This window comes from Hemitrygon akajei, chromosome 20 (genome assembly GCF_048418815.1).
Source record: "Hemitrygon akajei chromosome 20, sHemAka1.3, whole genome shotgun sequence".
NCBI classification, from domain to species: Eukaryota; Metazoa; Chordata; class Chondrichthyes; order Myliobatiformes; family Dasyatidae; genus Hemitrygon; species Hemitrygon akajei.
The window spans coordinates 54,383,170-54,527,348 of NC_133143.1; the positions used below are offsets into that span (position 1 = coordinate 54,383,170).

The window sequence follows — 144,179 nt, forward strand, 5'->3', positions numbered from 1 at the left end:
GAATGTAAAAATGACTTAGAAGTCAAATATAACCATAATCTTATTGAATATTTGAGGAATGTAGATACAGTTAATGGAAACAGGCTTTTTCAACCAAGGATGGTTGAGACTAAAACTAGAGGTCAGATTAAGGATGAAAGGTGAAATATTTACGGGGAACCAGAGGGGTAGCTTTTTTACTCAGAGGCTGGCGTGAATGTGGAATCAACTGCCAGTGAAAGTGGTGAATGCAGGTTCCATTTCAACATTTAAGAGAAGTTTGGATAAAGTACATGGATGGGAAGATTATGGAGGGCTATGATCTAGTTGAAGATCAATGGGACCAGGTAGGGCAAAACGCCCATCTCGACACTATAGTGTCTATGACTATGAATAGCATGGTAGGTTCAAGCAATAGGATGATTCATAGTGGGTCTAATGTTCCATGTCTTTTGGGCCCACCTAGTTTAAATTTGAAAAACTAAGGAAATAGAATTATTAACTTTTTACTCCAGTATACAAGTAAATTTATATGGTCCAATTGCAACAAATACTTCCCTTTCAAAAAAGAAAACTCTACTTAGAATGAACTGTGTATTATTCCTTATGGTTATTGGTAATTGGTTCAGAAAAATTGACTAATGTAACATTACTTTTCTATATTAATTTTATTTAACAAAAGTAATTTAAATGATTGTTCTAAATTTAAATTGTATTTACTACATGCAAATATGTAGATACATTACAGTATAAAGTTACTTCAAAACAGAATAGGTATAGCCCATTCACATTCAGGTGTTTTATTTCCATATTTGTTGAGATCATAGCTGATCCAAATGCAAACTTCCTTGTTTCCTTTCAAGCTCTATATGTAATGAGCCTCAATGCATCAGCCAAACATAAGACACCAGGCCTACAGTGTTCTGCACTAAACAAGACACCTATAGTTATGTAATTTTGCACTCTTCTTCCAGAGATCAAGGAGGAATACCAGATCAAACTAAATTTTATCACTTAACAACTCAAGCACAGTCATAGGTGTATTTGTTCTATCAATAATTGGGATATTTGTGTAACCAGAGAGTAAGCTCGCACAACAGTAATCTTGGGTGTCTGGTTCTTTTTAAGTTTGTAATGTTTGATGTTGCTTTCTTTTTACTCTCAGGTGTCTTCTGTAGTTTCCAATTGTTCTGGCAATTGTCTGCTGTAGTTTGTGGCACTGTATGTTAAGACAATACAATGGTATCCTTCCATTTAAAAGAGATGTGTAATTTGGAGCACATTGTAAAACATTCCTAATCATCTCTCAAGACAAGTACAATTTGGGGTCCTTCATCATTCAGTGAAAGATGCCCAGAGCTACTGTTGTCACCTTACACAAGGTAACTTACAAATAAGTGAATTTTTTTTTTTACAGTAGTAACTGATAAGTCTGTGGAATGCATTGCAGAGTGAGTAGTGAAGGCAGATTCAATTGCAATGTTTACGGAGGATAAAATCCGATTTACAGGGCAGTGTGGGAGAGAACGAACTGTTGAATTCTTCTTTTGTACTCAGACTAGACTTCTGTCAGTGCTATAAATATTTGTGGTGCAGGTAGGTCAAAAGGATATTGTGGTCAATGGGAATATTGTCTGCTTAAATATTCAAATAGTGTAGCCTTTGTATCTTGTAAGACAGAGGCCCATTCTGGCCCCCTCCCCACCTCCTCTCTTCAATCAGTGCCATTTATAACGCACGCCAGTCACGTTATCGCAGGGAATTGTTTTTACTCCTAAACCCAACCCCATCCAAATTTGCAATTTATGATCACTAGTCATTTGGCAGGAAGGGAGGTTATCTCTGCATTACAAATTATGGGCTACTACAGTAGCATTTTATTGCATCAGATCTTCATTTAATCCACTCCTTTGCTTTCCATTGTGATGCGGTTTTGAGGAAGAAGACCTTCAGTCTTCTGGTAATGTTTCACTGTGTACCCTCATTACTGTACTGTTCTCTACCCCCCTCCCCCTTTTTATCTGCATACAGCTTGTAACATTCCTTCTCTGACCTCACGGATTCCTCCATCCGGCCCCATTGGAGTGTAAAGGACATGACCAGGTCAGAGTTGGATCAGTGGGTCAGGTGGTTTTTGTTGCATACAGATGTTTTAACAACCCACTGTAATATTGCTGCCATGCCATTTCTGGCACCAGAAAAACCTACTGAATCAAAAAAAATATTCAAACTGTAAATATGGCATCTAGAAGTTTTTTTCCCATTTCTGATAAACAAAATTTATCTTAAAACCACAATGACTTTGTTTTCCCAACATCCATACTTCAAAGAAAAATCATTTTAAAATCAAAAGGATTCTTTGGGCAGCTTTGCAAAAATAATGAATTCCAAATCTGAAAACAATTTATAATTGTTAACTTTATTCTGTTTTGCACATTTCCTTCACATCTGATGAGTTGGGAGACACCCAACATCTGTGGATTTAGATAGCAGGACATACAGATCATGCATGTTCCTCTACTATCACAAGGGAAATTTGAACGGCTTCAGTCTTGCTTCTAAATAGTGATGCCAAAAATATTAATTGCTTCATCTTAGGCAAGAATTAAATAAATATGCCTGATGAATGTTTGCACTCCTCCGGACAAACTTCATAGGACTAGCTCATTTGTTTTACGTGCTTTCGGAGTGGATAGTGTAGAGGCATTAGATGGGAACACACATCTGTCAACATTTTAAAAACAATTCTTCTGTGCTCCTGAACTCAAAAGCGGAAACAACAACCAGGACACTTTTCGATCCATTTATTCTGGACTGAGACAAACCAAATAATTTCACTGTTAAACACAAAATCCAGTACAAGTTTAAGCAGTATTCCCTTTATGTACAAGTTAAACTGAGGGGAAAAAAATGTCAGTTATTGCAACAGATTTCCATATATAATCGAATATGAAGCATTAACAAAGTAATAAGTCAAATTTTGTTCAAGGTCAATACAAAATACAGCAGTAAACAGGTAGTTAAAAAAAATAAGCAGCCCTTCTGCACAATTTCATGGATCCTTTCAAAGACAACCAAGAACACAGGACAGCATGCCAACTGAGGTATTTTTCTTAAAGAAAATACACATTTAAGATTGCAAAACTCTATCAACCATGTCTGATAATGGAGTTACATGATTAAATGTAACTTTTCACACTGCATTATTTCAGAGAATGCAATTGTCTGATACACAATTAAGATGCAACGACCAGAAATTGTTACATGATTCACAATTATGTCAGCAGTCATTAAAAAAAAATTAAATTACCTTCCACAAACTTATGATCACAAATTTAAATCATGAAAGGCTGTTGACTATAAATCCTATTTTCTCATGCCAATGAGTAATGTCTAATCGTCACAGGATTTTTTTTTTGAACTTCACCTCAACATTATTAACAATCATTCTCACCGCAGAGAAACCGTACAGTTCTCAGGTTTAAAATCATGTGATCATCAACCTTCACAGAAGTCTTTATACGGGAAATTGAAAATTTAGTTGGATATATACAAAATAACATTGAAAAATCCTCAGAAAAAGTACATTACCCTTCAAAGCACAATATTATTTGTAAATTCATAGTTCATCTGAAGTTGTCTATTTTATAACTAATCAAGACCCTTTCCAATCCTCACTGAGGCTCATTACATATAGATCTAGATTGTACGTTGTCAAAATGTCAAACCAGACTGTGAAAGGAATTGCAGTTCAACATCAAATATATACAGTACCAAGGTTCAAAAATGCTGATTTGCTTCACCAAAGGATTCACCTGTATATAACATTAAAAATCATTAAATAATTCTGAAATCACAATCTGCTAATGTGGCAGTGCCAGTATATATTTTCAGCAGGATTTTACGTTAATTTTAATCATAGTACAAGTGATTGGCTCCTCCAACCTTTTTCATCAGTTATTTTCCTGTATCTGACAAAACTTGCATTAATACTGCATGATGCTCAACAATAAATGCTTCATCTCATCCACCTTAAATTAATGAAAAGATGTACTGCAGTATTAACTGGCAAAAGAGTGATACGACTAACTCTTATTCCTTATCCAGGGATGAAAATCTATAACCTCTCAATATGCTTCAGCATTTTCTCCATATCTGATCTTACACAGTACCAATCTACTCTATTTTATATTGAATTATAGGAAATTGGAGTGAATAATGTACTAGCATAATTAGATTGGAGCATACATCTGTCAACATTTTAAAAACCATCATTTGATTATTTCATTCTGTGCAATAGATGATGACCCATTCAACTTTTGTGATTATACATAATCATTCAGCCAGATGGGATAGAAATTATAATACTCAAGGTCAACAGATCTAAACTTATCCCAAAACACAATGTAGTAAAAGAGCTCATTTGTAATGATCCCCTTGAATAAAATTCATGTCCATTGCATTGGGAGTTTAGAAAAGGGTGGGAGAGTTTACAGGCATTTGTTTCGTGCTGAACATAATAGGAGCAGATGATTAAAATTCATCCCATATGGAGCAAAATGCCTGAACTTTCACCATAAACAAAACTTTATTTCAATGTTGATTTTCAATGCAACCTTAAACTTGGAATCAATTATTTGACAAACACGAGACAAAAATACCCCTAAAATGGGAAAAGTTCCGTTTCTCCCTTTGTTAGAAATAATTTATCTACAAAAAACTCTTCTCCCTACTTTTTCCATCTCCTTAAGGTAAAACAAAAACTGGTTTAAACTTGTAGTAACAGAGTTTCACTGCTTGTAGCAAGGGTTCACTACCACAGTTCCGAGGACTAAGATTGTGCTTTGGAACAATATAGACCCTGCTTACTGTATTCAGCTGCATCAGCTAGTTGCTTTCCTGAGAACGATTTCACATCAGATGCAAATCATTTGTTCCACATCTTTGTTAAAATAACTATTCCACTCGCACCAGTCCTCAAAACACACCAATAACCCATGCAATGAAATCTTGTGAACTAAATTTATTTTAAAGAAATCCAATCTGCCTGTGACATCATCAGTTTTTAACTGCAACTTGTAGCTTGAATATAGTCTTCCTTAATAGTTTAAATTCTCTCCAAAATTTACAGTATTAACACTTATAGACATCACAAGAGCAAGAAAACACTGCAGTACATTTCCTTAGAAACTAAAGAACTTAGAACTAAGCTGCAGTGATGTAGGAACTCAGCGGGTTAAAGCTGCATTTGTGGAAACAAGTCAATGTTTCAGAACTCCTGCAGGGTGTAAAATGTTTATTGCCTCCACTGATGCTGAAAAGACCTGCTCAGTTCTTCCAGTGTTGTTTTTGGTCTAAATTTCAAAACAGGCAGCATCTTTCATCTACAGAATGAAGCTGCACTGATCAGAATGCATATTTTCAGCAACTCATTACACATTTCATGCCCTTAAGTTGGCAGTCTATTTTAAACTTCAATTTTGAATCCGTAGCTTTGAAATCATACTGCTTTGCGATAAAGTCACCAGATGTATAATTTCTCATTGTCTTCCATTTATTCTCAAGATGTAAATTTTAAGAATAGAGTTACCTTGATTATAAGCAGTCAAGAAACTACGTGAGTGCACTATAAAATGCTGTGAATCCATGGTTCTGATCAGATTATTGCATTGTGTTTTAGAACCAGAGGAATATCTTTGCCTACCCCTTGGCTACTGTCACATACAATGTACAAATGTTTAAGTCTACATTCAGAATATTAACATCTAGTTTATAATGTACGGCCATGTCCTTATTGGTCCATTGTAACACATATTCTCGTTCTTTTCTGCTATTTACATACATTAGACAACATGCTTTGTTACCAGATCAACAAAACCAACAAGACTCCCTGCTCAAAACAGCCAAACAAATTAATTATTAGGGACAATATCCCTCATGTATATTCCATCATTCTGGCATATTAAAGATTTTGTAACAATACCTTCAATTAAATTCCTATGCAACTCTAAAGGAATTAACCTGTGGGTACCAAACTTGTATCCAGAAAACTCTTCCATTGTTAATCTGGATAACAGTAGATTTCCTTACAGTTCTGTGTTCTTTTTACTTCAATCACAGTAGAACATTTTTCCTCTCATTATGATAGCTAGAGCAGGGAACAAAGTGATGATACTTAATATTTAACAATACCCCAAGCTAGCACATTACAGAATGGAATGCACCACACCAAAAAAGATTTGTTATATTGTAACACTGATAGAAAAACACCATTACCCCAACCTCCGCAAACATTTTTCCCCCAAAAGCTATTTGTAATAAAATTAAGCATAGACAAAATAGACAATAAATGGATAATAAAAAAACCAAAATGAGCTATCACAACTGTAACTACAAGTTAGAAACATGCATAGTCACCATAACACATACCATAGACGTGGAAATTGAACTGAATAAGTGCTTGGTTTCCTTCAAGTACACAGGTACAAATACTAAGCATCTTCACAATCATGATTCTGATAACGTTAAATTTTCTTTCAAACTCACCATCTCCAAGTTCAACAAATATTATATTGGAGAGATGATAAATACAGAAAAATGGCAGTAGGCTCATATAGGAAAAAGACATTTAGTCAAGTTAATAGAAGTAACATAGGGGTCCCCCAATAGGTCTACCTTCTCACCAGGAGAAGGTCTATCACTAAAGAGTTAGTTAAGCTTTTTATCTAAGATACTTTCTTCTTTCTCCCCTTCTTGGTCCTCAGGCGAGAAGTCAGTGCAAAATCCATTAATAGTGGGGGCAAATTTGTTTTTCATGCTGTCTATGAAATCCATCTTCTGGTCTGGGTAAAGATAATCCTCAGCATAATCAGGATTCAAACATGAAAACTTGGAGAAGTCCACTAAAGTTAAAAGAAAAAACATGGAAGTAAGTATGTAATTCTCTACTTGTGTCCGATTCTTTCTGCTTTTCTTTTGTTTAAACAAATCTTAAAATTCCAACAATGAAAGAACAACACATTTTGGAGTGAATAGATTAGACATTCAATTATCAATTGGGATAGGGACCTTCTTGCATCTAATTTCTCCCCAATATACAGTAGATATCATCCAAGAGGCCTAGGGTCTTTGATAATGTTAATTAAGTTTGTAACTAAACAATTCAAGGATTTGTGTTGAAGAGTTGAATCGCACTTACCTTTGGCTACTAGTTCTGTAGAGAACTAACTACACTTGACCCCTGAAGGGACTCATTATACAAACTGGATGCACATAAATATAGAAATAAGGTTGCCAACTGTTTAAAAATTATGGGCATGCAAGTGATCTGCTTTTGCTGTGTTTTCACCCTGTTTATGGTATAAATAAATAACTGACGTTGCAGTGCTCACCGAGCCTGGCAATCAGCTTGCACCACCATCCTAAATAAATATACAGTGGTACTAGAAAGTTTGTGAACCTTGTAGAATTTTCTCTATTTCTGCATAAAATATGATCAGATCCTAAACCTAGATAAAGAGAACCCAATTATTAAATAACGCAAGAATATTTATTGAGAAAACGAACCAATATTACATGTATTTTTTTGGAAAAAGTATGTGATCCTCTGGGGTAATGCCTTCTACAAAAGCTATTTGGAGTAAGGTGTTCCAGTCAATGAGTTGAAATTGGAGGTGTGGGTTGTAGAGGTGCCCTGCCCTATAAAAAAGACACTAAGTCAGGTTACTGACAGAGCCTGCTCTTCTCAAGAAAGATCTGTTTATGTGCACCATGTCTCGATCAAAATGAGGAGAATTGTAGAGATGCCCAACACTGATAAAGGTTATAAAAGCATTTCTAAAGACTTGAGTGTTCATCAGTCCATGATAAGAGAAATTGTCTACAAATGGAGGAACTCAATACTGTAGTTGCTTTCCCCAGGAGTGGGCATCCTGCAAAGATCATACTAAGAGCACAACGTGCAGTGCTGAAGGAGGCAAAAAAGTGTCAAAAAAGCTAAATTAAATCCACTGTGATTCAATGTTATAAATCAATAAAATATGAAAACCTCCAGGGGGTATGAATACTTCTTATAGGCATAGTATATTTGGATTGTTATTAAACACCTCTATCAGAAACCATCAAAAAGCCATCTAGATGTTTTGAAACAGAGTTTCAGCATCATAGTCCTAGGTCCTGTAACTACTTAAGGTCCATAACACTGAGTGGGGAATCCAGGCCTTGTCCAATGAATAGACACAGGTAAATAAATATACGTGCAGTCATCATTCACTTTGCAGCTGCATGTTACACCATGCAGGAAATAACTGACCAAGTTTAGTGGCGTTAGTTCATAACAGGCTCTGAGCCAACTGCCAATTACCAGCACAGAGTATGGAGGAAGCGGATGAGAAGGTCACGTGATTGTAACCATCCCTTCTAGCACATTGGTCAAACTTGGTGACAAACCCATTGAATGGAACCAGAGGGGTTGTATGCTCCAGTGACAAATTAAAAGGCAATTACAAAAGTGGTATACAGTGCATGCAGCTTTCTCAAAGAAAATGCTAATGAAAAGGGGGTTGCTGCACTTATACCACAGTCGACTTACGAATTAGGAGCAGGATAAAGCACTTGGCCTCTAGATCACAGTTCATCACAGCTCCACATGGCCACCATCCCCAGTAGAGTGGTGGTAAGTACAGCGCTTTACGGTACCAGCAACCTGGGTTCATTCCTGCCCTGTCTGTAAGGTTTTTGTAAGTTCTCCCTCTGAGTTTCTTCTGGGTGCTCTGGTTTCCTTTCACAATCCGATGACGTACTGGTTAATGTGTTGATTGAACATTGTAAATTGTCCCGTGATTAGGGTAGGGTTAAATCAGGGGTTGTTGGGTGGCCTGGCTTAAGGCGCCAGAAGGGTCTATTCCGTGCTATATCTCAATACAGGTGTCCTCTGTTTTTCGAGCGTTTGCTTTACGACAACTCGCTGTTACAAAAGACCTACATTAGTACCTGTTTACACTAACCAAAGAGGATTTTCGCTTTTATGAAAAAAAGACGCCTGCTTTATACGTGTGTTTACCCCGAGAAAGACTACAATGACCGTGAAACCTTGGGCGGGCAGTTGTTTGCGCATGCGTGTACGTGCGTACACATGTGCATATGTATGTGCTGATTTTTTTTCTCCAAATCGACTTTGGCTCGCTGTCTTCCCGGTTTTGATAAGTGAAACTACACCATACATACAATATTTCTACTTTATACAGTTAGTCCCCAAGTTATGAACTTCCGACTTACGGACTACTCGTGCTTACAAACCGAGGATGGAGAACGCCGTCTGCTATTTTAAGTCAGATCGCAATGCCAACCGCCATTTTAAGTCGTTGCCATTGACACTGCGTTGAGTGTTTAACTTTGTATTTGGCTTAAATTTTTCTTAGTAAGATTCACCCTGACTCCCCCCCACCCCGTTCTGGTCGGCTGGTGGCACAGTGAGATCAGTGCTGGGCTCGAGAATGGAGGTTCCTGAGTTGGATTTAGTGACATACCGCTCCCGTGCCGGGTTGATGTCGATCCAGTGACTCCCGTACCATCCGTGCCGGGTTGATGTTGAGCTCGCAACTCGACCTCGTAAAAAACACTGCCATCTCCAGTTTAAATTCCCACGTGGAATATTGTGGAGGATCAAATACCCAAACCCAGCACAGCCCCCTCTTGTCCCATTTAACCTGTCTCAGTGCGGTGGACTTTCGGACCCGGGGAAATTCAGTACGGTGGTCCTTAGGACCCAGCGGACCTCAGGAGCTGGCGCAGCTCGGGACCCGCCGCCCACAGTGTTTCTGTTCCATTGATGGGAAGCGATTGCGATTGAAAATAAAGTGGAAATAATAAAGCGTTTGGAAGAGGTGAAATGCCATCGGACATTGGAAAAGCATTAGGCTACAGTTGGTCAACGATCGGAACAATTTTAAAGGATAACGGATAAAGTGAGAATAATGGAGCATGTGAAAGGCCCTGCCCCGATGAAAGCTACAATTATTACTAAGCAACGCAGTGGTTTAATTATTGGAATACATATGTTTATTAAGTGTTTTATATGCACAGAAAGGAAAAATATATACTAAGACAAATGTTTGACTAACTAACGCTAAAGAATACCGGATGTACTTGTTCCGACTTACGTACAAATCCGACTTAAAGACGGACTCAGGAACCGAACTTGTACGAAACCTGGGGACTGCCTGTATAGGCTGTATATTTATCATATCATTCCTGCTTTTACTATATGTTAGTGTTATTTTAGGTTTTATGTGTTATTTGGTATGATTTGGTAGGTTATTTTTTTTTAGGTCTGGGAACGCTCAAAAATTTTTCCTATATAAATTAATGGTAATTGCTTCTTCGCTTTACGACATTTCGGTTTATAAACTGTTTCATAGGAACGCTCTACCTTCGGATTGTGGGGGAAACCTGTAATAATATAAATAAATAATCTTATACCCCTTGATCCATTGTTTCCTCCACACATTTGAAAAAAAATGTTCCTAAGACTCTGGACTCAGAGGGAACATTCAGCTTCATCTGTCTTAAATCAACAACCTATGATTTTTAACCTGTCTATTCCATTTCCAGATACTTCCACTGGAGAAAATGTCCCCATTGTTAGACTCTTTCATTGTTATATTCTTCAATCAAGTTCTCATTACTCTTCTAACCTCTGACAGATACAACCCTGAGCCCTCCTCTCAAGATAACTTGTTCTCATTAGACAAGGCATTGTTCAGGTTAACCTGTATACTGCTTGTGGTGCAACAACTTAAGAGCAACTCTATACAAAAACTCCAAATGTGGAGTCATCAGGGTAGGTCTTACAGTGCATTAAGGAGTGCAGTAGAACAAAACAACAATGGGCTACTGAAAGTGGTGGCACAGGTATATAGGCTCGTAAATAAAGTCTTTAGCACATTGACCTTCATAAATGTAAGGATCAAGTGCAAGAGATGGGATGTCATGTTGAAGTTGCTTAAGACATTGGAAAGGCCTAAGTTGGAGCATTGTGTGCAGTTTGGGTCCCCTACAGGAAAGATGTAAAGAAGGTCGAAAGAGTACAGAGAAAATTTACAAGGACGCTACCGGGTCTGGAGTACCTGAGTTATAGGGAAAGTTGGAACTACAAACTAGAGGTCATGGGTTAGGGGTGAAAAGTATAAGGGGAACACAAGGGAAAGCTCCATCACTCAAGAAGGTCGTAAGAGTATGAAACAAGCTGCAAATGCTAGTAGTGTGTACAATTTTGATTTTAACACTTAAGAGAAGTTCTGGGTAGGTACATGATGGTAGGGGTATGGAGGGCTATGATCCCAGTGCAGGTTGATGTGACTAGGCAGTTTAAATGGTTTGGCATAGACTAGATGGGCCAAAAGGCCTGTTTCTGTGCTGTACTTCTCTATGTCTCTATCATGTCTTATATGATTGAAGCATAACCTCACTGCTACTTGTAGGGAAAGCTTTTGGGACAGCTGGATGATAATGAATGACTATGATAATGAGTAATCAGGATTGAGATTGTACAGGACTCCCATGTTTACAAAAAATGAAGCAGAGACCATTAATTTCCCTTTGTGAGGAATACAGACGTAGAGACAGTTGGTTTACTCCAAAGTAAACAACACATCCCATTCTCGTGATATAGGACCTGGTGGAGGCAGGGCCAACAAACACAAGACCATTTTCACTTGACTTCCTGTGATAAGGAGTTTGTACATGCCCCTGATTGTGCATAAAAATTATATACTCTGTACAACAACGAGAACATATGAAATAAATTCACATCTACTTGACTAAAGAACACTGATCTTTTTCACCACAACACTTGGAAATCTAGGCAATTGTTTTCTCAACCACAGATTATTTCTATCAGTAATACAATGAAGATGTATTCAATTTCTGGAACGAGACAATCATCTAACAAAGAGATTTACAAGAATGGGGCGAGGTTAAATATATCAATGCAATTAGAACAGAGTCAGAGAGTTATACACCACAGAAATGAGACTTTGAGATCTATTTGTCCTATACTACCTTATCCACAGTGAAACTATTTACCTGCATCTTTCTCTCAGGTTTGCTCGTGCTTCATGCTGTCTGGTCCACAATCTGTTTGCCAGATCCACCTCTGCACTTCTCCCTACCTCCATATCCTGTACATGATTAACCCTCACTTCACTCCATTTCCTTAGACTGCTCATGCTTCATCTTACCCAGTGCTCTGGCTCCTCACTCTCTGCATCTTCTAATCATACAAAAAATGCTGAGAAGTCTCGGCTTGAAACATAAATTGCTTCATAATTCTACCTCCAAAGATTGGAAGGAAAGCGTTGGGAGCGGGCAGTGGAGTGAGAGGCAGCAGAGTGAAAGGGCTTTGGCTCCACGGGCTTCGGCAGTAACAGGATGAGGTGAGGCGGTTGTTGATTGCAAAAGGAGGTGGTATGTGTGTAAGGCCAGTTTTCTGTGGTCGGTGTCAGGTGTGGGAGGTCCTGGAGTGCCGGACGGCCACATCTGCACCTGGTGCGTCGAGATGCAACTCCTAAGGGACCGTGTTAGGGAACTGGAGCTGCAGCTCGATGATCTTCGTCTGGTCAGGGAGAATGAGGAGGTGATAGAGAGGAGTTATAGGCAGGTGGTCACACCAGGGCCACAGGAGACAGACAAGTGGGTCACAGTCAGGAGGGGGAAGGGGAAGAGTCTGGTACTAGAGAGTACCCCTGTGGCTGTACCCCTTGACAATAAGTACTCCTGTTTGAGTACTGTTGGGGGGGGGAACAGCCTACCTGGGGGAAGCGAGAGTGACCGTGCCTCTGGCACAGAGTCTGGCCCTGTGGCACAGAAGGGTAGGGAAAGGAAGAGGAAGCCAATAGTGATAGGGGACTGTACAGTTAGGGGGTCAGACAGGTGTTTCTGTGAATGCAGGAAAGAAACTCGGATGGTAGTTTGCTTCCCAGGTGCCAGGGTCCAGGATGTTTCAGATTGCGTCCAAGATGTCCTGCGGTGGGAAGGAGAACAGTCAGAGGTCGCGGTACATATTGGTACCAATGACATAGGTAGGAAAAGGAAAGAGGTCCTGAAAAAAGACTACAGGGAGTTAGAAAGGAAGTTGAAAAGCAGGACCTCAAAGGTAGTAATCTTGGGATTACTGCCTGTGCCACACGACAGTGAGAATAGGAAAAGAATGAGGTGGAGGATAAATGCATGGCTGAGGGATTGGAGCAGGGGGCAAGGATTCAGATTTCTGGATCATTGGGATCTCTTTTGGGGCGGGTGTGACCTGTACAAAAAGGACGGGTTGCACTTGAATCCCAAGAGGACCAATATCCTGGCGGGCAGGTTTGATAGAGCTGTTGGGGAGGGTTTAAACTAGATTGACAGGGGGGGGGTGGGAATCAGAATGCGAGTGCAGGGATTAAGGTAGAAGGACAAGGGGGATGCTAAGAGTTCTGAGTTGATGAGGAAGGACAGGCAGGGGACAGAACATAATTGTAGCCAGTTAAAGGGGTTGAAATGTGTCTATTTCAATGCTAGGAGTATTAGGAACACGGAGGATGAACTTAGAGCATGGATTAGTACGTGGAACTATGAGGTTGTGGCCGTTACTGAAACTTGGTTGGAGGAAGGGCAGGATTGGATGATGCATGTCCTGGGGTTCAGGTGTTTTAAAAGGAATAGGATGGGAGGTAGAAAAAGTGGGGGGGGGGGGGGGGAGTGGAATTGCTGGTCAGGGATAGTATCACGGCTATAGAAAGGGAGGACGCTGCAGAGGGAGTGTCCACGGAGTCAGTCTGGGTGGAAGTCAGAAATAGGAAGGGATCAATCACTGTGCTGGGAGTAGTCTATAGGCCCCCAAATAGCCCTCGGGACACTGAGGAGCAGATAAGCAGGAATATTTTAGAATGGTGCAGGAAATACAGGGTAGAAGTTATGGGTGATTTCAACTTCCCTCATATTGACTGGTACTTCCTGAGTGCAAGGGGGATAGATAGGGCTGAATTTGTTAGGTGTGTTCAAAAAGGATTCCTGACATAGTATGTGGCCTGGCCGACGAGAGGAAAGGCTATACTGGATCTAGTTCTGGGTAATGAACCTGGTCAGGTGACAGACCTCTTGGTGGGGGGAGCATTTTTTGGTGAGAGTGACCACAACTCCCTTAGCTTCAGCATAGCTATGGAAAGGGATAAAATCAGACAAAATGGTAAAGTGCTTAACTGGGGAAGGGCTAACTTTGAAGGGATGACGCAGGAACTAGTGAGAGTAAACTGGAAACAGATGTTCAAAGGGGTAAGCACAGAAGTAATGTGGGAGAAGTTGAGGGACCACTTGAGCTGGGCTCAGGATAGGTTTGTCCCACTGAGGCAAGGAAAAAATGGTAGGAAAAAGGAACCGTGGCTGACGATACATGTGAAGCAACTTGTCAAGAGGAAAAAGGAAGCATATGTTAGATATAAGAAGCAAGAAGTAGGAGGGGCTTATGAGAAATATAGGGTAGCCAGGAAGGAGCTAAAGAAAGGACTTAGGAGAGCTCGAAGGGGGCATGAGAAGGCCTTGGCATGTAGGATTAAGGAGAACCCCAAGGCGTTCTATGCGTATGCGAAGAATAGTTGGATGACGAGAATGAAGGTGGGACAGCTAAAGGATAAAGAGGGCAACATATGCCTGCAGGCGGAGGAGGTTGGGGAGGTCCTAAATGAATACTTTGCTTCAGTATTCACAAGTGAAAAGGATCTTTATCAGGATGAGGTCAAAGTAGAGCGGGCCTGTGTGCTGGACAATGTGGAGATTAAGGAAGAAGTGCTGGATCTTCTTAAAAACAGTAAGATTGATAAATCCCCAGGGCCGGATATGATACACCCCAGGTTGTTGTGGGAATTGAGAGAAGAGATCACAGGAGCATTAGCTATGATCTCTGAATCCTCTTTGGCAGCAGGGGAAGTGCCGGAGGACTGGAGAATGGCAAATATAGTTCCCTTGTTTAAAAAAGGTTATAGGGAGAAACCTCGGAACTATAGACCAGTGAGTCTTAAGTCGGTGGTATGCAAACTACTGGAAAGGATTCTTAAGGATAGGATCTACGAGCATTTGGAGAAGTACAGTCTACTCATGGATAGTCAACATGGCTTTGTGAAGGGAAGATCGTGCCTTACGAGCCTGATTTGAGTTTTTTGAAGAGGTTACAAAAGAAATTGATGAGGGTAGGACAGTGGATGTGGTCTACATGGACTTTGGCAAAGCATTTGACAAGGTCCCTCATGACAGACTCATCCAGAAAGTCATGAGGCATGGGATAAGTGGAACCTTGGCTGTTTGGATAAAAAATTGGCTTAAAGGAAGAAAGCAGAGGGTAGTTGTGGAAGGAAAGTATTCTACCTGGAGGTCGGTGACTAGTGGAGTGCCGCAGGGATCTGTCCTGGGACCCCTGCTATTTGTGATTTTTATAAATGACCCGGATGTAGAGGCGGAAGGATGGGTGAGTAAGTTTGCGGGTGACACAAAGATTGGAGGAGTTGTGGATGGAGCTGTAGGTTGTCGAAGGTTACAAGAGGATATAGACAGGCTGCAGAGTTGGGCAGAAAAATGGCAGATGGAGTTCAATCCGGACAAGTGTGAGGTGATGCATTTTGGAAGGACAAACTAGAAGACTGAGTACAGGATTAATGGCCAGTTACTTAAGAGTGTGGATGAACAAAGGGACCTTGGAGTTCAAATCCATACATCCCTCAAGGTCGCTGCGTAGGTTGATAGGGTAGTTAAGAAGGCCTATGGGATGCTAGGCTTCATTAATAGGGGGATTGAGTTCAAGAGTAGAGAGGTCATGTTGCAACTCTACAAATCTCTGGTGAGACCGCACTTAAGAGTACTGTGTTCAATTCTGGTCACCTCATTATAGGAAGGATGTGGAAGCTATGGAGAGGGTGCAGAGGAGACTTACTAGGATGTTGCCTGTTTTGAAGAACAAGTCATATGAAGCAAGGTTAGCAGAGCTGGAACTTTTCTCTTTGGAGCATAGAAGAATGAGAGGGGACTTGATAGAGGTCTACAAGACTGAGGCATAGATAGGGTGGATAGTCAGGATTCCCCGGGCACCAGTAGCAAACACCAGAGGGCATATGTACAAAATTAAGGGAGGGAAGTTTAGGGGAGACATCAGGGGTAAGTTGTTGTTGTTGTTTTTTTTTACACACAGAGGGTTGTGAGTGCTTGGAATAACTTGCCAGGGATGGTGGTGGAGGCTAAAACATTAGGGGTACTTAAGAGCCTCTTGGACAGGCACATGGATGAAAGAAAAAATGGAGGGTTATGGGGTAGTGTGGGTTTAGTACTTTTTTTAAAAAGGATTATATGGATCGGCACAACATGGAGGGCTGAAGGGCCTGTACTGTGCTGTAGTGTTCTATGGTTCTAAGATGCTGCCTGACCTGCTGTGTTGCCCAGCATTTTGTGTGTGTGTGTTGCTCAAGGTTTCCAGCAACTGCAAAATATATCTGTCACTTCCAGTCAACCCGCTCTTCCTGCTGTTGGGTTCTTGGTTAGTTGCCCCTATGGTCTGTCCACTCCTGCTCCTCATTCACCCTGCACAGTCTGTGAGGGCATAATCCTTTCAGCAGCTAGATGAGGTTACAGGGAAAGGGAACAGAGGCTTACACTGTTTAAGAGTTTAGGGGAAGACAGTAAAAGGCACCAAGTGGAGAAGAAACTCTTGCACAACTTTACCTCATGGACCGACTGGAATAAATAGCCTGTTTCTGTATCTATATCTTATTAGGGATTAGATTTTAAAAAAAGCTGGCAAAATCATGGGCTCTGGGGAGGGCCTTTTCCTTTGAGGAGTTGCTTTCCTTTTTAGGAATTAAACGATTCTTATGTTAGATGCAAAATTTTGAGAATTATATCTTTATTCCATTTTCAGATGAGAATCATGTAAAATACAAATTCAAACTAAATTTCTATTTGTTGAAAAGTTAGAAACAATAAAAAAAAAGCTTATTGTGTGTTGGGCAAAAAAACCCTACAATTAGGAAATGTTGGTCAACAAAGGGAACTTGGAGACAAGGGCATGAGGAACCCTTGAAAATCTAATTACAATATGAATATTAACTAATTACAACTGGTATCAGGTTTTATAATCACTATTTATATGATGTGCAATTCAACAGTCCAAACAACTGAATATTACACTTACTGTAACTGATCTTTCCCTTCTGAGTAACATCAATAGCTTCAAATAAACTTGATACATCAAGTTTATGTACTCCCAACGCAGTCTTCAGAATGCAGGTCAGATCTTTATCATCTATAGTTTGTTCGTCTGACTCATACATCTGTTAACAAAATATAAAATATCTCCATTTTAATCAAGTGCAGTAAATTGAAAATTTGTATACAAGAGAAAAATTGACTTGTTCTTTACCATTCACATTTATATGAATAGACAATTATTCCAAGGCAAATTTAGTAAAGCTTTAGGGAGTAATGTTGTGGACATTGTCACTTCTGAAGACCTAGCACAAATTGGATTGTCCTTGCGTCCACACATTTGACATAAACCTCATATATATAATTTACTGACCACCATAACAATATTGACCACTTATCAAAATAGGATGCAGGAAAATGCATCTGGTGATGACTCAGGATTTTGCGTTTGTCAGTGTGTTATGAAAATAACTACTGGAGTAAACACACGCAGTAAACAAACCCAGAAAATACTGTCAGCGACTGTCAAAGGTGCACTGTTAGTGGGTGCCCCAAGAGTCATCAATAAACGTGAGAACTTTTGAAGTTCTTTTTAAAACTATTCTCAATGCAAAATACCTAAAGATGCATGAAGTTTAAACAATTTTCTTTTGCTAAACAGTAAAATAACACTAAATCCCAGTACTGATTTTATAAATACCTCAATAAATGTTTCATTTAAAAGTTTGTATTTCATTTACCACAAACTGTGTATTCCAATTGCTCATTAGCGCACCATCAAATATTAGCTAAAATTAAAGTCCCTGTTTCTTGCTTGTTAAAGATAAAACCACAATGGCTGATTGTGGGATCTTTTTCACTTATAAAATGTGGAGTGCACATTAAACAGTGCCAGATCTTTGTAAGCAATTTTCATAGATGGCAAGTGCTATCATTCTCATGGACTATTGGCTTGGATAGTGTAACCTTGGCTATTGAGAGCATGAGTGTGAGAACCTAACTACTTACTCAATCCCCCTCCTTGTTATAGTGGATGGAATGCTCCACATATTATTTTGTTAAAATGGAAGGTAATAAAACAGATTAACCTAATAATTATGTGTCAGTAGTACGGAAATAACTGGAAAATTTCCAAAGGACAGCACAAGGTATTAATTTAAAATGACCTAAGGACAGATAACATAAGAAGGACAATGAAAAAAAAGCAATTCTTTTGTTCTAATGAAGGGTGTAAATTTTGAGACATTTTGCCCAACCTGCTGAGCACTTCCAGTTTTTAAATCAGTACATATGTGATCAGGGCTGACTACCTTATATAAATTTTTATCTAGGGAGGTGGGTGATGCTAAGAAAGTATTGACAACTGAAGTGTCTAAATTTTAAAAGTATACTGCAGGTGATATGAAGCATTTATTTCTGTCAGCAAATAAGTCAATAACTTTTGGGCTAAGTTGAAGATATTGAGTAAAAAGTTGAGAGGGGATAGGAGTAACACTTTGGTGTGACTGGAAATTGTTCCTCAAGAGGATGGTGGGGAGGAAAAGATCACATATACAAAGCAAACTAATGCACACAATGTACACAGTTGTGACCCTTCATCAGAACTGGAAAGGCAAGAAAACGTTGTAAGCTGCAGAGAGGGGAGCGTCTGTGAGTGTCGCCACCTTAGGGCTGAGTTGCTCAGTGTAGTTCTGAAATGCACCTTGGACAAAGCAACGGAGGGCAGAGAGAGGTGCTCAAACCACACTGTCTTCTGCTCAACCTACAACTTGAATACTGACCTCAGTCTCCTTCACAGAAATAAATTATTTATAAGTGGAAACCATAATAACAGTAACACTAATTTTTAATGTCAGAGCAACCAAAATGAAAGTTAGCTTCACATCTTCCATCCTTCATAAACCTGAACTCATTCAAAATTTTGCTGCTCAAATCCTCCCTGCCTCTATTCATTCAACATTTTAGCACATCCATGTCTTGCACGGAAAGGCCCAAACCTTGCAATTCAAATTATTCCACATTCTTCATAGACACAAAGAAAACCTACAACACAATACAGGCCCTTCGGACTACAAAGATGTGCTGAACATGCCCTTACCTTCTTCCTTCCTATCCATCCAACATTCTTGATCAATATCATTCAATCCCTCACCCAAGACCTTTGCATTTCTCTAACTTCAACCCCCTTTTTTTTGCCCTACCTTTAGTGGTACTCACACAGTCATCTAACCCTTAGCTTTGGGATTTGCTCTGAAAACTTGGCCTCCTCAGACTATGCCAACTCTTGCTGCTTTAAACACTTCTAAAGCATTCTGGCAGCAGTGAATCACATGAAATTTTTCAGTAAATACCAGTAGCTGGTTTCAGCTTTGAAAGGAGGCAAATGAGACATGACTATACTCTCTATAAACACAACTATGTGGCTAGGCATAGCTCAAATACTATCTATAAATTTCCTGACGATACAACCATTGTTGGTAGAATCTCAGGTGGTGATGAGAGGGTGTACAGGAGTGAGACATGCCAACTAGTGGAGTGGTGCTCCAGCAACAACCTGGCACTCAACGTCAGTAAGTCGAAAGAGCTGATTGGGGACTTCAGGAAGGGTAAGGCGAAGGAACATATACCAATCCTCAGAGGGATCAGAAGTGGAGAGAGTGAGCAGCTTCAAGTTCTTGGGTGTCAAGATCTCTAAGGATCTACCTGGTCCTAACATATCGATGTAGTTATAAAGAAGGCAAGACAGCAAGCTATACTATATTAGGAGTTTGAAGAAATTTGGCATGTCAACAAATACATCTCAAAAACTTTTGTTGTACTGTGGAGAGCATTTTGACAGGCTGCATCACTGTCTGGTATAGAGGGGCTAATGCACAGGACTGAAAGAAGCTGCAGAAGGTTGTAAATCTAGTCAGCTCCATCTTGGGTACTAGCCTACAAAGTACCCAGGATATCTTCAGGAAGCGGTGTCTCAGAAAGACATTGTCCATTATTAAGAACCTCCAGCACCCAGTGCATGCCCTTTTCTCACTGTTACCATCAGGTAGGAGATACAGAAACCTGAAAGCACACACTCAGTGATTCAGAAACAGCTTCTTCCCCTCTGCCATCTGATTCTTTGGATACTACTTCGTTTTTAAAAATATATACAGTATTTCTGTTTTTGCACTTTTTTGGTAATCTATACTATATAATAATAAACAAGTAAATCAATTGTTTTTATTTTATTTATTATTATCTCTGCTAGATTATGTATTGCATTGAACTGCTGCTAAGTTAACAAATTTCATGTCACATGCCGGTGATAATAAACCTGATTCTGATATATTTCAATCAAATTTAAAATTAGATAAAAAATTGCAGACTAAAGTTAGTAATTTATGAATTTAATACTTAAGAATTCTCAAACTGACTAGTTAAGTTGAAACCCCAGAAATCATTTAAGAAATAACTCAGTTCTGTGATGGTTAATCAGTTTAAACATATTAAAAGAACTAAACAGCTTTCTTCATGTATTTATTTTATAGTTAGAAATAGTTAATTCCTTGTGGAAGTCAAGTCGTTGGGTATTTTAAAGCAGAGGGTGATAGGTTCTTGATTAGTAAGGGTGTCAAAGTTTGTGGGAAGAAGGCAGGAGAATAGGATTCAGAGGACTAATAAATCAACCATGATCGAATGGCAGCACACACTTGATGGGCCAAATGGCCCAGTTTCTGCTCCTATGTATTATGGTCTTAATCAAAAGCCACAATTAATGGTACAAGTTCCACATTTGTATCATTCTCTATCAGGCATTTGTATCATTTCCTCCTCAATTTCCTTCATAATGATGGAAATGGGTTTCATACCTGTATTTCTGTCAAAAAAGGCCAGCACTTAAAAGTTGCAGAATTGAAGAAACAATGAATCAACAGGAATCCACTGAAAATACTTTCAACTGTTCTGATGGCAAATTTTACATAGAGCAATGCAAGGAAAATATCAAACAGAAATGTTATATCAATTGAAGACAAGATATTCAAAGGCAAAGCCAAAGCAATTTAATGAATACTCAAAAACATCCAACACAGACAAAAGTTCTATCACATAAAACTATTTCCTACAGGTTAAAGTGAGATAAGAAAACACATACAAATTCACTGAGGAAAAGTTATTCAAAACAGGAAGCAAGACTAAACAGTTGAAGGAAATTCATAACCATTGGATACAAGCCCAAAGTATAATGACTACTTAATTAAAAATTTCTATAGACTGGAATTACAATTGGCTCAAGCTAGGCATATTATAAATAGTCTCCTTAGGGTAGTAATTTACAGTGGTGCTAGAAAGCTTGTGAACTCTTTAGAATTTTCTCTATTTCTGCATAAAAATGACCTAAAATGCAATCAGATTTTCACGCAGGCCCTAAAACTAGATAAAAGAGAACAAAATTAAATAAATAACAGAAAAAAAACGTTATTCTTGTTCATTTATTTATTGAGAAAAAAATGATCTAATATTACATAGACTTGTTGGAAAAATTATGTGAACCTTTGCTTTCAGTAACTGGTGTGACCCCCTCCTCTCCACATCCCCCCCCCCCCCATACAGCAATAACTCAACCAAACTTTACTGGTAACTGTTGATCAATTCTGCATATCGGCTTGGAAGAATTTTAGACCATTCTTCCATGCAAAACTGTTTCAGATCATCAATATTTCTGGGAACCTTGCATGAACAGCCCTCTTCAGGTCATGCCACAATATTTCAATTGGGTTAAGATCTGGGCTCTGACTTCGTAATTTCCAAACATGAATTTTCTTCTTCTTAAACCACTGTTGTTGATTTACTTTTGAGCTAATCTCAACATTATCTTGTTGCATCATCCAACTTCTTTTAAGCTTCAGGTGACGGACCGCAACTCTGATATGCTTCTGAAAATGTCTTGATACAATTCTGAATTTATTGTTCCCTCAGCGATTGAAAGCTGACCAGGCCCTAGGGCAGCAAAGCAGCCCCAAACCATGATGCTCTTTCCACTATGCTTCAGAGTTGTTATGAGGCTTTGTTGTTGGTGTGCAGTGCCCTTTTTCCTCTAAAGATAGCACTGTTCATTTCTGCCAAAAAGATCAACTTTTGTGTTACCTGTCCACAGAATATTGTAGAACATCCAGGTGGTCTTTATAAACCTGAGATGTGCAGCAATGATTTTTTGGAGAGCAGTGGTTTCATCCATGGTGTCCTTCCACGAACATCATTCTTGTTCAGTGCTTTTCATATAGTGGACACATGAACGGAGACTTCAGCAAGTTCTGGAGATTTTTGCAGGTCTTCTGCTGTTACCCTTCATTCTTTTTCACCTCATTCACCATTGCACATTGTGTTCCTGGTGTGATCTTTGCAGGACACTCACTCCTAGGGAGAGTACCAACAGTATCCCTACCAACAGTAGGGAGAATTTGGAGACAATTTCTCTTACTGTAGACTGATGAACACTCAGGTCTTTAGAAATACTTTTGTGGCCTTTTCCAGCTTCATGCATCTCTACAATTCTTCTTCTAAGGTCCTCTGAAAGTTGTTTTGATTGAGGCTTGGTGCACATAAACAGATCTTTCTTGAGAACTGCAAGCTCCGTCAGTAACCTGACTTTGTGTGTCTTTTTCTTAATATATAGGGCCGGGCACCTCTAGAACCCACACCTCCAATCTCAATTCATTGATTGGAACATCTGACTCCAAACAGCTTTTTTGAACCTTAGACTGTGATTATCTAAATGGTGTACTCAGTGATGACGAGAAGCAGTACACTTGTTTGTGTGTTATTAGTTTAGGCAGATTGCGTTTGTCTATTATTGTGACTTAGATGAAGATCAGACCACACTTTGAATAATTAATGCAGAAAACCAGGTTTGCAGGAAAAGGGTTCACAAATTTTTCCTTGCAACTGTAAATACATTCCTCATGTGTTTGTTGATCAAGCCAGTGCTTATACAGAAAGTCACAGAAAATCAGGTTATTATAAATTGTTGAATTGGACATGTAAACAGCAACATTTGAAAGAAATACAAATGATCATAACACTTCCAGTGAATGAAACTTGAAGGAGTATTTTTATAAGAACGTAGTCAGGGTTCTTCTGTATGGGGGGGAAACCCCAAAAAAACATGAAATGAAAGGCCGTGGCTACTACTAGTTATTTAAAGCCCCATCCCCAGTTAGCTAATAGTGAAGGATGACGAGCCAGTCTCTCAGACTGATGGGAAAGGTAGTTTTACAGGAAATATTTCTAACATGTAAACATGTATCACCAAAAGTACCGTAGATTCCGGATTTTAAGCCGCTACTTTTTTCCCACATTTTGAACAGCTTTGAACTCTGCGGCCTTTAATACGGAGCGGCTAATGTATTATTTTTTTTCATGCCGCCGAAAACATTTTGCCTCGTAACAGTAGACCAATAAAATTGATGAGTAGTTCACAGAGGTCCAATGAAATTGTACGATAAATCAAGCGCACTTTCACAATTAAATTATTGTAAATCAGTCATTTGTACTCACCCTCATCAACATGGAAAACACTCGAAGAAAAGCATTGTGCTGCCTTTATGGCAGTTATTTAGTTTATAATATTTTCGCTTAGTAATTCATTTTCTAGTTAAAGTTAGAAGAGTTTTAACTATATTTGTTTTCTGTACTACATCGCGGGATGCTATGACGTCACACCCGGTTTCGCCGCGTCTTGTGGGATACCGGTTTGCGATAAACGGGAAGGAGGGGGCATTAGACCCGAGCGAAACGCTGCTTTTAAATGCCGTTTGCGATAAACGGGACGGCGGGGGGGGGGGGGGAGCGGCGGAGCGAAAACGCTGCTTTTAAGTTAAAGGCGATCAATAACTTTTCCTGGTAGGCTGCAGTATATATATTTTTTACCAGTCGTTAGGAGATATTGGAATGTTGTTCAGTAAAGAAGTATACGCAACGTATATTTAAAAGTAGCCGCGTTACGGGCACGGTTCGAAAAAAAGCATTTGCAATATGTATTTGTTTTTGTTACCATATGGATTTAATTAAAAGTTAAAAAATCCTCACGTGTAATATCTTTCTGTGTAAATATCTCATATTACAACGTGGGACACCTGCAGCCGAAAATCCGGTGCGGCCTGTACAAGTAAAAAATTGATTTTATTTCTAAAATTAGAGCCAGCGGCTTTTAATCAGGTGCACTCTGTAGTCCGGAATCTACGGTAGTTAATGTAACTCAACAAAATGTAAGTTAGCTTTGACTCTGAATGAGCGTGAATGTTTCAAGGAGAAACACAGGGAAGCCAAAGTTCAACACGATGCCTCTTCCTCTGTTGCAACCACAGACAGGTCAATTGTGAAAGGTAATCAATAGAATAATTCACAATTTCATTCCAGCATTTCACAAGATACAAAATTCCCCCAAAGTGGACTGAAAGAAAGAGCTGCAGTTTTAGTCAACTTCGTTAAATCATGTTCCAGGTAAATCTAAAAGGAACCTGGTGGTTGTTTTTCCATTTATACAATACAAATGTGATTACTGAATGCTCACGACATAATTAGTATTTACCTTAAATGCCAGCTTAATAGTTTCAAGAGTGTTAGGTGGTCTTGATACTACAGACAAGGCAATCACGTACTCTCTGAAATCAATTGTTCCATCTTTACTCTGGAAAAAATAAATAACCAATTAGTAATCTGCAACATGAAAAAAAATCGGCGATATCTGGGGGGGGGGTGGGTGTGGGGAGAGAATGACAAATATAATGTACTTCATTCCATTGTTACGTTATTTAAAAATCAAAGGTATTTTTTTCTTCTGAAGAAATAATGAACTATGAAGGTATTTAACAATAAATGGAGGTAGAGGCTGAGCTATGCCATACAAACTCGTAGCTTACAAAGAGTCATCACAGACACACCCAGAAACAACATAATTGCCAATATTCATTAAAAATACTTTAATACATTGAACACTAACATCTATAACTTGTTTTATTTTAACAAGGCTCTAACATGCCTAGTTAAAATATCTGATATCCGTAGTCTTTTTTAAAATATATAAATCAGCTCGTGGCCAGTGTATTCAAGTAGTTTCTAATCTCTGTATTTCTGACCACTTCTGGAATGTAAATAACGGTCCATCTCCGTACTCATTAAACAATTTCATAATGGTATGGCAATACCAGAGTTCAGAGGAGTAGGCTATGACACAGCTCGAGAGAAATTTAAACAATCTGTAAACCTCATCCAGGAAATGCAAGAGGATGGCTTAGAGTACAAATGTACAGGAAAAAAAAGGGAAGTACCTAGGGTTCAAGCAAGTATTAAAATGCACTCAAAACTTTGGGTAGAACATGCACTCACTGGCCACTTTATTAAGTACCTGTACTTAATTTAGTGGTCACTGCATGCATGTTCATAACCTTTTGCTGCTGTAGCCCATCCACTTCAAGGTTCAATGTGCTGTGCATTCTCTAACCTCCTACTTCCACTCCCCTCACCACCTTATTCTGCCTTCTTCCCCCTTCCTTTTCAGTTCTGATGAAGGGTCTCAGTCAGGAATGTCAACTGTTTATTCCCTTCCATAGATGATGCCAGACTTTCTTAGTTCCTCAAATATTTTATGAGTGTTGCTAAAAACTCAATTAAAGGACCTCTCTCAAACAATAAAATCCAAATCCAGTGGATTTTGGTTAATTGGGACAGCCACTTATTTGGGACAACTCTTAAAGAACAAAAACTAATTGAGTAAATAGCTGGGATTCCTTTCATTTATTTGTGACATTATGCCACTTAATTGGGATTAGGAGATTTGGGCAGTTTCTTACTAGTGCCACTCACATGCACTTGTGTGGCACTTGAGTGAACAGTTAGCTGAGCGTGCTTGTGTTATGTTATCCATTTAGACTGACGGATACCAATTGAAAAAGCAGTGGTTTTTGATCATTTTGTGTTTCTATTTTGACTTTAAAAAAATTTGAGGCCCTTGCCAAATAGATTATGACATCATTTCATGCAGGAGGGCAATGAAGGCAGTCCATTATCTACACAAGGACACAGCAGCGTACACTGGATAAATTCCTCCATTGATAACTATTAAGAACCATTAGGAACTAATACACAATTTTATACTACTGCGGTAGTATTGGTAGTGTTCTAATTTGTCTGTATTTCATTTAAATATTTTAAGTTGTTACTCAGTTAAGTGGTAGTTTGACTTTATACTTTTTTTTTAAACAGTTTCCATTAAACTTCGCCTAATTGGGGCCAAAACGTACAAATCATAAATGGGATTCCACTGTAGTATGAAATCTACAGGTTCAGCTGCCTTTAGGACAATGTAAGTGACATTACTGAGACTTCTCCAAACATGAACAATTTTCACATGCTTATTTCTGCTCCTTTATAGTGGGATGTTTGCGGAGAAGGCAGATGTAAAAAGAGGAGTTGAAGATGCATGGGTATTCTTTCGGTAAGAAGATAGGCCATTACATGGTAGGGATATTAATGTCAGATCAGAATCCCTTCCTCATTTTCTCGCCATTAGCTTGGTACATTTCCAAGTGTCAAAAACACAGCTACGGGTTACAAGATGCACGTGAAATTGCATTTCAGAGGAAAATAAAACAAAGGAGCAGTTTTGAAGCCAATGCTACAATGCTTTAGCATGAGCTCAACTACTGCTGTTTCTTACTGCCACTCTTCACAAGTGCAATGAGTTCTTCAAATGGAATGTTTGCAAAGAGCATTTAAGTCAAAAATTGGATAACAAGGCAAGTTATAATGATTTGTTTAATATGCCTTCTGCTTATTTCACCATGGACAGGTACGTGTAGTTCATACGAATAAGTTATAAATTTTGAACTGAAATGCAGTATCATTGAAATATACAATCAGCCTCATACAGTAATATTAGCTCATAAATATAACAAGCTTCAGAATGCCACACTTACTGACAGTAATTTACCTCGTCAAAAAGTGCAAAGATATCTGTTAATGCATCATTAATTGGCAGCTTCAAATAATCAGCAAATATCTTCAGAGTTATATGTTTTCCTCTCTCTTTTTTGGCACTTTCTGCAAGTTCATCCAGTTCCTTTTCAACTTGACTCGGCTTTAAACTGGACAAAATGAACACAGATACAAATCAGTCACCAGTGTTAATCCCAAAATTATAAGATGAAATGCAGTAAATATTTAAGATGCTAGTATTTGCTGCTTAAGTAATTGGAAATCAATCTACCTATAAATACACTGATGTGGCCAAACCGTGTGTGTTTTAATTTGTGTATCTCTTGCGTGTGAAACAATACAGAATTTCATTTTTCTGAAGTAAAAAAGTGTCCATGAAGGTACATTCTCTGTATTGAGTATTCATTAAATGTCTCCTATCATGTGTACCGATGTGAAGCAATGAGTAATTTGTATTCATGAATTCAATACTGAAATTTCAGAAGAAGAAATTTCAAAAATATGAGATTCTGCAGATGTTGAAATCCAGAGCAACACACACACACAATGTTGGAGGAACTCAGCAAGTTAGGCAGCATCTATGAAAACGAATGTTTCATAGCTTGAATCCATGTTTCAAGCCAAAACCCTGTATCAGGATTGGAAAGGAAGGGAGATGATGCCAGAATAAAAATGTGGGGGAGGGCAAGGAGGACAAGCTAGAAGGTGATAGGTGTAACTTCAGGTGAACCTGGCAGAAAAAGTTGATTGTTTATTCATTTTTGTATATGCTGCTTGACCTGCTGTGTTCCTCCAGCATTTTGTGTGGGCTTCTCTGGTTATTACAAAGGGTAAGGACTGTGCATTCCCTGTGCTAATGCAGACAATGAAGCGAAAGATATGACTTGGCACATCTGTGTGTGGTGTTTCATAATTTGGAGCTGATCATATCACTAACAAAGGCTGTTTGTAATAAATGACTGAAATAATCGGCTCTGCCCATTTCAGTCAGACTGGTCAGCAAAACTGATGTTGCTACTTTGGAAGTTGAAGATAAAGAGAATAATATTTCAGAGACTTGAGTCTTTATCTTTCAGTTTTGAAGCTTTGCTCTAATTCACTTGGTTCTTAAATCAATCTTCATAAAAGACAAAATTAGATAGTTGATCACTTTTGTGGGTGTGGGTGGTCATTGACGAGGACTGTGTTTATTATTCTCCACAACTGCCCTCAAGGAGGGGATCCATTATCTTTAATTGCTGGCAAACACACTCCAACAAAATTGTTGGGTTCACAGTTCCAGGATTTAGACACAGCAATGGTTTATTTCAAGTCAAGAGGTGAACCAACTTGAAGGAACATATCACTGAAAATGGTATGATTATTCCAGTCACTTACAGTTAGAGCAATTTGGCAAAGAGCAATGGACCAAGTGATCCACGACATCCCAGTAACACAAAGTTACTTTGTGGCATCAGCGTGACTGATGAAGAGTACCTCCAGAATCTTAATAAAGTGCTTACCAGACTGAGTAAGTATGGTCTGCGTGCAGACAGAGAGCAAAATGTGAGGTTTTCAAGAATGAAATCTCAAATTGCGGACATGTCATTGATAAGCTGGGCTTGCTTAAGTCACAAGAGAAGACTGAAGCAGTGCTACAGGGACCCAAACCAGAAAATGTGTCACACCTCAGGTGATACGTGGGCCTTGTAATCTACCATCACCACCAGTTTCTCTAAAATACTCTGCAGTGCTGCATCCATTGAACGCACTGTTACAGACAGGAACAAAGTGGGAATGGTCAGAAAGATATGGAAAAACCATTCAAGGAAACAAAGCAGCTAATAACATCAGATGAACTGCTCACCCATTATAACCCCATCGCTGCCCATTAAACTGGCATATGATGCATCCCGTTTTGTCACACATTATGAAAGATGAATCTGAATGGCAGATTGCGTTTGCATTAAGATCACTGACGAGTGCAGAATGTAACTATGCACAGATCGACCGAGATGCCCTTAGCCTAGTATGGGGAATAAAGTAGTTCTATGGACAAAAGTTTACGTAAATAGCAGATCACCAGCCCCTTGTGTCCATTTTCAATCCCAGAATGGGAATTCCAGTGAAGACAGCTGCCTGGTTACAATGTTGGCCACTATTGCTGGGAGCCCACTCTAATGATATAGAGTTCAAGGGTACCAAAAAAACAGCAACGCTGATGGCTTGTCAAGTCTTCTACTGTTGACAACTGAAGAAGAAAAGTGACCCAGCAGAAGTGTTGTCCACCGCACTGGTGGACCAGTTGCCAGTAACAAATTCTGAAATACAAAAAGGAAACATGGAATGATCCGACATTGTCAAAAGTCTATGAAATCACGATGCAAGGATGGCCAGCTCATGGTAATCATAGGTTTCTAGAGTTCTCAGTGAGACTGGACCAACTGTCAGTATGTAAAAGAATGCTGATGCACGGATCTTGTGTTATGATCCCGCTAAACTGCGCACCAGAGTGTTAGAAAACTTGCACAGCGGACACCTGGGTACAGACAAGATGAAGAGTCTTGCCCGGAGCTTCGTGTGGTGGCCAGCAATAAACAAATAGATTAAAGACTTGGGCAAAAGCTGTTCGGGATGCCAAAAAGTTCAAAATGCACCCCTACAGGCACCGTTACAACCATGGGAGTGGACATCTTCACCATGGCAAAGAGTACATATTGACTTTGCTGGACCATTCATAAACTCCATGTTTCTCATTGCTGTGGATGCTCATTTGAAGTGGCCAAAGGTTATAACAATGAAGTCAACAGACAAGGAGGTCATTTCTCTGCAGCACAAGGTGGACAACTTCCTTTAGGTGCATCAGAACTCTGTTCATGTGACGACAAATCAAACACCTGCAATGCTGTTCATGAACAGGAATCTGAGATCTCACATAGACCTCCTGAAGCCAGATCTACGGAGAGAAGTGAACAGTTCAGCCAGTTGCCAAGTGAAGCAGCAAGGAGCATCAAGATTGGACAGGAAATCCTACTGCACGATTACCAAGAAGTGGACATTGGGTAGGATAGCTACAAGAACTGGACCACTGATGCACACAGTGGATGTTGGTGAACAAACATGAAGACATCATATGGATCAGATACTGGATACTCAACTGAAGAACACACCTGAGTCAGCTGCATCCAACAAGATGGACACATTCAAGTCACTAGACTTAGCTCTCAGTGATGATCATGTCACTGACAGCAACATGACGCCCAAAACTGAGAACTTTGTCTTAGACATCTACCAAACCTGATGCCACTCCACAGGTCCGGAGGCTTGACGAGAACGTTATCATTCACAAGACACCTGACAAACCTGATGCCACTCTACAGGTCCAGAAAGAACTTTAAAGAAACAGAGAGCCACCCAAAGACTGAGCCTTTAAAACTGTTAATTATGGACTGTTAATCATGTTTATTTGGAATCTGGATTTATAAAAGGGAAGTTGACTATTTTGTACATATACCATTTTAAGTTGCACTAATCTAAAGGGGAAGGAAGTGTTATGTGTGGATCTATTTCTTTTAGAGTAATGACCCCACCCAGCACTATGCATTGATGTGTTGTCTGCACATGCGCTGTTGTCTACGCATGCACATTGTTCTCTCTCACTGCAATGCGAATACACCAATTAGAGACACCTACTGCATGCATGCTTTTATTTAATATACATGTAGTTGCGCACAGACACAACAAATAGCATTCGTACCACAAAGAGCCAGGTAATAACTGCCTCCAGCAAATCATCCACACTTGACATTCAATAATATTACCACATCAAATCCCCTATCAAAATCTTTTGAGGAGGATGTGATTAGAAGTTAAACTGACTGGCCATACATACATTAGAACATAGGACAGTACAGGCCCATTGGCCCATGATGTTGTGCTGACCTTGCAACCTACTCTAAGATCTATCTAACCCTTCCCTCCCACATAGCCCTCCATTTTTCTTTCATCCATGTTCCCAAGATCCTCCTAAATGCCCCTCATGTATTTGCCTCCACCACCCCAGCAGTGTGTTCCATGCACTTGCCACTCTATGTAAAAACCCTACCTTTGACATCTCCCTTAAACTCTTCTCCATTCACCTTACAAGCATCGCCTCCCATATTAGGCATTGTTACCCTGGGAAAAAGGATCTGTCCGTCTACTCAAATCTATTTCCCTTTTCTTAAGCATCTCAATCAAGTCAGCTCTCAATCTCCTTCACAAAGTAACGTCCTGATAAATCTTCTCTGTACATGACCTTCCTATAATGAATACTCCAAGTGTGGTCTAACTAGAGTTTTACTGAGTATTACTTCACAGCTCTGGAACTCAAACCTCCAACCAACACACCATATGCCTTCTTAATCACCTATCAATCTGTGCGGCAATTTTGAGGGATCAATGCACTTGAACCCCAAGATCTCTGTTCCTCCACACTGTATTGTGGCTACACCAGGAACTCAGAGGTTTACAGTAGTGGCTATCCTCCTGACACCCCAAAGCCTTTCAACCATCTACAAGCTGCATGTCAGGAGGAAACTATAATACTTTCTATTTGCCTAGGTGAGTACAGATCTAAACATTCTCAGAAAGCTTGACGATTTGGATAAAAGAGACTAAATCAGCACCATTCATCACCCAACACATTACCTCCATCACAAGCACACTGGCTATGGAGCATAACATCTACAAATCATACCGCAGTTACTCAGCCAGGCATCACCCACTCAACTTGCCTGTGATCTCTATCACAAAGGCGACAAACGCACCAGGCACAGTGAACACCAGCACTTGTAATTTCCTCTTCAAGTCACACACCATTCTGACTGGAAAATATATATACCATTCCTTTGCTGTTAGTAGATCTAAATCTTGAATCTACCTTAAGGGTCATCAGTAATAGTAATAGTCTTGACAGCAACATTCACGTCATAGAGGATGAATAAAGCAAAGTACTGAAAACTAATTTATAACAATATCTTTGTAAGTTCCTAATATTCAACCTTCTACCAAACCTTGTTATCATTCCCAAGTGTTTAATTATTCAGAAGCTATTAAGTATGATTTTAAATCTATCATAAAGTATAATACATGCCTGATACATTCTAATAAAACATTAATTGCTACATTATCACAGATGGCATTTTAATACAAGTACTCCACAATGATGTACTACATAGTTTGCATCAGTGAACTAATATTTAATGTACTAATTTAAGACAAAAAATATGGCCAAAGAAAAAAACTTTTATTTTTTCCTTATTTCCCTCTTTTAGAATGGTTGTCATTACAAGGCAGAAAGAAAGCAGCTAAAAATGTAACATAAAAATGTGGGGGGTGGGGGGGGGGGGTGAAGTACTTTGCCTTGCTTTTCAAAATAACCTACTTGAGTTTTCTGACCAGCTTTGCAAATTCTAGAAGACAAGTATCCAGAGGAAGCTTCAACTGGCTATCGGACATTACAATCTGACAGTCTTCAAATGTATAGTCAGTCACAGGAACACCAAGAGCTCTAAAAGGAACAGATTTAAAAGCAAAAGAGAAATGCATGTTACAAAATGTTGGGCTTGAATAAGGAACATTTTGTAAATACACAACTAGAACAAATCAATTATAAGTTAGCAACGTTATTCCTTGATTCCATCCATCAAGCAGCACTAAAGTTATAGGTAATTGAAACACAGCATTTTAAAAAATGCTACTTAATTTTATCAGCCAGTGCATCAACAGATTAGAGAACTTAAACTTAGCAATACGAGAAAATTAGGTTTTGTTGCTGGAGTTCTTACTTCGGCCATGCCATGAAGAATGTTAATTGGTTTCTTAAGAGATTGGGTTACAATTGCTCTAACACTAAGCCTCATGACTGATAACAAAGTAACACACAAACATCTAATTTTATGAATTTATGCTAATGCCACAGGTTTTATCCAGAACACAAAAATTGAGCTTGAAGTGAATCTGCACAGATGACTAAAGAGCCTTCATTTTGCTGTATATATGCCAGTAGTAATACATGGAAGTGCCAGCATGTTTAAAACATGCTGAGTATTGCTGTGTATCACGTCTTAGAAAATATTTTGATTAGTTTCTTATATTTTTCCAATAGTTTTGATTTTACAGATATTCAGAAACACTTGTTATTTTTGACAGCATTGACAAATGGATAAACTTGGTGGTGTGGAACAGCAGTCTGATTTTTTTTTCCAGCCATTTTTTCTGTTCCTGGATTGTTCTTCCCTCATACCCACTGACACACCTCTCCTACTTCATAAAGTAAGCAGCTGGTTTATAATATTAACAATGTATTTAATTTTTCTTGGGGGAAAAATCCCTTTGAAATTCAAAAGTGTGCATCAGTTCTCACTGATGAATAATTATTACACATTTTAGGCTACAAGTCAGAAGCACTCTTATGACTGCGAGAGAACACAGGAATATATCTGGAGTGCTGAGGAAGAGGCATTATGAGGTACAAATTCAATAATGCCTGAAGAGAAAAGAATGGTGTACTGGAAAGAATGGAAGATTAAAGGTGTAAATACAGGAGGTGATCTCTATGAGAATGGGATTTTTATGTTGTATGTGGATTTGCAGAGGAAATATAACTTTGTATATAAAGGGAATTTCTGGAAGTATTTAGAAGTCATTGCGTTAGTAGCATATTCAAGAATGGTGGCCCACAAAGTAACCATTTAACTGAATACTTTACACTACCACAGGAAGTTCATAAAGCATCAGCATTTTATAAAATGTTCAAGCACTCTGTGGGTGAACCGGGTAACAATCTCAAAGCAGTATCGCAGAAGGATCTTGGAAGTGATATTGAAGATAATGTGTGGTCAAATAGACAATAGGTGCAGAAGTAGACCATGTTTTATCAAATGCGGGTAGACATATTAGGGAAGCGAGAGGGAAATTTATTCAGTATAAGATAGTACATAGATATTATTGGACACCAACTAGACTCTACAAAATGAGGATTGTTGATAATCATTTATGCTGGAAATGTAAAACTGAAGTGGGCACATATTTTCACGATTTGTGAGTGTTCCATGGTTCGTCCATGTTGGTGTAAAGTTCTTGATTTGTTGGGAAATTGGTCGGCCCTTATACTGAGCTTGTGCCCACCTCTTTGTCTCCTGGGTGATAGGACAATGATACCTAATGTAAACAATGACAAATTTACTATTTTAAAGGTGGGTCTCATCACAGCTGCAAGTATTGTAAAACTGGAAAAAACCCAGATGTCCCACTGTGAGGGAATGGGCTGAGGAAATGGTTAAGATTTCATCATATGAACACATGTTGGGAAGAATTAACAGTGAGGGAAAAGTGCAAGACGTATGGGATCAATTTTGGTTGTATGTTAATTTAAACTTAAATTTGAAGTTTTTTTTCTGTTTCTTAGTTTTATATGTTTTCCTGTCATGGGATGGCTGTATAAGTATGCTGTACTGTATCTGCTCTATGATATGCTGTGCTGCTTTGTAAAATAAGAATAAATAATAATAAAAATTTGAATTACAAAAAAAAATAATGCCTGAAGATGGCAGCACTGGTAGATAGTTTGATACAGGTGTCATAGAGAATACCAGGCTTTAGTAAAATACAAAACATTGTTGAGACCACATCTGGAATACTGTATACAGTTTTAGTTGCCACTGCAGAGAAGGGACATGACTGTTAGAAAGGATTAGATCAGTTGCGTTTGTGACTATGGATTAGTTTTAGTAAATGAGATTTGTACAGGTGGGCACTTGATTGCTGCCATACTTAGAATGGGTCATAGTGTCTCTTTTTCTGTGCTGTACAGTTCTATAAAAGATCAGAATAAATGGCCGTGTTTTTCTATTAAAATTACAATACAGACTGACGAATTAAATGCTACTCTTGAATATGGGAAGTCTTTAAGTGATTTCTGGCAAAATCAGAAAAGTCACTGAGTTCAGGGGTATCATCACGCAGTTATATGCAGTGAAAAATTGAAGAAAGACAGCAATATTTCCAATACCATGTGGTGCAGTCCAATATCAGTGAGGATTGAGAATGGTCTAAATCTTATGTGGTCTGGCTCAGTTAAAGAGAAGTGTCTATATCTAAAGGCAAGTATCTTTTATCTATGACAAGTACTCAGTGATCACAACAAAGTGGGAAAAAATCTGAGTGATTACTAAACATTTGTTGGAGGACTTAACTGAGTAATCATATATTGAGTTTCAAATCTAATTAGTATTATCATACTTACTTTGCCATTACCTTTCTGACATTATTTGCATATAAAATGGGATTTTTCCTTTCTTCCTCAGAGGGTGTATAAACTGGCAGAAACTATTCAAAACAGAAAACAAAAGAAGTCTAAGTGCCAAAACACACCCCAATATTTCAACTATTTATGGTTTGACGCAATAATCCTTTAACAATGTTCTCTGTACAATTTATTAAGCTATAAATCAAAGTTAGCTATTAAAACTTGTACATTCGTTTCAGATTTTAGTGAAGTGATCTTGTCTGAGAAAAAAGAACTGCAAGCCTGATAACAGAGAAAATTAAAAAAAGAACATCTCTGGCATTCTGTGGTAGATTAAACCAGTTGAAAGAAAAGCTACTGACATTCCTGAAGTGATATTGCCAATTCAGGAATTTGGTGTGCATACATTCCTGCAATTCTAAGCTTCATTTTTAAAAATTGAGTATGATGTGTGGTCTTCATTACAGGTTGTAGACAATACTTTTCCAAATTAATTTTCTGAAGGAAAGCAGTAACAAAAGTTACTTTGAAATGACCTGTAAACTCAGTGCAAGATGGCTAAAGTACAACCATGTACATCCTAAAAATCACAGAGTATAAAGTCCATCTTATCTTCAGAGACATTTCAATTCATATTTCGGTTGACAAGGACAAATAACTTCTAATTTGAATGCACTTACTAACGTATGACAAAGATATGTAACTTCTCAAAATTTACACCGAATTGCTAATTGATTGTTGATTTTGTTTTTTTCTTCTTCCTCATGGAATACAAATACTCCAAATTGGAAAGTAACATATGGAAATAAAACTATAGATGGTGCCGTGGCTGGAATTTTTCTGCACAAAGTATAGGGAAGATCACTATTCTTATGACATGAGTATATTCTGTTATTTTCAACTTGCAAACTTCAGGTCAATATTAAAGGGGACGATACAAATACAGAACATTAATATAATTTAATACTTTTAATATGTTATTGATTAAGGATATTAAAAACATATAATCTTAGCCCAAACAAAATTCACTCAACATTCTAAATCTCAAAGTAGTAACAAAAAACTAACCTCCATTTCCACGTTATTATGTAGCTGGCACAAGGTGAGCCATAGGATTTTTAACCTGAGAAATAAAATTGTCAATATATTTTCCACAAAATGTGTCATTGGCTCATCTTGTAATTTTATCAGAAAATATTAAATCATGCAATTTATGAAAGATTTATAGATTCAGCACAATCTAACAAAAAGTTCCATCTTAATAAGTTAAATAGAAATAGTAATGTGAAGGTCTCTGAAACACCTTCACCAAGATATTCCTTTCTGAAAGGGGGACCTCTCCTTTGGGTTATGTTGAAATTACTCTATGTAATTACTTATGTTGAAATTACTCGTCTTCTCCGAGTGAATATAAGCGCTGAGGCAATGGTCATTTGGTATCTATTTTGCTATGCTTTATTTGTTACATCCATCAAACAAAGTTTTTATCTCCAAGTACAGTCATTTCATATATTCAAGACAGCAAAGAAAAGAATTAAGGACATTATCAAATAAGTCAATGCTAGTGAAAGGTAAATTATTGGAAACATTCAGGAACAGGATAATCTATGCTTGAGAGCGCAGGGATTGAGCAAAGGTAGTCAGCAAGGCTTTGTTACTTGGAGATCCTGTCTAATTTGATTGCATTTCTTGCAGGGTTGACAAAATGCATTGTCAATGAGGACAATTCAATTGATGAGGTCTATGTAAGGCTATTTAAAGGTTCTTATGTGTGACTCAAAAGTTCAAACTGATTCAAAACCCATGGGATTCAAGTTAAATTGGCAAATTGACTTATTATTTAGAGGTAGAGGGTTATGGTACAAGGTTCTCTCTGCAATTGGAAGCCTTCAATACCGCTGTACCAAAGTCATCTGTTCTGGGACTCTGTTTGTTATTGTCCCTGATCAGGAGCGGGGAGAAGAGAGAAGAGAAATAATCTCGTCTTCAGGATACACGTTCACAATATAAGTCACTTGAGTGATTAAATGGGCAATCTGATTTCTCCAAGACTATGCTATGCTGTAATATGAGAGATTTTGCAGATGCTGAAAATCCAGAATAACAAGACACAAAATGCTGGAGGAACGCAAGTCAGGCAGCATCTATGGAAAGGAATAATTAGTCGATGGATCGTTCAGACCGAGACCCTTCATCAGGACTCGAAGGGGAGGGGAAGGGAAAAAGCCAGAAGGTAGGTGAAAGGAGGAGTACAAGCTAGAATGTGATAGATAAAGGCAGGTGGGTGGGGAAGGGGGATGAACTGAGAAGCTGAGAGGTGATAGGTGGAAAAGGCAAAGGGCTGGAGAAAGAATCTGATAGGAAAGGAGAGTGAACCATGGGAGAAAGGAAAGGGTAGGGCACCATGGAGAGGCGATAGGCAAGTGAGAAGAGGTAAGAGGGGAGCCAGCCTGTGAAATGGAGGAAGAAGAATGGGGAGGGGAGAAATTACTGGAAGTTATTGAAGCAGTAGAGTTCCATCTGAAAGTATTTGAAAGTACTGCAACCTTGTTTCCCTGCTCCTATTTTACTACTTAATCCTGTTGTGTTCTGCCTCCTTTCCTTAACATTTTAATTTCTCCATTTCTTTCCCCAAACAATGCCCTGTCTCTTGCTTCCATTTGCTATTTGCCCTCCTCACAGGACACACTTCTTTTCTGCATTAGGGTTCCGCTCCTCAAAAGGCCCACACTTTCCTTATTCCTTGAGCAAGAACCTACACACAATCTCCTTCTCCTATCAAAAGCTTCTTACAGTTCCTCTCTCTTTCTAAGACATGCAATTACAACAAAATATGCATTCCTTTGCTTAGAAACCCACAGCACTATCCTAAGCATTACTTTGTTTCTGATAATGTAACACCAGTTTTCACAGATTTTGATGTAATTTCATCAAACTAATTTTAGCACTTTCTATTTCTGCAGTTCTTCCACTTTCATAATACAGGCAAGAGACTACACAGCACCCACAAGAAGACTACCGGGCTCAAGTAGAGTTACTTCTCCCAAGTCATCAGGCTGATCAACACTTCCACCCATTAACCCACCTCACCACCACCATTATATACACATCACCTGGCATCACTATGTACATGCAATCAGTTGTAAGCTACTTACAGAATTGCTTTTATATTTATATATATCTTATTTTTTAAAATTGTGTTCTTTAAAAGTTTGTGTTTTTTTAATGTTGCATCAGATCCAGAGCAACAAATGTTTCGTTCTTCTTTATACATGTACAGAAGAAGAATAAACAAACTTGAATCGTTTGAGAGGCTCACCATTGCAGTTTCAGTATTGTATTTTTTAAATCTATCCATGCTTAATTTTGGCACTGCATGAACTACTGCAAACTCTATCTCTATTTTTCAATTCCCTCATATCCTAACTTCACCAAAGTGCCTGTATTTCTCTCAACCTCACTTATAAGCAGTTGCTTATAAACATTTGTCAGACCATTTTCAAATACTCACACATTTATACCCACCTATACTGTCTAGCCTGCTCAAGCACACTTTGACTGTTAAAAGGTTTTTTCCTCGACAGTCAAACATTGGTGATACAAGAAAAACTCAACTTAATTGGTTGTTTTTGTACTGTTTCATGCAGATTTAAATTTTATTTTTGAAAATGCTTGAGAAAAATCAGGCAAGACTTGTATTTGTAATGTTTTTGAACAAAGCCAATCACATTAGCAAATTGAAAGTTACTTTGTCACTATGATGGTTCTTTTGGCCCATTGTCATTGCCAAGTCTCTGTTAAATGATAGTGCATTCTGGTTATTAAAAGCGCTAAAACTAAACAAAGATCATAAGAGGCAACTCCACCATTCCTACAGTTAAATGAATTATTATTCAACGAGGTCCTCTTCTTATAATGCCCACACCTTCACCCTTTACTCCAGAAGTTCCCAACTCACCACCAATCCTTTCCCACGTACAAATCTTTACTGTTGTATACATGCAAGAATCGAAGAAAAAATGCACGGCACAGTTGGCTAAGAAGCAGAATAATCTTTTTAAATTCAATAAGTCCCATCTTATTTTTGTCTTCTTTCATTTAAAACCTTAGAAAAGCAATATGTGTGAAATTACCAATTTAGTAACACGAGAAAAAAAGGAAAATTAAATCAACCTACGCTCCAGGTCCTTGCCAGGTCCAAGTGATTGTATCCTGGAATTAAAAGTTGAAAATTTGATTCAAAATGAGCATTTGTTTGCAGCTGGTATTACAGACAGAAGTATTCAAACTGGCTTAAGATTTACAGCTAAATTCCTGAACGGTATTGTGCATTTGGTGGAACCATGGAAATTTTGTGCACTGGAATATAATCAACTGTTAAAAGTGCAAGTTTAGAAAGCCATCGGAAGTATCGCCCTGTTAATTCTGAAGAAGTTTTACTCAGATTGCAAATCATTAAAAAATGCTAAGATTTAAGAAGGCCCTCACAGAAAAGCACGATGGGGGAAAACAGCAATGGCACAAGAGAACAATACCCAGAGTGGAGAGTTGAGGTGGTTTAGGGGAGTGCTGACATCAGTGGAGTCAGACTGCTGCACTTGTCCGACTGACAGGCTGGATAAGGAGTAGAGTTCAGATACAGGAAGCAAGGAAATCAGTAAATGGAATGCTGGTCTCAATTGGAAAGTAAACTGATTGCAAGAAATAGAAACGCTTGAGCAACTCCACAGGAAATTTGACAAACCTGGAGTACTCGCTACAGTGTTGGGTTCATGTCTTTTCCAGGGAGGAGCCTTAATGATTCACTGGACTGATTTGCCGGACTATGATGAGAAAGATCGAGAACGGTTGAATGCTCACCGAAGGCTGAAAGTATGATGTTCTGAGGGGAGTTGGCAGGTGTAATCTGAGAGGGAGTTTCCACTGACGTGCGAGTCCAAGAATCAATTTAAGACAGTCACAAGGATGAATTGTCTGTGAGAGGGTGGTGCATCTCTGGAATTGTCTGCCTAGAGATTTACAGGTGCCAAGTTATTTAGTTGGCTCAAGGCTTCAATTGATTTTTAGGCAAAAGGGGAATCAAATTCTACGGAGATCAGACATGAAAACTGCACTTGTTTCTTTGTGTCACTGGCAAAAACAGATTTATTGCCCATCCATAATTCCTCATAAGATGGATATGGGCCACTTTCTTAAAATAGCTGCAGTCTTTCTGGTGCAGTTTAACTGCTGTTGTGGAGGGCGTTCAAGGATTCAAGGTAAAACGGCCTGCAATACAGAAAGTTGGATTAGCAATGATCTTACTGAGTGGTGGTACAGACTTGGGGGAATTGAATGGCCTATCCCTCTTCTGATGTTTTTATTTTCAAGTCACAATGATGTGTAATTTGAGGGAAAATAGTAGGTTGTGGTGTCTCCATGCACCTGTTGCCCTTACCCCATAGCCATTACCATTCACACGTTCAGAAGATGCTGGTAGAGTAACCTAGAAAGGAAACCACACTGCAGCCACTGTGCCTTGGTGGTGGAGGAAATAATCTTTTGGGCAGCCCATGGCACGTCAATCCCGCAAGCTGCTTTGTTGTAGAAGGTGTCAAGATTTTGAATTGAGAGTTGTTAGAATGGCAGTCATCCAGGCAAGTGGAAAACACTCCATCGTGCCAGACTTGTGCCTTGTAGGTGGTGGAAGCGTGGTCAGGATGTTAGAAGCTGAACCACTCACCACAGGAAACCTTCTAATCTGCTTCTGTGGCTGCAGTATTTAAGTAGTCATGACAGTTGAGTATAAACAACTTCTACCAATCAACCTTTGCAAATTCCTATCTACTGCCCTCAGATTCTGCCTAGCTTCAATTTGGGATTAAATTTGTGGACAGTCCTACCATTTTCCATAACTATTTAAAAACTAACAGAATCCCTCACTAACAATTCAATCACATGCCAAGCCTCATGCCAAGTTGTATGTTGCCTCCTCCATCATGGGTTGTTTGAGATTATCCTGGGCACATTTAACAAATTATTTTTAATAAGTAAATTCCTCTTAAAGTCTCAGAAACCTCAATCAAGCCCAAATAGCCAAAAATACAAACCATGTCTTTGCCATCTGCCCTTGCAATTATTATTCTTAAATTATAAATACATCACCACATACATTCTGGGAACAGAGGAGGAGGAAAACATGTTCAGCATGCAAATTTTGAAATATAATTTTAGGTGTTGAACATGGCTGGTAGATTAAATTCCCATACCCTGTGCTAGAGCTGATAATGAATGTTCTGCAGGGAGTCTGCGAAGTTCTAAGACAGACCATTTCCCCCCTAATTAGAACCTTATTCAAAGCATATTTTAAAAAAGTGATCTACAACAACTTTCTCTGGAGAAGTAACAAATATAACTGTTAAAAAAACATGCATTATGACCTTTAATTTTACCAAAGAACAATGGCTGGAGCCACCCAGCACTTTAGTGCAAGGGTGTCTGTTAGGTACATCAAAAGTCAAACTTACAAAGATTATTATATTTATTATTATTATTGCTAAGTGTGATTTTAAATGTCGCTGCTGTAACAAAGTAATTTCCCAGTTGGGATCAATGAAGATTATTATTAGTGAAAATTGTAAAAAAAAATGCCAAGATTTACAAAAAGATATCTACAAGAAAACACAATAATTGCTCCATCCATACTTATTCTTGTCCAGGGACCTCCTGGCAGCCCTGTCTCATACTGAGGGTGATGAGCTCCTTTTACAGGCACTAGGACATACCATTTTTAATCACCAAGAAGTTAGCTTGACACTAATTAGAATATGATGCAGTGCACAACGTAGTTTCAATCTTAATACAAAATAACCAGAAGCATCTACAGTAAATATAGTATACAAACAACATATACACATTTTCATATCCCCACAAAATATACACATTTACATATCCCCATTATGAAAGAAATGGAGTATCCTGCCGCGTAGGGTGGGAGAGTCACCATAAAGCCAACCCGAGTGCATCTACTCTTTTTAGGACCCAGTAGACACCATGGAATTGCCGGGGGGGGGGGGGGGGGGGACAGCACGAAACGGCAGAATGCTCAGCACAACTGCACACTTACAGTAAGTACAAATAAAGAACGAAATTAAACTAAACTCCCAATGTATGCAGCAATGTGGGGGAAAACAGTGGGTCAACTGTGAGCATATATGGGGAAGCCAATGCAGTACGTACACTCACCACATGGCAATGTCTGCGTGTGAATGTGCATGTATAAGGAGTGTGTTTACCAAGTGCTCCCCATGACGATAACTAACACTGGATTAAAATTTTTCCACTGAAAACAAAAATACGCTCACCGTTTTGTTGGGATAACGTAGGATTACAGGCTGCACAGGAACTCCAGGAATAAATGCCCCTAAAGAAAAACATGCAAAAAAAAATCATAAACATGAGAAAGTCTGCATGCTGGACATCCAAAGCAATTTTTTAAAAAGAAGTTCTAATTTTCTCCTTTCATTCTTTGTCAATATTTTTATCTCTTCTCTTTATGGAAAAAAAAAGGTGATCACTTCTTGCAAGTGAAATTATTAAAAGCTCCAATTGCTTATCTGCCATTTTTCAACCTGAGATAAGATCAAGTGAACAATCACTTTGGGGCAGAGCTTCCTGCGTGCAGAAAGCCACCTATACTCACCCCTGCCCTGAATGGTTAGCAGGCACGCAAAGTTAATGTGCTGCTGTATCATTCCAGACAGTTAATGACAGTGTCTTGGGTGGTATCAGTGTGAAATCTAAGTAACATCATATGGGTAAGCCTCACTCAGAAAGCCATGCCATCTGGCCAAGACTACTGTCAAACTATTGAGACTCAATGTCCCCGACATTTAAAAACAGACATTTCAACGCATACTATAAGGAAACTTCATTCATTCCAAAAAGATGCAATCTTATTTCTTATTCTGCAGAACTGTTTTTCTTCAATGAAATGAAGATGGTTTTTGTTCCTGTGGTAGGTCTACCCTATCACATTCCTGTAAATTTGCTTTCTGTTGCTGAACTTGAAGAGTACTCTGACTAGGAAACCCAGAAGTCTTGAGCCTGGAAATTCTCTACAAAACGACACCAAGAAAAATGCTAATAGTTTGGTCAGGGACCGCTAGCAGTTTCTAACGAGTAATGGGATTGAAGCCACAGCAGCTTTGCACCAAAACATGAATCATACTGATCTGTGCTTTCAAAGGAATAGCAGTGAGAACAATAAAACTCTTGCATTTGCAGAATGATACAGTGCAACGATGCCAGTGATAACAGCTAAAATGCTTTAGCATTATATTTCAGAAACTAGTAAGCATGCCCTCCAACTGTTTATAAAATTCTGTTTTGAAAGTTTTATTGAAAATGCTTCTAGCACTGTCGAGCAGTGAATATCAGATCACTCCATCTCCATTGTAGGGAATAAAATGGCTATAATGAGCAACTTAAAATTGTGCTCTTGCAGTTTGATGTTTCACAGATAATGCATCATTATTTTTAAACTCTCAAGTTCCCTATTTATCTGTTATATTTAATCAAATTTATATTTAACTGCATCATATTTAACTGTCAAATATTTCTGTTGACAATTCTAGATTCTCTAGACTTTCCAAAGAATCGCCAACCTTGGTCATTCAATTTAGAAATTATTCTAGTACATTCCCCGTGCTCTAAAGAATGTGATATCCTTTCAGAATTGGCCACAATTTGGTGGTATAATAACCAAATATTCTAAAAGCCTTCCTTGCTCTGTTATAATGCAAAGTACAATGGTGAGATTTTTGTTAATTTTTTTAATACGAAAGACTTAAGTTTGTTATGACCTTCTTTGCTAAATTATAATATTATGTATGGTCGCAGAGCAACGTAAAGAGGGAGTGAAGAACCAGAGCTGTGACTCACATTGGAATAAATGACATCATATGGATGGATGATGTCCTGTAAGTGAATTTTTTTCAGTTAGCAAACAGGTTAAAATGCATGACCTCAGTATTTTGCAATGTTTTGATTATAAAAACAGTCGTTGACCAGTGTGTCGCCACAAAATCATTCAGCGTTTTCCCCAACCAGAAGCTCTGGATGAACTGTAAAATCTGCAATCTGCTGAGGGCCAGATCAAAGGCATTCAGGTCTGGCAACCAAGTAAGAAACAAGAGGTCCAGGTACAATCTCCGGAAAGCCATCTCATGGGCAAAGTGGCAATCCTGGACTGAACTTGAATCAATGAAGGACGATCGACAGATGTGCTCGGGTTTGAATGCTATCACCTTTTACAAACTGAAATCAAGTGATTTAAGTGAGAATAGGGCTTTACTCCCAAATGAGCTCAATGCCTTCTATGCTCACTTTGACAGTCAAAACATGGAGCATCCTTCATGAACTCCCACAGCCCACGAGTCTGTGATTTCAGTCCCTGAGGTTGACGTGAGAATACCCTTCAGGAAGTATCTCAAGGATGGAAAGAATCTGGCCAGATGGGGTACCTGACCAAATACTGATGACCTGTACTGACTAACTGGCTGGAGTGTTCACTCAGATCTTTAACCTCTCACTTTGGCATTCTGAAGTACTCACCTGCTTCAAGCAAGCTTCATTTATACCAGTGCCACCCTAAGAAGAACGTGGTAATCTGCCTCAACAACTATCGTCCAGTTGCACTATCATCCACTGTGATGAAACACCAACTTCTGCCTGAGAAGTGACTTGGATCTACTCGTTTTGCCTACCGGCACAACAGGTCCAGAGCAAATATGATTTCATTGACTCTTCTCGCAACTGTGGAATTTATGGACAGCAAAGATGCATACTTCAGGATGCTCCTTATTGACTACAGCTCAGAATTCAATACTAATATCCCATCATTAGTAATCAATAAGCATCAAGACCTTGGCTTCAATACCTCCTGTGCAAATGGATTCTCGATTTCCTCACTTACATTCACAGTTCAAATTTGCATCTCCTCCACAATCAGCATCAACGTTGGCGCACCACAAGGCTGTATGCTTAGCCCCCTGCTCTACTCACTTTACACTTACAACTGTGTTGCTAAGCACAACTCCAATGTCCATATTTACTGATGACACCATGTTGCTGGCCAAATCAAAGGTGGTGACAAATCAACAAATTGGAGGGGGATAGAAAATATGGCTGAGTGGTGCCACAACAACAACTTCTCATTCAATGTCAGCAAGACCAAGGAGCTGAATATTGACTTCTGCAGGAGGGAACCAGAGGTCCATGAGCCAGTCCTCATCGGGGGAATCAGAGGTGGGGGTGGGTCAGTCAGCAACTTTAAATTCCTCAGTGTCATTATCATTTCAGAAGACCAGTCCTGGGCCCAGCATGCAAGTGAAATTACAAAGAAAGTATGTCATCGGGTCTATTCCTTAGATGTTTGCGAAGATTTGACACAAGATCTAAAACTTTTACAAACTTCTATAGGTATATGGTGGAGAGTATATTGACTGGTTGCATCACAGCCTGGTATAGAAATAAATGACCTCCAATAGAATTCCTACAAAAAGTAGTGGATATGGTCTAGTCCATCACAGGTAAAGTCCTCACCACCACTGAGCACATCTACATGAAACATTGTCTGAGGAAAGCAGCTTTCATCATCAGGGATTCCCACCACCAAGGACATGCTTTCTTCTCACTGCTGCCGTGAGAGAGTTATTCAGGAACAGTTATTACTCCTGAACCATCAAACTCATGAACCAAAGGGAATAATTTCATTCAACTTCACCTATCCCATCACTGAACTTCCCACAATCTATGGACTCACTTTCCAGGACTCTCATCTCATGTCATTGTCCAATGTCTGGACAGTATCTCCCATCCACTCCATGATGTAACCGGTTAGGCACAGGAGTACATTCAGCCAGAGACTCATTCCACCGAGATGTAACACTGAGCGTCATAGGAAGTCATTCCTGCCTGTGGCCATCAAACTTTACAACTCCTCCCTCGGAGGGTCAGACACCCTGAGCCAATAGGCTGGTCCTAGACTTATTTCTATTTGGCATAATTTACTTATTATTATTTAATTATTTCTGGTTTTATTTTGCTATATTTCTACTCTATTTTTGGTCGGTGCAACTGTAACGAGACCCAATTTCCCTCGGGATCAATAAAGTATGTCTGTCTGTCTGTTTGTATTTATTGTTTATTTATTTGTTATTATTATTTCTTACTTCCTTTTGCACATTAGTTGTTTGTCTGCAGTCTTCCATTGCTTCTATTATAAGTTCTTGGATTTACTATGCCTGCCTGTAAGAAAACAAATCCCACCAATTTTGGTATCATCTGCAAACTTACTACACCCATCTACATTCTCATCTAGGCCATTTATATACATCACAAATAGCAGGAGTCCCAGCACAGATCCGTGGGGAACACCACTAATTACAAACCTCCAGCTTGAACAAGTCCCTTCAACCACTACCCTCTGTCTTCTGTATGTAAGCCAGTTCTGAATCCAAGCAGCCAATTTGCCGCAGACCACGATCTTCTGGGTTAGCCTCCTATGAGGGACTTTGTCAAAAGCCTTACTAAAATCCATGTGGACAACATCCACTGCCCTACCCTCATCAATCTCTCTTGTCACTTTGTCAAAAACCTCGATCAAGTTGGCAAGGCACAACCTGCCATGCATAAAGACATGGTAGCTCCCCCTATTTAGGCCACGGGTTTCCAAATGTTCATCTATCCTATCACCAAGAGTTTTCTCCACAATTTCCCTACAACTGACATGAAACTCACCATTCCATAGTTCAAGATTTTCCCTTGTTCCCTTCTTAAGTAGAGGTACAACATTATCCATTTACCAGTCCTCTGGGACCTCACCCGTGGCAATAGGGGACATCAAGATACTGGCCAAGGGCTCAGCAATCTCATCTCTTGCCTCCTTAAATAACTTGGTGTAAAACCCATCAGACCCTGGGGACTTGATCACCTTAATACTCATTAGGGGGCCCAACACTTCCTCCTCGACCTCTAAACATCCCTAATGCATTTATACACTCAGCAATGATCCCCTGGTCCATCATATCCCTTTCCTTGGTAAATACTGAAGCAAAGTACTCTTTAAGCACCTCACTCAAATTCTCCGCATCCAAGCAAATGTTCCTCGTTTATCCTTGAGTGGTCCTACCCTCTCCCTAGTTCCCTCTTGCTCTTGATGCATGTATAGAATGCCTTAGTATTCACCTGCTTGCCAAAGATTTTTCATGGCCCCTTCTGGCTTTCTTTAATTCCCTTTAGTTCCTTTAAATAAAATTAAATGAATACATTTGATATTTAGGAAAGGCAGAAAGCGTATAGGCAAAATTTACAAGGATGTTGCTAGGTCTGGAGGATCTCAGTTATCAGGAAAGATTAAATAAATTGGGATTGTATTCTTTAGAACAGAGAATATTGAGAGGAAATTTAATAGAGGTACACAAAATTATGAGGGGTATAACATAGGGTAAATGCAAACAGGCTTTTTTCACTGAGGTTGAGTGGGACAACAACCAGAAGTCATGGGTTAAGGGTGAAAAGTGAAAAGTTTAAGTGGAACATGAGGGGAAATTTCTTCACTCAGAGTTGGGAGAGTGTGGAATGTCAGCACAAGTGGTGCATACAAGCTCGATTGTAACATTTAAGAGAAATCTGGATAGATACATGGGTAGTAGGGTTATGGAGGGCTATGATCTTGTTGCAGATTGTTGGGAATAGGCAGTTAAATAATTTTGGCATGGACTAGATGGGCTGGAGTACTGTTTCTGTGCTTTTCTCTAGGACTCTTATAGACAAAAGAAAGTGAGAGGGTGATGAAATATCTTTGACCAGAAACTAACTCAATTTCTCTTTCCACAGATACTGTTGTAGCTATGGTTCGTTTCCAGCATTTTCTGCTTGTTTTTCAGATTTCTCACACCTGCAGTTTTCCCTTGAAAGTTTAAATTTCATAGAAAACAGCTAGGCTAATGCTATTATTAGGAGTTTATAATAGTGCTGTACCGTTAGAAAGGACCCTGACTCAGCAGATTGCACTACATAATTAAGATAAACTTGTGTGAAAGGAGACAGAAATAGGGTCAGAAAACATTCCTGGTCATTGATTAAAGACCCCTGAATAATCACTAATGAAGCTATATTTCATAAAACATGGAAAATACAGTAATCATGGAGAGCTTTAATCTAGACATAGAAAGGGTAAATCAAATCAGTAGAGATGCAATAGAATTTGAGGGAGGCAAACTATTTTAGATCCAGCACTGTGCAAAAAGGGTTAAATTAATAACCCCGTTGTGAATAAGTTCTCAGGAAGGAATGACTAGAATAACATGTAATTTTACATTAAGTTCATAACTAGTAGTTGAACCTGAAGCCGTGGTTTTCAATGTAAATAAAGGAAACTGTGCAGGTCTGAAACTAATTTAAAAGTTTTAACTGTAGAGAAACAATGGGCAACATTTAAAGTAATAAATACATGATTTGCAACAAATGTATAAGGCATTAAAAACAACAGGGAAAGTGGCCAAATCAATTATAAAGATAATTAAAAGTAATACTAAATCCAGTAAGATTGAGGGCTGTAAGCATTTTAGAATTCGAAGGATGATCAGAAAATTGTAAAAGGGAAATAGACAGACCAATAACTTCTACTGGTGTGGAAAAAAAAAAGATTACTATGAGGAAATGCAGGTTATGTGGACAGATGGGAGAACTTGTAATTTAGAATCAGGAAATGGCAGAGAAGGATGCAAAGAAGCTTCAATGGGATACAGCCAAGCTAAGAGAGTGAGCGACAACATGACAGTTGGAATGCAATGTGGAAAAAAGTGAGGCTCTTCACTTCAGTAGAGGAAAAAAAGATGTTAAAAACGATTTGTAAATGATGTCCTAGGTCACTGAAAGTCAACATGCAGGTACATGGCAATTGAGGGAAATAATGCGTTGGCCTTTAACACAGGAGGATTTGAGAACACGAGTAAAGATGCCTTACTACAATTATGTAGGGTTTCCTGAGATCTTTAACTAACAAATGGAAGACTTGCTATAGAGGGTGTGCATCGAAAAGTCACCAGATTGGTTCCTGGAATAGCAGGTCTGTCATATGAGGAGAAATCCAATAGATTAGGCCTCTGAATTTCAGAAGAATGAGAGGTTACCTCAATGAAAGAAAATTATTGAGCACAACAGGGTAGATATGAGTAAGACATTTCCTCTGTTAATCAATCAAAATTTGGGGCCATTGTTTCACCTCCATACCTAAACAAAGAAAGAGGGATTGGTGAAAGAGGGATTGGGATTCTTAGTGGGCTGTGAAGGTCCTGTTAGTGATTACATTCAAAAGAGGAAGAAAAAAGAGATATGAAGATGAGGAATGGAACAGTCAGAAAGTTAAACACAACCACAAATGAATAGAAATGGACAAATGTTTTCGATATGAATCAACATTTGGAAGTTGCAACAAGGAGAAGGGGTAAATGGTTTCTGGAGTTCAAGAATATTAAGAGTGCAAGTACAGAGTCAATCAAAAGAGGAATGAATCTCAAGGATTGACTGATCACAGGATTCTGAAATAGCCATGGTGACAATAAAGACCAAGTAAACATAACTATTTGCTGGACTCAGACCAGCATAAGTTAAGGGATGATAACGCAATGTACCATTCCCTCAGCTTCACTATGAGGCAGTAATGAATTGGAAAGTTAGCTCAACTTACCAGCCCCAAGGACTCAAAAGCCTAACAAATTGGAAGAAAGTAGCAACCAGTTATAGTGAAATAAGAGGCAATGGATCTACTTTAAAGCGTTTCCAGTGGCAGTTAGATACTCAACAACATGAAGACAGCTACTGTGGTAATACGAGATAACTCAAAGCCCAAGTTAAGATAAGAAAATATTTTTATAATAGAGTTTGGTTATCAAATCCACATGTAGCGTGAGAGCCTTGTGTTAATTCTCAGAAACAATTAATTTCATATTCCTGAATACCTGATTGACTTGGTACCAATAGGTGGAATGTTATTACTAAAGTGGGAAATATAGGTGATCGTGTGATAACCAATTTTCCAGCTGTTGCAGAACAATGGATAGAATGAGTCAAATCTAGATTGGATTATTAATGAGGTAGCAACTCATTGGAAAATAGAAGGAATTGGAGGGAGATTTGGTCTTGGATACATAATTTAACTCCTTAGCATTAGCACATCCTGGAACACATCAAGACATGGGATTACAGACATTTTAGGACCCATGCCCACAATGAGACTCCCCCAGTCTGGGATTGAGAGGGAAAAAAAGGAATGCAAGTCCAACCAAAGGTGATTGGTTTGTGTCTTGATAGGCAGTAATCTGCACAAGATGTGAATGTTTGTTGAGTACCTTTGAATTTAGGAAAATAAATCTGGATACCTCTTGCACTAATTATGAATACTGTGTCTCTACTACCATATTCTGCTTTCTGCTTTGTTCTTCATCCAGTCTGGCATTCACTCTGCTCCTTATCAAAACCCTTAAACTCCACATGTATGGCAAACATACCCAGTACTTTGTAGGACTTAAATGATGCAACATGACAGAATTTCTTTTGGACAATAAAATCATTCTGATTTGCATCTTTTAAATAATTTGTCTAAATCATAATTTAATCACATTTCTTTCTCAAAAGGAAAACTTCCATCATAAGCATTCAGTTTAATGTCCAGTGGTTCCTGAGTTTAATTACTTTCCTGTGCTGGAATGCTGAACATTTACCCACATAGTACACAATGTTTATTCAACTGCGTGGCATTTGAAAATTTTAAGTAACCTTTTCAAGGCAAGATGTTGTAGGCTTCAAAGTTATATTTTCATATTTCAACTTGATATTTATTCAAGTACTAAATTATTTTGGAAACCATCCAAAAAGAAAAGTGAAATCAGAAGTGACCACAGTAGATCTGAAGAGAACTGATTTCCAAGGATGTGTGTTTTGTGATGATTGACAAAAGTTTCAATCTTAACTCATTTATTCTTGGAGAATATATTTTCTAAATTAAGTTTAATTTTGATAACATTTTGATAACATCCCAGCTGTGGAATCTATAACTTTACTGAATATTGTCGATGCCAGTACAGTCAATAGATCGTGGCTATTTGAAAGATAAAATTCCTAATTTGCATATTAGTTTTAAAGCCAGTTTTCACAAGTTACTTAAATATAAGCACATTGTGTAGCTTTAGCAAAAGCCAACAAATCCTTATCTCTGAAAAAGGTTATCACAAAATAAACCTCTCACAGCACATATTTGGCATATCTGATAAGCAAAATCAATGCATATCAAAAGGAACCATGGCATAAACTAAGTAAAATTTGTCAGACATATTTGATTCATCTCATTTGCCTAAAACGTCAAAAGACAGATGTCTATTGTTAAAATCTATCTATTCCTAACACATGGAATCACAGAATTAAGTCAATAAATCCATGAACAGCTAATACATTTCCATTTGGTGTTTTAATAACCAGTGTAAACATAACCTTGTAAGGGTTATCAGAAACTAAACATCACAGATAAAATTGTTCCCCAAAAGCATTTTTAATACATTGGAGTATATTTCACAATACCAATTCCCATTAATGAAAAGGAAGTTGAATTTTGATCTGAAGCAACTCAGTACAAGTTCACGTGCACGTGACATTATTTACTTAGTGCAATGCAATCAGTCAAATTAATTTAAACAGATGAACAAATGTTCATACCTAAAGGTACAGCATTAACTGCAGTTTCACAAACACAGTGCAGAAAAATCCCTTGTAAAATTAATATGCCACACAAGGTAACAAAGCTGCTCTATATTGTGCAGGGGGCAGAGGGTGAAGGAGGGCAAGAAAAGACACTTTTCCGCAAGGCTCCCAGACGAAAAAGCTTAATATTTTAACATATGTGGGGAGCAGAATATATCTTGCAAGACAATATTTGTATGTAATGTCCTGGCTAAGATTTTACTGCAAATGTCGTAGGGTATTTCAGTTAATGGTTTTCTGCAGCAGTGTGTTCTGCTGGTAGTGTTTGGGTCACCGATAAAGACATAGGGTTGTGATGTTCATGCTCAGGAATGTTGTGTCATCCAATCAGGACGGTGGAATTGGGAGAAGGTTCTAGAGAATGCTGGGCGGAGAGCTTTTTGTGATGGACACTGGGGTGGGACAAGGTCTTTTCAGCGGGACAGAGAGAGAAGCAGCTTGAGTTGAACCAACGGGAATACACGATTTGATGGAGTCCAATAGGGGAAATCCTACCAGTCACTGGTGAATAGGAGTTGCACACACCAGACACATCAGCTTTTGGAAGATCTGAACTCCAACCATGTATACATTTGACGGTTTTAATTATGATAGGCCCTTTTGTTCTTTTTTCCCCTTTATTCTTTGATAACAGTTTGGTTAAGTTAACATTCATAAATATACTTTCTTTATAATTGTATGCAACGTACGGTCTGTTATTTCTTGCCGATGGGCAACACAGACCTGGATTCAGGTGGGTGAGACATCGTAACTTCCTGGTTTTGGTGGGATTGAAGTCATATTGACCCTAGACATACGGAGTCTGGGTAAGGGGGTTTTCTCACCACTGAGTCTGGTGGCTGTTAGCGAGGGGCTAATGAGCCACATCTCTAGAAATGCCTGGTAAAAAGGGGTTTCCAGGTACAAAACCTTTTGCATGCTGTCTTCTATCATTGCAGATCTTGGAATATGATGTACATGGGGAAATCAACTGTAGAATAAGAACTTAAGAAACCTATATGCAATAAGAAAGAATCAGACCCATGCTTATAATCCAGGCAACACTGAGCCCAAACTAACCCTGGCATATACTTCAATTGTACCAGAACTTTGGTACTCAAGGCCTGTACATGCATTATAAATTTTTTCACAATTTGAGGCAAAACAAAGTGTTAAGCACGGTTTGATCCAAGACATTTGTGGCCAATTTTGATTAAACATCTGGAGGCGTACAAACACATGTATTGACTGATTTATAAGGCAACACAGTGGTGTATACACAAACATCAGATTATTCATAATCTCCAGCAAATTTGGTCAAAATTTAAAACGGCATAATTATTTATCACTGAAGAAATGACAATTATAACACACTGCAATTATGCCACTTCTTCTGCAGACACAGCTATTCTTAGAGGAAACTGTGTGTTTTATGAACAATTACAACAGTAAGCGTTTTCATGCAGATAAGCAAGATGACTTTGCATTTGATAGATCTGTACACTTTATCCTTATTTCTCTATTTCACTAATTTAATAAAAAGCTATATATCAACTTTTCTAACTTTATGTTTACAAATGGGAGTAGAATGTTATAAAGGGACATTGAAGGACCGTGTGAGTGAACAAAAAGCTGTAAATTTATCAAATCTAATTTCAAGATACATTAATTTGAATCCATAAAAAATGATCTGAGCATATTATACAACTTGTAGAAGAAACTGTACAGAAATTATCAAAAACGTGGACAATTAGCCTTTAAAAGGACTCATTTCAAAGAAGTTGGGTAAAAATCATATAAAGGCATACAGGCTTCCCCTGCTGTCCGAAAGTAAGATGTTCCTATGAAACTGTTTGTAAGCCGAAATGGCGTAAAGCGGAGAAGCAATTACCATTAATTTATATAGGAAAACTTTTGAGTGTTCCCAGACCCAAAAAATAACCTATCAAATCGAACCAAATAACACATAAAACCTAAAATAACACAAACATATAGTAAAAGCAGGAATGATATGATAAATATACAGCCTATATAAAGTAGAAATATTGTATGTACGGTGTAGTTTCACTTATCAAAAATCGGGAAGAGAGCGAGCCAAAATCGATTTGGAGGGGGAAAAAAATGCTGGCACATACACGCATGTGCACGTACACACTTACGCATGTACATGGTTACGCACGTACACGCATGCGCTCACAATTACCTGCACAAGGTTTCACGGTCATGGTAGTCTTTCTAGAGGTAAACACACGTATAAAGCGGACGAATTTTTCTCGTAAAAGCGAAAATTCTCTTTGGTCAGCGAAAACAGGTACTAATGTAGGTCTTTCGTAACAGCGAGCTGTCGTAAAGCAAACATTCGAAAAATGGGGTCCACCTGTATATGTTTCTGTTAAACACATCTGGACTGTGCACTGCACCTGAAGGACACAATGACCTTTCAGTGGGTGTAGTGCAGTTAGACAAAGTGACATGGATTGTACTGAGGCAGCATTGATTTAGCCTGAATTCCTATATTTAATTGAGCTGCAAATGTCAATTCACAAAACATATTGGATAGGTAGAGAAACTCTTCCCTCAAGTGTATGAGGGCGTGATTTAAAAAAAAGTCAAGTCATCCTCGGGCAATATCAGGAAATGCTTTTGCAGCACATTGCAGGGAAAATCTAGAGTATTCATGTTAAGAAAGCAAATACGTCTAGATTGGTTCCTTATGGTTATCATAGCTGGGGTGGAGTGGGGTGGGGGGGGGGGTGTAGTGGAGATAAGCTTCCAATACCTATTAGATGCTCCCAATAGCATGTGCCTCAAATAACCTCTGACAAACAAGTCCAGCTCCTGGCCTCCATGTGTGGTTTAGCTACTAAGCCTGGATGAACTGACAGGAGTAAGGGCAAAGGCAGGTTACTCGCGCCTTAAAACCAATTGCTTTGGAAGGACGAGGCTCATCAGCTGTAGTTGGCAGCTCATCGGGAAGGAAAAAGCTGATCTCATATCTCCACTGCCTAACGGTTATACCCATTCATGGGGAAAGGCTTCAGAAATAAACTCCAAGGAAAAATCTGGAGCTGAAGTCCCTAAAACAATCCTAGGTTGAGTTCAACACTGACTTGCAACTCCTGCAACAAAATGTATCTGTCTTTGTCATTGCTTTGGATTCATCAGCCACATTGACAGGATGAGCCTGCTGTATGTGCAACAGCTTGCTCCTCATACCTTATTGCCCTGGCTTGCGTATGACAGCGGGTATGCAACATCCACGGTCAACCTCAACCAGTGGAGGGCTTCACAAATCTAGGTTGTTGATAAATTCAAAACTGAGCCTGATAAACCTTTGTTTTAAGTTGGATGTTAACTAATATGGAACTAAGGATGAATATATTAGTTTAAGAAACAGAAAGGCAATCAGGTGAATAATAGAAAAGACAAACTATTCTAATATTCTATGAGGAAAGTTATTTTTCAGGAAACTGTGGAATTTCACATTTGACCACTGTTTAAATTCATACATGTAACCCTTCCATCCCAGCTGTTTTTCCAACAGTAGTGAAATGGAAAACTAATTTTGCAACTCTAAAACTTCTACTATCATTTAAAATCTGTCATAAAATATTTATAATAAGTGTTCAGTTTTTGGCAGCTGTACAAAACTGTTTAACAGCCTTGCCAGTAGACCCCAAAAACATTGCACATGACAAGTTACAAAATGGACAAACTGGCACAAGATCAAGATTGAGGCAATGTGTGAAACAAATAAAAACTAAAACATGACAATGTTAAGCTACTAGATGGCTTAATATGTCTGCATTATTTTAAAACTTAGTGTCAAATTACAATCTTACCAGGCTTGAAGGTGATCAGACACGATCTGTTGGTACATGTACCCTCCGGGAATATCATTACCTAGAATTAGGATCATGAAACAGTCAACAAAATAAGAATGTTTATTACAAGCATTTTAAATGAATTCACAAATTTGCAAAATGGTGTATGTTAAACATCTGTGCAAATTATAAATGTATTCAAGGAGCAACAAACAGAGTGCTGGAGGAAGTAAGCAGGTTGAGCAGCATCTGTGGAGCGTAAGGAACTATCAATATTCTGGGTCAAATCCCTGCAATCAGGATGAATTTACGCACCTTGCCTTGTAAAAGTATTCAGCCCCAACCCTTTGTTCACATAAATAAGTATTACAACCAAGGACTTGTAATCATTTTAACTGAGAATTTTTATATATGAATCACATGCTCCTTTTTTCACAGTAATCCCAAAAACTACAGGGAAAATTGTAAAGCATGAAGAACTAAAAACGTCAGCAACAAAAAGTATTCATCTCCCTTTGCTCAGTACTTAGTTGAATCACTTCTTTCAGCTATTACAGCGAGCAATCTTTTGGAATAAGTCTCTATTAGCTTTGCACAAAGTGGTGGAACAAGATTTGCCCATTCATCCTTGCAAAAGTGCTCAAGCTGTGCCAGGTTAGTAGAGTGGTGGTAGACAACAATCTTGAGGTCTTGCCAGACAAGTTCGATTGGGTTAAAGTCAGGACTCTAGGCCACTCAAGGACATCGATTTTTTTCATTTGAAGCCATACCACAGTTGCTCTGCTGAAAGGAACTTCCTCCCAGTTTAAGCTTTCTGGCAGAGGCTAACAAGTTTTTATCCAGGATCACTCCGTATTTAGTAGCCTTTATCTTCCAATCAATCCTGGTCAGATTTCTAGTCCCAGCTGCTGAAAATCATTCCACAGCATGATGCTATTTCCAGCACACTTTACAATGGGGATGGTGATACCAGGCTGATATGCAGTCTTAGCTTTAAGCTACATATACTACTTAGTCATGAGGCCACAAAGTTTCACTTTAGTCTCATCTGACCACAAGATCTTCTTCCACATCTTTACAATGATGATTTGCAAAGTCTTAACATGCAAGGATATGCTTCCCCCCCCCGGGTTTCTTTCTTGCCAATCTTCCAAAAACACCTTTTTTTTTGTTTGCCAGGACTTATAGATTGTGGTGCCATGAACTTCATCTCCAGTTGTAGCCATTGGCTTCTTCAGCTCACTCAGAGTGACTGCTGGCGTCACAGTGGTCATTCTTACTACAGCCACACTTCACTGGCGACTGAGTTTAGAGGAGCGGCCTGTCCTAGGCAGTATGGCTGCGGTTTCATGTTTTTTTTTAAACTTTTTCCATAACAGATTGCATTGAGTTCTGAGATATGTTCAGTGCCTTTGATATGGTCTTGTACTCTTCCCCAAATTTGTGCATCTCTATTATCATTACCCAGACTTGTCTTAAATGCTCTTCTGTCTTCATTTCAGTTTGGCCTGTTGAAAATCTACCATACTGTTGGACTTCAGAGACAGAGAGGACATTTATTCTACAGAAATCATTGAAAATGGGTGATCCTCCAATTTTCTACATCAACAAATTGGGTGAGTTGGCAAGGTCATGTACAATATTACACCCGAGGAAATTTAGAGCAGTGATTACAAAGAGGATGAATACTTTTCAGCTACTCAATTTTGGTTTTATTGTTTTACAACATTGAATCACAATGGATTTAATTTGGCTTTTATTGACACTGATCAACAGAAAAAAAAACCTCTTTCGTCTCAAAGTGAAAACAGACCTCTACAAAGTGATCTAAATTAATGACAAATATAAAGCACAAAATAATTGATTGCATTAGTATTCACCCCTTTGAATATGAAAGACTAAGTCATCACTAGTGCAGCCAATTGGTTTTAGAAGTCACATTAGTCCAGACCACAGTCCAATTGAGAATTTGTGGCTGGACTTGAAATGGCTGTTCACTCATGATCCCCATGCAATCTGACAGAGCTTGAGCAGTTTTCTAATAAGGAATGGTGAAAAATTGCAGTGCCCAGAGACCTATTCACACAGACTCACATACATACATATTGATATTTCTTATTGCAATTTTATGATTTTTATTACTATGTATTACAAAGTACTGCTGCTGCAAACCAACAAATTTCGCAACATTTGTTGGTAATATTAGTAATATTAAACTGATTTTGATTAGAGGTGTAAAGATGATGACTTATATTTAACCACTACATTTATATTTCAAAGAAAGGAAATTAAGAAAAATGATTTAGCCTCAAATAACACACCTTCTTTTAATATTATGGACTCTACAATATCCACTATAATATGGATTTGTATTTAGAGTTTGAAATATTTAAATTGACTTTGTTGTTTTTAAGACTGAGCTGTAGGGCTCCAATTGTTTGTTTGATGCCCCAGACAATCATTGGTAAGTTTATGTCTGAGGGTGAATAGGTATCATTCATCACATCAATTTGGCCATTCAAATCATATAACTTGGTTATTTTCCATATTCCAAGGTGGGAATAGTATGCTTGAATCATATCTAATTTAGCATTCCATTATTCTGTCCACTTGTCTTTCTTTTTAAATTATTTTTGGTAATCTTTAATTCAAGTACAGACTGACAAAATGCCTACCATTTTTTCTAAATACCAGGATGATGAAGTGAGATTATACAATGTATTGAATGGGCTAGAATGCAATAACAATTGTCCTGTCTGACCAATAAACTGATTATATCATAAGATGATGAGGTTAATTAGTTAACTGATTTGTGGATAATACCACATTTTCCTTGGCTGTCATTATACCCAGAAGTGTAATGTCAGACCGAAGAAACATTTCTGGTGAATATATAGAAAATTTTATAATTTAAAAGCATCTACTGGTACAATAATTCAGTTTCCATTACATTTTGGAGAAGATCAATACTAAATACGCAATTGTTAATTTTTAGACATGTTTAAGAAATTAACGTTTTGTAAAGGTAGTCTTCATTAGCCTCCCTTTGACAGTGAAAAATGAAGGAAGATTAGCTTGAAAATGTACCCAAGGGCATGCTTAAAGACTAGTTGGAAACTGCACTGGAAATATTTTGTGCGTGGTATTAAAACAACTCAGTGAGACAAATTCCATCAGGCAGGTCTGAACAATGTTCAGCTGGTTTTACACTGCAATTTGATTTTCAAGAAACTGCATTGCAATGTTTCTCTGAAGGAAATCTGCATCTTAGAAACACCAAGCCCTTAATAATAGAAATAAAAATACTTCTAACGATGGAGGTTTGAAAGGGAAAAAATTGAAACTAAAATTTCCCTTGCAATATGCTTGAAGCTCGAGTCAGTGCATATGCTAATAAGTGTTTCCGTGATTCTTTGATTTCAAGAACAGACCTGACTTGCATTTCAGAACTTTATTGAGATCCGTTGCTCATTAACCACGTTAATTTAGTAACCAGACAACCCTATTAACACTGGAATCATCTGGGCAACCCCCCCTCATCCCCACAGAGATGTTCTTTTTGCCCTAATGAAGGGTCTCAGCCTGACATGCCAACTGTTTATTCCCGCCTGACCTGCTGAGATCCTCTAGCATTTTGTGTGTTATTCTGGATTTCCAGCATCTGCATTAAATCCTGTGTTTATTCCTTTTGCCCCAAGTATTCAAACCCTGATCACAATCCCCAATACAGAGTATTTCCAGCACTTGTTCCTTTACCTTACACGTCCAGCATTTGCAGGTTATTTTTGATTTTCAACTAACTATGCCTTTTAACATCCTGATCACCCCAGTGTGCATTTCCATTTTGTTCCTTATTTACATCACACATACAGACAGATCACTTAACAAAATGACAAAACGTTAGTATCAACTGGGCAAAGAAAAAGTCACCTGAGGCCATCTGCCATTAGATAGAGCTCTTTGCTTTATCTCCTCCACTGTTTTTCGGCGCGAATGCTGGTCTGATCGAGACACTAAGACTGGCTGAATATACTTTATCAAAGCTGGTAGAAAAAAAAGACAACGAAGTTAAATTAGACAAACGAATAGTGATCTTTCTTGAAAATAGACAGCCTGTACCATTTCAAGTTTGTATTTTGAGAGAATTATAATCAGGGATGATAAATACGTATGCTACACTTGACAAGTATATATTTCTTTCAAAATAATTTGTTTGGCCCAGATCCTTCAGCTGGAAACCTAATCTGTTGAAAAACAACTCCTGAAAGCCATTTACATTTTTTGAAATTGAAGCCATTTTCCAGGCAAGAAGTGTAGAACAAATGGGAGCCACTTTTTGGAAGGCATTTTAATTACAAGGCTTCAAACTAACTTTTGAAAAGTGACAAATTTTGAATTTGTTTCATTTTGCACTCTGGCCAGTCACAGATAGAGATATGGGCACATTTTTCCCTTTTTTGAATTCTTTCATTCTCTGTTCTAATGACACAGTCATGTCTACAAAGTTGACAGCCATGCATGGTAAAATATTTACTCTGGCAGAATGAACATCAGGGGGATTGTATATACGTTTGATGGATTGTTCAGAAATTAGTTAAAGAACAGCCACTGCATCTAAAAGGTATGATTCTGCTCAAAAAACCACAACAGGCTGGTCCTTGACTAATTCTGAGACAACCCTTCCAATTTAGACATCAATCCCTTCATATTCAATTTGTAAATTTAAGGGCTGGGAATAACCTGGATGTCTGAACTTGTTGCACAAATTGATGCAGGAAGTCCATCTGGTTTTATTCTCCCTGTTCCAATGCAGCAATAAAGGGATCACTGGGCTGTTTGCCCAAATAACTACATTGGAGAAATCACATATAGCCCTGCCAGCTAAGAGTGGCAGTGTTCCTCCCTTAAAGACATTAGAACCAAGTGTATTTTTATGACAACCCAATTGTTTTACGATCATGACTGAGAGTAATCATTTCCCTCAACCTAGATTCTCATATGCCAGATGAGGAATCAAATTTAAATTCCACTGCAATCAGATTAGAAATGTGAACTCATCTCTGGGTTTAGTCTTACAATTACATGTCTGGTGATTTAACTACTCTGATAGATTAGTCAAACATAAATTTCCTCCTGTAAATCCATGCTGACTGTGCTCAATCCTGTTATACTCAGAGGGTTTTATTATTAAGACCATAAGACAAAGGAGCAGAATTTGGCCCTTCGAGCCTGCTCTGTTATTCCATCTTGGCTGATTTATTATCTCAACCCAATTCTCCTGCCTTCACCCCATTACCTTTAACACCCTGACTAATCAAGAACCTATTAGCCTCCTTCTTAAATATACACAATCATTTGACTTCCACAACTGCCTGTGGCAATGAATTCCACAGGTTCACCACCCTCTGGCTAAAGAAATTCCTCATCTCTGTTCTAAATGGATGTCGTTCAATTCTGAGGCTGTACCCCCTGGTCCTAGACTCACCCACCTTAGAAAACATCCCCTCCACATCCACTCTACTTAAGCCTTTTAATATTCAAAAAGTTTCAATGTCATTACCCCTTATTTTTCTAAATTCCAGTGAGTACAGGCCCAGAGCCATCAAACGCTGCTCATGTATTAACTCTTTCATTTCTGGAATCATTCTCATGAACCTCTGGATGCTCTTCAATGTCAGCACATCTTTTCTTAAAGGACCTAAAACTGCCCAAGCACAGTCTAACCAATGTCTTATAAAGCTGCAGCATTATAACCTGAATAAATACCACCTCTATCTGCAGATGCTTTTCTTTTTTGCTAGTGGGGGGGAGAAAGGGGGGATTGTTGCTTGCTGCCGCTTACGTGTGGGAGGGAGGGACACAGTGGGGGACTTTAGGGTTCTAACACTTAACTGTTATTCATTCTTTGGGGGCACTCCTCTGTTTTCATGGATGGTTGTGAAGAAAAAGCATTTCAGGACGTATATGGTATATATGTCCTTTGATGTACCTTTGAAAGTCCAACACTATGGTAGACTTTCAACACACCAAACCAAAATGAAGATGACAGGGCATTTAAGACAAGGCAGGGAAATAATAGATGAGCACAAATCAGGAGGATGATACATTACCACCCCAAAGGCACTGAACATACCTCAGGGCTCAATGCAGTCCATCGTGAGAAAATGGAAAAAATATGAAACCACAGCCTTACATACTGCCTAGGTCAGGCCTCCCCTCTAAACCTAGTCACCAGAGAAGAACGGCTCTTGTAAGAGAGGCAACTGTGATGCCAGCAGTCACTCTGAGTGAGCTGCAGAAGTCAGTGGCTGCAACTGGAAATGAAGTTCTAAGGATTGCAAAAAAGGGTGTTTATGGAAGGACGGCAAGGAAGAAGGTCTGGCTAAAAAAAATGCATATTCTTGCCCATAAAGACCTTGCAAAGCATCACTTCGGAGATACTGTAAAGATGTGGATGATGATCTTGTGGTCAGATGAAACTAAAGTAGAACTTTCTGGACTATATTGCTGTCCACCACTGCTCCTGAATTAACCTGGCACAGCTTGAACAATTCTGAAAGGAAGAATGAGCAAACCTTGCTCCATCACATTGTCCACAGCTGAAAGCGACTTATCCAAAAAGACTATTAGCTGTAATGGTTGCGAGAGGTTGTTTGATTAAGTACTGAGCAAAGGGAGATGAAGAAGTTTGAACTGCTGACATTTTAGTTTTTGAATCTTTAGTTTTCTATGCCTTACATTTTTTCCTGTTTTTCTGGGGCTCTACTATGGGGGAAAGAAAGGAGCATGTGATTCACAAATAAAAATTCTCAGATAAATTGATCAACAATCCTCATTGTAATATTTATGTGAACAAAGGGCTGGGGCTGAATACTTTACCAAGGTACTATAGTCTTTCCCTTTTAGCAATCTAGAAGAGCTCTTATATTCTGTTTTGTTTTTCACTAGTTGACTTTTATTCCTTTTTCAATTTAGTAAATAAATTTTTGATCTTTCTTCGTAGACTTTTCAGATGCTCCCAACCCTCAGCTCTACTGCTGTTTCTTACTACTTAGTAAACCTCTTGCATGGATTCAATACCTTGTTTGAAATCTGTCAGGCATGACTGGACCAGATTTTCAGTCCAGTTATTGAGCTTTGAAGGAATTGGAAATAATGAAAGGAAATGTTGAAAATATTCAGCATATCAAACATCTGTGAGAAAGAATTGATGTTCCAGATCAATGCATCAACTGAGCCTAACTGAGTCAGCATGGCTTTGTGAGAGAGAAGTTGTGTTTATCAAGCTGCTGAGCTTTTTTGAAGTGGGAACCATGATAGTAGGATAGGGCAACGGATGTTGTCTATTTGGACTTCTGTAAGGCCTTTGACAAGGTTCTTCATGGTATACAGGTCTGAAAGGTTAGGTTCCTTGGGAACTCAGGAAAAGTGGATGGATAACCTTGGTGGATTAGGTGGATTCAGTGGGTGGTGGTTGAAGGTTTTTTTGCAAAACGAAAGCCAGTACCTAGTGGTACGACACTAGGGTTGGTGCTGGGACTCTTATAATGTATAAACGATTTGGATGAGAGTGCACAAAGCTTGATCAGTAAGTTTACAGATGTCATGAAATTAGGAGATGGTATGGCACTAGGATGGGTAACAGAACAGAGATACTGAGGAGTAAATGTGCATGGTTCATTGAAAAGGGGTCACAAGCTGACAGGGTGGTTAAAAACGTGTTTAGCGCATTGGCCTTCATTGGTCAGAGCAATGAGTGTAGGAGTCAGAACATTATGTTCAGATGTGCGAATTGTTGGGAGGCAGCACTTGGAGGAAGGACTCTGTTCAATTTAGGTTACTCTGTTATAGGACAGATGAAGTTAAACTAGAAAGAAGTGGAAAAGATTCATAAGGATGTTGCTAGGACTAGAGGGCCCGAGCTGCTGGCCAAGACAGCCTTTATTTCTTGATACATAGAAAAATGAAGAGTGATCTTAAAGAAACTTTCATATTATGAGAGGCATAGATTAGTCTTTTCCCCAGGGAATAGTGTTCCAAAACTAGGAGACGTTGATTTAGGGTGAGGGAAAGACTTAAAAGGGACCTTTGGAAAACCTTTGGTTTGACACAAAAAGTCAAACCACCTTATGCCTCCACAGATGCTATCCAACTTGCTGAGTTCTCTAGTACTTTATATTTTGCTTCAGATGTTGGCATATACGTGTATTTTTTTTCTGTCCAATGATAGCAACACAAGATGCATAGCAAACAATCAGACATCAGAGCTGAAATTTTAACCTTCTTTTTTCCCCAGGTATTTTCTATAGTTTACTAAGTCTTAATAAACTTGCCAATTAAACAAACATTCAGTGTATTTCAATAATCAGTTGTCAAGATTAACCAGCTTAGTTCAACATAGGTCTGTTGTTCCAGCAAATAAATTCATGTCAAAACTACATTCCAGCATTTCTTTTGTTACTGCACAATAGCGACTTTCTGTAAAACCAGATCAGAGGGTCTGAATCAAATTGCATTCAGCAATGTGCTACACACAGAGAACAGAAGCCTTGACTGAGCTACCTATGCAATATTAATTAAAATATTTACAGCGAGGACTTTTCACCTAATGAATTAATACTCCAAACATTTACTGTCTAATCCAATTAGCATGTGGTTACTTAGCTTTGCCTCAATACATTAAAAAAAAACTGAATTACTCCAGTAGCGATATTACATTCTTTTGAAAGTTGGTCAGAATGTCTGAGATACCACCATCTTTGATCCACCATCGAGCAACCATTTTTAAACTAATCTTACTCCAATCCATTTTATTTCCCCTTCATTCCCATCAACTCCACACCCACCCCCAACCTTTAGATTCTACTGCTCATTTATATATTAGATGAACCTACTGTCACCAATTAGCCTATCAACCTACACATTTTTGGGAAATGGGAGGAAATCCATGTGGTCACAAGGAGAGCATGCAAACTCCACACCAACAGCACTGGAGAGTGGAATTGAACCTAGGTTGCAGGATCTGTAGGGTCCTTGCTGTGCTACTCTGTTGTTATTGGATTAGTATTAATCTGAAACTTAACATAACCAATTCTGGTCCTGCATGCAAAAAGAAACAGAATTTTGTCCCACAAAGGACGCAAAAATAACAAACATGGATGTATAAAGAGCAGGGCTACCAAGTAAGTACAGCACTCTTATATCAGAAAAAACATGAAAGGAAGAAATGGGTCTAGGGCATTTTTACCAAATGGAGATAGCAGGCAATAGTAAAAAAAAGTCATAAGCGATAGGTTGGAAACAATCTGTAATGATATATTACTACTGCTCCAATATTAAAAGGGGAGGTAGAAGAAGAAATGGAAAATCAAATATGTAGGAAGTTCGATTTTAACTACTCATCTATGAACAGCAAGAGAGAAAATTGCTATATACAAAGAATGGAGAATTTCTGCAGAGTTAAGAGATGGGAAAGAGGTTGAAAAGCTGATGAGTGGTTACAGGAGGGAATGCTTTAAGTGCATAAGGAAACTGAAATAGTTTCTGGCCAAGTTGGCCATACAGGAAGACAACCAATATCCTGGTTTGGAGATGGTGGGGGCTTAGGGTATAATGCTAGTGCTGGCAGGAAGGTGGCAACCTGAGAGTAGAAATCAATAGGAAGCAAAGCTACATTGGAAACAGATGGCAGGGTATCTGGCAAAGAACTATTCAGGGACACAAAGAAAAAGGCATTAACATAGATTATAATAACACAACTATGTCATGGCTTGGAGGCCTGCATGCCTCAATGAGCCAGAGGGCTACGCTGGCTAGAGTCAGTCCTTTTTGCTTTGGCTCTTGGTAGGGTCACCCATGCCAAAGAGGTCAAAGGGTAGTGGCCAGACTAAGCGTGGCCCACTGGTCCTCTAGGTTTGGGGGTTTGGCTCAGGACTAACAACCCTGACTGATAAAACAAAATTGTTATGGAAACAGAAATGAAGAATCCTTCTACATCTGAGAATGTCAGTATTCCTGAGTCTCCACCCGGGACTTGTATGACTGACAGTAGTGAAAACAGAGAAGAAGCCACTGATACAATGAAGGAAGCTCTGAACACCACCAGAGACGGCAGACCTTCATCGCTGCCCCAAATGCCAGCTGCATTGCCCGCAGTAACTTACAGTGACATCCGTTAATCTCGTGAGACCACGGATCTGCGCCTGGAATAGTTTCCAGGGCGCAAGCCAGGGCAAGGTTGTATGGAAGACCAGCAGTTGACCATGCAGTAAGTCTCCCCTCTCTATGACACCGATGTTGTCCAAGGGAAGGGCAAGGGCCGATACAGCTTGGCACCAGTGATGTCACAGGAGCTGCCAGAGCGAGGTTGAAGGCAACGTCAGACTGCTTACAGACTCCAGCTCTGGATTTGTCCTCAGGGTTTACTGCCGAAGCCTTTCCCATGAGTGGGTATAGCCGCAAGGCAGCGGAGGTTTGAAATCGGAGTTTTCCCTCTCTAACTTAAGTAATATATAAGCCAGCAGCCGTGGCTTCTAGTCTACTGGCTCTTCTTCACCCGCTTCCATTTCCATGTCCACTGCCTGCTGTCTGAGATATTCTCGAAGGGGCCATCTTCCTGACACACTCATGGATATTTTGCATATAATAAGTGAGTGATTAAAAAGCTGTGAATGTTGTGTTACCACTGACTGGAGCTATTTTTAACTACTTGGATTTTGCAATATAGGGCACTGTTTCCAAATCTGCAAATGAGAAATTTTAGTTATTTGAATTCACACTCCAGCTAAAGACACTGACAGGGGAAAACTGGTATTAAAATAGTTATGGTAATTTCTGCCTTGACGGAAATGTTTGCAGTTGATGGAGAGTAATTATGACTCTGGGTGCTACTGCAACTTTCCTCAAGGCATTAGTCATGTGTAGAGCAGCTGAAGATAACTGCATACCTTTTTAATAAGGTCAGCAAACTGGCTGTTCATTCTAGTCTTCAGTTTTTTATTAACTTTCTCAGATTACAAGGAAGTCCATATGCACATTCAGCAAATCTTACATGCTGCACGAGTTCAGATTATTGACCCAAAATGATGACTGTCCATTTTCCACTCTAGGTGCGGTCTAACCAACTAACTTCTTCCAACTGTTAAGCTGGCTGCCAGCAATATTCATTTCACAAATGTCAGGCAACAACTTAAAGGCAGTAAAGAACAAACCATCATCTATGACAGAAATTTAGAGTCCAATCGCACACTCTCCTCGTCTGACCAAATGCAGCTCCTAAACCACAAGCAGCTGACACTATCCAAATCTAAGCAATTCGCTTCAGCAGCAACTCAGCAATTAGCATAAATACCTATATCCTTAGCACTGGCACACTACAACTGAGGAGGTACTGTCAACAAACCAACAGAAAACAAGAATAAAGAAGTTAATAATAGTAAAATCAACCTCAGATCATATGTAATTGTTGCATGTCCATTTAAATCTATCCTAGCATTGTTGCTAGTGCAGAATCTAAGAACGTCCTAATCATATTGATTTATCACTTTTGGCATGGTTCTGAGGAGACTGAAGGTAATTTACTTTCTCAAGGTACAAACAATAGATTTCAGCCTTGGTGACAAAATCTATACCCAAGAATTAATATAAAAGCATCAACTTTCTCAAGGATCTTATTTTCAGATTTCAACATCAGTAATTTATGAAGATCAATGGCATGGAGACTCTGCAGAAGGATTAAGTTATAATATTCACGTAAATGTTTGTTGTTTTAGTCTATGGTAGTTTATTAGGGCACCATGGTAGCACATGGTTAGCGTGACACTATTACAGCTCAGGATGTTCTGGAGGTCAGAGTTCAATTTTGGCACCGTCTATCAGGATTTTGTGCATTCTCTCTGTGGCAGCATGGATTTCGTCCAGGTGCTCCAGTTTCTTCACAGAGTCCAAAGACCTACCGGTTAGTCGGTTAATTGGTCACTGTTCTGTGATCAGGCTCTTGTGAAATAGGTGGGTTGCTGGGCCAGAAGGGCCTGTTCCACACATTATCTCTATATAAGTAAATAAATAACATTTTCAGCCAAGGTTATGGCAAGTAGCAATGGGTTTGATCATAGAGAGGGGTATTGGCGATACAAGAGCTGATGGCACTGTTAAGTAGTTAACTATTCCATCAAAGGCTCGTCTGACTTACAGGACTGAAAAGACAGGAGAGGAAAAGCAAACATCTGAACAGCAACTGTCCATGAAATTTGAGGATCTCAAGTTCCCTCAAGAGAACTGGAATTTGGTAGTGATATTGGTAAACACTAGTCAGCGAATAAAGGGCAACAGCACTACCAGGTCTTTCTTTCTAGGGTACCTAACTGCTTTTAACATGCATTTCCAAGATTCCTCTGATTCTACTGTACAATCAAAATGCCATAATTACAAAATGAAGCACACATAAAATGCGTCAGACAACGAGTTTCAGGAACACAATGAGTAATAAATGATGCAGTTGACAGAAGAAATCATAGGATGTGCACTTGAAAAAAAAAATGGTGTACAAAATATACATATCTCACAATTGGCATTAGGGGCCCTAATATCTTAACAATAGTTTAGAGAGAGAAAAAGACACGGCAGTGAGATATCCTGAAAAGTAAAAAAAAATGACACCTGTAGCAAATTATCCAATGTGACTCCACTTACTGAACCTTTCAGAGCTTAGTGGCCTGAGGCTGAAATCCATTGGCAGGTTGATTAAACAGAAAGCTATTGTAGATGTTTTGAAAGACAGAAGCAGAATATAATGTTTAACTGATCCAATTTCCACATATCCTGAAGGCATAAAAGATGTAATTTAGTGGCTTGCTTATTATTTCTGGAGAAATTAATGGTTAGTCCTGAAAACTGTAATATGTCAGAGTCTTCATATTACGAAACAAGATATTTGAATAGTAATAGCTAGACTGGGTATCTGTGAACAATTAAACAGTAGTGTTATTAAACAGCTTGAAATGTCACAATCGACAGGTTACTGTCGATGCAATGCTCCTCAGACAGGATGAAGAGGTCAATACTCCCCAATGCCATTAGGCTTTACAATTCAACTGCCAGGACTTAAGAACTTTTTAAAGCTATTATTAATGCTTTTTGAGCTAGTGATTTAGATGCATATCATATTATTACTGAGTTAAGTATTGTATTGTATGTAATGAGTTTTTGCTACAACAAGTGTATGGGACATTGGAAAAAAATGCTGAATTTCCCCATGGGGATGAATAAAGTATCTATCTATCTATCTATCTATCTATCATAAACCTGAAAACTCATCACTAACCAAACCTTAAGATGAGTACTGCCTTTCAAATATCCTGCAAAATAGATCTAAATTATTTTTTCAAGAGAATAGTAAATTGTTCAATGGTCAACATGTAATAAAGACCAATTGAAATAGTTACAGTATTTTCTAACATTTTGTGTGCCAAGTTTAAAATTATACCCATTTCACAAAAAGAGAGGGCATCTATAGGCAAAAGACAGGATATAGAAATACCTGATTTTAAAGTTTGTGGTACTATTTTAGTTATTCATATATATTGAGTCTATTTAACTGCTGGAGGCGGAGCGAAGCTAAGATGGTGCTAAACGGCGACTCCTTTGCTTGGATCTTTGGAAACAGCTCTATTTCCATCTTTAGTACCTTTATTTTTCCCTTTCAGGGTTCTTTTGAAGACCCTGACCTGGAGTTACATGCTGGCATTGGTTCTTTGTAGGAATGAGACCCATTCTCGGGATTTCAGAACTGGCTGCTGTTCGGCACACCAAGGGTTCGGCCTGAGAGTCTGGCTCGGATTTGGAACCCTAAGATCTTGGGGCTCTGGAGACGGGTGGATTGAGAGTCGGTGTCACAGCAGGGTGTGTGTCATCAGGGTGTCGGAAAATCTACTGTGTGCCCAAAGACCCAGGATCTTTGGGAACAGAGCTCAGAAAAAGTGACGCGACAGACTTTTAACATTGTAAACCAGCAAGTTGTTTGTTATGTCTCCCTGCTTGCTGGGAAAAACGGAGACAGCTCCTTCTCTCTTATTAGGGGAGGGAGAGGGGGGAGGGGGGAGGGGGGAGGGGGGAGGGGGGAGGGGGGAGGGGGAGAGTTATTAAATCAGAAATTTATATTGCAGGGTGGTCACTAATCATATCATGTCTAACTGTACAAACGTTTCAAGATCTAAGCCACTGGACATGGAATAAATGAATGTCAATACAGGCCAACTGTGGTCTGGTAAAGTGATTTCTGTAATTCAGTCATGTTCATAATGCATTCTCCTTCATCTATTAAAAGTTCAGCAGGAAATTACTTACTTCCCCATATAGGGATGTCTTTGCTTTCAGCCTTCATTACAATGGAAGCCATGGTCATGGTGACTGGAATCGCATCAAAATATGAAGAATGTGGTGCTAATGTCATTATTGGTGCTTCTGTTGGCAATGCACGGCGTCCCTTTATACTCATCCAATGAAAGCCACCCGCAAACCACATAGCTCTCATGATCACCTTCAGTAGAAAATCCAACGTCCTAAAAAAAAACCAAAGTAGAAATGTCAAAGACTACAATTTAAAATGCAACAGCTGCAAGAACTTGCACATTGTCATTATCAAGTTCAATTACCGCATAGCTCACTTTTAAAAATAAAGTTAACAAGTGCCATTCTTCTCCTTCATCTGGAACATACAACAGTACAGCACAGTACAGGCCGTTCTCCCTAGGTTATGCCAGCTTCTTAACCTACTTCAAGATCAATCTAACGTAGCAACATTTACATTCCATTAATAATTCACAAGCAAATACAATGTCGTTTATAAGTTCAGATCGGTCAGACATACTCAACTGCTTAAGGAATAATGGCCTTCTATGAACACTTCACATTTTGATTTATGGCGATTTACAGGGCATCAAGAGCATACTGAATCTGTGCCAAGGCCAAAGAACGAGTTAACTAGTGATATTCAACAAACAACTTCTACTAACATTTTCCTCACATCAGCCCACAATGCCATAATTACAGAGCAGATCCCAAACTACTCCAATGTTGAAATTTCCATAGGATCATAAGATATCGGAGCAGAATTAGGCCATTTGGCCCTTCGAGTTACTCCACAACTTCATCATGGCTGATCCAAATTTTCTCTCAGCCCCAATCTCCTGCCTTCTTCTGGTATCCATTCATGCTCTGACAAATCAGGGATCTGTTGACCCCTGCCTTAAATATACATAAACACTTGGTCTCCACAGCTGCCTATGACAAAGAATTTTACAGATTCACCACTCTCCGGCTAAAGAAATTACTCCTCATCTCCGTTCTAAAAGGACACCCCTCTATTCCGAGACTGCGTCCTCTGGTACTAGACTCTCCCACCATAGGAAACACCCTCTCCAAATCCACACTATAAAGTTCTTTCACCATTTGATAGGTTTCGACAAGGTCACCGTTCATTTGTCTGAATTCTAGTGAATAGTTTGAGTCATCAAACACCCTTCATACAACAAACCATTCAAACCTACAAACATTTTTGTGAACTTCCTTTGAACCCTCTCCAATATCAGCACATCCTTTCTAAGATAAGGAGCCCAAAACTGCTCACAATACTATAAGTGAGCCCTCAATAGTGCTTTATAAAGTCTCAACATTACATCATTGCTTTTATATTCTAGTCCTCTTGAAACGAATGCTAACATTGCATTTGCCTTCCTCACCACAGACTCAACCTGCAAACTAACCTTTAGGGAATCCTGCACAAGAACTCCCAAGTCCCTTTGCACCTCAGTTTTTTTGTATTTTCTCTCCATTGAGAAAATAGTTAACCCTTCCATTTCTTCTACCAAAGTGCATGACCATACACTTCCTCATACTGTATTCAATTAGCCACCTCTTTGCCCATTCTCTTAATCCAAGTTCTTCTGCAGCCTCTCTACTTCCTCAGAACTACCTGCCCTTCCACCTATCTTCATATTGTCTGCAAATTTTGCAACAAAGCTATCAATTCCATCATCCAAATTATTAACACATAATGTAAAAATAATCATTCCCAACACAGACCTCTATGGAACACCACTAGTCACTGGCAGCAACCAGAAAAGCCTTCCTTTATTCCCACTCTTTGCCTCCTGCTAATCAGCCTCTGCTTTATCCATGCCAGTATCTTTCCTGTAATACCTTGGTCTCAATGCTTGTTAAGTAGCCTCATGTGTGGCACCTTGTCGAAAGCCTTCTGAAAATCCAAGTATACAACATCAACCAACTCTCCTGTCTATCCTGCTGGTTCTTTCTTCAAAGAATTCTAACAGATTTGTCAGGCAAGATTTTCCCTTGAGGGAACCATGCAGACTCTATATTGCATGTCAGTCAGGTATATATTTACTTGTACTGCAGAATTAGCTGGCCCATAAAATATGGAGTTTACAACAAACATGTAAAAAAATCTGGAGCAAACATTAGATCCTCAGATGACTAGCAAAGTGCTAGAATTCATTAGGTGTGTGTATATGCCTTGGACCATGCTGTTTCTTCCAATATGGCCCTGGACATAATCTCCTTTTGGAAGACATCCAGCTGATCAACAAGATCCAGTGTAGAGGGTTTGTTCCGTCTTCAAAATGGCCTAAAATGCTGATGAGGCTCAGTCCTAATGTCCAGCAGCTCTCACTGAGATTGAATGAGAGTTTGATATTCAAGCTTTATGAAACAAAAATAATATAAATTATCCAATTAAAAATGCTTAAACGTGTTTGAAAAATATTAAACACATTTCTAGGTTTCAGCACCTAAATTAAAGAAAAAGGTTCAATAAGTTAGGTCTTTATTCTTTGGAGCGTAGAAGGTTGAGGGGGACTTGATGGAGGTATTTAAAATTATGAGGGGGATAGATAGGGTTGACGTGGATAGGCTTTTTCCACTGAGAGTGGGGGAGATTCAAACGAGAGGACATGAGTTGAGAGTTAGGGGGCAAAAGTTTGGGGGTAACACGAGGGGTAACTTCTTTACTCAGAGAGTGGTAGCTGTGTGGAATGAGCTTCCAGTAGAAGTGGTAGAGGCAGGTTTGATATTGTCATTTTAAAAAAAATTGGATAGGTATATGGACAGGAATGGAGGGTTATGGGCTAACTGCAGGTCGGTGGGACTAGGTGAGAGTAAGCGTTCGGCACGGACTAGAAGGGCCAAGATGGCCTGTTTCCATGCTGTAATTGTTATATGGTTACATTTCAAATGAACTGAATTAAATCAGACAAAAAGCTGCCATTCTTTCCCAGTGATTTCATTAAGGCCACTGATCTGTTCCACTGAGATTTTTTTTTTAGCCAAAGGACTGGGAAATCTGAGGAAGTCAATACTGTTCTACTGCACACCAGCAGTCAAAATCTCAGCATAGTATCCTGGGTCTCACACTCAACTAAAACAGCAGGTTAGACTTCAACCCACAGTGCAATGTAGATGCAAGCACAACTGCTGCCTTTCCGTGCAAGATCGAAGCCAATGGAATTGATGGAACAAAGTTTTAACAATAATAAGTACTTCATTGATCCCGAGTGGGAAATTCTTTTGTTACAGCAGCAAAATTTAAAAATCTCACTTAGCAGTGTGCAGATTAACTAAAATAATAGTTTTAGAGTAGCAAAATACTTAAGAGTGGAACTTAATAGTAGGGAGAAGATTTGTTATGGAAGGAGATAGAGTTTAGTGATGTGCTGTCATGACACATCTCTCTCAACGTCAGCAAAAAAAAAAAAAAGAGCTGGACATTGTCTTCAAGGAGGAAGGTGGTGCAGATGCTCCTTATTTACATCAATGGTGTTTGAGTTTGACAGTGTTGAGAACTTCGAGTTCTCAGGAATGCACATCACTAACATGGTTTGGTCCAACCATGTTGACACTTCGGCCAAAAAAGGTCATTTGCAACTTTACTTCATCAGGAAGTTAAAGAAATTTGGCATGTCCACTTTGACCCTCACCAATTTTTATCAATGCACCAAATCAGATTAAGAAAGGATCTTATCTGATGCATCATGGTTTTGGTATGTATGGCAACTGCTCTGCTTGTGATCACAGAAACTGCAGAGTGATCGACACAACTGAGGGCATCAGGAAACGAGACTTTCTCCATGAAGTCAGTATAGTTCTGGCATAATCAAATACCCCACCAACTGACAGAATCTCTCTTTCCCCACCTCCTATCAGGCAGAAGAGACAGAAATCTGAAAGCACATTCCACCAGGCTCAAGGACAGCTTCTATCCCTCCGTAATAAGACTATTGACCATTTCCTCAATAAGATGAACACTTGACCTTACAATCTACCTTGTTAAGACCTTGCACCTTACTGTCTATCTGCACTGTACTTTCTATATAACAGTAACCCATTATTCTGCACTGTTATTGTTTTACCTTGTACTACCTCAATGTACTGTTGTAATGAATAGATCTGTGTGAATGGTATGCCAAGCAAGTACCAAATGCAGGTATCAATGACATAGGCAGGACAAAAATAAAAGGATCTGCACAATTGGCATGAGTTTCATGGCATCAAATTACATAGATTGTTAAATTTAATAAATCTCAGTGAAAAGTCTGACTATTTTTTTTAAAGCACAGTACACATTGGATAAGCAAGAGGGCTAAAATTTAATATAATCTATAGGAATGTAGGGTGTGAGGTTACATTCAGATCAGCTGTGGTCTTCAGATGCAAGAGTCTACAGATGCTAAAATCTGGAGCAAAACAAAACAAGCTGCTGGAGGAACTCAGCAGATTGGACAGCATCTGTGACAACTGGGGTACTCATTGAATTGCAGAAGTGAATGACTTAATCCTATTCCCACTCCATGAACTCTTAGTTTTAAGAAGCATAGAGTAGCATAGTACATTCTGTAGAAGCTACAAAAGCACATCTTCTATTGTTCAAACAAGCAAATTAATCCCTAAAACAAAAGTGCAGCTGATAAACCAGATCTCACATACATGCACATGGCTAATTCTTCAATAAGACCAAGAAATAAGAGGAAGGGCAGTAGAAAATTACAATGAAACATAATCTAACCAGACTGCATGTCCCATAAATTTTAAGATAGGTGCTTTATTTGCATAATGAACAGGCCAAACTCTATTGTTAAATAGAATGAGAGATTAGGAAATGCAGATGTTCAAAACGATTCTTGTATACAAGCTGATTCAGCAGGCATTAGGGCAGGCAAAATGAAAGTTGCAAAGTGACCTGAATATCAAGACCAAAGGTAAAACAGACCAGCAGTTGGAAGAAGTGCTGTATGAATCAGGACGAGCAGCATCAGTGGAAATATTATGGATGGCAGGTCAGGAAAGCAATGAGAGAATGGGCTGTGACCATGAAAGCTGGTGACCCTGTCCAAGAAACTCCACTATTTGTTCCTGGGACAACATGTCTCAAAACACCTCCTTCTCTGCCACTGCCCCCTCCAAATAATACTTCAGAGAGCACAACTGTACAGAGGTGAGCTAGATTTCATCAGACCATTCACTTTTGAAAGATATCTTGACACGGGGATTGAATCCTCGGACCGGCTGCTCAGGGGGTTATACGTAAAGCAGTACAGCAGAGGACAGGCCCTTTGGCCCACAATGCAATTCTGAACTAATTAAAGCAAGACTCCTAATTAATCTACTGACTCTTCCCCACACAATGCCCATATCCCTCCCTTCCCTGCATATTCATGTTCTTACCCCAGACTCAGAAACACACCTATGAAATTGGTCTCTATCACCACCCTTAGCCTCACTCAATCCGTATAAAAAAGTTTTCTTCACAAGTCCCTTTTGTACTTTTCCCCCTTCATCTGAAACACATGCCCGTTAGCACTCATATTTCAAAAGTGATATTGGCTGTCTATCTATGCCTCATGTTTTAAAAACTTGTATCAAATCTCTTTTCAGTGCTCCAGAGAAACACTCCCCCAGCCCAGCCTATTCAAAGTTTTGTCATACCACATGTCCTCCAAACTCAGTAGCACCTTGGTAAACCTTCTTTGCACCCTCTACAAAACTTCCACGTTCTTCTTGTAGTGAAGCAACAAGAATTGAACGCAACACAGAGTTTTACATCGCTAACTATCCTCCTTCCCCTCATCTGACCGTTTTATTCTGGTATCTTCTCCCTTTCTTTTCAGTCCTGAAGGAGGATCTTGGCCTGAAACGTTGACCATTTATTCATTTCCATAAATGTGCCTGACCTGGCCAGTTCCTCCAGCATTTTGTGTGTGTTGTTTTGGATTTCCAGCATCTGCAGAATTTCTCACGTTTATGATTAGCAACACAATTTGCTGGCTCTTGAATTCAATGCCTAAATAAAAGGCAAACATGCAATGTCCCTTTTTTATCACCCTATCAACCTGTGGGGCCACCTTAGGGAGCCTCGTACCTGGACCCCAAGATCCTGCTGTTAATCGACACTGCCATTCACCATGCACACTCCCCTTATGTTGGATCTTCCAAAGTGCAGCACTTCACACTTGCCCTGTTTAAACGCCCCCTGCTATTTTCCCACTCAGATCTGCAATTGTATCCTTTAAAAATTCAAAATAAATTATCAAAATATGTACAGTATAACATATACAATCTTAAGATTCAATTTCTTGTACCCACAGGAAAACAAGGAAATATAACAGAATCCATGAAAACTCACATAACAAAAACTGATAAACATCCAATGTGAGAAAGAGGACAAATTGAACAAATAATTTTTAAAAAAGTAAACAAATAACATGGAGAAAATTGGAACCTAATGACTACAAGGAGAACAACTGCTCCTGAACCTATAGGCGAGGGTCCCAGGACTCCTACAACTCCTGTCTGATGGCAGGAGTGAGAAGAAAGGGAAATGGATCAAACACAGCTCAGGTGGGGGACCTTAACTTGCACAGAGTTGTGGGGCTGTACACCAGTTCATTTTCCGCTCTTGGGCCTCGATGTCCTAACGTGGCTTGAAGTCCACCACAGCCATTTCTTCTGGCGATGGCTGACCTTCAACGCTTCAAGGAGTTGTACCTGCATTCTTGACAGTCATGTTCACAGAGTCCTTCAGGATATCATAAAATCACTAATTTGTTTATAGACAGCTCAAAAGTACACTTCTTAAAGGGAAATTACAGGCTGTGGATTGCCAACTTAGTTCCAAAGTTCAAGATAAATTTATTATCAAAGTACATACATCGAATAAACTCTTTGTGGGCTTCCAGCCGGGTGCAGGTATCAAAACAAGTTATAACCAATTAACTGTACCTAGCTGGAAGCCCGAGAAGAGTTTATTTATCATACCTGCCGGGAAAGCTCGATATCCTTTTTTAAAGTACATACATGTTATCATATGTGCTGGCATTTAGAGTAAATACAAAAAAAACCAATAGAATTAATAAAATACTGCACCCAGCAGGACGGATCAGCAACCGTTGTGCAAAAGACAATTGTCCAAAACAAAAAGGAAAAAAATGAAATAATAATAATAAATAAGCAATAAATAGAGACCATGAGATGAAGGGTCCTTGAAAGTGAGACGATAGGTTGCAGGAACATTTCAAAGATGACATGACTGAAGTTATTCCCTCTGGTTCCAGAGCCTGATGGTTGAGGGCTAGTAGAATATCTAATAATTTTGAGAGCTGCTCACAAAACATCACCGCATAATCGCCAGTGCCATCCTGGAGTATACGTAATTCACAACAGCACCAATATTTGAGTTATCTGCAAATTTACTACCAACCCCACCTCATTTTCATCCAAATCATTTATATACACAAAGAACAGCACACCTATTAAAATTCATCTTATTCCCCCAGGACAAGGAAACTACGTCAGAGCTACAATCTGATTTGTGCATGCAAGTGCCAAGTCAGTTCTTATTTTAAAAGATGACACAAAATAACTCCAGAAGGGAATGGGAGAAAAATTACAGTTACATTACATTGAGAACAAGATTTGTTATGCAGAAGATTTCTGGACAATACAGCCTCACAACTCATTGAATTCTGTATTAAGTGTTGAAAACACATTTTGGAAAATCAGGACATTGAGCAATGTTTCTGCTTTCTTGTCAGAAAGGAAGCAATGCTCCAGTAAATTTAAAGTTGAAAGTCTCTAAGAAATGTTTTCTTTCAATATGATACTTCTGCAAATGGATGCATTGAAACCTTTGAAATCTACAGGGGAAACGAAGAAAAATCAGTCAACAATCTCTCTTCTGATTTTAGTGCACTGAAGCACAACATAAGCATATGTGCAGAATTCTGATATGTTCACGCATGTCCAAGATGTGTCCAAAACAGACAAGCATTTTTACTAAAAACATAGTTGTAACCAGAATATTGTCATCTTAAATAATAGGGACCAACAGGAATCAGAAAGATCTTATTACTAATTTCATAGACACGGGAGAGTCTGCAGATGCTGGAAATCTTCAACAACACACACACAAAATGCTGGAGGAGCTCAGCAGGATATGCAGCATGTATAGGGTGAATCAGCAGTCAATGCTTCAGGCGGAAACCTTTCATTAAGACTGGAAAAAGGAGGCAGAAGCCAGAATTCTGGCATCCTTAGATGCTGCCTGACCTGCTGAGTTCCTCAAGGCTTTGGGCAGGATTTGGGATGACATCTATTTTATCAATCTCAACTCAGATCTATATTCCAAATAAAATTCTTAATATTTTAATATATTCGACATTCCAAATGACTTTTACTGAAAATGGCTAAGACTGGACTCGCTTCATGAGGAGGGTTAAGCAGGGCAACTTCATAATAGGGCTGGGTCCAGTCTGTCATTTTTCAATCACCCTCCCCATGAAAAGATGCAGTTTTTACCGAGGAAAAAGCAATAAATATTGCACCAGCTTAGTCTTTGCATGGGACCCTGCTCTTGTGAGTGATTCTCAGAAGGGCATGTCAAAAAATTCTGCATCAAGACAAATAAATAACAATAAAATGACAAGTTTCTGTGGCTTTTCAGAACAAACATTTCATTTCTACTATTTCCAAAAAAAAAGTGTTCAAAATGGAGGTGAACTAGTTTTAAAAAATCAGCCAGCACACTTTTGGAAAACGTTTTTAACCGAGCATTGACCCATTGGGCAGTTGCTCAACAGGAGTTTGGGGTCAAGGAGTAGGATAAAAACCTCTCCAGTGTTCTGCTTAACCCAACTCAAGAATTGGATATTGAGACATTTTATTGCTCATTTTTATTACTCTTTAAATGAGTACTCAAAATATTTTAAATTAGATAATATGTTAAAAATGCAAATTAAAGAACACTTTTTCTTCCCCAATTGTACTAACAATGGAACTTTATACTCTCAGACAAAAGGTTTAGCAATTCCCCCAAATGAGGAATGGTTCTCGCTGAGTGCTGGCGAGTCATTGTCGACTCACAGCAACTCTATGGATAGGGTGGTTGTCCATAGGGTTTTTAAGGCAAGAAATGGAAGTAGTTTGCCAGACCTTTCTTCTGCACAGAAACTGCTGCTGCCCAGGTTGGGACCCATCTGGATTTGAACTCAGGACCATTCATTCCGAAGTCCTGATGCCACTGGCCAGCCCAAAATGGGCAATACAGAACCTAATTATAGGAATGACACCAATGCAGTAGCTTGCTTAAAGGTCTTCTCCATCTTAAACAATCTGATTATATCACTGCTTTATTCTTAAAATCAAACATTCATCTTGTGATAAGCATTGTTCTTACTAGAACCAAGGTGAATAAATCATGTAGAGATGTGGGTCTGCAAGAATGTTAGAGAGACATCTCATGTAGATGCTTATCTGTAAAACAGTCTCATATCAAATCACCATCAGGTTTTAGAAATTTTATGCAGAAAAGCTTCCCAAGCAGGTTTTACAGCTTTTAAGGAGTCAATGGCAAGGCTCTGAATTGCAAAGGGTACTCTTGTCTACAGTGCGAATGAGCAGTAGTTGATGGGTCCACCAAATTTGAAGACAACACATACATGGGTGCTGCCTATTTGGAGGAATCTAATAAATATTACCATTTTGAACTAACAAGGACAGGAATGAGGTTCTATGTTATACTTACTGGCAAAAGGAGGAATATAGCTCTGGGAAAAAGACCATATGACAGAATCTTTGAGATTGAAGTACAGTGGATTCCAGTTAATTGGGCCATCAGTTAATCAAGGAAGCCGGGTTGGGTCAAATCTTAAAGAACAAAAATTAATCAAGAAAATAGCCAGCAAACTCGAGGAAATCTGTAGATGCTGGAAATTCAAACAACACACACAAAATGCTGGTAGAACGCAGCAGGCCAGGCAGCATCTATAGGGAGAAGCATTGTCGATGTTTCGGGCCGAGACCCTTCGTCAGGAAAATAGCCAGGATTCCTTTCATTTATTTGGGACGCTATACCGCTTAATTGTGACTGGAGACCATCGCTGAACAGTTTTTAACTAATGTCAGTTCAACGTGGCTGCTAGACACCATATCATGCTTACAGTTAAGAGTTTTTAAATAGCATCAGTTGTGTGTGTTTGTGTTCAAAAAACAGTGCTTTTTGGCATTAATAGTTGGTGAGAAATAAGCTGCAACTCTGAACGGTTTTGCGCACTGTGGTTTCAAGCATTCAGGGTTAGAGAGACCGGAAGTGAAAATGAAACTATTTCACTACTTCAAGGTATCAACAGTCATCTTCAATGTTACAAATAAAGTGAAAATTTGGAGGAAGCAATCTTCAAAAGCATTGTTAGAAGCCAGTCCAATGTGCAATAATAGATGTCTACGCTGACTTTGTTCATTAATAATCAAAAAAACACTGAATGAATTCCTCCATTGATAGCTATTAGAAACTAATAGAGTTTGATAGTATTGTTGTGACATTGATAGTGTTCTTATTTATTCTGTATTTCATTTAAATACATAATTTGTTACTCAGTTAAATGGCAGTTTTTTTCTAAATACCTTTTTAACTATTTCCATGAAACTTTGACTAATTGGGGCAGCCACTTAATTGGGCCAAATGTACTGGTCACGATATGCCCCGATTAACCGGAATCCAACGTATCCAAATTTCAAGTTTCAGAATTACATTTTTTAGTACAGTCTGCCCTTCTTATCCGCAGGGGATTGGTTCAGGGACCCCTTGCAGATACCAAAATTCGCGGATGCTCAAGTCCCTTATTCAACCTCTCTCAATGCAGTGGACCTTAGGAACTAGCGGAACCCCAGACCTTATTTAACCTGTCTCAGTGCCTTGGATATTAGGAAACGGCACCAGAACTCTGAATTCGCAGTGTTACTGTCCACGAAAATAATCACAATCACGATTGAAAATAAAGTGGAAATGATAAAGCGATCAGAAAGAGGTGAAACTCCATCAGTCATTGGAAAAGTGTTAGGCTAAGTCGGTCAACGATCGGAACAATTTTAAAGGATAAAGTGAGAAAGGCCCTGCCCCGATGAAAGCTACAATATTACTAAGCAACGCAGTGGTTTAATTATTGGGTTTTGGATCCTCCACATCAACCCGGTACAGTAGAAAGTGCGCTCAGAATAGACAATAGACAGTAGGTGCAGGAGTAGGCCATTCGGCCCTTCTAGCCAGCACCCCCATTCACTATGATCATGGCTGATCATACACAATCAGTACCCCATTCCTGCCCTCTCCCCATATCCCTTGACCCCGCTATCTAAAAGAGCTCTATCTAACTCTCTTGAATGCATCCAGAGACTTGGCCTCCACTGCCTTCTGGGGCAGAACATTCCACATATCCACCACTCTCTGGGTGAAAAAGTTTTTCCGCATCTCTGTTCTAAATGGCCTACCCCTTATTCTTAAACTGTGGCCTCTAGTTCTGGACTCACCCATCAGCCGGAACATGCTTCCTGCCTCCAGCATGTCCAATCCCTTAATAATCTTATATGTTTCAATCAGATCCCCTCTCATCCTTCTAAATTCCAGTGTATACGAGCCCAGTCGCTCCAATCTTTCAACATATGACAGTCCCGCCATACCAGGAATTAACTTTGTGAACCTACGCTGCACTCCCTCAATAGCAAGAATGTCCTTCCTCAAATTTGGAGAACAAAACTGCACACAATGCTCCAGGTGGGGTCTCACCAAGGCCTTGTACAGCTGCAGAAGGACCTCTTTACTCCTATACTCAATTCCTCTTGTTATAAAGGCCAGCATACCATTAGCTTTTTTCACTGCCTGCTGTACCTGCATGATTGCTTTCATTGACTGATGTACAAGAACACCTAGATCTCGTTGTACTTCCCCTTTCCGTAACTTGACTCCATTTAGATAGTAATCTGCCTTCCTGTTCTTGCCATCAAAGTGGATAACCTCACATTTATCCACATTAAACTGCATCTGCCATACATTTGCCCACTCACCCAACCCACTGCCATTCCAAAAGGGACCCATTAATCGCTACTCTTTGTTTCCTGCCAGCCAGCCAATTTTCAATCCATGTCAGTACTTTGCCCCCAATACCATGTGCCCTAATTTTGCCCACTAATCTCCTACGTGGGACTTTATCAAAAGCTTTCTGGAAGTCCAGGTACACTACATCCACTGGCTCTCCCTTGTCCATTTTCATAGTTACATCCTCAAAAACTCCAGAAGATTAGTCAAGCATGATTTTCCCTTCATAAATCCATGCTGACTCGGATTGATCCTTCTACTGCTATCCAAATGTGTCATAATTTCCTCTTTTATAATTGACTCCAGCATCTTTCCCACCACTGACGTCAGGCTAACCGGTCTATAATTCCCTGTTTTCTCTCTCCCTCCTTTCTTGAGAAGTGGGACAACATTAGCCACCCTCCAATCAGCAGGAACTGTTCCTGAATCTATAGAACATTGGAAAATGATTACCAATGCATCCACGATTTCTAGAGCCACCTCTTTAAGTACCCTTGGATGCAGACCATCAGGTCCCGGGGACTTATCAGCCTTCAGACTCAACAGTCTATCCAACACTGTTTCTTGCCTAATATAAATTTCCTTCAGTTCATCCTTTACCCTAGTTCTTTTGGCCACTATTACATCTGGGAGATTGTTTGTGTCATCCTAGTGAAGACAGATCCAAAGTACCTGTTCAACTCGTCTGCCATTTCCTTGTTCCCCATAATAAATTCACCCGTTTCTGTCTTCAATGGCCCAATTTTGGTCTTAACTATTTTTTTGCTATTCACATACCTAAAGAAGCTTTTACTATCCTCCTTTATATCCTTGGCTAGTTTACCTTCGTACCTCATTTTTTCTTGGCGCATTGCCTTTTTTGTTATCTTCTGTTGCTCTTTAAAAGCTTCCCAGTCCTCCAGTTCCCCGCTCATCTTTGCTATGTTATACTTCTTCTCCTTTATTTTTATACTGCCCTTTACTTTCCTCGTCAGCCACAGCCGCCCCTTACTCCCCTTAGGATCTTTCTTCCTCTTTGGAATGAACCGATCCTGCACCTTCTGCATTATTCCCAGAAATATCTGCCATTGTTGTTCCATTGTCTTCCCTGCAAGGGTATAGTTCCATTGAACTTTGGCCAGCTCCTCCCTCATAGCTCCATAGTTCCCTTTGTTCAACTGTAATTCTGTCTCTGGATCAAACTCGGACAATTCCGTTCCCGAGCCCGGCGCTGAAACATACGTTCTTAAGTGTTTTATATGCATAGAAAGGAAAAATATATACTATATACTAAGACAAACGTTTGACTAACTGACGCTAAACAATATCTGGATGTACTTGTTCCGACTTACTTAGAGAACTTCCGATTTTTTTCGATCCTGATGCACGATAACCCATGCACATCCTCCTGTATATTTTAAATCATCTCTAGATTACTTATAATACCTAATACAATGTAAATGCTATGTAAAATGGTTGTTATACTGCATTGTTTAGGGAATAATGACAAGAAAAAAAAGTCTGTACATGCTCAAACAACAAGTGCTGGAAGAGCACTTCCAGGATTTTGCGATTCGTGGTTGGTTGAATTTGCGCATGCAGAATCTGTGGATAAGGAGGGCCGACTGTACTGTTAATATTTTTAGATTTTTTTAAAAATGGATTCTGAACTTTAGCTTTTTCTGGTTTTTATTCTGATTGACATTCTTCATGGAATTGTATTCTTGGTTTTATCTCTTGAAATATCATAGCTATTGTAATAAATTATATAGTTTTTCATGCTTTAACACATTTAATTACATCATTGTATGTAGGCCTCCGTTAGTCGCGTGAGATCATGGATTTGCGCCTTGGAAGGTTTCCAGGGTGCAAGCCTGGGCAGGGTTGTATGGAAGACCGGCAGTTGCCTATGCTGCAAGTCTCCCCTCTCCACGCCACCGATGTTGTCCAAGGGAAGGGCATTATGACCCATACAGCTTGGCACTGGTGTCATCACAGAGCAATATGTGGTTAAGTGCCTTGCTCAAGGACACACACGCAGCCTCAGCCAAGGCTCGAACTAACGACCTTCAGATCATTAGACAAACACCTTAACCACTTGGCTATGTGCCAACATTACATCAGTAACATTATAAGTAATCAAGTAGTCCAATTTCGTTTCTTAGTAGGTGACTCTACATTTTGGTGCCTCTTCGTTAGTTTGTTCTTTTAAATCTTCTCCATCCCTACCTTTAATATACAACTAATGCTCGTCTCCCATAAGACTATAAGACATAGGACCAGAATTAGACCATTTGGCCCATGAAGTCTGCTCCACCATTCCATCATGGCTGATTTATTATCCCCTCCCCTCAACCCCATTCTCTTGCCTTCACCCTGTAAACAATGACACCCTTACTAATCAAGAACCTATCAACCTGCGCTTTCACTATACCTAATGACATGGCTTCCACAGTCATCTGTGGCAATAAGTCCCACAGATTCATCACCCTCTGGTTTAAGGTGTAGAGGGTGCAGTGTCTGATGGATCGGAGTGGAGAGAGCTTCACTCTGCGTCTGATCCTGAGCATGTGTGATGGGGTTCCCAACCTTGGGTCCACAGATCTCTTGTTTAATGGCATTGCTCTATGGCATAAAAAAAGTTTGGAAACCCGTGATGTAGAGGGATCTTCATCTGTGTCTGGCCTTGGGAGTGTGTGATGGGATGGTGTAGAGGCAGTTTATACTGATTGTGGCAGGACTGTCATCACACCATCCCATCACAGCTCTCAAACTGGAGCCACCAGTGTCATTCGATAACCTGCCCAAATTATGTGTGATCTCCACCTTTTTTGTTTACACATGGACTCACACTTTTACCCTCAGGCATTAACCTTAAACCTGATTTATTCCAGCAGCTCTTACTGCAACTACATATGGCAGGAGCGTGACATCGTCTTAAGTATTGTGGTATCCCTGCTTATGAAAGTATAGTATCTCACTCTGGGTGTTGCAGACAGGGTCTTTTCAGATGTTCTTGGATATGGTGGGGTAAACCAATACAGAAATATCCCAAAATCTATCAGTAGAAGTGCTGGAAGCTAAGCAGTCCAGCAGTGCATCATTCATCATGGTGCTCTCTCCCAATACTCAGTCTACACACACAGCATTTGCTGTGTAACTGTAACACTATATTCTGCATTCAGTCATAGGGAGCAATACAGCACTGATACAGCCCCTTTGGCTTGAGTCCATGCCAATCATGGTACCACCTACTCTGAACCAGACTAGGATTCTATTAAACTCTTTGAACTCATCCATGGATTTGAGGGATTGGGCAAATAAACTGACTAAAACAGGCTGGTTTCCAGGTCAGCATGAACCAGAGTCATAAGAAAGGACAGTCATTTAGACATTAGAATAGCTCATTTTTGTTGGTAAAGCACAGTCCATATAGATGTCATTCCTCTTCTGGTTTGCTTCTTTAGAAAAAAAATACCCCTGCTGGATAGCTTTTTAAACTGGCCATCTCTTGTGCATTATAATTCATTCAGGGTTATCATGTTGATTTTAACTTCAAAGTGCCCAAGTTCCAAAGTGTGACAATGGAGCAACATTCAGCTCAGTCAATGCTGAGTCTATACATGGGAATAGTACTTCAGTGTAAATTCCACCATCCCCCCCATGGGGTCAAATTCTAAGCTACAACACTCGATAATCAATAATCATCTCACCTATATGTTAGGAAGCCATGTGCCAGGTGTTCTGATGCCTGTACATTTCTCAGATTTCTATGGACTTCTCTATAGATTGTGAGCATTGGAGAATAGCTTCACTGGAGGATAACATTATTCAACTTCACTCATCCTATCACTGAACTGTTTGCACAACCTATGGACTCACTTTTAAGGACCCTTCAACTCATGCTCGAAATTTATTGCTTATTTATTCTTTCTTACTTCTTTTGTATTTGCAATGTTTGTTGTCTTTTGTACACTGGTGGTCTGCCCTGTTTAATGCAGTCTTTCATTGATTCTATTATGATTATCGGATTTGAGTATGCCTGCAAGAAAATGAATCTCAGCATTGCATATGATGACAAATATACACATTTATAATAAATTTACTCTGAACTTTGAATAAAGCAAAGGACAAACTTTAAAACAATCCTGGAACTTTTGGGTGGTTATTTCTGGATAAGCTCAGTGCTTTCTTTCATTGGCTACATTTACTGAAAACGACAAATATCTTTAAGCAAATTTAATATCTTGGTTATGTGCAAAATAATTACAGAATGGCATTCAATCTGTGACAGTGCAATTTAATACGAGAATAAGTTCCAGTAACACAATGAATACACATTGCAATGAAACTAGAATTCAACATGGGATTAAGACTACACAAGATGTAAATGAAACAAGGTTTAGAATTATTTTCCTAACACTTAATTGCAGCTTTTACCTTGGCATTAAGGTCAATTAACATTTATATAGTGCTCAGTGAAGTGTTTAATAATTTTCACAAATTCTAAAGTGAGCTACACCCAGTGAAATCTAAGCCCGGAATCAACTCGCTCTCTCTAGCTTACATCCCGAGCAACTCTGCAATATAGTACTTGGGAACCTATTCTAAAAAAGTATGACTGGCACTGTGGTTGGCATGGGCCAATTGGCCTGAAGAGCCTGTATCTGTGATTTATTGCTCAATGACTATGACTGCAAATAAGTAACCAATGGAGAACTAAAAAGCAAGGCATTTCATATTGATGAGACAAAACAAAACTTGGAAACCAGCAATATTCCTTTAGTTTTTAAAAATTTTCAGTTGCCCTCATCTTGAATATATATTGTAATTGAGCTGATCTTCAATTTACTGTAGTTATGTACCAAATTAATCATGCAGTGAAAAAACTTTAAATATTTCACTAATATGCATGTATCAGGTTGTCGTAATAAAAACAGGATTGTTGAGGTGGGAGATTTTAATTCCCCAAATATCGATTGGCAATTCCCTAGAGCAAGGGGCTTAGATGGGGTGGAGTTTGTTGGGTGTGTTCAGGAAGGTTTCTTGACACAATATTTAGATAAGCCTACAAGAGGAGAGGCTGTACTTGATCTGGTTTTGGGAAATGAACCTGGTCAGGTGTCAGATCTCTCAGTGGGAGAACATTTTGGAGATAGTTTTTGAACATTTCGGATCTGGGCCATACCTTCCAAATATCTGGACCTGACTTGCATTACCTTACTTTCCCTTTTCTATTTTCTAATTATGATTTATAATTTAAATTTTTATTATATTTACTTCGATTTGCACTTCAGGGAGCGCGGAGCGCAGAAACAAATATCACTGTGATGATTGTACGCTCTATTATCAATTGTTTGGTGACAATAAAGTATAAGTAGCGATCACAATTCTATCTCCTTTACCATAGCATAGGAGAGGGATAGGAACAGACAAGTTATGAAAGCGTTTAACTGGAGTAAGGGGAAATATGAGGCTCTCAGGCAGAAACTTGAAAGCATAAATTGGAAACAGATGTTCTCAGGGAAATGTATGGAAGATCGTGGAAAATGTGGCAAATGTTCAGGGGATATTTGGGTGGCGTTCTGCTTAGGTGTGTTCTAATGAGACAGGGAAAGGATGGTAGGGTACAGGAACCGTGGTGTACAAAGGGGTTTGTAAATCTAGTCAAGAAGAAAAGCTTAAGAAAGATTCAAAAAAACTAGGTAATGATAGAAATCTAGAAGATTGTAAGGCTAGCAAGAAGAAGCTTAAGAATGAAATTAGGAGAGTGAGAAGGCCTTGGCGGAGAGGGTTAAGGAAAATCCCAAGGCATTCTACAAGTATGTGAAGAGGATAAGATGTGAAAGAATAGGACCTATCAAGTGTGACAGTGGGAAAGCGTGCATGCAACCGGAGGAGATAGCAGAGGTACTTAATGAATACTTTGCTTCAGAATTCACTACAGAAAAGGATCTTGGCAATTGTAGGGATGACTTACAGCGGACTGAAAAGCTTGAGCATGTACATATTAAGAAAGAGGATGTGCTGGAGCTTATGGAAAGCATCAAGTTGGATAAGTCACCCGGACCGGACGAGATGTACCCCAGGCTACTGTCGGAGGCGAGCGAGGAGATTGCTGAGCCTCTGGTGATGATCTTTGCCTCTTCAACGGGGACGGGAGAGGTTCCAGAGGATTGGAGGGTTGCGGATGTTGTTCCTTTGTTCAAGAAAAGGAGTAGAGACAGCCCAGGAAATTATAGATCAGTGAGTCTTACCTCAGTGGTTGGCAAGCTGATGGAGAAGATCCTGAGAAGCAGGATTTATGAACATTTGGAGAGGCATAATATGATTAGGAGTAGTCAGCATGGCTTTGTCAAAGGTGGGTCATGTCTTATGAGCCTGATAGAATTTTTTGAGGATGTGACTCAACACATTGATGTAAGTAGAGCAACAGATGTAGTATATATGAATTTCAGCAAGGCAGTTGATAAGGTACCCCATGTAAGGTTAATTGAGAAAGTAAGGAGGCATGGGATCCAAGGGGACCTTGTTTTCTGGATCCATAACTGGCTTGCCCATAGAAGGCAAAGAATGGTTGTAGATGGGTCATATTCTGCATGGAGGTCAGTGACCAGTGGTGTGCCTCAGGGATCTGTTCTGGGACCCCTACTCTTAGTGATTTTTATAAATGACCTGGATGAGGAAGTGGAGGGATGGGATAGTAAGTCTGCTGATGACACAAAAGTTGGGGGTGCTGTGGATAGTGTAGAGGGCTGTCAGAGGTTACAGCGGGACATATGACTGAGAAATGGCAGATGGAGTTCAACCCAGATAAATGTGAAGTGGTTCATTTTGGTAGGTCAAATATGATGGTAGAATATAGTATTAATGGCAAGACTCTTAGCTGTGTGTAGGATCACAGGGATCTTGGGGTCAGACCCCACTTGGAGTATTGTGCTCAGTTCTGGTCACCTCACTACAGGAAGGATATGGAAAGCATAGAAAGGGTGCAGAGGAGATTTACAAGGATGTTGCCTGGATTGGGGAGCATGCCTTATGAGAATAGGTTGAGTGAACTCAGCCTTTTTTCCTTGGAGCAATGGAGGATGAGAGGTGACCTGATAGAGGTGTATAAGATGATGAGAAGCATTGATCATGTGGATAGTCAGAGGCTTTTTCTCAGGGCTGAAATGGGTAGCACGAGATGGCACAGTTTTAAGGTGTTTGGAAGTAGGAGATGTCAGGGGCAAGTTTTTTTTTAAAAAATGCAGAGAATGGTGAGTGTGTGGAATGGGCTGCTGGCGACGGTGGATATGATAGGGTCTTCTAAGAGATTTCTGGATAGGTACATGGAGCTTAGAAAAATAGAGGGCTATGGGTAACCCTAGGTAATTTCTAAGGTAAGGACATGTTTGGCACAGCTTTGTGGGCCGAAGGGCCTGTATTGTGCTGTAGGTTTTCTGTTCTATTCTTCTTTTGACACAGGCTGCAACAGCTGAATTTGTGTAAATTTGAATGTTGGTTCATAGACATACTTAGCTGCGGCATTTCATTTAGAATTAATGTAAAAAAGATTATTTGAAAATTCTAATGTAACTTTCTAATAAGATCATCTGTTGGTCGGGGCCGACCATGGACGTTGTGTCCTAGCTGTTTGCATCGAAGTTGATGTGCCAGCCAGGGCAGTACTATATGAAGAGCAGGCTGTTGGCCTTGCAGCATGCAGCTGATAACGCCAAAGGAATGACAGAAACTGTTACAGGTTAGCACCAGCGGCATCGCTGGAATTCTACGTAGATCTGCCTTAGGGACTCTAGCTCCGGGGTTTACTTTAGAAGCCTTCCCCATGAGTGGTATAGCCAGCGGAGATTAAAGGTCAGACTTTTCCTTCTCCTAAATGTAATAGCTGTTCTTATAAACTAATGCTCAACCTAAAGTACATTTTGTTTTTAGAAATAAACCACACCACTGCAAGGGGAGACAGTAGGTGGAAGAAGTGGTTATCCAAGACGAGGGAATGTTTAATTAATCAGTCGTAGTTTTCCTTTTTTAGATACCACAACTCAAAATAAGGATTACAAGTAAATTCTAAAGTTGAAAGCAAATACATCATATTAAATACATTGCGAAATTGTGGTAAATTGGAAAATCTCAAATTGTGCAGTTTGGAGCCTTCTCTGCTTTCAAATTCATTGAGAAAACCATGATAAAATGATTAGGCCTAGTAGAGTTTGGGGAACAGAATTAACTAGAAATTCAAATAAGAAATTTTTGTTTCCACCAATATACAATCATTCATATCTTCAAAACTCCATTTTTCCTTTTATAGATTCACTGATGATTAAGGCAGGAAAAACTTTAAAATTTTGAATAGCAATAGAGCAGATCTAACTTATACGGGTTGGATGTTAGTCAAAAGAGTTTTGCATTATGTCATAGATTCAGTTGTACTTTGTGAAGAGTCACGAGTTTAGAATGGAAAAGTCCAAACTAAGCTAAGCAACAAACTCCTTCAACACCATCTCCCCACACATGATCAGCATTTTTGTCTGAATTTCACTGACTTGACCCATCTACCTGGAATTGCTGTCCCTGATTTCCCCATTTTCCAGTTCTCGGTTATCTTATCAGACTGAGACACGCTGAATTCCAGGAACTCGGTGTGAATGGCAGACCTGCTGAAAACTGAGTAAATTCAACCCCTGAAAGCAATTATATACGGTAAAAGTCTAGTTCTAGCTTTACCATCTGCAACAACTGAGGATAAGTTAATATATATTTCTTTAAACAGTACTTGCACTGAGATACTAGAAAGATTACCTCTGTTTTAATAGCTATTAAATTTATTTGAATTTTAATTTAGTTATGTTGACTGACTACATCACAGTCTGGTATGGAAACACCAATACCCTTGAATGGAAAATCCTACAAAAGTAGTGAATACTGACCAGTCCATCATGGGTAAAGTGCTCTTAAACATTGAGCACATCTACATGGAATGCTGTTGCAGGAAAGCAGCATCCACCATCAGTGACTCCCACCACACATAATGTACATACTCTTTTCTCATTTCTACCATCAGGAAAAAGGTAGCACAGCCTCAGAACTCACACCTCCAGGTTCAGAAACAGCTACTACCCCTTAACAAAAGGGAATAACTTCACTTGCTCCATCATTGAAATGTTCCCACAACCAATGAACTCACTTTCAAGCAATCTTCATCTCATGTTCTTGATATTTACTGTGTATTTATTTATTACTATTTCTTCTTTTTGTATTTACACAGTTGACTGTCTTCTGCACTCTCGCTGAACACCCTGTTAGGTGGTCTTTCATTGATTCTGTTATGGTTATTATTCTATAGATTTATAAACCACAAGACTAAAAGATATAGGAGCAGAATTAGGTCATTTGGCACATCAAGTGTGTTCCACCACTTCATCATAGCTGATCCAATTTTCCTCGCAACTCCAATCTCCTGCCTTCTCCCCATATCCCTTCATACCCTGATCAATCAAGAATCTATCCACCTCTGCCTTAAATATACATAATGTCTTGGCCTCCACAGATGCCTGTGGTGAAGAATTCCAGACATGTACCATACTCTGGCTAAAGAAATTCCACCTCATTGCCTTTCTAAAAGGATGCCCCTCTATTCTGGTCTTAGACTCTACCACCACAGGGAACCTCCTTTCTATATCCACTTTATTAAGGCCATACACCATTTGATAGATTTCAATGAGGTCACCCCTCATTCTTACCAGTTCTGGTGAATACAGGCCCAGAGTCAAAGGCTCTTCATGTGTCAAGCCCTTCAATCCTGGAATCATTTTCGTGAACCTCCTTTGAACCCTCTCCAGTTTCAACACATCCTTTCTAAGATAATGAGCCCAAACCTGCTCACAACACTCTAAGTGAGCCCTCAGCCCTCAACAGTGCTTTATAAAGTCTCAACATTATATCCTTGCTTTTATATACTAGTCCTCTAAAAGAATGCCAACATTGCATTTGCCTTCCTCAACAGACTTCACTCACAAATTAACCTTTAGGGAATCCTGCACAAGGACTCCTCAGTCCCTTTGCACCTCAATTTTTTGTATTTTCTCTCCATTTAGAAAATAGTCTATCCCTTCATTTTTTTTCTACTAAAGAGCATGACTTGAGTATGTCCACAAAAAATGAATCTCAGGGTTGTATATGAACTTTCATAATAAAATTTACATTAAACTTTGAATTTACTTTGAAAACCACTTAAACTGTAAGAATTATATTTTCAAAAAGAGGGACTCTTCCCCCCCCCCCCAATTTGTACCACTAAAATGCTCAAGGAAATCAATGGAGAACCCAGTGGTAGAACAATTGTGAAAGACCTGGTGTTTGAAATCTGTCAGTAAGTCTAGGATTCCTGCATTTAACAGTACATGGGTCTGGTTGCTAAAACAGAATCCACTGTCAATTCCATTTGGGACAGTAAGCATCAGTCAATAATACCTAGACCAGTCATGCAACTGAAGTCACTAGAATCTGGAGAAAAATAAAAACAAATTGCTGGAGGAACCCACCGGATCAAGCAGCAAATCAAACATGACAAAAGTCTGGAGATGCAGAAATCCAAAGCAACACACACAAAATGCCTGAGGAAATTAGGTCAGGAAGCATCTATGTAAATGAATGACAGGTCGATATTTCAGGCTGAGGCCCTTCTTCAGGACTGGAAGAGGGAAGAATGCCAGAATCACAGAGGGGAAGCTGTGAGCAAGGGTTTCATTGAACTCATGTTCAGCAGCACACGTGAAGGCAAAGGGATGGTTGACATTTTGCTTCAGGACTGGTGCAGAGTATAAACACTAAACACTGACCATCTTGTTGCTTCCACAGATGTTGCCTGATCCATTAGTGCCTCCAGTAATACCTAGTCCAGTGTTTTGAAGCTTTTCCTACAAGGAGAAGCCCGCAAGCCTCTGCTTGCTGACCTTGAGTATATATCCTTGTATGTAACAAAAGATGCTATAATATTAAAATGTGGCTTTAAATTAGTACATCATGTGACAATGTAAGCAAATGCACAAACATGAAATCAATAATTTTATTATTTAATTTTAGCGATGCCCTTCTGGTCCAATAAGCTGCACCACCTAGCAACCCACCTATTTACAGGACAACTTATAATTATCAATTTATCCACTAACCAGCACATCTTTTGGACTGTGGGAGGAAACCAGAGCACATTGAGGAAACCCACGCAGTTCATGAGAAGGTACAAACACCTTACCAACAGTGCTGGAATCGAACTCTGAACTGCTTAACATCCTGAGCTGTATTAGTGTTGTGCTAACTTCTATACGACGATAGTTAGTAGTGAAAATTAAAGTGCAAATAGGAAATTCAAATACATATTTCATTAAAACAAACATCTTCCTGGAAAAAAATATATACACCAACTTTAATGTTTTCATTCCTTAACTGAAATGTCACACAAATCTCTGCTAGTTGTCAAAATGTAGAAAAGAAAAAATCCATTTACTCACTTTTTCCACATAGTATTTGGTTTGTCGGGTTCCTTTTCAATACGGCCCCATACAGCAAGGAATGCAAATGGCCAAGCTAGAAGCATCATGAAAGCAGCCAGCAGGAGACGAATTGGGAATAGTGTTACAGTCATAACAGCTATCTGTAGAATTTAAAATACAGAATGATGGAAGAGTATTACCGAGCTTTTACTTACATGCTGTATTATATATTAAATCTAAAACCAATTTTACCTACGTACTTTGTATGAAGACCTTGTGGGTGGGATTATAGCAGCACACACTTGTAACCACAGATGAGCAAAAATATCAATACTGCTTTGAAATCAGCCATTTTTTATTCTGGGTGCTACAGCTGCAACCTGATGCCAATATCTGCACAGGAAAAAGGTTGCAGAAGTTGCATCATTGCATCAAGCTTAGTGCAGATCTTGCAATTCTGATAGAACGTTCAAAAAAAGCAAAGAATTAGTGCCAAATCAAGTAGCTAGAAAAAGCATTGACGTTACTGCAGTACTGGGAGTGATTACTTTTATTCTCAATAAAATGTGTTAAATGGTCCAGTAATGCATCAGAAGACATACATTAATTTGTGCATTTTAAACGGTTCAAAGGAAGACATTTGAAGAATCCTGTCAGGCAAGTCAGCAGAAAAAAAAAACCATGAAAAGCTCTTTCAATTCTCTTTGGAAGCAAAATAAAGCAAACAGAATGAAATAAACAGATCTTGATAGCTGACTTTGCAGAAAACACAAATATTGATGTTTCAGAGACAAACCTGCAGGCTTGATTTTGAAGCACCTCATAAAAACATCCAGGCAGGCTATTCTGCAAATCTGAGTGTATTGTTTACCATTGCTTTATTCTTCAAATGCTGCTCCATTTTGTTTAATCTTTTTTGAGCCCAGCTTTGACATATCTATTCATGTTTTAAAGTATTTTACTAAGAATATTTCTACTTCAGTTCTTTATATTTAAACATCGCACGTAAATTAACCATAAGAATTACATTATCAAACTAGATGTAAAATAGTTTCACATTAAAATCTGTTCTCCTTAAGTAATTAAGGTTGACAATTGACTGTTCTTTTACATTGACAAGATTTTTAAAAAATACCTGGTCCTCTTTTGATTCAAATACACAATGTTGCACCAAACAGACTCTGAACTAGTGAGAGACTAAACTTGGTAACTTGATTTCAAGGCAGCCCGATCTGTAGAATTTATGAAAATAAAAACCCCTGCAAGATTATTATAGCACCTTTGCTGCAGCCTCATTATTTCTGGATTAATATATTGTCCAGTGGTGATGTGACTGTTAAACCTATAAACTGTTTCTCATCTTATTCTAATCCTGGATCATTCCAGACTTCTGACCTTAGGTTACATTTTAAATTAGGTCAAACAACTTTCAATTAGAACCATAGAACATTACAGCACAGAAACAGGCCTTTTGGCCCTTCTTGGCTGTGCCGAACCATTTTTCTGCCTAGTCCCACTGACCAGCACCTGGACCATATCCCTCCATACACCTCTCATCCATGTACCTGTCCAAGTTTTCCTTAAATGTTAAAAGTGAGCCTGCATTTACCACTTCATCTGACAGCTCATTCCACACTCCCACCCCTCTCTGTGTGAAGAAGCTCCCCAATGTTCCCTTTAAACTTTTCCCCCTTCACCCTTAACCCATGTCCTCTGGTTTTTTTCTCCCCAGCCTCAGTGGAAAAAGCCTGCTTGCATTCACTCTTATTTATACCCATCATAATTTTATATACCGCTATCAAATCTCCCCTCATTCTTCTATGCTCCAGGGAATAAAGTCCTAACCTATTCAACCTTTCTCTGTAACTCAGTTTCTCAAGTCCCGGCAACATCCTTGTAAACCTTCTCTGCACTCTTTCAACCTTATTAATATCCTTCCTGTAATTTGGTGACCAAAACTGCACACAATACTCCAATTTCAGCTCCACCAATGCCCTACACAACCTCACCATAACATTCCAACTCCTATACTCAATACTTTGATTTATAAAGGCCAGTTCTTCCTATTTTTAAAGGAGCAATCCACAGACAGAAATACAGTAGATTCTAGTCATTCGGGCATCGGTTAATTGTTGCAGCCGCTTTATTTGGAACAACTCCGGAAAAAACACAAAAACTAATCAAGAAAATAGCTATGATTTTGTTTCTCATTTTAACTTAAAAAAATTTCAGAACCTTGCTAAGACACCATGAAAAGATCTGACAGGAGCCGAAAAAATGATCCTACTGGACCAGATTGAAAGCCATCTGCCTAACACCACTTATTTATTGTTGGATTATGACACTACTTCACACAGGAAGGCAGCCCATTATGTACACTAAGTGCCTGCGCTGATTTTGTTCATTTACAGTTAATCAAAAGAACATGCCAGCTTACACTGGATGAATTACTCGTCAGTGATCATTAGGAACTAATACACTTTTATAATACTACAGTATTGGTAGTGTTCTAATTTATCTTGAAATTTCATTTAAATACAGAATTTGTTTCTCAGTTGAACAGCAATCTTTTTTTAAATACTTTAACTACGCAGTTTCATGAAAGTTCAGTTAATTGAGGCAGCCACTTAATTGGGCCCAAACATACTGGTCCCAATGTGTCCCAATTAACTGCAATTCCCTGTATCTAGTCCTAAATCTTGGTCCTCTTGCAAGCTTGTTTCTAATGATTAGTAATTCAAAACCCATTTATCTTTACTTGTTCTTGTTATGCTATTAAATGGTTTTAGTTTGGACTTTCAGCATTTCAGTGCCCCCAACCCTATTTGTACCAATATTCCCATACTCCAAATGATGCTCAAATTCTTGAGTACAGTCGGCTCTCCTTATCCGCGGGGGATTGGTTCTGGGACCCCCCGCAGATACAAAAAAAACGTGGATGCTCAAGTTCCTTATTTAACCTGTCTTAGTGTGGAGGTCTTCAGGCCCGGACCTTATTTAACCTGTCTCAGTACAGTGGACTTTAGGACCCAATGCAGCTCTGTATCTGCAGGTTTCTGTTCAGGAAAATAATCATGATCACAATTGAAAATAAAGTGGAAGTAATAAAGCGATCGGAAAGAGGTGAAACGTCATTGGTCATTGGAAAAGCGTTAAGCTACAGTCGGTCAACGATCGGAACAATTTTAATGGAGCATGTGAAAGGCCCTGCCCCGATGAAAGCTACATTACTCAGCAACACAGTGGTTTAACTATTGAAATACATACATTTCTTAAGTGTTTTATATGCATAGAAAGGTAAATATATACTATATAATTAGACAAACATTTGACTAACTGACGCTAAATAATACCGGGTGTACCTGTTCCGACTTAAAGACGGATTCAGGAATGGTACTCGTTCATAACCCGGGAACTGCTTGTACTTTAAAATCATCTCTAGATTACTTATAATACCTAATATAATATAAATGCGATGTAAATAGTTGTTATACTGTATTGTTTAAGGAATAATGACAAGAAAAAAAGTCTGTACATGCTTAAACAACAAGTGCTGGAGAACTTCCGGGTTTTCCCGATTCGCGGTTGGCTGAATCCGCGCATGCGGAACCTGCGGATAAGGCTATTAGAGTTCCATTAATTAAATTGAGAATATGCCATTACCCTCTGACTTGATACTCGTGCACACGTTAACAAGATCACTGGAATTCCCCTACTCAGCACCAACAGGACATTTTACTTCCTTGGGAATAAAGGTCATTGTTGTATGCAATGGATGAGGCTACCTTAAATAGCAGCAAATTCCAAATCAATACTCCTCTAGTACCCAAAGAAAAAGGTGGTACAAGACGTTACACTGTTAACAGACTACTAAGTACTGTTGCAGCTGAAGATCATGCCAAATTTGCTAGGATTTTTCAAGTAGCTGACCAAAGTCAATGCATGGCATGAAGGGAAAAAAAATGCCCAAACTACTAAATTCATTAATTTTGAAGTCTGATAGCTTTATTTATGCAGTAAACCAAAGTCATTGTACAAATAGTTTCACATCTTCCCATTATTAAACTAGCTCATTTTGCTACAATGGAGTCCATTGCTTTTTTTTTGCTTTCTACATGGTTCTATTTATTTATGCACATGGGCAATGGAAAAGACTTTCTGTTCTTTAAAACGACATAGCAGATGGGGTAGTTACTTTTCTTTAAACTACAAACTTAAGCATTTTAAAAAGAAAAAAGCTTTGACTTCTTGACAAAAGTTGAGCCGCTTTTTAAAATCTGAAATAAAATTACTCCTAAAATACAGCTCTAAAAAAAAGGGAGAAAAGTAAAAATAAAATTTTAAAGGTAAAAGGAAACATTAATGGCTTTGATCCACACTTCCTTGTGATCAAGAATAATTTATTTTCATTCTAGTTTGGAAGTTACTAATGAGGCCAATGAGTGAAACACTGCAACACATAAAAAGCTGGATAAATTCTGAGTCAGGCAACAACTGTGGAAGGAAATGGACAGTGGATATTTCAGGACAAGATCCTTCATTTGGACTGTTAAATAATTAAATAGAATTGTCAATTCTTCCATTTATTAAGTGAGAGTGCATTCAGGTTTCATTAAAGCAAGCTAACTATTAAACTACCCAAAATGCTGGTGGAACGCAGCAGGCCAGGCAGCATCTATAGGAAGAAGTACAGTCGACATTTCGGGCCAAGACCCTTCGTCAGGACAGTCCTGACAAAGGGTCTCGGCCTGAAACATCAACTGTACTTCTTCCTATAGATGCTGCCTGGCCTGCTGCATTTCACCAGCATTTTGTGTGTGTTGCTTGAATTTCCAGCATCTGCAGATTTCCTCATGTTAACTATTAAACTTATTACTAGTGCTCAATGAAGCTGAAAGATTGTTACATAAGGGTATAATCCCCCATCTCATGTCCTTCTGCTTCTAGCCTGTAGTTATGCTGACTTCAGAGTATTAATTGCGAAGAACAGCTTCTTATAACAATTCCTGCTTGAGAAATCTGTGATCAATCAATTCTAGAAATTCAATGCTTTGAATAAGTTGTTACTCATCTCATTACTTAATTGTTCCTTAATATTTTCAGACCTTCACGGACCATTAAACTACATCTTCTGTTTTGTGATGGCAGGTTTTTACAAACCTGACTAATAGAATTCTTACAATAATTTACTTGGCTAGATTTCTAACGGGGGGAAAAAAGATCTAAAATGTTAATTGTGTTTCTCTCCACAAATGCTGCCTGATCAGTTGACTAATTCCAGGGCTTTGTTTCTATTTCAACCGTCACAGTGCAAAGAATGTAACAGAGCTCACCATCTACCAAGATCAATGCTCAGTGGGGCCTCAAAAGACATGGGGCAGACACCAGTCGACTAAACAATACTGACATCAGCTCCACAAGAATGCTGAACATACTGAATCACGAACATAGGCAGAAGTTTAGTTACTGTATTTACAGTTAGATGCAGTTGTATTACTGTCAGACAGTGCCTGTATATTTTGATGCTGTTGTTCAATTATATTCAGTATTTTCCTCATCATTTCTCGAGCCTTCTTCCCTCCTTTTGATCCATCTCCATCCAGTTTTGCTTCCACCCCTCAATCTACTACCTTCAAGTCTCCCTCCCAGGCAACTGAGATTACCCTTTTTTTTAGTTCCTTTCTGCACCCTGTGGCACATTGGATGGCAACCTCATTGTTCCTTTAGCATTTTTGTCTCTTCGTTGCTCAATCCAGCACAGATAGAAAGCATGCAAGCTGCTGACCAGATTTGAAGCTGGGACCATTTGCCTTGATGTCTAGTGCTGATGCCACTACTCCACCGGCCAGCTAACTGAGACCACTTTAATTACTAGTCCTAAGCAGCAGCAACCCCCCTCCCCACCCCAAACCAACCACTTTCTAACTATTCTCCATCACAACCATTGAGGCAGTGTTACTAGCTGACATTCATTTTATGTTGCTCTTTAGGAGCTGGTGATTCCTTTCACATTGCCCACATGACTGTTATGCAACCCCTTTCTCATCTGAAGTGATTATCTTACCTTCCAAAAGACAGATCTGCTCCTTTAATATTTCTAATTGATTCCTTACACTCAGACGATTTCAATTTTTTTTAACAAAAAATTGCTTCTGAATTTTTCTTTCATTCAGCTTGTGCTGGCTCTATAATAGGAACAAACTCAATCTCTGATTTTGGTTTACTTTACAAAGCTTTTAAAGTGTATACCTATTTCATTTTTGAAAATCATTTCATCTCCTTCTACCATAGCTTTCTGCATTAATACTCTTCTTAATACTTCCAACTCTTTTTTGCAACTTTTCTTAAATCTTAGTTACAACAGTGACTAATCCTACCACTAGAAACAGCTGAACTCCAACAATGAACACCCTTAAACTGCTCAAAAACAGAACTCCCCAATTATTTTAGACTCCCCATATAACTTTGGTAAATTTCTTTTATAACTTCTTCAAGTTTCAGCCTTCCTTCCTAAAATTGTTATACAGAATTGAACAATTCTTGACCCGAGGTCTCACATGTCATTTATAGAGATTTAGTTCAACTAGATTGTTTTTATAATAGTGTTCTGTTATAAAGTTGGGTCGATGGAGCTGGTCAGCCTGGGAAGGCAGTCCATCCAACAGAGGGAAAACTCTGATTTCAAACCTCCGCTGCCTTGCGGCCATACCCACTCACGGGAAAGGCTTCAGGAGTAAACCCTGAGGACAAATCCAGAGCTGAAGACCCTGAGGCACTCCGACATTGTTTTCAACCTCACTCTGGCAACTCCTGCGACGTCACTGGTGCCAAGCTGTATCGGCCCTTGCCCTTCCCTTGGATGACATCGGTGGCATGGAGAGGGGAGACTTGCCGCTTGGGCAACTGCTGGTCTTCCATACAACCTGCACCCTGGAGAGGCTGAAGCAAGACTTTCCAGGCGCAGATCCATGGTCTTGCGAGACTAACGGATGCCATCCATCTGTTATAAACACTGGAATCTTATACATTTTAAACTGAACTAAATACAGCAGTAGCTGTAATTTTAGCAGTAACAGAAAATGCGAGTCAGTCTTTATCTGTAGAATGAGAAGCTGTTAAACGCATTTTAAAACCAAATATTAAAATCAAATTTTTTCCACTGAACACCAGCTTAAAATGGGACGAGACCAGCTGAAAATTTATTTGGCGTCATAAATGATTTATCACTGTGTTATTCAAAAAAGAACAGGAATAGCTTCAATGAGGTAATCAGATAACTAGCAAAAAAATGCCAACTTTCCAATGTAAACATTTGTGCCCTTGCTGACCTCTCAGAAGCATTTGGCACCCAGTTTATGTGATCCTTTCAGCTAAATCACCACAAGCTTGCCAATACGCTTGAAGGCTTGCGTTCCTCAATGACCCAGCAAATTAAGCTGGCTGGGGTCAGGGCTTTAGCTCTAGGTGGGTCACGCATGCCAAACAGGTCAAAGGGTAGATGCCTGACTAAGAGTGGTCCACTGGTCGCCCCAGGTTCAAGGGTTTCAGCTTAGGGCTAAGAACCCTGACTGGTAAAACAAAACTGTTACAGAAATAGCAATGAAGAATTCTTCTACATCTGAATGTGATGTATTCCTGAGTCTCCACCCAGGATTTGTATGACTGACAGCAGTGAAAACCAAGACGAGCTACTGACATGATGAAGGAAGCCCTGACCACCACCAGAGACGGCGGACCTTCAATGCTGCCCTACCCAGCAGTGGCATAATGGGCAGTAAGTTACGTGGTCATTGGAAAATCCTTTGCATTTAGATGTACAGTCAGCCTTCCTTATCCATGGATTCCGTATGCGCAGATTCAACCAACTGCGGATCGGGAAAACCCAGAAGTTCTCTCTCCAGCACTCGTTGCTTGAGCATGTACACGCTTTTTTTTTGTCATTATTCCCTAAACAATACAGTATAACAACTATTTACATAGCGTTTACATTGTATTAGGTATTATAAGTAATCTAGAAATGACTTAAAAGTACAGGTAGTCCCCGGGTTATGAATGAGCTCCATTCCTGAGTCCATCTTTAAGTCGGATTTGAAGTCGGAACAGGTACATCCGGTATTATTCAACATCAGTTAGTCAAATGTTTTTCATAGTATATAGTACATATTTTACCTTTCTATGCATATAAAACACTTAAGAAACATACGTATTTCAATAACTTAACCACTGCGTTGCTTAATAATAATTGTAGCTTTGATCGGGACAGGGCCTTTCACATTCTCCATTAAAATTGTTCCGATCATTGACCGACTGTAGCCTAACGCTTTTCCAATGACCGATGGTGTTTCACCTCTTTCCGATCGCTTTATTACTTCCACCTTATTTTCAATCGCGATCGTGATTTTCGTGAACAGAAACAATGCAAATTCAGAGCTGCGCCGCCAGGTCCTAATGTCCACATGTTAAATAAAGTCCAGGGTTCCGCTGGGTCCTAAAGTCCACCGCACTGATACATGTTAAATAAGGGACTTGAGCATCTGCGAATTTTGGTATCCGTGGGGGTCCTGGAACCAATCCCCCATGGATAAGGAGGGGCAACTGTACAAATAAACTTACAGAAGCAATCAAACAACTCCATGACAGAGGGAGAGACTGAAGGTGTAGAAATTTTGTCTCCTCCTCATTATATCTGGTCTCCAACAAAATTGCATTCTTACATGGTCACTCCTTTACAATTCATTGTGTCTCTGGTAATTTTTGATAAATCTTGAAATCACTTATGATCAGATTTAGGGCGGATGGACAACACTAAAAGATTACTTTAAAATAAAGGTGCCCTGAGAGTGTATTTGAGTTTCTGCTTGCTGGTGAACACACTTGGGCAGCAAATTCCAGAATATCAGAAAGAGCATCAGAAATATCAAAATATCTTGAACCAACCTGCCTGAAATTTAGCATGGCTATCAGCCTTCAAAGCATGTGCACACATGCCCCATCCCCAGATATAAATTATACTCCATTCATCACCAGCTGCAAATATGTACACTGATCCACCTTTACCTAGCATGTATACTCAATGTAGGCGCATCTAAAACCAGCTCAGTTTTCACAAAATTGCTAAGTACTTTAGGGATAAAAACTACAAATCAAGTCAAAAAAGCAAAGAACATTTGTTATTACGACTCTGCTGTCCAATAAAGCCTATGCAAATAAAATTTTCACTCAAGCCAACTAACAGCTAATGTAAAACATATCCAAGCAAAATCCTTGAAGTTAACAAACCAAACTTAGCTATGATATCAGGACCTCGGCTTTATGATTGTACCGTCATGTGATACAAACACACAATAAATGAATCCTAAAAATCTTTTATTACAAATTGAGAACTATGCAATGCAGTTCAGTCAAAACTACGCAAAATTGATCCAACAACAATGCAACATGCAAAGGTGAGAGAAATTCGCAAAGTTTTAAAGCAAAAAAATGAAACCAGTACAAAGACTGATTTTCTTAATGGGCCCATTATATTGTTAAACTCAGTTGATAAAGTCCTGCATGATAGACTACTCGAATGTGAGACTCAATAGACCCAAAATTGACAGTGATAGGAGGCAGAAATGATGGTGGAAGAATACCTTGTTACTGAAAATTGTGACCTGTGGTATACTGCAGGGAGCCTTAGTTCCAACACCACCAGGTTCAGTAACAGTTATACCTCTTCAACCATCAGGCTGCTGAACTAGCAAAGATAACTTCACTTACTTCAATACCGAACTGATTCCACAACATATGGACTCACTTTCAAGGACTTTACAATTCATGTTCTCAATATTATTTATTACTTTATTTGTGCAGTTTCCTGCCTTTTGCACATTGGTTGCTTGCCCAATTTTGTGTGTAATTTTTCCTTGATTCTACTGTGTTTCTTTTTATCTAAAGCAAATGCCCGCAGGAAAATGAATCACAGGCTAGTATATGGTGGCATGTACATACTTTGATAATAAATTTACTTTGGTTCTGGTAAACCTGTACTTGGATGCGAATTCAGGTGTTTGATTACTAAGTTTGCAGACAACATAAAAGTTGGTGTTGTGGATAACATTGTCCAAGGCAGGATATAGATCAGGTGGAAAGTTAAGTGTAGCAGAAGCATATAGAATTTAATCCCAACAGCATAGAGTGTTACATTGGGGCAGGATACTGACAGTGTTCTACCACTTACTAATGAATGTTCATGAACAGATTCTCAATTCTTAATTCCCTGCAATTTGCAACACAGAAAGATAGGGCGTTGAAGGCAATATATGGCATACTTGTCTTAACAGGACATTATGTCACAACTTCACAAAACACTGATGAAACCATACTTGGAAGTAATGTGTGCCATTCTGGTTGACACACGACAGGAACTATGTGGTTGAGCTGGAGAGCGTGCAGAAGACATTCCTTAGGATGTTGCCTGGATTGGAGGATTTAGTTATGAGGAAAGACAGGGCTTGTTTTCCCCAGCGTGCAGGGGATTGTGGGGTGACCTGAGGCATCCGTTGTTTAGTGCTGACCATAGATTGTGCATCCTAGCTGTCCAGATATGCATGCCAGGGCAGAGCAAGCTCCCACTCTCCACGCATCTGATGAACCTAAAGGAACGGCAAAGACCAATGCAGTTTGGCACCAGCAGCATCGCAGGAGTTGTCAGTCAGCATTGAACTCAACATCGGACTGCCTTAGGGACTCAAGCTCTGGATTTTACCCTCTGGATTTAGTCCCGCAGCTTTCCCAATGAATGGTTATAGCCACAAGGCAGTGGAGCTTTGAGATCAGAGTTTTCTTTATCCCAGATGAATTGTCATCCATGGCTGACGAGTCCCATCTGCCCGAAGTGAATGGTTTTAAGGCAACAGTTACTCGCCTTTGCCAAAGAGGGCAGAGGCGACCTGAGAGGCATATAAAATTACAAGAGGCACATGTTTAAAGTGATATGCAGGGATTTTGAAAGGGATTTGAGATGGAAGTTTTTAAATGTACATGGCTGATTCTAGAACTTGGTGCCAGATATGGTTAATGTGTTTAGGAAATATTTAGACATGCATTAAAAACAGACAAGGAATACAATACAAATCTAATGCGGACAAATGGAAAAAAATGTGCAGTCGATGGGCAAATATTAGTCAAAGCATATATTCAAGAAAATGTGGTGTCAACTAGTTCTTGTTATTCAATTAAAGCACAAATAGAAAATGTTTTAACTAAGAGACTTGTGTTATAAGATGCAGTGGATGTGTTATATCATCCTTAGCAGAGAAACTCACCCACTCACTACATGTCGAAAATCTGCATCACGGCAGAGTACTAGCTACTGTATATTCAAATAAAGCCACTTTGGCAAACAACTATAACAAGATCACAATAACATGTATATTTACTGTGACTATTTCCTTCTCTGTAAAATAAATTGTGAGCTAATAATGGAACCTTTTAGCCAGCCTGTGGTGTAGTGGCATCAGCACCCCAGACTTTGAGGTAAGTGGCCCCAGATTTAAATCCAGCTGGCCCCTTGCACACTTTATATCCATGCTGGGTTGAGCATTCAGCTAGAAACTTGGCCTCGTAAATAAAACCTACTAATGCTAAAGAAACAGCAAGGTTGCTGCTCAGTGTGCCACAAGGCACAGAAAGGAACAGCAGCAACAGCAATGGAACTTCTTAGCAACATTAGAACTTCCATCATCCAACAATTATTAATTTGGTCAAAACTACACAATGTGCAAGTATTTCCTGCAAAAGAGATTTCTGTGGTGTACACTTCACAATACTAGATGTTGAGATACTGATAAGATAATAATTTCTGTGCCCTTCATAGACAAAGTTTCACTCAAACATCAAATTATTTCAGTGAAGTTCAAACTCAGTGTAACCGGAAAGGTCCATGAAATGATAGCAATGGCAAGTGTTGACTGCTTCCAAGCCAGCGTCAACACAATGAATTTACTGTGGAGAGTACTGGTGTTCTTCACCATTGGTGTCTTCCTGGCTCTTGTGTTAAGAGTACTGCTGATCCAGAGGAACATCACCCTGTTCTCTAAAGCTTTTGTTACAATCTTCTCTTTGGACTGGTGGGTGCTAAGTTGTTACGACACTTCTGTAGTTAAGGATAGGGAAGTGGGGAGACCTGGCACTCCTATACAGTAATGTGATAGACTTTCCTAAATTGGGGGAAAATTAGAGGTGCAAAGGGACTTTGGAAACCTTGTGCAGCATTTTCTAAAGGTTAACTTGCAAGTCGAGTCCATAGTAAGAAAGACAAATGCAGTGTTAGCATTCATTTCGAGAGGACTAGAATATAACTGCAAGAATGTAAAGCTGAGACTTTACAAGACATTGGTCAGACCACACTTGGGAATATTGAGAGCAGTTCTGAGCCCATTATCTAAGAAAAGATTTTCTTGAAGAGGGTCCAGAAGAGAATCACGAAAATGATTCCAGGAATGAAAGGATTAGCATGTGAGGAGCGTTTGATGATTCAAGGCCTGTACTCAATCAAGTTTAGAAGAATGGGGGGGGGGGGGGGGGGGAAAGAGAGAGATCTCATTGAGGCCTATCAAATATTGAAAGGTCTGGTTAGAGTGATTATAAGGAGGATGTTGATAGGTTCTTGATCAGTCAGGGTGTCAAAGGTTACAGGGAGAAGTCAGGAGAATGGGATGAAAGGGATAATAAATCAGCCATGATACGAGGGGTGATTGATAAGTTCATGGCCTAAGGTAGAAGGAGATGAGTTGTACAGCTCTTGTTACATGCATGTGCAGTTCAACTCTTCGAGTGATTATGCAGAGAGTTTGAAGTTAATAACTTTTGTGGTATTTCTGTTTCAGATTGCAAGGGGGATGGGACCCGGAGCGATAGAGCAGTGAAAGTGCATGGAGTAAAGCCAGATCTAACATATAGAGAGGCTTCGAGGAAAGAGCAGCAGAATAAAGGGTATAAAGGTAGTAAAGTAGAAGGGCTAAAGTGTGTGTACTTCAATGCAAGAAGTATCAGGAACAAAGGTGATGAACTGAGAGCTTGGATACATACATGGAATTACGATGTAGTGGCCATTACGGAGACTTGGCTGGCACCAGGGCAGGAATGGATTCTCAATATTCCTGGATTTCAGTGCTTTAAAAGGGATAGAGAGGGCGGGGAAGGGGAGGAGGGGTGGCATTACTGGTCAGGGATACCATTACAGCCGCAGAAAGGGTGGGTAATGTAGCAGGATCCTCTTTTGAGTCAGTATGGGTGGAAGTCAAGAACAGGAAGGGAGCAGTTACTCTACTGGGGGTATTCTATAAGCCCCTGGTAGCAGCAGAGATACCGAGGAGCAGATTGGGAGGCAGATTTTGGAAAGGTGCAAAAATAACAGGGTTGTTATCATGGGTGACTTTAACTTCCCTAATATTGATTGGCACTTGATTAGTTCCAAGGGTTTAGATGGGGCAGAGTTTGTTAAGTGTGTCCAGGATGTATTCCTGTCACAGTATGTTGACAGGCCAACTAGGGGGAATGCTATACTAGATCTAGTATTAGGTAACAAACCGGGTCAGGTCACAGATCTGTCAGTGGGTGAGCATCTGGGGGACAGTGATCACCGCTCCCTGACCTTTACCATTATCATGGAAAAAGATAGAATCAGAGAGGACAGGAAATTTTTTAATTGGGGAAGGGCAAATTATGAGGCTATAAGGCTAGAACTTGCGGGTGTGAACTGGGATGATGCTTTTGCAGGGAAATGTACTATGGACATGTGGTCGATGTTTAAGGATCTCTTGCAGGATGTTACGGATAAATTTGTCCCAGTGAGGAAGATAAAGAATGGTAGGGTGAAGGAAACATGGGTGACAAGTGAGGTGGAAAATCTAGTCAGGTGGAAGAAACAGCATACATGAGGTTTAGGAAGCAAGGATCAGATGGGTCTATTGAGGAATATAGGATAGCAAGAAAGGAGCTTAAGAAGGGGCTGAGAAGAGAAAGAAGGGGGCATGAGAAGGCCTTGGCGAGTAGGGTAAAGGAAAACCCCAAGGCATTCTTCAATTATGTGAAGAACAAAAGGATGACAGGAGTGAAGGTAGGACCGATTAGAGATAAAAGTGGGAAGATGTGCCTGGAGGCTGTGGAAGTGAGCGAGGTCCCCAATGAATACTTCTCTTCGGTATTCACCACTGAGAGGGAACTTGATGATGGTGAGGACAATATGAGTGAGGTTGATGTTCTGGAGCATGTTGATATTAAGGGAGAGGAGGTGTTGGGAGTTGTTAAAATACATTAGGATGGATAAGTCCCTGGGGCCTGCCAGAATATTCCCCAGGCTGCTCCACGAGGCAAGGATCTGCTCTGGAGCATTGCTGAACCTCTGACTAGGATCTTTATGTCCTCGTTGTCCACGGGAATGGTACCAGAGGATTGGAGGGAGGCGAATGTTGTCCCCTTGTTCAAAAAAGTTAGTAGGGATAGTCCAGGTAATTACAGACCAGTGAGCCTTACATCTGTGGTGGGAAAGCAGTTGGAAAAGATTCTTACAGATAGGATCTATGGGCATTTAGAGAATCATAGTCTGATCAGGGACAGTCAGCATGGCTTTGTGAAGGGCAGATCATGCCTAACAAGCCTGATAGAGTTCTTTGAGGAGGTGACCAGGCATATAGATGAGGGTAGTGCAGTGGATGTGATCTTCATGGATTTTAGTAAGGCATTTGACAAGGTTCCACACAGTAGGCTTATTCAGAAAGTCAGAAGGCATGGGATCCAGGGATGTTTGGCCAGGTGGATTCAGAATTGGCTTGCCTGCAGAAGGCAGAGGGTCATGGTGGAGGGAGTACATTCAGATTGGAGGGTTGTGACTAGTGATGTCCCACAAGGATCTGTTCTGGTACCTCTATTTTTTGTGATTTTTATTAACATGGATGTGGGGGTAGAAGGGTGGGTTGGCAAGTTTGCAGACGACACAAAGGTTGGTGGTGTTGTAGATAGTGTAGAGGATTGTCAAAGATTGCAGAGAGACATTGATAGGATGCAGAAGTGGGCTGAGAAGTGGCAAATGGAGTTCAACCCGGAGAAGTGTGAGGTGGTACACTTTGGAAGGACAAACTCCAAGGCAGAGTACAAAGTAAATGGCAGGATACTTGGTAGTGTGGAGGAGCAGAGGGATCTGGGGATACATGTCCACAGATCCCTGAAAGTTGCCTCACAGGTAGATAGGGTAGTTAAGAAAGCTTATGGGGTGTTAGCTTTCATAAGTCGAGGGACAGAGTTTAAGAGACGTGATGTAATGATGCAGCTCTATAAAACTCTAGTTAGGCCACAATTGGAGTACTGTGTCCAGTTCTGGTTGCCTCACTATAGGAAGGATATGGAAGCATTGGAAAGGGTACAGAGGAGATTTACCAGGATGCTGCCTGGTTTAGAGAGTATGGATTATGATCAGAGATTAAGGGAGCTAGGGCTTTACTCTTTGGAGAGGAGGAGGATGAGAGGAGACATGATATATGTGTACAAGATATTAAGAGGAATAGACAAGAGTGGACGGCCAGCGCCTCTTCCCCAGGGCACCACTGCTCAGTACAAGAGGACATGGCTTTAAGGTAAGGGGAGGGAAGTTCAAGGGGGATATTAGAGGAAGGTTTTTCACTCTTTGAGAGTGGTTGGTGCGTGGAATGCACTGCCTGAGTCAGTGGTGGAGGCAGATACACTAGTGAAGTTTAAAAGACTACTAGACAGGTATATGGAGGAATTTAAGGTGGGGGGTTATATGGGAGGCAGGGTTTGAGGGTCAGCACAACATTGTGGGCTGAAGGGCCTGTAATGTGATGTACTATTCTATTCTAGATAATTGAAAATTGCAAGTAAGCACTGTCTGAGAAAATGGACAACATCGGCCATTGTGCAGTCATCTGCTACTTTGGTCTCAAGGTCTCATCACCTAAGGAGGTCCACGAGGACATGGTGGCAACACTAGGGGAGGGTGAAAAATAGATGTGCTAGGTTTTCTGAAATTGACTCCTTCTACCTTAGGCCATGAACTTATCAATCACCCCTCGTGGAATGCTGGATCAGATTCAATGGGCTGAATGGCCTAACTCTGCTCCTGTCTTATGGAACAGTGTCAACCTTAAATGACACCAAAGCCCACATTCTGTGAATGATGTGATGATCAGGAGTAATCTCAGCTTTCAGAAAAAGTATGCTTCAGAAAATGGTCTTGAAAAATTAAATCCAAGTTTACAAATGTAAATCATTTCATTTAAAAATACATCAAAAATTAATGATTCTGTCAACATGTCATTTCTAGATCAAAATTTTACATTTTGAATAGAAGATTCTGCTATCAAATAACATCAATTAGGTGACGGGATTAATTTATCTAAAAGTAATCAAAATTGATTCATTTTAGGTCAATTAATCCAAGTGCTATTTTCTGCAAATTTAAAGCAAAATAATTTCTAAAACACAAGTCTTAAGAACTAACCCTTGAGTTTCCACAATATACCTGCTACTTGCATCTGAATTAGTAATTGTGGAAAAACTCCAAATACATCTGCGTGGCAGTAAGTTGCTCTGGAGTTAATCGTGGAGTGTGCAATTCAAAATGAAATAGCACAGCAATGCCATTTATAGCCAGTACAAGTTTGACCTCAGGTATCCACATCAGACACAATGGGCAAGATCATGCTGAACCAGCTCCACATCTTCTGGCCACCACAGACACACTTGGTTCTAGGATGCATGGCTCCCATGACTGAAGCCTAGCCACAGCTGCCATTCTACAAAAATACATGGTTCACAAGGCAAAACCAGGCCTGAGATTGAACCAAGTATGGACCGGTCAATGGACTTGTTTGATGGTTTTCCTGACGACTCACCCTCCTCGTGTTCCTTGCATTGTTTTCTACTGCTTGGGAAATAATTGCAATCCAATATATTCAAGTTGGAAATAAAACCAAATGCATGAAAATTAAAACGTTAGAATAATCCCCTGACCCAATTAATCTTAATTTAACGTTAGTTTAAAAAGTTAAAAGAAAACCCACTTAGCCTTTTAATGGTCAGTGATTTCAATTAACTGTATGGAGATATGCCAACTATGGCTAACATACGACTCAGGGGCCAGATTGAAAAATGCTTCCAGTGCCTTGCTTTAGATTTCACAATGGTCTTGGACACACTGCGAGCTCAGAGGCAGAGCAACTGGCCAAGTACCCAATTATCATTCCTCAACTTGCACTGCACTCAATTCTCTACAGATCTACTAGCTAACTGTCAGCCTTATCCAACTTACTATTCAGACTGGATAGGCAATATGAAATAATGTAATTCTTAAATAGTAAGTGACAAGTATTTTCCTAATGCCAGTCTACTGCAAACACAGATATAGAACACAGAGCAGTTCAGTACATCAACGGGCCACTCAGCCCAAAATGTTGTGCCGAACCAGCTAAAAAGCAAATCAAAAACACCAAAACACTAATCCCTCCTTCCTACACCATGTCCATATCCCTCCATCTTCCTTACATCCATGTGCCTATCCAAATGTCTCTTAAAAACCTCCAATGTGTTTGCCTGCACCACCATACTAGGCCACACATTCCAGGTATCCAAGATTCTGACTAAAAATAACTTGCCCCTCGCATCCCCTTTGAACCTATCCCAGCTCACCTTGAATACATGCTCTCTAGTATTAAGACATTTCGACCCTGGGAAACAAGATACTCTGTCTACTCTACCTATGCCTCTCAATCTTGTAAACCTCTACCAATTTTCCCCTTAGCCTCTGGCACTCTGAAGAAAGCAATTTTAGTTTATCTAGCCTCTTGTGATAGCACATGCCCTTGGAACCATGCAGCATCTTGGTAAACCTCTTCAAAGCTTCAGCATCCTTCCTAGATTGGGGCGACCGGAAATGTATGCACTACTCCAGATGTGGTCTAACCGGAGTTTTATAAAGTTGCAGCATAACCTCTTGACTTTTGAACTCAATGCCTCAACAAATAAAAGCAAGCATTCCATAAGCACCTTATTGATCTGTGTAGCCACTTTCAAGGAGCTGTGAACTTGAATCCCAAGATCTTTCTGCTCAGCAACACTGTTATGGATCTTGCCCTTAACCGTGTACTGTCTCCTTGCATTTACCCTACCAAGGTGCAACACCTCACATTCATCTGGGTTAAACTCCATCTGCCATTTCTCTGCCCATATCCGCAACTGACCTACGTTGTACTGTATTCTTTGCCAATCTTCGGCACTATCCACAACTCCACTGATCTTGGTATCATCTGCAAATTTACTAACCCACACATCTACATTTTCATCCAGGTCATTTATATACATCACAAACAGCAGAGGTCCCAGTACAGGTCACTGCAGAACATCACGAATTACAGACCACCAGCTTGAATAAGTCCCTTCAACCACTACCCTCTCTCTGCTGTGTTCTGAATCTAAGCAGCAAATTCACTGTGGATTCCATGCACCTTAGCCTTTTGGATTAGCCTCCCATGAGGGACTTTGTTAAACCCTTTAATAAAATCCATGTACACAACATCCACTTCCCTACCCTCATCAGTCCTTCTCGTTGCCTTGTCAAAAATCTCAGTCAAGTTGGTAAGACGTGGCCTGCATGCACAAAGCCATGCTGGCTCTCCCTAATTAAACCATAGGTTTCCAAATGCTCGTATATCCCATCCCCAAGAGTTTTCTCAAGCAATTTCCCTGTAACTGACATGAGACTCGCTGGTCTATAGTTCACAGGATTTTCCCTGTTCCTTTTCTTAAGCTGAGGTACACTAGCCACTTGACAGTCCTCCGGGACCTCACCTGTGGCTATAGGACATGAAGATACTGGTCAAGGGACCAGCAGTCACATATCTTGCCTCCTTCAATAACCTGGGGTAAATCCCAACAGGCCCTGGGGACGTATCTATCTTAATACTCATTAGGAGTACTCACTTCCTCCTCCTTGACCTTTAAATGCCCTAACGTATTGACATACTCAGCAATGATCTCCTGGTCTTCCACATCTTTTCCTTGGTAAATACTGAATCAAAATACTCATAAAGTACCTCACTCACATTCTCCACATCCAACCAAATGTTCCCTCCTTTACCCTTGAGTGGTCCCACCCTCTCCCTAGTTATCCTCTTGCTCTTGATGTAGCTATAGAATGTATTGGGATTCACCTTAATCCTACTTGCCAAGGACTTCTCATGGTCCTTCCTGGCTTTCCTAATTCCCTTTAGTTCTTTTCTGGTTTCTTTTTACTCCTCATGCTTTGTTTGATCCTAACTTCTGAAGTTTACATACTAGTCCTTTTCCTTCTTGACTAAATTCATCATCTCTGGACATCCAAAGTTGTCTTATCTTCCCATCCCCGTCCTTCCTTCTAAGAGGAACACAGTTTTCCTGTACTCTGTGCAATCGATCTTTAAGCACCTTCCACATGTCTGATGTGAACTTGCCAGAGAAAAATGTTCCCAATTAACACTTCTTAGTTCCTGCTTAATACCCTCATAATTACTCCAATTTAAAACTCTCCCATGAGGACCATATAGATAAAGCCCTTATCTATAGCTATCCTAAAAGATAAGGATTTATGGTCACTGTTCTCTAAATGTCCACCCATTGAAAGTTCAGTAGAATACGGTATTTTAGAAAACTAACGCAAATTATAACCAAGGTTGGATTGCTCTGAGTGTCGAGCAGAGTTGAAAAGGTGGAGAATGCCCCCTCCGGCAGCAAAAAATGCAGAGCCAAAATAATTTGCTGCAGCAGGTCCGAGCGCAAGGTTTGGGTAATTTAATCGCTGGCCCATGTAGTCTGGGGGCTCCTCTCTCGACACTAAAGCTGCAAAGCTACTCCCGGCTGCTGTGCTCTGTGTCTGCAAACATTACGGCGACTTCCCCTGCTAATATGATTAATTGAACATTGAGGCTTTGGGCCTACTCCAGGGATTTGGATCCAAGGACTCAATATGGTTCAGAATGCTGTTATTGTTGCTTGCCTCTTATTGTTTGCATGATTTGTTCTGTGTTTTTTGCTCTTTCTCTGTGGGCACTGGTGGTGGTGGGGGGGGGGTTAGTCTTATTTTTTTAAAAATTGGGTTATTTCGGGTTCATTGCTTTGCGACTGCCTGTAAGCAAACAAATCTCGAGGTTGTATAATTTATACGTAGAAACGTAGACAATTTAGAGCATATTACAGGCCCTCGGCCCACAATGTTGTGCCAACCTACTCTAGAAACTGACTAGAATTTCCCTACCGCATAGTCCTCTATTTTTCTAAGCTCCTTGTACCTAAGAATCTCTTAAAAGACCCTATTGTATCCAAATTTATTCTTTAATAAATTGCCTTTGAATAACCCTAAACTACTGTTTCAATGCATCTACTCCTAAAGAGGTTATAAATTCCTCTACAGCTAATATTTCCTCCACAGAATTTTCAGTGTGTTATCCAGAAGCTCATCCCCATGACACCCACCTAAAGAACTATAAATACAAATTATTCTAGTATTAACATAAAACTTTAATTCGTTAATGCACTCAATTTCTTCTCCACTTCCCACATACACACAATTCATGCACTATTTTTACCAACTTTCAAACACCCTTCAAAGTTGAAAAGCCCAGCTTCTTTCAATATTTCTACATAACTCATAACTCTTGCAATTCATTGCATTTAGTATATTCCCAGTCCTCTGGTGACCATAACTTGAGAGTATTCCAAGCAGAGAGCCTATCAGAGCATTAGAGAGGTTGCTCAAGATGCCTTCCAGAATAAAACAAGACATGTGGTAAATTAGTAGGAGTTACTCATACTTCTAAATGGAAATACCAACTTGTTGGGAATCAAGCATTTCTTCTTGCAGTGAGGAGTGAATGGGACAATTCATTGATAACAGTGAACTTGGACATTGTTTCATATTCTCAGAATGAGATTGGGAAAAAATGAGAAGTACTACAGTGAGAAATTTTAAAAGCCTCTGAATAAACCACTGTGCATGAGGATACATTATTGACAGACTTAATGCATTATTCAAGTCTAATTTTCAAATGGATTACATACATGAAAAAGTAGTTTCCACTGCTAGCAAAAAAATTGTCTTGCGTTCACCAATGATTGACAAACATAACAGCAAAAAAAAAAATAGGAGGTCTGTGCAGCATCTGTCACCCTTCATGGGAGAATTAAATTACATTTGTTGACATAGCATAAAGTTAACTTTGCTTTGCATGGAGCCACCAGTTCAATTTAGTTCTTGCATCCATTACATTGATGAAAATTTATTGTTTCTCTGTATCAAGAGGAATTCTCTGCTTTTCCAATAAATTATACTCCTCTCAAAACACCAGAAACATGATTGAAAGCAATATATTACAGTCCTATGGAAAGTGCTGGCTCTGTACAAAATTACCTTGTGGTCCTTGACCAGCTACCATGTACAGCATTTTACAATAAATTATATTTTGGGTTGAGAAAACTTCCTGGCACATATATACCTGCTTTCAGGCAATAGATGTATGAAACAATGAACACGTGTAGCAGGTTTCATTTTTAGAAACATTTACTGATATCAATGTTTTAGGGACAATGTATACCAACAGGTTATGCAAAGAAAACTACGTTACCATTAACTTGGTTACAAAGCAGAACATTTCAGGCACACATTGAGTGAGCTCTTCATTTCCCTCCATTATATTGCATTATATATACACAATACAAGAATTAGTGATGCTGGAGAAATTCAGCAGGTCAGGCTGCATTTATGGAAAGGAACAAACAGTTGATGTGTAAAGGTGAGGTCCTTCATCAGGACTGACCATAGAACGTTACAGCACAGAAACAGGCCCTTTGGCCCTTCTTGGCTGTGCTGAACCAATTTTCTGCCTAGTCCCACTGACCTGCACTTGGACCATATTCCTCCACATCCCTCTTATCCATGTACCTATCCTTATTAATATCCTTCCTGTAATTAGGTGACCAAAACTGCTCACAATACTCCAAATTTGGCCTCACCAATGTCTTATACAACCTCACCATAACATTCCAAATCTTATACTCAATACTTTGATTTATAAAGGCCATTGTACCAAAAGCTCTCTTTACGACCTTATCTACCTGTGACGCCACTTTTAGGGAATTATGCATCTGTATTCCCAGATCCCTCTGTTCTACTGCACTCCTCAGTGTCCTACCATTTACCTTGTATGGTCTACCTTGGTTTGTCCTTCCAGAGTGCAATACCTCACACTTGTCTGTATTAAACTCCATCTGCCATTTGTCAGCCCATTTTTCCAGCTGGTCCAAATCCCTCTGCAAGCTTTGAAAACCTTCCTCACTGTCCACTACACCTCCAATCTTTGTATCATCAGCTGATCCAATTTGCAGACCTGCTGAGTTCCTCCAGCATTTTATGCGTGTTACTCTGGGCCACATCACCTGAACAGATACTTGAAACATGTTCACAGTTTGGCATGCAAACAATTCCTGACAAAAAAAAATCCCTTGAGGGCATCCCCAAAAGTTATGTAACATTCTCACAACTTAAAAATCACAAACTGACACAAAATCAAGTGAGAAGTCACTTGCAGCCTCTCTGACTGGACCACTTGGGAGATAGTTTAAGAATCAGCAAATTGCCAAGATCGGCTGTAACAGAAAATACTGGAAAACCATCAACTTGGAATGTTAAAAGTTTCTCTCCACGGTGTTGTCTGACTACAGGATTTTTGTTTCCTTTTAATTTCATATTATTTGCAATATTTTGACTTCAGGCGACATCCTGAACTTCTACTAAATATGTCCTGAAGCACCAGATTGTAGTTTATAAAACCACCACATACTCAATAGAATCTTAAGCACAAGGAGACTCTGCAGGTGCTGGAAATCCAGGGTAACAAACACATTAACAGGCATACAAATGGAATCGAGTGGCATTCATTGAGAATATCAAAATTTACAGCTATTGATCATACACAAACACCTTAACTGATTGCTTGATTAATGATGTTGTCCTTTACCAGGTCAGCTTTCTGGAACATAAGCTAATAAGTGCAGCTAGGAAACTCAATCTACAGGTATCTTATTACTTTTAATCCGCAAGTACAATACTGTATTACAAACGATTTAGTCGAGTACCTATGTATCTCAAAAAGGCACACATTTTGCTCTCTATTGCAAGGTCCGGTATTGGCGTTCAATGCACAATAAAATACCAATACGGAACAATTTTAAGATGTGGCGTTTTCAAACTCATTGCAGTATATTGGCAAATGGCGTCGCTGTGATATAGTATTATAGGAGAGGAAACTAAACACTGTTTTCCCAAGAGATGCAGCATTCCCTGCTAATAGCTTCCTTCAGGAAACGAGTAATAACCACGAAGCAACACGAGAAACGCAAATTCAAATCGTAGTATTTACATAATAATAGCGCTGTTAATCCCGTTTTGTTATCACCCTAGCTTCGAGTAGACGCAATGAAACAGGAATTAAAAAGACGCCAGAAACATGAAGATCCAATTGAAGAATCCGAATAAACATCAACAGCTTGTATCTAGACCGGAGCATCAGCTGGGGAGGCGAATTTATACCGGACTTCCAGTCGGGGGCTACATCTGAGTCAGTGTTAATCGGGGCCTAAATTGCCCGCAAACTCGGCAGGGGGCGAGGAAGGGGAGGATAGGTAAGAAAGACCAGAAAAGATACATTGCAGTAGTTCAGGAAGGGGAAGCACGGCTGGTGGTAGTGGTGCAGGGTAGAGATGGGCGTGCAAGGAACGGGTGGGGTAGGAACGGGTGGGGGATGGAGAGGAAGGAACGGGTGGGGGGTGGGTGCGGAAGGGAGGGTGGAGAGGAAGGAACGGCTGGGGATGGTGGGGGGGAAGGCTGGGGACGGGGGGGGGGAAGAGAGGAAAGTGAGGACGCAGTAGGGCAGAAAGTGCGGGTACACCCGGGTAGTTACAGAAGGGTATGTGGGTCAAAGGAAGGGGCGTGGGAAGTAAAGTGTTGTAGCCCCAGTGAGGTTGGGGAGGGGAAAGCAACGGGAAAATACCAGGGTGGTGGGAGTGGCGAAGGAAGAAGCATGAGTTGGGGGAGAAGCAGGGTGGGGGTGGTGGGTGTTCTGCGTCCGGATTATCCTCACCTTCGCCTTCTGCGGCGCCGACAGGCGGATATCGTGCACAAAAGGATTCCTGACCGGGGGCAGGCGAGTGCAGCCCTCGCCGCCGCCTCCTGCCGCCGAGCAGCCCTCTCTCCTCGGCATCCTCATGTCGAACGACAGGCCGCGGGTCCGAGATGGTTGCAGGAAAACGCGATGCGGGAGCCCCTCCCTCCCTCCCTCCCTCCCTGTGTGCTCTCTCTCTCTCTCTCTGCCTGTTTCCTTCTCTCGCTCTCAGGGCCCCGACCGCGTCGCAGCCGCTTGTCCTGGCAACGCCTCCCGACTCCGGGGGCGAGCCCCGCGCCCGCGCCCGCACGTCGGCGTCGGGAGCGCGCGCCGAAGCTGGCAGCTGCCCCGTCTGGGGTGCCGACAGAAGTCGGTACCACCTTTCCCGAGGGATACCTGTGTGCAGGCTTTCAGAAGGAGAGGTTTAAGAGTTATCTTTGTTAGGCATTAGTTTTCTGCCGTCCCGTTCACTTCGTGCGCAACATTGTACCGGCTGAATTCAGAGGGGTATTCGAACTGGAAGCGGGAAAGAGGCTACTCGGCCCCTTGAGTCTGCTCTACTGGGTAATAAGATCTCGGTCGGTCTGATTGCCAACATGGCTCCGCATTCTCCTCAACCCGCGGTAATGTTTCAGCCTTTGAGTGTCGTGAATCCATTTAGCTCTTCCTTGTTGGGTGGTTGCCCGGGTAGACACTCTATTTGGTACAATGCCTCAACGCCAAACTTGCTAACTAGCACCAATATTTCGTTTGGCTAGCAATTAGAAAGGGTCCTACCAGTTGCATCCTTACTGGATGGTGAAAACATCACTTCCGACGCACTCTGCCCTCAGGCGACGAGATGGTTGCTCGTTTGTGTCTGGGTGGGAGTTGTGGGTTTGCAAACGAGGTTATGGAGATAGATGTAAGTTTCCTTATCAATGTTCGTCCCGAGCTACAAAGTAACGGAGGATTCGCTGATCTACGGGCTGTTCCCAGGGTCACACAGAGACGGGCATCAACTGCTGCTGGAAGATCATCAACTCGGTGAAAGAAGCTCTTTGGTCTATCCTAAACTTGTTGTTCTTCCAGCAGAGTGAGATGTCCGCAGGGGCATTCCAGGCTGCAAGAGTACATGGTGAGGAAAATAGACACAGCCAACATAAGGGCTCAGCGGTTATAGTTTAGTGTTCTTACCAAACTGGTCAGGGACAAGCCGTTTCAGTATTGTAGTTGTGTATCAGCCCAGGAGGGCAGGTGATTGGCAAGGGTGTTATGGGTTTTTAAAAAAGTAAGATAACAACTGACTTTAAGTATCGTCTAGTAATAGAAAGGATTTACACTGTTAATTCTATATATAGATAATATGAATAAAATTTGTTTTGATTTTAAAATATTTTATTTGCTTCTCCCACCCATTGAGGAAGAATTTTGAAGATTCAGGATGCTTGAAGAGAGAAAAAGAAAAATCATATCATCCCTGTCTTATATGCACAGCACTTTATTTTTAAACAATGAGCCCTGGCTCTAGATCATTATTAAGTCCATTTTGTGAAGACCCCCTTAGAGATGGGGTTCCCAACCTTTTTTATGCCGAGGGGTTAGTGTGCCCCAGGTTGGGAACCTCTGCCTAAGGGTCTTATGTTTCTATTCAGTCTCCACATTCTTCAGAACTCCAGTGGCTACTAATCCAGTTTCGCCCACATTACCTCAGAAGCCATCTGCTGATTCCAGTCTAATGAACCTTTTCCAAACTGTTTCCATTGCACCAGCATCTTTCCTTAAATACATTGTGCCCCAGATGAGTTCTCCTCATCCTCCCATATAAATAAAACATAACCTTCCCACTTTTACATTGCAACAGACAGCATTCTGGTCATCGTCTCCCCCCCCCCCCCCCCACCCCATTTCTGATCTACAGCTAGTTTGGAGATATTGTTAGTGTGAAAGATGATGCAAAAATGCCAGTTTCATTCATCTGGCAGCTTGTCTCACTTTTCTCTCTTACTAGTCTTTTAATAATCTGGCCAAATCCTGTGACCTCTCTTTAGGTTTAAGAATACTGCTACTTCTTCAGTTAATACAGATGATCTGTCTTTCCTTTTGAATTTTGCTTTCTTTTTGGAATGCATCTATTATGTACATTCTGAAAGATCCCCTGAGATTCCTGTCACTGTAAATTGATTGATCTGCCCCTCAAACTAATTTGCCAGTTCAGTTTGCTTGTTCTGCTTTCATGTCTCATCGTTACCCTTATTTAACTTTAAAATGCCAATCCTAGACCTATTCTTCGCCCTCTCAAATGAAAAGCTCAATCATAAATTCAATGGATGCTACCAAGGGACATCTTCACATTAATCAATATTAATTAATTCTTTGTTTGCAAACTACTAGACTTAGTTTAGTCTGTTTTCTGATGGGTTTCAGACATACTAAGAAATGATCCTGAAAGTGTTATGAATGCCTCATTTAGATCAAAATCCGATGGTTGAAGCTCTGGGTTGGAATGGCCAGAAGTCAGAGCCTTGAGGTCTGCAAGTCCACTGGAGGCCCAGGGGTATCCTATACTGGGGTTGGTGCCTGTCTGTGTGTGTGAGTGGGTGGGTGGTTGGGGTGTAAGTGGCTTATTTTGCTGTGTTGCTGTTGTTGATTGGGTTGTTTTGGTAAACATTGTGGGCATGCTTCATTAGTGATGTTTATGGGCTGTCCCCAGCAAATCTTTAGTTTGTGTTGTTAACACAAATGATACATTTCCCTCTATGTTTTGATGTATATGTGATAAATAAATCTGAATCTGACGTCTCGGCCTGAAGGGTCAACTCTGCACAGATGCTGCCTGACCAACCGAGTTCCTCCTCGTTCCACCATGTTCCTCATGTTGCTCAAGATTTCCAATATTTCCAGAATCTCTTGCGATCAAGATCTTTCTCATGTATTTAAAAGTTGACTGACCATGTATCTGTTTTCTACAAAGAAGGCAATATCACATGAAGAGGGAAGAGATTAGAAATTGTCTACACAACAAAGACAAAGATTTTGATTAGAGGATCTACCTTGGTTAGTTAGACCCCATTCTGGGTTATGAGAAAAGGTGAGGATTCTGTCCCTAAACTTACCATCTTACTTCTATATAAGGACAATGTCAAATTGGAGTGTTTATTTAAGTTTGGGGGATTTTCAAAGGATGACAAAAGGGGAACTTACTTTGCTGGGGAAATACCCTTAAAATCGGAGCCTGGCCATTCAGGAGAGATGTTGAAATATATATGTTCATGCAGAATATGGAAGTGTGAAATGCTTGTTGTAGATGCTGGTTCAGATAATATTTGGAACTCTGAAGCTGACTAGGAGTATAAAGGTGTTTATCAAGGTGACTGGATGAAGTCTGGAAACAGAACACCCAAGTGAACAATTGAACAGGGTTAGATATTTGACTTCTTACAATTTATTTATTTATTGAGATACAGCACAGAATTGGCCTTCGAGTTGCAGCACCCAGTGATATCCTGATTTAACCCTAGCCTAGTAATGGGACAATTTATAACGGCCAATTAATCTACCAACTGATTTATCTCTTGGACTGTGGCAGGAAACTGGAGCATCCAGAAGAAACCCACAGGGCCACAGGGAGAACGTACAAATTCCTTATAGTCAGCGGCAAGATTTCACATAATTTCACTCAATATTTATTTCCAGGTTAATTTCCTTCAGTCAAATGGAAAGGGTGGTGTGGATGACTATTCTACAGAGTGTGGTTTGAGAAGCCTGAGATAACTATGGTAACATCATGGGATTTTCCATCATCCTGACATTGTATTTTGAACATGAGCGGGGGAGTTGTCCCTGGATCCCTGTCCAACACATATTCCTCAGGTAACCTTTGTGAAAGCAGGCAATTTGGCAATAGTTGCATTGTTATTTGTGGAAGCTTGTGTATAAATTGGATGTTGTGCTTCCAACATTTACAACAGTGACTACACTTTAGGAAGTACTTCAGTGGCTGTAAGCAGCCTTGAGACAGACTTAAATTAATGTGAAAGTCATTGTTTAAAAAAAAACACAAACCTCATTTGGAATATCTGATTTCCCCACTTTTTCTGTTAGTACTTTACCTGATTTCAGGCAAGCTAGCAGAAGTATACATTCAGTGGCCACTTTATTAGGTACGAATTAATGCAAAAATCTAATCAGCTAGTCATGTGGCAGCAACTCAGTGAATAAAAGGTCAAGAGGTTCAGTTGCTATTCATACCAAACACTGGAATGGGGAAGAAATGTAATCAGTGACTTTGACCTCGGAATGATTGTTTGCACCAGATGGAGTGGTTTGAGTATCTCAGAAACTGCTGGTCTCCTGGGATTTTCACGCACAACATTCTCTAGAGATAGAGAATGGTGCAATAAATAAATAAAAACATCCAATGAGTGGCAATTCTCCAGGGGAAAAATGCCCTTTTAATTAGAGAGGTCAGAGGAGAATGGCCAAAACGGTTTAAGCTGGTGGAAAGGTAATAGTAACTTAAATAACCACATATTACAACAATGCTGTGCAGAAGAGCATCTCTGAATGCTCAACACATTGAACCTTGAAGTGGATAAGCTACAGCAGCAGAAAGTCATGAACATGTACTCTCTCTGAGAGTATATAGTCATGAAAGTCAACTAAATCTGGAATTTGTGTTACCTTGTTTCAATATCTTTGAGAATGAATTTATGTCATTATTCTTCTGTGGTCCGTGAATCCAACAGGAATATTACCTCCCAATTATCTACTACTCTAGCGCCTTACTACCTGTAATCCTCTCACAGAAAGACAACAAAGTTGAAGGTTCAGGGAATTTGCAAATAATAGTGTTTGAAAACAGATGCCAATTCCAGTTCACCTTGATTGTTGTACAATTTTAGCGTCTTATATGCAATGTAAGATAATACAATGTACTGAGGGCCAGATCAGAGGCATGCAAGTCTGGCAACCAAGAAGGTTACAAGAAGTCCAGGTATGTTCTCTGGAAATCCATTTCATGGGCAAAGTAGCAATTCCAGAATAAACTCGAATCAATGAAGGACATTGTCATAAGTGTAAAGCGAGTAGACCTCCAAAGTAACACAGCTGCAAATTTGCTGATGACACCACTTTTGGTGGCCAAATCAAAGGTGGTGACAAATCAGCATATTGGAGGGAGCTTGAAAATCTGGCTGAGCAGTGCCACAACAAAAACCAATGTCAATGTCTGCATGACCAAGGAGCTGATTATTGACTTCAGGAGGAGGAAACTGGAGGTCCATGAACTAGTCTTCATCGGAGGATCAGAAGTGGAGAAGGGCAGTAATTTTAAATTCCTCAGTGTTATCATTTTAGAGGACCTGTCCTGTTCCTAACACACAAGTGCTATTATGAAGAAAGCATGGCAGCCCCTCTACTTCCTTAGGAGTTTGCGAAGATTTGGCATGACATGTAAAAATTGACAAACCTCTATAGATGTGTGGTAGAGTGTATATTAACTGGCTGCATCACAGCCTGGTATGGAAACACCAATGCCCTTAAATGGAAAATCCTACAAAAAGTAGTGGATATGGCCCCATCCATCAAAATCCTCCCCACCACTGAGTACATCTACACAGAGCGCTGCCGCAGGAAAGCAGCATCCACCATCAGGGACTCCCACCAAACAGGTCATGCTCTCTTCTCACTGCTGTTATCAGGAAGAAGGTACAAGAGTATCAGGACTCACAACCCCAATTTCAGGAAACAGTTATTATTCCTCAACCATCAGGCTCTTGAACGAAAGGGGATAACTTCACTCAAACTCACTTGCCCATCACTGAAATGTTTCCACAACCTATGGACTCACTTTCAGACTCTTCATCTCATGTTTTTGATATTTATTGCTTAATTATTATTATTCTTTCTTTCTTTTTGTATTCATACAGCTTGTTTTTCTTTGCACACTGGTTGAACGCCCAGTTGGTGTGGCCTTTCCTTGATTCTATTATATTTTTTATTTTGTTATGCAGTTATTGAGTGTGCCCACAAGAAAATGAATCTCAGGGTTGTTTATGGTGACATATATGTACTTTGATAATAAATTTACTTTGAACTATTACAAAAAAATGATTATTACAGGGATGTATTGAATTCTTAGACCTATCATAAAATAACTATTTACAATAAGCATCTACTAATCATTATTAGATAAAGCACAATATGCTTCCTCTAATATTAACATCATGTAACGTGTAAACTGGGATTAGATATAAAAGGTGCCAGGAGGTACTGTCAAATCAGAACAGAATATGAAATACTAAGTCTCATGGAACTTCTGGTTTAATTAAACAAAAGTAGTCGTGGTTTACCTCGAAAAGAAGAAAACTGAGCACTTGGTTTTGCTTTTATTTTCAATCGATTGTGTTATGATTGGCAAATAACATGCAGTTCTAGGCAAATCCATTAATATCAATGTTGATGGATCTTCAGGTACATTCGTACTGAATACATTTGCCACTCTTGCAATAATCAGTCAGTTAAATATTAATTATTTTACTTGAAATCAAACCAACTATGAATAGTTCAATTTCCAATACATTCTCTTTTAGATTGTTTCAGCAATGGTGAGATTGGGTTGTTTAGTAAGTATCGGGGCTGTGGGCAGGAAAGGAAAAGCTATACCACAGCTATCAGTTCTGTTTTCAGTGTAAGGGCAGTGTTTGTCTTGCGAGGAAGGAATTCCCCACGTTTTATTGGACAATGTAATTTTTTTCTCAGTTAAGCTTTTGTTTTTTTTTGAAAGTATACGTTGATTCTGTATCCTATTTTTATCAAATAGATTCTGGTATTCATGCCAGTTACCTTAAATCTGTGTCCTCTGACCATTGACTTCCCTGCTATGAGAAATAATTCCTCTTATGTTCTCCATGTAAATCCTTCAGAATTTTTAAAAACCACAATCAAACGTGTATCATGGCTTCTCCCATCCTTTCATATAACTGTAATCCCTTATCCCTGGAAGCATTCCAGTAAATATTTTCATTCCCTGCCCAAAGCCTTCGCATCTATCCTAAATAATTTGTCAAAGTACTTAAGTTGAGTACAAACGAATATTTTATATGTTTAACATAACCACTTGGTTTCTTTATTATATGATTCTAGTACATCGTACATTATCCCATGCATTTTATTAATTGTTTGCCTATCCTGTCATCTTGTGCATAAACAAAATAGATCTTCTTCCTAATATCCAGATGCCTGGTAAATTGGTTTATTATTATCACATACTGTATATCAAGGCACAGTTAAAATACTTGTTTTGCATGCCATACATACATATCACTTCTTCACTTCACCTCAGGGCCAGATAAGATGTTCCCTTAGACCTTCTGAGAGGTTAGTGCAGAAATTGCAGGGGCCAAGGCAAAGATATTTAAAACCTCCTTAGCTGAAGTGCTGGATGATTGGAGGATAGCTAATGTTGTTTCGTTGTTTAAGAAAACCAATAAATTATAGGCTGGTGAGCCTGGCATCTTTAGTGGGTGAGTTATTGGATGGCATTCTAAGGGACTGGGTATATAAGTATTTGGATAGACAGGTTCTGATTAGGGATTGTCAATATGACTTTGTGTGTAATAGGTCAAGCCCAACCAATCTTATAGAAATTTTCAAAGAAGTTACCAGGAAAGTTGATGAAGGCAACATGGACTTTAGCAAGGCCTTTGACAAGGATCTGCATGGGCCCTTGGTTAAGAAGATTCAGTTGCTTAGCATTCAAGATGAGGTCTAAATTGGATTAGACATTGGCTTCACAGGAGAAGACGGAGTGGTAGTAGATGGTTGCCTCTCTGACTGGAGGCCCAAGTCTAATGGTGTGCTGTAGGCATTGGTGGTGGATTCATTGTTCTTTGTCATCTATATCACAATCTGGATGATAATGTGATCAACTGGATCAACAAACTAGCCCATGACAGTAAGTTTGGGGTGGAATGGACAGTGAGGAAGACAATCAAAACTTGCAGTGGGATCTGGACCAGCTGGAAAAATGGCAGATGGAATTTAGTGCAGGCAATTGTGAGTTGTTACAGTTTGGGAGGACAAACCAAGGTAGGACTTGTATGGTGGGTGGTAGGATATTGAGGAGAGCGGTAGTACAGGTGGATCTGGAAATACAGATACATAATTCCTTGAAAGTGGTGTCATGGTAAATAGGGTCATAAAAAAAAACTTTTGCCACACTGGTCATTGTACATCAAAGTATTGAGTACAGGAGATGTTGAAGTTGTATAAGATGTTGGTAAAGCCTAATTTGGAATATTGTGTGCGGTTTTGGTCACCTACCTACTGGAAGGGTATCAATAGTATTGAAAGAATGCAGAGAAAATTTTCAAGGACATTGCCAGCACTTGAGGGGAGATTTGATAGAGGCATACAAAACTATAAGGAGTATAGATAAGGTAAATGCAAGCAGACTTTTTCCACTGAGGTTAGGTGAGAATAGAGCTAGAAGTCATGGATTAAGGGTGAAAGTTAAAATGTTTAAGGGAAATATGAGGGAGAAACATTTTCACTCAGAGGGCGATGAGAGTGTGGAATGAACTGCCAGCAGAATTGGTGGCTGTATACTGTATAAGAGGTATTTGGATTGGAGGGGTAAGGAGGGCTATGGACTGGGTGCAGGTCGAAGGGACTAGACAAATTAAGTTTGGCATGGATTAGATGGTCCAAATTACCTGTCCCCTATGACTATGACATCAGTACATTGAGGCAGTACAAGTGAAAAGTAACAAATAACAAAAAACAGCAACAAAATGTCTTGTCTTGTTCATATTGCACCAACCGCTGCCACGGGGCTGTAAATGTGCAGGAGCAGTGTGTGGTTAAGGGCCTTGCTCAAGGACACACACTGCCTTGGCCAAGGATTGAACTAACAACCTTCAGATCATCAGCCCAAAGCCTTAACCACTTGTCCACGCGCCTATGTAGAGTGAGTGTGTCTGTGTGTGTGTGTGTGTGTGTGTGTGTCTCTGTCTGTCTATATATATATATATATATATATATATATATATATATATATATATATATATAGTGTTACAGCTTTGTCAGGTTTTGTTCTGAAGCATCAACAGTTCCTCCCCTCTCCCGCAGATGCTGCTTGGCTCATTGAGTTCCTCCGGCAGATAGTATTTTTTTGTTCCAGATTCTAGCATCTTCAAATCACATAAGCAATATGAGGCGGAGGAGGCTAATTGATCCTTTGAGCTCCATTCATTGGGATTATCACAGATCTCAGCGCTATCTCCTCACACTATTTCCACATCTGTGATTCCCCTAATTTCCAAATATTTAGATTAGTGCTTTGAATGAACAGAGTGATTGAGCCTCCAGGGTTTTCTGGTTGGGAAATTCCATAACTTCACTGTCCTCCAACTAAAGTATTTTCTTATCATCTCAGTTCCACAAGACACATCCCCTGTTCTCAATCTGTCCACAGCCAAGGGAAAACGTAGCCAATTCTGTTTCCCACGCAACAAACAAAATACTGGAAGAACTCAGTGAGTGGAGCATTATCTGTAAAGAGAAATGAACGGAGTCAACATTTCATTTAAGACCCTTCATATGGAGGGCTGAAGGGAGTCCAGAAAATCTGCAGGCACCTCTCTGCCCCAATGACTCCCTCCTCCCAAACCTATTAAACAAGTTCCACTGCAGGTTTGGCTCACAGATCACACTTCAAAGATCTCCCCCACCCCCAGTGCCCCTTCAGCCAAACCATTGCCGATGCCTCACACCTTTTGTTGTCAAGTACAAGGAGGTGAGAAAGCTGTTTGGGAAGCAAAATATCAAGAAGGCTGCTGGCCCTGACTCTCTCTCCCCTGCCATCCCTAAACACTGCAGTGCAGAACAGGGGTCTCGGGACCTGCACCACCAGGTTCAGGAACAGTTATTACCCCTCAACCATCAGGCCCTTGAACCAGAGGAGAGAAGTTCACTTGAACTGGACTCACTTTCAAGGACTCTGTCTCATGTTCTTGGTATTCATTTATTTATTATTATTTCTTTTTCTACTCTTTGTGTATTTGCACAGTTTATTGTTTATTTTTGCACATTGGTGGTTGTTGTCTGCTCCATTGGGTGTGGTTTTCATTGATCCTATTGTGTTTCTTGTGTCCACAGTGACTGCCTGCAAGAAAAGGAATCTCAGGATTGTATATGGTGACATATATGAACTTATTAAAGTTTACTTTGCACTTTTAACCAACTATCTACAGTCTTCACAGACCTTTTGAATCAGTCTTTGAAACTACGCTTTGTTACAGCATGTTTCAAGAAATCTGTTGTTATTCTAGTTCCAGATCACAGGACTCAATGACAGCAGGCCAGTTGCACTCACATCAGTTATAATGAAGACTGGCCTGAAAGGCTGGTCAAGTCATTTCTCAATTTCCAGAACTCTATCCATCCTGCAGAAGCTCATTTCTGGAAAGCACTATAGGGATATTAAAACAAAAAAACCCCATGATATCTTAGAAGTCCCTTTCCCCAAGAGGTTAATCCAATTAATCATTCTAGTTAGCCCCCAACCCGCTCTAATACCTCAGCCACTACACTATAAGTACATTAAACCACTTTTTCTAATGCTATTTACATTGTAAGTACATGCTGCTATTTATATACTTATGCACATTTTATTTCATATCTATACTTTAACCTCTAGCTTATTTCAACATAATATGCAATTCTTTAGAATTGTTGAATATTGAAGTTCTTTGTTGCATGTTGGGCTGACATACCATCACAAATTTCTAAAACGTAAAGAGATTTGGCAAACAAAGTTGATTCTTGATCATTATCTTCCTTCCTGTTCAAGCATTATATTTGGTGCTCACAATGTCTTCATTCCTACAAAAGAGAAACCAAACTCCTATTGGGTGAGTGTTCTGAAGAACGCCTTCATTCAGTGTGCCTTTCATTTTAATCCTCCATTCCACTCCCACCCTACCCTTTCTGAGTTTGACCTCAATGCAACAGGGCCCAACATGAATTTTACGAACAGTGTCACATCTTCTGACACCAGGCACAGTGTATTCCATAGGACTCAACACTAAATTCAGCAATTTCAGTTAACCTGCCTTTCCAGTTTGTGACATCTCTGATTAAAAGGCATCAACCTGTAAAATTAACTTCATTTTCACTCTTCATCTTTCACTCTTCAGAGATAGAAACACAGAAAACCTACAGCACAATATAGGCCCTTCGGCCGAACGTGTACTTACTGAGAAATTACCTGAGGTTACCCATGTTGCCTCACTGGTTAGATAACTACACCATGCTCTTTTATTTCAGATTTCCAGGTTTCAGAGTTTCAAATCTACTGTATCTCACAGTCCCAGTGTATTATTTAGTCCCCTGTGTCTAATTTTATCTGATTCTGTTTACTTCTCCCCCAGTGAGATCTTCTTAAACTATCACATCACCACCACACTCTCAAAGCCAGTACCAGTACCATTCAGACTGTGACTGTCTTGTTTCCTCCACTTCTGAGTTCATCACTTGCTTTTGTATTTGACCTGTGATGAAGTTTCATTGGCGTGAAATATTAAATCTGCTCTCTCTCACAGTGAGTGGCTGTTTCCAGTAAGTTCTGTTTTTTGATGACTAATTCTGTTTTACATGTTTTACATGAAAATGGACAAGGGAGAGCCAGTGGATGTAGTGTACCTGGACTTTCAGAAAGCCTTTGATAAAGTCCCACATAAGGAGATTAGTGGGCAAAATTAGGGCACATGGTATTGGGGGCAGAGTACTGACATGGATTGAAAATTGGCTGGCTGACAGGAAACAAAGAGTAGTGATTAACAGGTCCCTTTCGGAATGGCAGGCTGTGACCAGTAGGGTACCACAAGGTTCGGTGTTGGGACCGCAGCTGTTTACAATATACATTAATGATTTAGATGAAGGGATTAAAAGTAACATTAGCAAATTTGCCAATGACACAAAGCTGGGTGGCAGTGTGAAATGTCAGGGGGATGTTATGAGAATGCAGGGTGACTTGGACAGGCTAGGTGAGTGGGTGAATGTATGGCAGATGCAGTTTAATGTGGATAAATGTGAGGTTATCCACTTTGGTGGCAAGAACAGGAAGGAAGATTACTATCTAAATTGAGTCAAGTTAGGAAAAGGGGAAGTACAATGAGATCTAGGTGTTCTTGTACATCAGTCAATGAAAGCAAGCATGCAGGTACAGCAGGCAGTGAAGAAAGCTAATGGCATGCTGGCCTTTATAAGAGGAGGAATTGAGTATAGGAGTAAAGAGGTCCTTCTGCAGCTGTATAGGGCCCTGGTGAGACCCCACCTGGAGTATTGTGTGCAGTTTTGGTCTCCAAATTTGAGGAAGGACATTCTTGCTATTGAAGGAGTGCAGTGTAGGTTCACAAAGTTAATTCCCGGAATGGCAGGACTGTCATATGTTGAAAGGTTGGAGTGACTGGGCTTGTATACACTGGAATTTAGAAGAATGAGAGGGGATCTGATTGAAACATATAAGATTATTAAGGGATTGGACACGCTAGAGGCAGGAAGCATGTTCCGGCTGATGGGTGAGTCCAGAACTAGAGGTCACAGTTTAAGAATAAGGGGTAGGCCATAGTGGGGTGTGTCAGGAATGGACAGGAGGAGGAGTATAGGAAACTGATACAGGACTTTGTGATATGGTGCAACTCAAACTACCTGCGTCTCAATATCACCAAGACCAAGGAGATGGTGGTGGACTTTAGGAGATCTAGGCCTCATATGGAGCCAGTGATCATTAATGGAGAATGTGTGGAGCAGGTTAAGACCTACAAGTATCTGGGAGTACAGTTAGACGAGAAGCTAGACTGGACTGCCAACACAGATGCCTTGTGCAGGAAGGCACAGAGTCGACTGTACTTCCTTAGAAGGTTGGCGTCATTCAATGTCTGTAGTGAGATGCTGAAGATGTTCTATAGGTCAGTTGTGGAGAGCGCCCTCTTCTTTGTGGTGGCGTGTTGGGGAGGAAGCATTAAGAAGAGGGACGCCTCACGTCTTAATAAGCTGGTAAGGAAGGCGGGCTCTGTCGTGGGCAAAGTACTGGAGAGTTTAACATCGGTAGCTGAGCGAAGGGCGCTGAGTAGGCTACGGTCAATTATGGAAAACTCTGAACATCCTCTACATAGCACCATCCAGAGACAGAGAAGCAGTTTCAGCGACAGGTTACTATCGATGCAATGCTCCTCTGACAGGATGAAGAGGTCAATACTCCCCAATGCCATTAGGCTTTACAATTCAACCGCCAGGACTTAAGAACTTTTTAAAAGCTATTATTAATGCTTTTTGAGATAGTGATTTAGATGCATATCATATTTTTTTACTGAGTTAAGTATTGTATGTTATTAGTTTTGCTACAACAAGTGTATGGGACATTGGAAAAAAAGTTGAATTTCCCCAAGGGGATGAATAAAGTATCTATCTATCTATCTATCTATCCATTTAGAACAGAGATGCGGAAAAACTTTTTCACCCAGAGAGTGGTGGATATGTGGAATGTTCTGCCCCAGAAGGTAGTGGAGGCCAAGTCTCTGGATGCTTTCAAGAGAGAGTTAGATAGAGCTCTTATAGATAGCGGGGTCAAGGGATATGGGGAGAGAGCAGGAATGGGGTACTAATTGTGTATGATCAGCCATGATCACAGTGAATGGCAGTGCTGGCTAGAAGGGCCAAATGGCCTACTCCTGCACCTACTGTCTATTGTCTATTATGTGAAATGATGTACAATTCAAACCAAGTATAATCTATTGTGAGCTGATGAGTAATGTTTGAAAGACTGGTTGGGTGCTGCCCCTCAAAACACCATGTATGTTTTTCTTTGTTGAGCTACAAATAACATGAAGATAAGTGGTGGAAATGGAAATGAAGGTATTTAGTCTGTAATACATGTTATTCATTTTATCTTAAAGTATGTTCTTAAACAGGCATGTTACAATTAGCATGCAGGCCAGATTTAGCTATTCCTTCGATTCCTGCTGCTCTCTGGGCTGGAAGAAGAGGGCCGAACAAATTGACGCACTGCATCTAAGAGTCATCACGGAAGGTGCAATAAGATTTCAGGCAAAGTACTGTAGTACTGAGGGCCAGGCTATAAAATGTTCTTAAAACCTTTGAAGGGAGGCAGGATTATGGTTGAACTGTGTTCAGGACAAAGCAGGGAGGTATTTTTGAATAGATTTTGAATATCTCTAATACTCAGATCCATTTGTAAATGATTAAAATATATGTAAATAATTACAAAGTGAACATTATTTAAAATGGAAAACTATTAATCTAGCAGGAAATAATTAAAGTATATAATAAATGAAATGCAATTAACTTGTCTTGCCTTCATCCATTTTCCTGGTATCCTCCTCGAAAATCTCTGTAAGATTGGTTAGACGTGACCAATTAAGTTCTGCCCATTATTTTCAAGAAATATAGATGTATTCTGCAGTGCAAACACGAGGAAATCTGCAGATGCTGGAAATTCAAACAACACGCACAAAATGCTTTTTCAGTCCTGACGAAGGGTCTCGGCCCGAAACATCGACAGTGCTTCTCCTCATAGATGCTGCCTGGCCTGCTGTGTTTCATCAACATTTTGTGTGTGTTGTTTGTATTCTCCAGTGTTATGACTGGTTGATTATTTCTAACGCTTAAGGTTTTCCATCAGTTAATATGAAAGGATGAAAAATTGTCCCTAGTATTTTCATCTGTCAGCAAAATGGAATCTCATTCTGCCATCACAGCTGATTCTGTAAATAAGAATGGAAAATTTTTAATCAGAGACCAGGGTTTCACTTATTGGGAATCTCAGGTGTTAACTGTTATCCTCAACTCCTGAGTGAGCCATGATGGACAGGAGGTGGCCAGAGCTGAAAACTAGGCAGTAGGTGCACTTCCTCTTCGGAAGGAAATTGAAAGTATCCTGCTAAATACTGCAGCACCATCTGGCTTAGTCTAACACAGAACCACCATCCTACTGTCATTAGTACATTTACCCCAACTATGGTAGCTCATTATTAGACCAGCATGGATTTCTTGTCTGATCTAGAGAAAATCCCTGTCTGCATTCCTAAGGAGAATCCTCATAGATGATTACTAAGTCAGGATGGGTTAAAACATACTTGACTGACAAGATGTGATCAGTAAGGGACCCTCATTGTTAGTAGACTTCTGAACCAATAACCTCTTTCACACCACCTTCATGGTCTTGCCATGTTCTCGAACTCTTAACCCTCTTACATTATTGTCACTTCAGCATACTTTTATGTGCTCATTATTTTGCATTATAGCACATTCTTTTGTTTTCATGCTCGTCTCTGACTTTATTGTATTTATGATTACTATGTATACTGTCTATTCTATGAACTTCACTCCAGCAAGGAATTCCATTGCACCTTGACGTAAGAGACAATGAACTAACCTGAATTTAGGGAAGGTAAACGCTAATGGAATCTTCCTGAATCAGAATAAGAAACAGAAACAGGTTTTTATCTCACAGTATGTTGTGAGATTTGTTGTTTAGTGGCAACAGTAGAGATCAATACATAAAATATGCTATAAATTACAAGAAGAGACATTAGAAAAGAAATAGAGCAAAAAGAAAGGTAGTTTGTGAGTTCATGGACCACTCAGAAATCTGATATTGGAGGGGAAGAAGCTATTCCTAAAATGTTGAGTGTATGTCGTCGGGCTTCTGAACTTCCTCTCTGATGGTAGTGATGAGAAGGGGGCATGTCCCGGGTGGTGGGGGTCCTTAATTATTGATGCTGCCTTGTTGATACATCGCTATTTGAAGATGTCCTCAATGCCAGAGAGGCTAGTGCCTACAATCGAGCTGGCTGAGTTTACAATGCTCTGCAGCTTTTTCCCCCAATCCTGTGCCTCTATACTAGATGGTGATGCAATGAGTTATAATGCTCTCCGTGGTTCAACCATAGAAATTTTCTAGAGTCTTTGGTAACTTCCTCAGTCTCCTAATGACAAAAAGCTTGGGCAACAGTCTTGTTAATGTTCTATTTCATCAGATACTCAGGCATAAATCTCATGACAACACCCAGGCCTAGTTAATCCTGTTTGGATTATATAATTGTCTGAATTGTTAACAGTTTATCCCCAGAGAATATTATCACTGGCGTAGGAGTCCAGAAGTGAAAAAAATCTCTTCACTCAGTGGGTGGTGAAACTTTAGAATTCTTTATCCTGAGGGCTGTGGAGGCTCAATTTCTGATTGCATTCAGAATAGACATTGATATATTTATGGATATTGTAGGCATCAAAGGATTTGTGTCATGAAATTTGTTAACTTAGTAGCAGCAGTACATTGCAATACATGTTAATAGAAAAAACTCTGAATGACAGGAAAAATATATTAAATAGTTAAATAAGTAGTGCAAAAAAAATAAATAAAGTAGTGAGGTGGTGTTCATGAGTTCAATGTCCATTCAGAAATTGGATGGCAGAGAGGAAGAAGTTGTTCAACCTGAATTGTTGAGTGTTTGCCTTCAGGCTTCTGTACCTCCTTCCTGATGGTAACAATAAGAGGGCATGTCTAGATGGTGATGACAGGAGTGTTTAATGATGGACACCAACTTTTTGGTGCTCCACTCCTTGAAGATGTCCTGGAAACTATGGAGGTTAGTGCTCATGATGGAGCTGGCTAATTTTACATTTCTCTGCGGCTTACTTCAATCCTCCCCTAAACACCAGAGAGTGATGCAGCCAGTCAGAATGCTCTCCACAGTACATCTGTAGAAATCTGTGAGTGTTTTTGGTGACATACCAAATCTCCTCAAACTCCTACCAAAGTATAGCTGCTGTCTTGCCGACTTTATAGCGGCATCAATATGTTGGGTCCAAGTTAGGTCCTCAGAGATATTGACACTCAGGAACTTGAAATTGCTCACTCTCTTCACTTCTGATCCCTCTATAAGGACTGGTGTTCTTACCCTTTCTGAAGTCCACTATCACTTTTTTGGTCCTACTGTCATTGAGTGCAAAGTTGTTGCTGTGACACCACTCAACTAACTGATATATCTCGGTCCTGTACACTCTCTCATCACTATCTGAGATTCTGCCAGCAATGGTTGTGTCATCAGCAAATTTATAGATGATATTGGAGCTGTGCCATCTATAGTCATGGATGTGGAGAGAGTAGAGCAGTGAGCTTAGCACACATCCCTGAGGTGCACCAATGCTGATTGTCAGGGAGGTAGGGATGTTATTTCTGATCTGCACAGATCATGGTCTTCTGGTTAGGAAGTCGAGGATCCAGTTGCTGAGGGAGGTACAGAGACCTAGGTTCTGGAGCTTTTCAATGAGAACTATAAGAATGATGGTGTTAAATGCTGAGCTGTAGTCAATAAACATCATCCTGATGTAGGTATTGGTATTGTCCGAAAGATTCAAGGCTGCATGGAGAGTCAATGAAATCACATCTGCATAGATCTATTGTGGCGATAGACAAATTCCAACGAGTCCAGGCACTTGCTGAGGCATGCGTTGATTCCAGCCTTAACCAAACTCTCAAAGCACTTCATCACAATAGATATGAGTGCTACTGGATGATAGTCCTCAAGGCAGCTCACCCTGCTTTTCTTGGGCACCGGTATAATTGTTGCCCTTTTGAAGCAGATGGGAACATCTGCCTGCAGCAATGGGATGTCGAAAATGTCTTTTGCCACCTCTGCCACTTGGCGCAGGTAATCCATCGGGGCCTGTTGCCTTGCGCGGGTTTACCCTCTTGAAAGACAGCCTGACGTCGGCCTCCAAGACAGAGATCACAGGGTCACTAGGTACTGCAGGGATCCTCATACAATACAATACAATTACTTTATTGTCACCAAACAATTGATACTAGAGCGTACAATCATCACAGTGATATTTGTTTCTGCGCTTTGCGCTCCCTGAAGTATAAATCGAAGTAAAGATAATAAAAATTTAAATTATAAATCATAATTAGAAAATAGAAAAGGGAAAGTACTGTAGTGCAAGTCAGGTCCAGATATTTGTAAGGTACGGTCCAGATCCGGGTCAGGATCTGTTCAGCAGTCTTATCACAGTTGGAGAGAAGCTGTTCCCAAATCTGGCCGTAAGAACCTTCATGCCCCTGAACCTTCTCCTGGAGGGAGGTGGGACTAAAAGTGTGTTGGCTTATCCTTGATTATCCTAGCAGCACTGCTCCGACAGCGCGTGGTGTAAAGTGAGTCCAAGGATGGAAGATTGGTTTGTGTGATGTGCTGGGCTAGATTCACGATCTTCTGCAGCTTCTTCCGGTCTTGGACAGGACAACTTCCATACCAGGTTGTGATGCGCCCTAGAAGAATGTAGTTTTATTCTCAAAGCAAGCGTAAAAGGCATTGAGCTTGCCTGGGAGTGAAGCATCACTCCCATTCATGTTGTTGGGTTTAAATATTACCCTGGGGAAATTCTGCATCATTGAAGATTGGGATAGAATTGGCCATATTGGATTTAACTCTTTTTTTTGTGGACAGAACAGCAAGGCCAGCATTTAATCTCCATCCCTAATTGCCCGAACAGGAGACCACAGTCCTGTATTTGTCAATGTGGAGCAGACAGCAAGCTTGTAAAGCTGGCAGGAGCAAAGGATGTTGGAAATGGTGAATGTGGACCACTGTGGGATGGGTATAGGACAGGTGGTAGAGAGAGTGCCTGGGAAATGGAGTGGCATACAAGGGGTGATTGATAAGTTCATGGCCTAAGGTAGAAGGAGTCAATTTTAGAAAACCTAGCACATTTATTTTTCAACATAGTCCCCTCCTACGTTTACACACTTAGTCCAGCGGTCGTGGAGCATACGGATCTTGGACCTCCAGAAAGTGTCCACAGCCGGGGTGATTGATAAGTTTGTGGCCTAAGGTAGAAGGAGATGAGTTATACAGCTCTCATTACATGCACATGCAGTTCAACTCTTTGAGTGATTATGCAGAAAGTTTGAAGTTAATGGCTCATCTCCTTCTACCTTAGGCTACAAACTTATTAATCACCCCTGATGAGTTATTAACTTCAAACAATTGGTTTATTGATCATTACAGAATTTCTCTCTGGTGCTTCCTGCTCCCTTCCCTCTCTCTTCTAGGGACAGGTATTGAAAAACATTGTTCTGACTGCACAGATTTTTTCCCCCTAGAAGAAAAGTAATTGGTAATTGTTCACTTGGTTTGTGACATGAACGGGCTGGAGCAGAATTGACCAAGCAGCTGGAAGAGAGAGGATGAGGAAGGAAGTAGGAAGTAATACCTGTGCAAAGAATTCAGGAAACAATTTCCTAATCTCAATCTTAATGAGAAGCAAGATCATTCATTCAAATGGCACAGAAGGAAGCCATTTGGCTCATCATACCTGTGTGCCTGCAACCTCTTTTATGAAATGTGCTAATTTAGCCCATGCCTTAGCTTTTCCTATTTTCCTGTTATTTTTCCCCTGCTGTTATTTACTTAATCTCTTTAAGCTGTGTAATTGTTTTGAAACAGGCGAGGCTGACAGGATTTTAAATGATGAACAAGAAGCACCTACTTTCCTAAGCAGTTATGACTCAAAACTTGAGAGAAAAATTTAAGGTCATGGATTAAAAATTCCTTCTTTTTTTGGTGGGCAATAGATTTTGTAGAAATGGTTTTTCATCTAAAGAGTGGCAGGAATCTGACCAGGTTACTTCGGGAGGGAACCTTCAACATATTTAAAAGGTATTGGGATGAGCATTTCAAATGCTGTAACCTACATGTCCAGATCTGAAATATAGAAACAGACTGTTTTGGCTGGCATGGACACAAAATGGCCCAATGGTTTTCTTCAAGCTATATAGTTTTTTCATCATAGGAATGTGTGCTTAATTTTCTACATGAATAGACCAGCAATATTAATCAGAATCATGTTTATTATACCTGATAAATGACTTGAAATTTGTTGCTTTGTGGCAGCAACACAGTGCAATATATAAAAAATTATAAATTACAGTATGAATATACAAATTAAATACTGTAAATAGTACAAAGAAAGAACAAACGAATGAAGAACTATTCATGGATTCATAGACCGTTCAGAAATCTGATGGCAGAAGGGAAGAAGCTGTTCTAAAAAGTTGAATGTACGTCTTCAGGCTCTTGTACCTCGTCCCTGATGGCACTAATGAGAAGAGGGCATGTGCTGGATCATGAGTGTCCCTCATGATGAATGCTACCTTTTGAGGCATTGCATTAGAAAGTGTCTTCAGTGGTGGGGAGGCTCGTGTCCATGAGGGATCTGGCTGAGTTCACAACCCTCTGCAGTTTTTTCTGATCCTATGCATTGGCCTCTCCGTATCAGGTGGTGATGCAACTAGCCAGAAAGGTCTCGACAGTACATCTGTAGAAATTTGTTCAGAGTTTTTGGTGACAAGTTCCTGATGAAGTATAGCCACTGGCATGCCTTCTTCATAATTGCATGTATATGTTGGGCCTAGGATAGACCCTCTGAGATGTTGATGGCCAGGAAATTGAGGCTGTTCATCCTATCCACTGCCCACCCTTCAAAGAGAACTGGGGTGTCTTCTCTTGGCTTTCCCTTCCTGAAGTCCACAATCAATTTTTTAGTCGTACTGATATTGAGTACAAGGTTACTGTTGCAATAACATTTAACCAACTGATCCATCTTGCTCCTGTACACATTGTCATCACCATTTAAGATTCTGCCAACAATATTAATAAATTTATAGATGACATTGACCCGTGCCTAGCCACACAGTCTTGAGTGTAGATAGAGTAGAGCAGTGGGCTAAACAAAAATCCTTGAGGTGCACATTATTGATTTTCAGTGAGAAGGGGATGTTTTTTCTGATCCACACTGGCAGTGATCTCCCGATGAGGAAGTCAGGAATCCAGTTGCAGTTCATACTATTGTAGCTACCTCAGATTTGACCAACGTTTAGTTCTTTGCAATCACACTCTGCCCTACTCTGACAGGAAGTAGGATGTTTACTTAAATGGCCGTTTCCTTATTTTGAAAAGCAGAACCAGGGCCTTTGAAGTCGCAGGAAAATTGTCAGACCATACATGGTTACAAAGCCAGAGTTAAATATGAGTCGACATTTGGCAGGATATGCCAGGATACCATTGACCTTGAAGCATAGGAGGCCATTGATTAACCTAATTTGTCTCATGTAAATTGAACTATATAATGAAATAAAGCAACAGACAAAATCACAAACAAGGAAAAGTCTGCAGATGCTGGAAATCCGAGCAACACACACAAAATGCTGGAGGAACTCAACAGGCCAGGCAGCATCTATGGAAAAAAGTACAGTCGACGTTTCGGGCCGAAACCCTTCTTTGGAATTGAGAAGGAAGAGGGAAGATGGTGTAATAAAAGGGTGGGGGAGGGGAAAGAGGCTAGCTGGAAGGTGATAGGTGAAGCCAGGTGGGTGGGAAAGGTCAAAGGCTGGAGAAGAAAGAATCTGATAGGAGAGGAAAGTGAACCATGGGAGAGGGAAGTAGGCAGGGACCCAAGGGGGAAGTAAAAGGCAGATGAAAAATAGTAAAAGGACAGATTGGGGAATGGTGTGGGGTGATTTGTTTAGCAGAAAGAGAAATCAATATTCATGCCACCAGTTTGGAGGGTACCAAGACGCAATATAAGGTGCTCCTTCACCCGGAGGGTGGCCTCATCTTGGCTCAAAAGGAGGCCATGGATCAACATGTTAGAATGGGAATGGGAATGGGAATTAAAATGTGTGGCCACTGAGAAGTCCCATTTGTGGTGGATGGTGCAGAGGTGCTCAAAGAAATGGTCCTCTAATTTACAACGGGTCTCAGCAATGTAGAGGAGGCTGCATCAGGAGTACCGGACAAAATTAGATAATCCCAACCGATTTGCAGTTGGTGTTACCTCATCTGGAAGGACTGTTTGGAGTCATGAATGGAGGTGAGGGAGGAGGTGTATCACTTAGACTGCTTGCAGGGAGATTAATGAGGAGGAACAAATGGACAAGTGAATCATGGAGGAAGCAATCCCTGTGGAGAGTGGAGGGATTGGAGGTAAAGAGATGTTTAGAGGTAGGATCCCTTTGCAGATGGTGGAAGTTGCAGAGAATAATGTATTGGGTGCAGAGCTGAGACATCATTCTGCGTCAGTGACAAACACAGTCCAAAGATTGTGTTGGGTGTCACCACACTTCAGGTGCCAGCTTAACTTGCCCACTGTTATGTCCTACCTGATTTGGTTTGTTATTTTATTTCTAATTACTAGATCTCACTGCTTACTTGTAAGATCACACTGTTGTTGCTTGCACATTTCACTTAGTCGCTATGAGTTAGAAGCACTTTGTTAGAAGTTGAAGGAATTTAGATCAATATTTCAATCTATCTTTTGTGAAAATGCCTAGATGTACTGTCCTTTTGATCAGCTTCATGTGTTTGTAATGTGTTGGTGAACAATAAAAACGCCTTCAAACTACAACTACACCAAGACTGGAGTTTATCTATCTGCCTAACTTAAGGAAATGGGGTCACTCCTGAGCGGGGGCAAAATACCCACAACTCACTAACCCTAATCTTAGTTGTATGTCTTTGGAGTATGGGAGGAAACCAGAGCACCCAGAGGAAACCCACATAGTCCTGGGGAGAACGTATAAGCTCCTTACAGGCTGTGGCAGGAGTTGAACACTGATTGCTGATAAGTGGCATTGTAAAGCATTACATGCCGCACTGTTTCTGCACTAACTGTCTGAAAAATATATCTAGTTCATCATACTCTTTTACATGGCCCTGTAAATCATCTCTCTTTTAAGCTGAAAGTGAATTTACTTTTAAAAATTACTATTAATATTTCCCTAAGACCGTAAGATATAGGAGCAGAATTAGGCCATTTGGCCCATTGAGTCTGCTCTGCCATTTTATCATGGCTGATCCAAATTTCCTCTCAGCCCCAATCTCCTGCCTTCTCCCTATATCCCTTTTTGCCCTGACCAATCAAGAATCTATCAACCTCCGCCTTAAACATACATAAAGACTTGGGCTCCACGGCTGCCTGTGGCAAAGAATTCCACAGATTTATCATCCTCTGGCTAAAGAAATTCCTCCTTATCTCTGTTCTAAAATGATTCCCCTCTATTCTGAGGCTGTGTCCTCTTGTCTTAGACTCTCTCACCATAGGAAAGATCCTCTCCACGTCCACTCTATCAAGGCATTTCAACATTCAATAGGTTTCAATTAGGCCCCCTGAATCTTCTGAATTCCAGTGAGTAGAGGCCCAGGGCCATCAAATGCTCCTCGTATGACAAGCCATTCAATCCTGGAATCATTTTTGTGAACCACCTTTGAACCGTCTCTAATGATGTACATCCTTTCTTAGATAAGGAGCCCAAAACTGTTCGCAATACTCCAAATGAGGCCTCGCTGGTGCTTTATAAGGTCTCAATATGACATTCTTGCATTTATATTCTAGCCCTCCTGAAGTGAATTCTAACATCACATTTGCCTTCGTCACTACAGGTTCAACCTGCAAATTAACGTTTAGGGAATCCTCCCAAGTCCCTTTGTGCCTCAGATTTCTGCATTTTCTCTCCATTTAGAAAATAGCCAACCCTTTCAATTCGTCTAAAAAGTGCATGATCATACACTTCCCAACACTGTACTGCATCTTCTATTTCTTTGCCCATACTCCTAATCTGAGCACCTATCTGCTCCACCTATCTTCATATCATCTGCATACTTTGCAACAAAGCCATCAATTTCATCACCAGAAATCTAAGGGCATAACATCAGCCGATTCTCTTTTGTCTATCCTGCTTGTTATTTCTTCAAAGAATTCCAACAGATTTGTCAGGCAAGATATTTCCCTTGAAGAAACAAACCATGCTGACTACATCCTTTTTTATCATGTGCCTCCAAGAACCCTGAGACCTTATCCTTAGTAATTGACTCTAACATTTTCCCAACCACTGAGGTCAGACTAACTGGCCGATAGTTTCCTTTCTTATGCTTCTCTCCCTTCTTGAAGAGTGGAGTAACACTTGCAATTTTCCAGTCTTCCTGAACCATTCCAGAATCTTGTGATTCTTAAAAGATCATTACATGCCTCCTCTTTCAGCACCCTGGGATGTACATTATCTGGTCCAGGTGACTTATCTACCTTCAGACCTTTCAATTTCCTAAGAAACTTTTGTGTAGTAATGATAATTTTGCACACTTCATGACCCCTGACACCTGGAACTTCCACCATATTGCTAGTGTCTTCCACAGTGAAGACTGATAAAAAATATATGCATTTAGTTTATCCGCCATTTCATTTTTTCCCATTACTACCTCTCCAGCATCATTTTCCAGTGGTCCAATATCCACTCTCTCCTCTCTTACACTTTATGTATCTGAAGAAACTTTTGGTATCCTCTTTAATATTATTGGCTAGCTTACTTCTGTATTTCATCTTTACCTTCTTATTGACTTTTTTAGTTGCCTTCAGTTGGTTTTTAAAAACTTCCCAATCCCCTAACTGCCCACTAATTTTTGCTCTATTATATGCCCTCTCTTTGGCTTTTATGTTGGCTTTGACTTCTCATGTTAGCCACGGTTATGTCATCTTTCCTTTAGACTGCTTCTTCCTCTTTGGAATGTTTATATCCTGTGCCTTCTGAATTGCTTCCAGAAATTCCAGCCATTTCTGCTCTGCAATCATCCCTGTTGGTGTTCTTTTCCAATCAATTCTGGCCAACTCAACTCTCGTGCCTCTGTAATTCCCTTTACTCCATTGTAATAATACTGATACATCTGACTTTAAATTCTCCTCAAATTTCAGGGTGAATTCAATAATATTATGATCACTTTCCCCAAACCTTAAGCCCTTTAATCAACTACAGTTCTTTGCACCACACCCAGTCCAGAACAGCTGATCCTCTAGCGGGCTCAACCAGGAGATGCTGTAAAAAGCCATCTCACAGGCACTCTAGATATCCCCCCTCCTGGAATCCAGAACCAACCTGATTTTCCCAATCTACCTGCTTATTGAAATCTCCCATAGCTATTGTAGCATTGCTCTTTTGGCATCCATTTTCTATCTCCCATTGCAATTTGTAGACCACATCCTTACTACTGTTTGGGAGTCCTTATACAACTCTCGTCAGGGTCTTTTTAACATTGCAGTTCCTTAGCTCTATCAACAATGATTCAACATCTTCCGACACTATGTCTCCTCTTTCTAATGATTTAATTTAATATTTCACCAACAGAGCAATGCCACCCTTCCGCCTTCCTGCCTGTCCTTTCAATACAATGTGTGTTCTTGGATATTATGCTCCCAGCTATAATCTTCTTTCGGCCATGATTCCATGATCCCGACATTATCATACCTGCCAATCTGTAACTGTGCTGCAAGTTCATCTACCTTATTCCATATACTGCGCACATTCAAATATAACACTTTCAGTCCTGAATTCACCCTTTTTGATTTTGTCCACCTTTTACATTGCAACTCATCCTGTTGACCGCAATCTTGCCCAATCAACAGCCTCTCCTCACTACATATTACCTCTCTTTGTAAACCAGCTACCTCATCTTCAGCACTATTATCTATCTTTCCTACGTTACTTATTGCACTGAAATATAGGACACTAGTTGCACCATGCTCAGCCTTTTGATTCCTATCTTTGTCTGAGGTCTTACCAACATCTGCCTCCACAACATCTCTGCTAACTCTTCTGGCAGTCTGGTCCCCAACTCCCTGCAACTCTAGTTTAACCTCCACTGTGCTGCATTAACAAACCTTCCCACTAGGATATTAGACCCTATCCAGTTCAGGTGCAAACGATCAACCCTAACCCTAACCCTAATCCTAATGATTAAAGGCCCGAAACACCTGACGATCCGAGGATGCATTTCTGACGATGTGTCCCAGTGCACAACCGGTTCGTTGAACCAAGTGGTGTCGGACCACGATAATGAAAGGCATGGGCCAGATTAACCTGGCTTCACCATACCAGCCCACCTGACATTGCACCACTCAAAACTCCGCCACCTTACCTCTCCCAGCCAAAAATAT

General features: G+C 39.8%; 1 protein-coding gene across 1 annotated transcript; it reads right to left on the reverse strand.

The window, feature by feature from the left end:
- Positions 1-2,768: 2,768 nt before the first annotated feature.
- On the reverse strand, positions 2,769-118,294 carry LOC140713804 (lysophosphatidylcholine acyltransferase 1-like). Its single transcript, XM_073024354.1, has 14 exons — positions 118,116-118,294; positions 93,970-94,112; positions 70,390-70,604; positions 59,977-60,089; positions 56,065-56,125; positions 42,787-42,845; positions 39,621-39,655; positions 36,512-36,566; positions 35,441-35,523; positions 32,579-32,704; positions 27,170-27,323; positions 24,770-24,868; positions 17,189-17,327; positions 2,769-6,881 (listed from the first exon to the last, which is right to left on the reverse strand). Exons 1-14 carry the CDS (start codon positions 118,239-118,241, stop codon positions 6,688-6,690), a joined length of 1,602 nt encoding a protein of 533 aa, XP_072880455.1. The 5' UTR covers positions 118,242-118,294; the 3' UTR covers positions 2,769-6,687.
- Positions 118,295-144,179: the final 25,885 nt, after the last annotated feature.

Excerpts from the sequence above, each read along its gene's own strand:
- LOC140713804 (XM_073024354.1), bottom strand. The coding sequence starts at position 118,241 with ATGAGGATGCCGAGGAGAGAGGGCTGCTCGGCGGCAGGAGGCGGCGGC. Across the intron at positions 70,605-93,969 it reads CCAAATACTATGTGGAAAAA|GACGTTGGATTTTCTACTGA; the intron begins GTGAGTAAATGG and ends GTTTTTTTTTAG. Across the intron at positions 27,324-32,578 it reads AAGCTGGTCAGAAAACTCAA|TTTAAAGCCGAGTCAAGTTG; the intron begins GTAGGTTATTTT and ends CATTTTGTCCAG.